The following is a 143,558-nucleotide window of genomic DNA, read 5'->3' on the forward strand; positions in this document are numbered from 1 at the left end:
TATACTTAACAAAAAAGTGTGAAACAATTGAAAATGTCTTATATTCTAGGTTCTTCAAAGTAGCCACCTTTTGCTTTGATGACTGCTTTGCACACTCTTGGCATTCTCTTGATGAGCTTCAAGAGGTAGTCACCGGAAATGGTCTTCCAACAATCTTGAAGGAGTTCCCAGAGATGCTTAGCACTTGTTGGCCCTTTTGCCTTCACTCTGCGGTCCAGCTCACCCCAAACCATCTCGATTGGGTTCAGGTCTGGTGACTGTGGAGGCCAGGTCATCTGGCGTAGCACCCCATCACTCTCCTTCTTGGTCAAATAGCCCTTACACAGCCTGGAGGTGTGTTTGGGGTCATTGTCCTGTTGAAAAATAAATGATGGTCCAACTAAACGCAAACCGGATGGAATAGCATGCGGCTGCAAGATGCTGTGGTAGCCATGCTGGTTCAGTATGCCTTCAATTTTGAACAAATCCCCAACAGTGTCACCAGCAAAGCACCCCCACACCATCACACCTCCTCCTCCATGCTTCACGGTGGAAACCAGGCATGTAGAGTCCATCCGTTCACCTATTCTGCGTCGCACAAAGACACGGTGGTTGGAACCAAACATCTCAAATTTGGACTCATCAGACCAAAGCACAGATTTCCACTGGTCTAATGTCCCTTCCTTGTGTTCTTTAGCCCAAACAAGTCTCTTCTGCTTGTTGCCTGTTCTTAGCAGTGGTTTCCTAGCAGCTATTTTACCATGAAGGCCTGCTGCACAAAGTCTCCTCTTAACAGTTGTTGTAGAGATGTGTCTGCTGCTAGAACTCTGTGTGGCATTGACCTGGTCTCTGATCTGAGCTGCTGTTAACCTGCGATTTCTGAGGCTGGTGACTTGGATAAACTTATCCTCAGAAGCAGAGGTGACTCTTGGTCTTCCTTTCCTGGGGCGGTCCTCATGTGAGCCAGTTTCTTTGTAGCGCTTGATGGTTTTTGCAACTGCCCTTGGGGACACTTTCAAAGTTTTCCAAATTTTTCGGACTGACTGACCTTCATTTCTTAAAGTAATGATGGCCACTCGTTTTTCTTTAATTAGCTGCTTTTTTCTTGCCATAATACAAATTCTAACAGTCTATTCAGTAGGACTATCAGCTGTGTATCCACCAGACTTCTGCACAACACAACTGATGGTCCCAACTCCATTTATAAGGCAAGAAATCCCACTTATTAAACCTGACAGGACACACCTGTGAAGTGAAAACCATTTCCGGTGACTACTTCTTGAAGCTCATCAAGAGAATGCCAAGAGTGTGCAAAGCAGTCATCAAAGCAAAAGGTGGCTACTTTGAAGAACCTAGAATATAAGACATATTTTCAGTTGTTTCACACTTTTTTGTTAAGTATATAATTCCACATGTGTTAATTCATAGTTTTGATGCCTTCAGTGTGAATGTACAATTTTCATAGTCATGAAAATACAGAAAAATCTTTAAATGAGAAGGTGTGTCCAAACTTTTGGTCCGTACTATATATATATATATATATATATATATATATATATATATATTAGGGAGGCGATGTTCACACTGTGCAGTGAGGCAGTGACCCAAGTAAGTCCAACATAAGCAGCTTTTATTCAGCAGACTCATGGGTAAACAGAAAAGTCCTCCGGTTCGCAGCCGGATTAACACAAGTCCATAACAACGGTTGCCGGGGGCAACGCGGCGCCGGGCCGCTCAGAGCCTGACGGGTGCAGAGTCTTCCCAGGCGTGGGTTCAGCCACCCTCAATCCTGCTGAGCTTCCCTGCTATGTTCCTAGCAGGTCCCAACACTGAACAACACTAATCCTTAGTGCAGGGTTTTTAAAGGACCTGTGGCAAGAGCCACTGGAAAACCCAGGTTGGAGGGAGGAGGCCGCCCCACTGCCTTCCTGTAGCCTCCTCCAAGAAATGAAGGCCCTGCCGGGTTTTACTAATCTGCCTTAGCCAGATAGCCTGACCAGGTCAATGCTCACCTTCATTCCTGCATTGTAGCCGCAGCTGTGTCTGTGACTGCAATGCACAGTAAGAATTAGACATTGCGTTATTGTAGCTGTGAATGTTTTACTCTGAAATGTTGCAGAAAACAAACTTTAAAAGCCGGGGACTATGTGTCCAGGGTGATTAGTCCAAGACAGGTCCCCATTGGGCTTCTCCATGCACTGATAATCCCTTTGACTGACAGGTCTCACCCTATACACAAAAAGCAGCTAGTGTCTAATTCACGCTGCCCGGTTCCCTTTAAAATATAATTTTTATTATATGGTGAAGTTTCTAAAAAGGGCTCAAAGGAAGGGCTAAAAAATCATTCAAAGACCCAACAGGAGGTAGCTGCAGTTGTTCCATTAACAGCCAGGTGCCATCTGTATGATGCAGCCGGCACCTGAAATCTGTGGCCTGGGATCAGCTCCTAAGCCTGAACCATATATGTGCACCCTAAATCCACCATATGATGTTTAGATGGATTTAAAGGGGTATCCCATAAACAATATTATCACCTATCCACAGAATATATGATAAATGTATGACTGCTGGGAGGTCTGACCCTTGACATCTTCACTGTTACTAGTAATGTCAATGGAGCTGTAGTGTGCATTGTGCAACCACCACTCCTGTAGGATAGGTTACATATGTTGTACAGTTATATGAAAAAGTTTGGGCACCCCTATTAATCTTAAGCTTAATGTTTTATAAAAATTGGTGTTTTTGCAACAGCTATTTCAGTTTGATATATGTAATAACTGTTGGACACAGTAATGTTTCTGCCTTGATATGAGGTTTATTGTACTAACAGAAAATGTGCATTCTGCATTCAAACAAAATTTGTCAGGTGCATAAGTATGGGCACCCTTATCATTTTCTTGTTTTAAATACTCCTACCTACTTTTTACTGACTTACTAAAGCACTTGTTTTGGTTTTGTAACCTCATTGAGCTTTGAACTTCATAGCCAGGTGTATGCAATCATGAGAAATGCTACTTAAAGTGGCCACTTGCAAGTTGTTCTCCTGTTTGAATCTCCTCTGAAGACTGGCATAATGGGCTCCTCAAAACAACTGTCAAATGATCTGAAAACAAAGATTATTCAACATAGTTGTTCAGGGGAAGGATACAAAAAGCTGTCTCAGAGATTTAACCTGTCAGTTTCCACTGTGAGGAACATAGTAAGGAAATGGAAGAACACAGGGACAGTTCTTGTTAAGGCCAGAAGTGGCAGGCCAAGAAAAACATCAGAAAGGCAGAGAAGAAGAATGGTGAGATCAGTCAAGGACAATCCTCAGACCACCTCCAGAGAGCTGCAGCATCAACTTGCTGCAGATGGTGTCACTGTGCATCGGTCAACTATACAACGCACTTTGCACAAGGAGAAGTGTAACATACCTGGCGGCGTCCTTGCATAGTGGTCCATCTCCCACTGTGCAAGAGCGCGCACTTGATTTCCAGTCCAGACTATCACTCTGGCTTTCCTCCATGCTGTCTGCTTGCCTCTGTTTCTTCTGCTTAAGGGCGGCGCCCGATCACTTCCTGCTTCTTGTAGCTGCTGCGGGCACACCCCTTGTGCGTCCTCAGCCTATTGCTGTCTGTCACCTGGTATTTAACCCAGCTCTTTCCTGGAATCCTTGCCTGAGCATTGTGTTCTGTCAGTTGGCTTCTGTCACTGATGTGCCAGGTCCTGTCTATGTTTCCTGCCTTGCGGTATCAGTTCCCGTGTCTGAACTGTGTCCTGTCGGAACTATCTTCTAGCTTGTTGTCTTCTGCCTATCCTGGAGGCTGTATTTCCAGGCCAGTGTGAACACGCTCCTAGCCTGTTCTTTCCGCCTTCTAGGGGCCGCATACCTAGACCCGCTCCTGTATCTTGCTGCTGTGTCTGTTCTTGTCTGAATACTCTCCTAGCCTGTTACCTGTTTTTCTCTATGTCCGTACCTTCCCTTTTCCTGCAGAATCTGATCCCGTACCTAACTCCTACTCGTTGTCCCTGTACTCCCGTTTGTGAGTTTAGAGTCCACTCGCTACTTCATTGCAAGTATCTTGTGTGTACCTGGTTCTGAATTTCCCTTCCAGTCTGTTCCGTGTGAACAGAGCCCTGTCCCCTCTGCTCTGCCTTGCTCACAGCTCCGGCGGTTCTTGCCCGCTCTGCTTTGTTCACCGATCCTGCGGTTTCCGCTCTGCTCTGCCTTGCTCACCGCTCCTGCGGTTTCCGCTCTGCTCTGCCTTGCTCACCGCTCCTGCGGTTTCCGCTCTGCTCTGCCTTGCTCACCGCTCCTGCGGTTTCCACTCTGCTCTGACCCTTTGCTCGCTGCTCCGGCAGTCTCGCTCTCCTCTGACCCTTTGCTCGCTGCTCCGGCAGTCTCGCTCTGCTCTGACCCTTTGCTCGCTGCTCCGGCAGTCTCGCTCTGCTCTGACCCTTTGCTCGCTGCTCCGGCAGTCTCGCTTTGCTCTGACCCTTTGCTCGCTGCTCCGGTAGTCTCGCTCTGCTCTGACCCTTTGCTCGCTGCTCCGGCAGTCTCGCTCTCCTCTGACCCTTTGCTCGCTGCCCTGGCAGTCTCGCTCTGCTCCGACCCTTTGCTCGCTGCCCTGGCAGTCTCGCTCTGCTCCGACCCTTTGCTCGCTGCTCCGGCAGTCTCGCTCTGCTCCGACCCTTTGCTCGCTGCTCCGGCAGTCTCGCTCTGCTCCGACCCTTTGCTCGCTGCTCCGGCAGTCTCGCTCTGCTCCTACCCTTTGCTCGCTGCTCCGGCAGTCTCGCTCTCCTCTGACCCTTTGCTCGCTGCTCCGGCAGTCTCGCTCTGCTCTGACCCTTTGCTCGCTGCTCCGGCAGTCTCGCTCTGCTCTGACCCTTTGCTCGCTGCTCCGGCAGTCTCGCTTTGCTCTGACCCTTTGCTCGCTGCTCCGAGAGTCTCGCTCTGCTCTGACCCTTTGCTCGCTGCTCCGGCAGTCTCGCTCTGCTCTGACCCTTTGCTCGCTGCTCCGGCAGTCTCGCTCTGCTCTGAACCTTTGCTCGCTGCTTCGGCAGTCTCGCTCTGCTCTGACCCTTTGCTCGCTGCTCCGGCAGTCTCACTCTGCTCCGACCCTTTGCTCGCTGCCCTGGCAGTCTCGCTCTGCTCCGACCCTTTGCTCGCTGCCCTGGCAGTCTCGCTCTGCTCCGACCCTTTGCTCGCTGCTCCGGCAGTCTCGCTCTGCTCCGACCCTTTGCTCGCTGCTCCGGCAGTCTCGCTCTGCTCCGACCCTTTGCTCGCTGCTCCGGCAGTCTCGCTCTGCTCCTACCCTTTGCTCGCTGCTCCGGCAGTCTCGCTCTGCTCTGACCCTTTGCTCGCTGCTCTGGCAGTCTCGCTCTGCTCTGACCCTTTGCTCGCGGCTCCGGTAGTCTCGTCCTACTCCTCTCTCGCTCACCGCTCCAGGCGGCCTTGTCCTGCTCTTCTCTCGCCCACCGCTCCAGGCGGTCTCGTCTTGTTCTGCTCTTGCTCGCCGCTCTGGGCGGCCTCACTCTGCTGTGTTTGTCCACCGCATCTGCGGTTCTGTTCCTGAGTCCCAGTCTGTACTGGGTCCTATCCACTCGGTGCTCCAACCTGTCGTACCTGCCAGTACCTCCCTGCCTGCATACCAGTCGTGCTTACCAGCATCCGCCAGTCTGCATACCAGCCGTGTCTGCCTATACCCAGCAGTCTGTGTGCCAGCCTAACCTGCCTGTTCCTGTATTCCCCTGTGTGGGTCAACAGCCGTGTCCGGGGTCTGTCCTGGAGTAGCACCTGGTCCCTCTGCTCGGTTCCTCCTTGGTGCACTGGCGTCGTATGCCGTCGTGCGACCCTGGTCGGATCGGGTGGATACTTAGTTACGCCCCTCCAGGCATTCACTCTCCGGCACGGTCCAGTGGAATCACTACATTTACACGCACACGCCACTCAGCCCGGGCGTGTGCATTACAAGAAGCTGTATGGGAGAGTGATGAGAAAGAAGCCGTTTCTGCAAGCACGCCACAAACAGAGTCGGCTGAGGTATGCAAAAGCACATTTGGAGAAGCCAATTTCTTTTTGGAAGAAGGTCCTGTGGACTGATGAAACCAAGATTGAGTTGTTTGGTCATACAAAAAGGCGTTATGCAAGGCGGTAAAAAAACACAGCATTCCAAGAAAAACACTTGCTACCCACAGTAAAATTTGGTGGAGGTTCCATCATGCTTTGGGGCTGTGTGGCCAATGCCGGCACTGGGAATCTTGTTAAAGTTGAGGGACGCATGGATTCCACTCAGTATCAGCAGATTCTTGACAATAATGTTCAAGAATCAGTGATAAAGTTGAAGTTACGCAGGGGATGGATCTTTCAGCAAGACAATGATCCAAAACACCGCTCCAAATCTACTCAGGCATTCATGCAGAGGAACAATTACAATGTTCTGGAATGGCCATCCCAGTCCCCAGACCTGAATATCATTGAACATCTGTGGGATCATTTGAAGAGGGCTGTCCTTGCTCGGCGACCATCAAACTTAACTGAACTGGAATTGTTTTGTAAAGAGGAATGGTCAAAAATACCTTCCTCCAGGATCCATTTCAAGGCAGAAACATTACTGTGTCCAACAGTTATTACATATATCAAACTGAAATAGCTGTTGCAAAAACACCAATTTTTATAAAACATTAAGCTTAAGATTAATAGGGGTGCCCAAACTTTTTCATATAACTGTATATGCAAGTCAATGGGTGCAAGAAAAAAATCACACGGCACTCGGGCGATTCGAGTGCCATCCAATATTTAAGCACCTGTCTCCTTGAAAACCCGAAAATTCATCAGCCGCGTACTGTAAAATCACAGCGGTACTCAACATTATAGAACAGAGAGAGTAGATAGATATACATAGAATAGATAGAAAGATGACAATGACATATATAATTAGTGCAGTGAGTGTGTAGTTTACTGTACATGTATTTTAGCATTAAATTAATATATTTCTGTAACAAATGTCGTGAGGTCCCCGTAATTTTATTAACCGGCAGAGGGAAAGCGGACAGCTGAGGGAAGATGTTTGCAGCCTGGGAAGGGGGCAATACCTATGGAGCTTCCCAGGCTACTAATATCATCCCCCAGTTGTATACTTAGCTTTTATTGTTTATTAAAATGGGGTATCTCAAAAAAAACAATTAACGTGGGGTCCCCCTATTTTAACAACCAGCAAAGGCTAGGCAGACAGCTGGCCCCCCCACGAATATTGGCCCCCTCCCAGACTAAAAACATTTGGCACTTGGCCTCCGCTCTACCCATTGCCCTGGTGCAGTGGCAAGTGGGTTGATAGGGTTGGGGTTGATGTCAGCTTTGTATTGGCAGCTGACATCAAGCCCAGGGGTTAGTAATGGAGATGTGTCTATAAGATGCCACCATTGCTAACCCCATAGTCAAACAGTGAAATAAAACACCAACACCCAGAATAAAATAATTTATTTGAAATAAACATGCAGAGTTCTGTAATAAATCTAAATTTAACCAAAAGCCTTATACTTACCGTTACGCCCATTCCATTGAAGCCCATGTCACCTGCAATAAAAATAAAATAATAACGCAAACTCATCATCACGTCTCCAATGTGTAGAAAATAATCCATTTGTCCCGCTCTGCTACATCTAGATGTCAGGCTGCATTGTTGCATGATGCGACTATACAGCCTGTCATCCTGCAGAGACACTGAGCAGCGCATGCTTGCGGGCTTCATATCCAATGAACGCCGTTCACCTCACTGACATCACTGCGAGCGTGAGAAAGTTCTCACACTCGCGGTGCTGGCAGAAAGGTCATCGGAGTTCATGCCAATGAACTCCGATCATCTCAATGACGTCAGCACAGGCGCGATTCGGATGCTACATGTGAAAAATCACATTGTTCTCACATGACACTTGTCCATTTTTTCTGTCCAGATATTGGAATGTTTTTTTCCACACATATGGATATAGGCCCTAAGACTAGTTTCGCATGTCCGAGTTTCATGGTCCATGTACAGACTAAAATGTCCGGCAGGTTGTTGGGGTCGTGACCCAAAGAAAACAGTCTCAGAGTTCAATTAGGGAAACCTGTGGGTGATCCATACAAAAAAACATGGTTCATGGTTGCTGACCTGCGAGGAGGCCGAGATAAAATCATCAGTATCAGATCAGTGGGGGCGCAGTCACAGTGGGAAAAAATCAATAATAAAAGAAAAAAAAAATCTTTTATGATCTCTTAGGAGAAACATATTATGTAAAATATACACACATGTATTAAACATATGCAAAAAATTATAAAAAAAATTAGAAGTTCACTAAACAAAAATATGAAAAGATAATTTTTTTTTTGTAAAATGTTTTATTACATACATATAATAAAAACACACACATTACTGTAGGTATCCATAATATCCAGGAGAATTCATTCAACGGGTTATTTTGTAGGAAATGTTAAAATTTTAAAATATTAAAAAAAAAAATCTGTATTTGCGTCACAAGCAAAAATTATATAAAAGACACAGTAATTTAGATCTACCTCAAAACAGAACTAGAACTTATTACAATTTGTCCCACAGAAAATAAAGCTTCGTACAGCCATGACAATGAAAAAAAAAGGCTGCTGAAAAGAGAAGAGGCAAAAAAAAAAAAGCTGTACAGTTGTAGTTTGAAAAACTGGTCACAAGGTGGCATCATTACTACCATATTTATGGGAACTTCAGAGGTGATAAAGGAGACAATAGCTTGCTGCATATTAAGAGGTCATTACAGAGAACTATATAAAACAAAGCTAGTATAGCTTAACCCCTACATGACTGGGCTATGTTTCATTTTTCCACCTTTAATTCTTCCTCTCTTTTTCCAAGTCCCGTAACTTTTGTATTTTTCCATACCCATACGAGGGCTCGTCCTTTTTTTTGTAGTTTATAATGACACAATTCACTTTACAATATGATGTACTCAACTAGTTAAAAAAAAATAATCGAAGTGTGGTGAAATGGTAAAAAAACAAAAACAGCGCAATTATCTGAGCCCCAATGGGGACAGTGATAATTATGTCTGTATTGCTGTGGAATTAATGGCGCTATATATATGTGAGTAAAATAGATAAATTCTGCCACTCTTCATGAAGTTTTTTTTTGTGGAGACCTGGTAACATGATTCTCCAAATCAGCACGATTACGTCCATAACAAACTTTACATATTTTGTTTTATGTTTTATAAAAACTTTGTGAGAGTTGTAAACGTTTTTATTTTTCGGTCAGTGAAGGTTTTTTTTTTAGGACTTTTTTAAGGTACATAAAATGGCATTTCTTTGGAGGGCCGCACAGCCCTCCAGGTGCTCGCCAGAGGTAGCCTGACTGCCATTAGGTACAGAGATGAGATCCTCAGACCCCTTGTGAGACCATATACTGGTGCGGTTGGCCCTGGGTTCCTCCTAATGCAGGACAATGCCAGACCTCATGTGGCTGGAGTGTATCAGCAGTTCCTGCAAGATGAAGGCATTGAAGCTATGGACTGGCCCGCCCGTTCCCCAGACCTGAATCCGATTGAGCACATCTGGGACATCATGTCTCACTCCATCCACCAACGTCACGTTGCACCACAGACTGTCCAGGAGTTGGCGGATGCTTTAGTCCAGGTCTGGGAGGAGATCCCACAGGAGACCATCCGCAACCTCATCAGGAGCATGCCCAGGCGTTGTAGGGAGGTCATACAGGCACGTGGAGGCCACACACAATACTGAGACTCATTTTGACTTGTTTTAAAGACATTACATCAAAGTTGGATCAGCCTGTAGTGTGTTTTTCCACTTTAATTTTGGGGGTGACTCCAAATCCAGGCCTCCATTGGTTAATAAATGTGATTTCCATTGATGATTTTTGTGTGATTTTGTTGTCAGCACATTCAACTTTGTACAGAACAAAGTATGCAATGAGAATATTTCATTCATTCAGATCTAGGATGTGTTATTTGAGTGTTCCCTTTATTTTTTTGAGCAGTGTATATAGAAAATATTACAAAAAAGCACATTGTCTTTGTTGTCCATGATTTGTTGGTTTTGGTGTTAAATACTCAGATTCCAATTAATCCATAGCCACCAATCAGAGCTCAGGTTTCATTTCTAAAAACTGCTCTGGAAAAATGAAAGCTGAGCTCTAAGTGGTCGCTATGGGCAACAAAGACACATGTCCAGGCAAGCATGTTCTGACAAATCTGCCACAAAGAAAGATGGCGGAAAAGGCAGCAGTCTTCGATCATGTGACTTTTTCCAGTCGCCATGGAAACAGAAAAGCTGCTGAAGACTGTGGCTTTCTGTACCAGGGAAGCAGGGTAGAAGTGTGAGCATGCGCAGAAGGCTCTTGAGTTCAGTCTGACAACTCACCAGAATGACGCAGTTCCGGCGGAGCAGCTCCGCAGCTGGGAGAGGTGACGGGAGCCGCTACAGGGAGGCTGACAGGCGGCGAGCCTGAGCGGAGGCAGGATGGCGTGCACCCTGCTGGAGTTCTGCCGCTTCCAGGACATCAGGCAGGTCCGGGACTTCCTGTTCCCTCAGCTGCGAGAGGAGAAAAAGAACCCGGGTCAGTGGCGGTGTACGGTGTGTCCATGGGAGGGTGCGGGAGGCTGTGTGTGTGTGTGTGTGTGTCTGTCTGTCTGTCTCACCTGTACTGTGTGTGTGTCTGTCTCACCTGTACTGTGTGTGTGTCTCACCTGTACTGTGTGTGTGTGTGTCTCACCTGTACTGTGCGTGTGCGCGTGTGTGTGTGTGTCTCACCTGTACTGTGTGTGTGTGTGTCTCACCTGTACTGTGTGTGTGTGTGTCTCACCTGTACTGTGTATGTGTGTGACACCTGTACTGTGTGTGTGTGTGTGACACCTGTACTGTGTGTGTGTGTGTGACACCTGTACTGTGTGTGTGTGTGTGACACCTGTACTGTGTGTGTGTGTGACACCTGTACTGTGTGTGTGTGACACCTGTACTGTGTGTGTGTGACACCTGTACTGTGTGTGTGTGTCACCTGTACTGTGTGTGTGGGTCACCTGTACTGTGTGTGTGTGTGGGTCACCTGTACTGTGTGTGTGTGTGTGGGTCACCTGTACTGTGTGTGTGTGTGGGTCACCTGTACTGTGTGTGTGTGTGTGGGTCACCTGTACTGTGTGTGTGTGTGTGGGTCACCTGTACTGTGTGTGTGTGTGTGGGTCACCTGTACTGTGTGTGTGTGTGTGTGTGTGTGGGTCACCTGTACTGTGTGTGTGGGTCACCTGTACTGTGTGTGTGTGTGTGTGTGGGTCACCTGTACTGTGTGTGTGTGTGGGTCACCTGTACTGTGTGTGTGTGTGTGGGTCACCTGTACTGTGTGTGTGTGTGTGTGTGGGTCACCTGTACTGTGTGTGTGTGTGTGTGGGTCACCTGTACTGTGTGTGTGTGTGTGGGTCACCTGTACTGTGTGTGTGTGTGTGTGGGTCACCTGTACTGTGTGTGTGTGTGTGGGTCAGCTCCGCAGCTGGGAGAGGTGACGGGAGCCGCTACAGGGAGGCTGACAGGCGGCGAGCCTGAGCGGAGGCAGGATGGCGTGCACCCTGCTGGAGTTCTGCCGCTTCCAGGACATCAGGCAGGTCCGGGACTTCCTGTTCCCCCAGCTGCGAGAGGAGAAAAAGAACCCGGGTCAGTGGCGGTGTACGGTGTGTCCATGGGAGGGTGCGGGAGGCTGTGTGTGTGTGTGTGTGTGTGTGTCTCACCTGTACTGTGTGTGTGTGTGTCTCACCTGTACTGTGTGTGTGTGTGTGTCTCACCTGTACTGTGCGTGTGCGCGTGTGTGTGTGTCTCACCTGTACTGTGTGTGTGTCTCACCTGTACTGTGTGTGTGTGTGTCTCACCTGTACTGTGTGTGTGTGTGACACCTGTACTGTGTGTGTGTGTGTGACACCTGTACTGTGTGTGTGTGACACCTGTACTGTGTGTGTGTGACACCTGTACTGTGTGTGTGTGACACCTGTACTGTGTGTGTGTGACACCTGTACTGTGTGTGTGTGTGACACCTGTACTGTGTGTGTGTGACACCTGTACTGTGTGTGTGTGTCACCTGTACTGTGTGTGTGTGTCACCTGTACTGTGTGTGTGTGTCACCTGTACTGTGTGTGTGTGTCACCTGTACTGTGTGTGTGTGTCACCTGTACTGTGTGTGGGTCACCTGTACTGTGTGTGGGTCACCTGTACTGTGTGTGGGTCACCTGTACTGTGTGTGGGTCACCTGTACTGTGTGTGTGTGTGGGTCACCTGTACTGTGTGTGTGTGTGGGTCACCTGTACTGTGTGTGTGTGTGTGGGTCACCTGTACTGTGTGTGTGTGTGTGGGTCACCTGTACTGTGTGTGTGTGTGTGTGGGTCACCTGTACTGTGTGTGTGTGTGTGTGGGTCACCTGTACTGTGTGTGTGTGTGTGGGTCACCTGTACTGTGTGTGTGTGTGTGTGTGGGTCACCTGTACTGTGTGTGTGTGTGTGGGTCACCTGTACTGTGTGTGTGTGTGTGGGTCACCTGTACTGTGTGTGTGTGTGTGTGTGGGTCACCTGTACTGTGTGTGTGTGTGTGGGTCACCTGTACTGTGTGTGTGTGTGGGTCACCTGTACTGTGTGTGTGTGTGGGTCACCTGTACTGTGTGTGTGTGTGTGGGTCACCTGTACTGTGTGTGTGTGTGTGTCACCTGTACTGTGTGTGTGTGTGTGGGTCACCTGTACTGTGTGTGTGTATGGGTCACCTGTACTGTGTGGGTCACCTGTACTGTGTGTGTGTGGGTCACCTGTACTGTGTGTGTATGGGTCACCTGTACTGTGTGTGTGTGGGTCACCTGTACTGTGTGTGTGTGGGTCACCTGTACTGTGTGTGTGTGGGTCACCTGTACTGTGTGTGTGTGGGTCACACCTGTACTGTGTGTGTGTGGGTCACACCTGTACTGTGTGTGTGTGGGTCACACCTGTACTGTGTGTGTGTGGGTCACACCTGTACTGTGTGTGTGTGGGTCACACCTGTACTGTGTGTGTGTGGGTCACACCTGTACTGTGTGTGTGTGGGTCACACCTGTACTGTGTGTGTGTGGGTCACACCTGTACTGTGTGTGTGTGGGTCACACCTGTACTGTGTGTGTGTGGGTCACACCTGTACTGTGTGTGTGTGGGTCACACCTGTACTGTGTGTGTGTGGGTCACACCTGTACTGTGTGTGTGTGGGTCACACCTGTACTGTGTGTGTGTGGGTCACCTGTACTGTGTGTGTGTGGGTCACACCTGTACTGTGTGTGTGTGGGTCACACCTGTACTGTGTGTGTGTGGGTCACACCTGTACTGTGTGTGTGTGGGTCACACCTGTACTGTGTGTGTGTGGGTCACACCTGTACTGTGTGTGTGTGTGTGGGTGACACCTGTACTGTGGGTGACACCTGTACTGTGTGTGTGTGGGTCACCTGTACTGTGTGTGTGTATGGGTCACCTGTACTGTGTGGGTCACCTGTACTGTGTGTGTGTGGGTCACCTGTACTGTGTGTGTGTGGGTCACCTGTACTGTGTGTGTGTGGGTGACACCTGTACTGTGTGTGTGTGGGTGACACCTGTACTGTGTGTGTGTGGGTGACACCTGTACTGTGTGTGTGTGGGTGACACCTGTACTGTGTGTGTGTGGGTGACACCTGTACTGTGTGTGTGTGGGTGACACCTGTACTGTGTGTGTGTGTCTCACCTGTACTGTGCGTGTGCGCGTGTGTGTGTGTCTCACCTGTACTGTGTGTGTGTCTCACCTGTACTGTGTGTGTGTGTGTCTCACCTGTACTGTGTGTGTGTGTGACACCTGTACTGTGTGTGTGTGTGTGACACCTGTACTGTGTGTGTGTGTGTGACACCTGTACTGTGTGTGTGTGTGACACCTGTACTGTGTGTGTGTGTGACACCTGTACTGTGTGTGTGTGTGACACCTGTACTGTGTGTGTCACCTGTACTGTGTGTGTGTGTCACCTGTACTGTGTGTGTGTGTCACCTGTACTGTGTGTGTGTGTCACCTGTACTGTGTGTGTGTGTCACCTGTACTGTGTGTGGGTCACCTGTACTGTGTGTGTGTCTGGGTCACCTGTACTGTGTGTGTGTGTGGGTCACCTGTACTGTGTGTGTGTGTGTGGGTCACCTGTACTGTGTGTGTGTGTGTGGGTCACCTGTACTGTGTGTGTGTGTGTGGGTCACCTGTACTGTGTGTGTGTGTGTGTGGGTCACCTGTACTGTGTGTGTGTGTGTGTGGGTCACCTGTACTGTGTGTGTGTGTGTGGGTCACCTGTACTGTGTGTGTGTGTGTGGGTCACCTGTACTGTGTGTGTGTGTGTGTGTGGGTCACCTGTACTGTGTGTGTGTGTGTGGGTCACCTGTACTGTGTGTGTGTGTGTGGGTCACCTGTACTGTGTGTGTGTGTGTGTGTGGGTCACCTGTACTGTGTGTGTGTGTGTGGGTCACCTGTACTGTGTGTGTGTGTGTGTGTGGGTCACCTGTACTGTGTGTGTGTGTGGGTCACCTGTACTGTGTGTGTGTGTGTGGGTCACCTGTACTGTGTGTGTGTGTGGGTCACCTGTACTGTGTGTGTGTGTGTGGGTCACCTGTACTGTGTGTGTGTGTGGGTCACCTGTACTGTGTGTGTGTGTGTGGGTCACCTGTACTGTGTGTGTGTATGGGTCACCTGTACTGTGTGTGTATGGGTCACCTGTACTGTGTGTGTGTGGGTCACCTGTACTGTGTGTGTGTGGGTCACCTGTACTGTGTGTGTATGGGTCACCTGTACTGTGTGTGTGTGGGTCACCTGTACTGTGTGTGTGTGGGTCACCTGTACTGTGTGTGTGTGGGTCACCTGTACTGTGTGTGTGTGGGTCACCTGTACTGTGTGTGTGTGGGTCACACCTGTACTGTGTGTGTGTGGGTCACACCTGTACTGTGTGTGTGTGGGTCACACCTGTACTGTGTGTGTGTGGGTCACACCTGTACTGTGTGTGTGTGGGTCACACCTGTACTGTGTGTGTGTGGGTCACACCTGTACTGTGTGTGTGTGGGTCACCTGTACTGTGTGTGTGTGGGTCACACCTGTACTGTGTGTGTGTGGGTCACACCTGTACTGTGTGTGTGTGGGTCACACCTGTACTGTGTGTGTGTGGGTCACACCTGTACTGTGTGTGTGTGGGTGACACCTGTACTGTGTGTGTGTGGGTGACACCTGTACTGTGTGTGTGTGGGTGACACCTGTACTGTGTGTGTGTGGGTGACACCTGTACTGTGGGTGACACCTGTACTGTGTGTGTGTGGGTGACACCTGTACTGTGGGTGACACCTGTACTGTGTGTGTGTGGGTCACCTGTACTGTGTGGGTCACCTGTACTGTGTGTGTGTGGGTGACACCTGTACTGTGTGTGTGTGGGTGACACCTGTACTGTGTGTGTGTGGGTGACACCTGTACTGTGTGTGTGTGGGTGACACCTGTACTGTGTGTGTGTGGGTGACACCTGTACTGTGTGTGTGTGGGTGACACCTGTACTGTGTGTGTGTGGGTGACACCTGTACTGTGTGTGTGTGGGTGACACCTGTACTGTGTGTGTGTGGGTGACACCTGTACTGTGTGTGTGTGGGTGACACCTGTACTGTGTGTGTGTGTGTGGGTGACACCTGTACTGTGGGTGACACCTGTACTGTGTGTGTGTGTGGGTGACACCTGTACTGTGTGTGTGTGTGGGTGACACCTGTACTGTGTGTGTGTGGGTGACACCTGTACTGTGTGTGTGTGGGTGACACCTGTACTGTGTGTGTGTGGGTGACACCTGTACTGTGGGTGACACCTGTACTGTGTGTGTGTGGGTGACACCTGTACTGTGGGTGACACCTGTACTGTGTGTGTGTGTGGGTGACACCTGTACTGTGTGTGTGTGTGGGTGACACCTGTACTGTGTGTGTGTGTGGGTGACACCTGTACTGTGTGTGTGTGTGGGTGACACCTGTACTGTGTGTGTGTGTGGGTGACACCTGTACTGTGTGTGTGTGTGGGTGACACCTGTACTGTGTGTGTGTGTGGGTGACACCTGTACTGTGTGTGTGTGTGGGTGACACCTGTACTGTGTGTGTGTGTGGGTGACACCTGTACTGTGTGTGTGTGTGGGTGACACCTGTACTGTGTGTGTGTGTGGGTGACACCTGTACTGTGTGTGTGTGTGGGTGACACCTGTACTGTGTGTGTGTGTGGGTGACACCTGTACTGTGTGTGTGTGTGGGTGACACCTGTACTGTGTGTGTGTGTGGGTGACACCTGTACTGTGTGTGTGTGGGTGACACCTGTACTGTGTGTGTGTGTGGGTGACACCTGTACTGTGTGTGTGTGTGGGTGACACCTGTACTGTGTGTGTGTGTGGGTGACACCTGTACTGTGGGTGACACCTGTACTGTGGGTGACACCTGTACTGTGGGTGACACCTGTACTGTGTGTGTGTGGGTGACACCTGTACTGTGTGTGTGTGGGTGACACCTGTACTGTGTGTGTGTGTGGGTGACACCTGTACTGTGTGTGTGTGTGGGTGACACCTGTACTGTGTGTGTGTGGGTGACACCTGTACTGTGGGTGACACCTGTACTGTGGGTGACACCTGTACTGTGGGTGACACCTGTACTGTGTGTGTGTGGGTGACACCTGTACTGTGTGTGTGTGGGTGACACCTGTACTGTGTGTGTGTGGGTGACACCTGTACTGTGTGTGTGTGGGTGACACCTGTACTGTGTGTGTGTGTCACCTGTACTGTGTGTGTGTGTGTCACCTGTACTGTGTGTGTGTGTGTCACCTGTACTGTGTGTGTGTCACCTGTACTGTGTGTGTGTGTGACACCTGTACTGTGTGTGTGTGTGTCACCTGTACTGTGTGTGTGTGTCACCTGTACTGTGTGTGTGTGTGTGTCACCTGTACTGTGTGTGTGTGTGTGTCACCTGTACTGTGTGTGTGTGTGTGTCACCTGTACTGTGTGTGTGTGTGTGTCACCTGTACTGTGTGTGTCACCTGTACTGTGTGTGTGTGTCACCTGTACTGTGTGTGTGTGTGACACCTGTACTGTGTGTGTGTGACACCTGTACTGTGTGTGTGTGTGTATGTGACACCTGTACTGTGTGTGTCACCTGTACTGTGTGTGTGTGTGTGTGTGTGTGTGTGTGGCCTGCACCACTCATATCTCACTTTATACCCTGTACTGTATGTGTATTGTTATTTGCCTTGTGTAACTAATCATCTCTCCATAGTCGCTGAGAGGTTTCTGGGGGTCTGAACACTGGACCCTCACTGATCTGGGGATCGGGGCTCTGCAGTCCCCTGTTTGTTTTTGTGATGGTCTCATCTCTGCTCAGTACAGCATTTTTGAGGCGGAGGGTGATCACTTGGACTCCCCATTTATTTCTCCAGGATTTGTGTAATATGGAGGCTCCATAGTGAAACTGAACACACCGATGACTATTGTGCACTGGGTGTTGTAGATTGTCTTCCCGTGCAGCCGGTATTGGGTATCCGTGTCTAATCAAGGTAATGGCACTACTGCTGTCAGCGATCAGCAGCAGCGGTCCCAGGCCCTTAGAGAAACCACCTCTGTGCTTCAGATGGAGTAGTGTTTCTGGAATGATGAGCACAAGTGATGATGTGTAGACAATCTTGACAGCCCCATTAGCCATCTTTAAAGGGGAGCCTGTGAACCCAAATTTACATTTCAACACAGCTTTGTAGGAGATGAAGCAACAATAAAAATTATTTGTTTTTAAATCTGTTGCTCAGTTGCCCCAAAGATACAGCTTTTATGTTATATGCAGATGAGGGTGCTTAGTGCACCCTCGGTGTGACTAAATGTCTTGTTGTGCACTTCCACCCACTTATTTAGGTCACTACTATGTTGATTGACTGCGCCGGTTTTCTCAGATCCAGAATTGGCTGAAGATAAAGCTCCATTATGTGATCACTGTTATGTAAAAAAGAGAGCACAGAAATCACTCTCTCCTCGCTGCTGACATTGCTCATCTCCTCTGCTATTTCTTCAGTGCAAGAGTGTGCATACAAATCACTCTCTCCTCACTGGTAACGTTACTCGGGTATAGCAGGGTAGCGGAGAAAGTGATTTTTGTTCTCTCTTCTGCATTGAAGTGATAGCAGAGGAGATGAGCAGTGTCAGCAGCAAGGAGAGAGTGATTTGTGTGTTTTGTGCTGCACATGGACAGCGTTCAATAACAGTGGTTTATCTTCAGATGGCACTGGCTGTGGGCAAAGCAGCGCTGGCAATCAACATAAAAGAATTGGCAGTAAGTGGGAGGAATGTTGCACTGAAGTATTTATCCACCCGGGGTTGCACTGAGCACCTTCATTTACATGTTACAATAAAGTTTTTTTTTTGGGGGGGGGGGGGGGGGGCAACAAAGGAACAAATTTAAAAAAGAATGATTTTTATTGTTGCTTCATCTACTATTTGTTTAGTTTAAAGTGTGAACTTGGAGTCACAGACAGCCATTAAATGAGTTGTCAGCCCCAAATTGCATTTGCAACGTATCCTTTAAAAAAATTGTTCCTTTTTTCACCTTTGCAGAGCGGTTGGTGCACCCTTGGTGTGGCTAAGCGCCTCATTGCACCCTGTCAACTTTTTTTAAAATTTTTTTTAAACAAACCTCCACCACCCTCTCTTCTGATGGAGAATGCCAGCGCTCTCAGAGACAGCTTTGTTTGCAAGTGAGTGCACGCACTCTCACAAACTATCCTCTCTCCGGTCTCCTGAAGTCGCTCGCAACACCTAGAACTATGGCGGTGCGGCCTCAGGACTGCATGTGAACGAGCACTCTCTTGGACGCGCTTCCACTTGCAGATAGTTCTGGCTGGGGGAATGCTAGCACTGTCAATCAGAAAAGACGGAGGTGGATGTAAGGAGTGCAAAAAAAGGGGGCGGAAAAGTGTTCTGAGGCGCTTTGCCACACCAAGGGTGCACCATGCACCATTAATTTTTATAGGTGAATAAAGTTGTCTTTCTGGACAACAAAAAGCGAGCGGCAAATAGAATGACTTTATAGGGGCTAAGGCCTGACTGGCTCGGGGGGAATAATGAGTGAATCGATTCGCAGGACCCTGGGCCATTGTGCAGGGCAGTATTTCAATGTAATGTTATCTAGTAATATTATGGGGTCAGGAGAGGATCCGGACCGATGATGACGTCTCCGTCATAGCACTGAGCCGTACGTTACTATGCATTGTGGACGGAGCGAGTGTTTCCATAGAGATTGGAGAAATCCTCTGCGGCTGTAATGTATCCACGTAGTAAAGTCATTAATGATGTGAGTAGTAGTAGTTGAGACATTGCATGATTCCTCTTGTAGTACCGTGCAGGGCTGCAGAGCGTTTCACATGCCCTGCTGTTACCCTGCGATCAGAGTACAGGCTGCTATACACACCAGCACGCAGGATTGTTACTGAGGCGTTTTATTATGGGATTTCTATGTAAGAATTTTACAGAAAAACATTAAACTGACTGCTGAAGCCAACCTGCAGCTGTCATCTCAGAGAGCGTGGGTGTCGCTGGCACCACTCGCGTCCTGCCATTACAGCCAATAAATATTATTTACTGTGTGATGCAAAATCTGCAATTTTCGAATAAATTTGTCAAGTCTTCACTGTCTGTAAGATCCCTGCTTGCTGTCATTGAATAGACAACGTTGTGGTTTATTTCCAACCTGTGTGCTGTGACTGCGACACCGGCAGAGACGGCTTCTGGTGCCACGGCTGGGGTTGTGCCTACTGTCTGGGCACTAGCTGAGGCTTTGTCACTGTCAGTGACCAGAAGGGCTGTTATGACAGCAGCCATTGGATGTAGGTGTTATGGTGGCAAGAAGTAAAGGGGTAGTAGCTGTCTAATCGTTGAGGGTCCCATACCACCACTTGTCAATATGGCCTCGTTGTATAGGATGGGGAAGAGCCTTTTATTTTATTCCTTTTATCCTACGTTGCCATATACATAGCAGATCTTGCATCATGGAATTGTACGCGGGGAAATCCGCTGTATATTACAGTAGTAGAATTTCAGGGAAAAGTCATCCAGACTCCGGACACAATCCAGGACTGATCTGATGTTGGATATCACCGGCGACTTCACCCTTTGCGATGATTAGGATGAAAATTGCATAATATCCACACTGATTTCTGCTTCTACAGGTTTCCTAATGCAGAAGCTCCGCGGTGGGGGGAGTCCCATGACAACAGACCTCCAAATAATTTATTTTTTGAGCGTTGATCAGTGGGGGTTTAGTGTAAAAGTGATCACTCAAACAAAGGGTTAAAGGGGTTTTCCAGAACTTACTTCTTCATGACTAGCCTCAGGACAGTTCATCAATGTCAGATTAGTGGTTTCCCGACACCTGGCTCCCCCACGGATCAATCAGCTGCTAGCGGGTCCCATGGTGGCCAGATGTACCCCAGTGTACAGAGCTGTCATGGCACAGCTCCGTATATGGTGTAGTGGCCATTCTCAGGTACTGCAGCTCAGCTCCTATTGATGTGAATGTGACCAGAGCTTCTTCAGTACCTGAGAACAGACATTACATAGTCCTATTTATGGGAGCTCTTTCACACCAGTGCACAATGCTATCAGTGATTGACATCTAGCTCTGTCAGTGGCGCTGTTATACAGATTCAATCCCCTTCCTGGTCGTCCTTTAATTCGCAATTGAACTTTACGTGTAATAACCTTTCAAAGCATAGGGGCGGGACTGTGGGTAGGGTTTTTGCTTTTACCTTTCCCCCTCTGCCCCTGGTGTCTGTATATGCCTCCTTTTTTAAAGTTTTACGCCGGCACCGTCTTCCTCGCGGGCGGCGCTTGTGCAGATCTCCCAGCGGTCTTTAGTAAAATGGCGCTGGTGGCAACACATGCTCAGTTTGAGATCTCGGCTCGTCATTGACAAGATTGCTATGACAGATTCTCTTTAAAGAGGGCCTTTCACCAGCTCGGCCACATCATGGAATAGCGGCTGCAGAGCTGAGCAAAACATATATATTGTTTATGTTAGCTAGTAAATTTTAGATTCTAGTTTCCGCTCAAACCAAGGGTTCACTCCCCACCTTTACACTTTACATGGGGTTGACCAATCATAAGCAGGATGTGTCATGCAGGGGGGTAAAAAAAATGCCCCCAGAGAATGTGAGACCCTACCTTCTCTTTGTGAGAAATGTAATGACAGCCCTGTTTTCTTCGCTGATCTCACTGCCAGCATCTTCTGTGATTACAAATGGAGGTTGAGGGGGAGTAGAGTAGAGCTGTGTCATTACAATCACCATCTGCTGCTCTCATCTCATGACACTGTGTGGGGTAAGGGGGAGTGGAGCAGAGTTGACAGTGCTGTGAGAGTAGAGCTGAAGAGGTGTTTTTGATGGCTCACAGCCTTGCTCTCCTCCACATTCAGTGTGATTACAGGGATTGGAGGCTAGTGGAGCAGAGCAGTTTGGCATTACAAACACTATCTACAGCTCTTATTTTACGACACTGTCAGTGTGGGGGGTAGTAGAGCAGAGCTGAAAGTGCTGCAGAGGTGTTTGTAATGCCCTAAGCCCTACTTTCCTCATTGATCTTACTTTCAGCATCCCATGTGATTTCCAAGAGGGGGAGGGGAGTATAGAAGAGCTAGGTGTCATTGCAAACACCTCTTGCAGCTCTCTTCTCACAGGCTGTCAGCTTTGCTGTACTCTGCCCATCCCACCACACAAGCAATGGGATGAGAGCTTCTAGAAGTGTTTGCAATGACACACAGCTCTGCTCTACACCCCCCCATGCCGTTGTAATCACAGTGAAGCGAGCAGGGGCCGTGTGTTATTACATGTCTCACTCGAGAAAGCCGGGTCTGACCTTTTCTAAGGGTGTGTTATTTTTTGGGGGGGTAACATCATGCTGGGGATAAAGTACACACTCCCAGAGAGAAATCTCTGCTAACACCCCCTTAGTTTAAGGGCAAATTACAATCTAAACTTTACAAGATAATATCTCTGCAACGGAAACGAAAAATTAGCAGCCGCTATTCCATGATACGGACCGATGAAAGGCCCTCTATAAGCAAGATAGTAGGATGCTCAGGGCAGAGCTGATCCTGCGTGCCCCCCGCTCTGCCAGCACTGCTACATATATCATCCTATGTCTGGATTCACATCACATTCAGCTGGTGACTCACTGCCGTCCTATAATTAGGCTCAGTTAGTCTATATGATGGCGAGTGCCTGCTGTATAACACCTTGATGGCAGAACACGTGCTGACAGTGACGCCAGCGGGGCTGAAGATAAAGTGACATTGAATCTGCCTGCGGCCCCATCACAAGGAGACGGATGCCCGTGTCTGGCATCACAGCGGGAAGGCTAGCCTGGAATGACGTGGGCACGAGATTTCAGTGTTTCATTCGAAGACTTGGGTCCATTTAATGTAATTATTAAAGCACTCTTTAATGTGCTAAACTTTGGTGACAGGGTTGTACTGGATGATCAGAAATTCTAGATTATTGGAAAGAATAAAACGACTTCTAACACGCTATCAACGTAAAATGTTTGGAGAAGTTTTCTATTATGTTTGGGAGGTTTCCTGCATACAATATGAGCCCCCACACATGGCCTCCTGCATACAGTATGAGCCCCCACACATGGCCTCCTGCATACAATATGAGCCCCCACACATGGCCTCCTGTATACAGTATGAGCCCCCACACATGGCCTCCTGTATACAGTATGAGCCCCCACACATGGCCTCCTGTATACAGTATGAGCCCCCACACATGGCCTCCTGTATACAGTATGAGCCCCCACACATGGCCTCCTGTATACAGTATGAGCCCCCACACATGGCCTCCTGTATACAGTATGACCCCCCACACACGGCCTCCTAAATACAGTGTGAGCCCCCCCCACGCGGCCTCCTGTGGGCAGTGTTGAGCCCCCCCCCCCACGCGGCCTCCTGTGGGCAGTGTTGAGCCCCCCCCCCCCACGCGGCCTCCTGTGGGCAGTGTTGAGCCCCCCCCCCCACGCGGCCTCCTGTGGGCAGTGTTGAGCCCCCCCCCCCACGCGGCCTCCTGTGGGCAGTGTTGAGCCCCCCCCCCCCCACGCGGCCTCCTGTGGGCAGTGTTGAGCCCCCCCCCCCCACGCGGCCTCCTGTGGGCAGTGTTGAGCCCCCCCCCCCCACACGCGGCCTCCTGTGGGCAGTGTTGAGCCCCCCCCCCACGCGGCCTCCTGTGGGCAGTGTTGAGCCCCCCCCCCACGCGGCCTCCTGTGAGCAGTGTTGAGCCCCCCCCCACGCGGCCTCCTGTGGGCAGTGTTGAGCCCCCCCCCACGCGGCCTCCTGTGGGCTGTGTTGAGCCCCCCCCCCACGCGGCCTCCTGTGGGCAGTGTTGAGCCCCCCCCCCCACGCGGCCTCCTGTGGGCAGTGTTGAGCCCCCCCCCCACGCGGCCTCCTGTGGGCAGTGTTGAGCCCCCCCCCCCCACGCGGCCTCCTGTGGGCAGTGTTGAGCCCCCCCCCCCACGCGGCCTCCTGTGGGCAGTGTTGAGCCCCCCCCCCACGCGGCCTCCTGTGGGCAGTGTTGAGCCCCCCCCCACGCGGCCTCCTGTGGGCAGTGTTGAGCCCCCCCCCACGCGGCCTCCTGTGGGCAGTGTTGAGCCCCCCCCCACGCGGCCTCCTGTGGGCAGTGTTGAGCCCCCCCCCACGCGGCCTCCTGTGGGCAGTGTTGAGCCCCCCCCCCACGCGGCCTCCTGTGGGCAGTGTTGAGCCCCCCCCCACGCGGCCTCCTGTGGGCAGTGTTGAGCCCCCCCCCCACGCGGCCTCCTGTGGGCAGTGTTGAGCCCCCCCCCCACGCGGCCTCCTGTGGGCAGTGTTGAGCCCCCCCCCCACGCGGCCTCCTGTGGGCAGTGTTGAGCCCCCCCCCCACGCGGCCTCCTGTGGGCAGTGTTGAGCCCCCCCCCCCACGCGGCCTCCTGTGGGCAGTGTTGAGCCCCCCCCCACGCGGCCTCCTGTGGGCAGTGTTGAGCCCCCCCCCCACGCGGCCTCCTGTGGGCAGTGTTGAGCCCCCCCCCCACGCGGCCTCCTGTGGGCAGTGTTGAGCCCCCCCCCCACGCGGCCTCCTGTGGGCAGTGTTGAGCCCCCCCCCACGCGGCCTCCTGTGGGCAGTGTTGAGCCCCCCCCCCACGCGGCCTCCTGTGGGCAGTGTTGAGCCCCCCCCCCCACGCGGCCTCCTGTGGGCAGTGTTGAGCCCCCCCCCCCACGCGGCCTCCTGTGGGCAGTGTTGAGCCCCCCCCCCCACGCGGCCTCCTGTGGGCAGTGTTGAGCCCCCCCCCCACGCGGCCTCCTGTGGGCAGTGTTGAGCCCCCCCCCACGCGGCCTCCTGTGGGCAGTGTTGAGCCCCCCCCCCACGCGGCCTCCTGTGGGCAGTGTTGAGCCCCCCCCCACGCGGCCTCCTGTGGGCAGTGTTGAGCCCCCCCCCACGCGGCCTCCTGTGGGCAGTGTTGACCCCCCCCCACGCGGCCTCCTGTGGGCAGTGTTGACCCCCCCCCACGCGGCCTCCTGTGGGCAGTGTTGACCCCCCCCCACGCGGCCTCCTGTGGGCAGTGTTGACCCCCCCCCCCCACGCGGCCTCCTGTGGGCAGTGTTGAGCCCCCCCCCACGCGGCCTCCTGTGGGCAGTGTTGAGCCCCCCCCCCCACGCGGCCTCCTGTGGGCAGTGTTGAGCCCCCCCCCCCACGCGGCCTCCTGTGGGCAGTGTTGAGCCCCCCCCCCCACGCGGCCTCCTGTGGGCAGTGTTGAGCCCCCCCCCCCACGCGGCCTCCTGTGGGCAGTGTTGAGCCCCCCCCCACGCGGCCTCCTGTGGGCAGTGTTGAGCCCCCCCCCACGTGGCCTCCTGTGGGCAGTGTTGAGCCCCCCCCCCCACGCGGCCTCCTGTAGGCAGTGTTGAGCCCCCCCCCACGCGGCCTCCTGTAGGTATTGTTGAGCCCCCCCCCCATACGGCCCCCTGTATACATACAAAATATCTCATACACATAAAAAAACACCACCACATACTCGCCTCTCTCCCGTTCTCCCGGCGCTCTGCTCCTGTGCACTGAGTCTCAGCAGCAGCTCCGATGTATTCACTGCTGTTTGCATCCTGATGATGTAGATAGCGGTGATGGCGGACGGGGGAGATCATGGTGCGGCCCGTGGGCTACTGTTTCAGCCCATCGGCTATCTGTCTGCAGGCCAGACTGGAACAGTCAGTGGGCCGGAGGTGGCCCATTGGCTGCAGTTTGCACAGATCTGCCATAGAGGTTGAATGGAGTGTGCACCCACGACCTTATATTGAATCGGAATCAGTAGGGGTCCCAGTGGTCACGCCCCCACTAATCAATAAGTTATCCTTTGGAGAGTTAGGGTGCTTTCACATTGCTTTCTGTGTCCCTGTTGGGGCAGACGTCCGAAATCCCCAGAAAAATGGGATCTGGACGTATGCGCTGACAGGAACCATAGACTGCAATAGTGACGGCAGAGCGAACGTGCGCTCTACCGTGCATTTTTTTTTTTGGGAGTTTATGTCCACAGGAGGTGGACACTCAGATGTAGGCTGCTGCGCCTGAGTGTCCGCTTCCTGTAGGCGTACACTTCCTAAAAAAAAAAGTGCACGCCAAAGCGCACATTCGCTCTGCCGTCACCATTGCAGTCTATGGCCCCCATCAGCGCACACGTCCAGACCCCGTTTTGCGGGGGATTTTGGACGTATGACCTGACAGGGACACAGAACGCAATGTGAAAATAACCTTACACATTTTTAATGATTTATCATCAGGATTTTGCTATGTAATCTAAGATCATCATGATGTAGGGACAGAGACTCTGATTCCAGCAATGTATCACTTACTGGGCTGATCTCTGTATAACCACACTGTGCATAGGCAGAAAGCTCCATAGAGAGTTACGCTGCCGCTATTGTAATACTCAGGAAATTTTTCAAATGCAAATCCACAAAGGTTAATCTGAATACTGGCAGCTTGGGAACGTTGCGGCATGTCAGATTATACTGCGGATTTCACCCTTTGCAATGCTCTGGGTAAAATGCGCAGAAATGTGTGGATTTTGCAGCCAATCTGTAACAGATTTTTCTCACTGCAGTTTAAGTCCTATGTGGGAAAATCTGGCACTTGACGAGCTTTTACAGGTATGTGTAGAATCTGGGACATCTGCACAAAGGTTTCTTTGAGGTAAGGGGGTCGACATATACAGTTGAAACCAGAAGTTTACATACACTATATAAAAAGACACCTATCCATGTTTTTCCTCAATATCTGGCATGAAATCAGAATAAACCTTTCCCATTTTAGGTCAATTAGGATTACCATCATTTTTAGTATTTTCCAAATGCCGGAATAATGAGAGGGAGAGAGAGAATGTTTTAAGCCATTTTCATTACTTACTGCAAAGTCAAAAGTTTACATACACTAAGATTACTATGCCTTTAAACAATTCTGGACTGCCCATATGATGATGTCATGTGTTTGGAAGCTTCTGAGTTAATTCGAGACACACCTGTGGATGTATTTTAATGCACACCTGAAAAACCTGCTTCTTTGTGTATCATCACGGGAAAGTAAAGAAATCAGCCAAGATATCAAGGACTTGCACAAGCCTGGCTCATCCTTGGGTACAATTTCAAGATACCTGATGGTGCCTTGGTCATCTGTACAAACAAGATGGGAAAGTCCAGCCATCATACTGCTCAGGAAGGAGACGGGTTCTGTGTCCCAGAGATGAACGTGCTTTGGTCTGACATGTTCGTATCAACCCAAGGACAAAAGCAAAAGACCTTGTGAAGATGATAGCGGAAGCTGGTAAGATTGTGTCAATAACCACAGTGAAACAAGTACTGTATCAACATAGGCTGAAAGGCCTCTCTGCCAGGTAGAAGTCATTACTCCAAAAGAAACATACAAAAGCCAGATTAATGTTTGCAAATGCACACAGGAACAAAGACCTTAATTTTTGGAGACATGTCCTGTGGTCCGATGAAACTAAAATTCAACTTTTTGGGCATAATGACCATCATTATGTTTGAAGGAAAAAGGGAGAAGCTTGGAAGCCTAAAAACACCATGCCAACAGTGAAACACAGGGGTGGCAGCATCATGTTGTGGGGTTGTTTTGCTGCTGGAGGGACTGGTGCACTTCACAAAATAGATGTCATCATGAGAAAAGAAGATTATGTGGCAAAACTGAAGCAGCATCTCAAGACATCAGCCAGGAAGTTAAAGCTTGGATGGAAATGGGTCTTCCAAATGGACAATGACCCGAAGCATACTGCCAAAATGGTAACAAAGTGGCTTAAGGATAACAAAGTCAATGTTTTGGAGTGGCCATCACAAAGCCCTGATCTCAATCCCATTGAAAATTCATGGACAAAGCAGAAAAGTCAGGTGCGAGCAAGGCGACCTACAAACCTGGATCAGTTACACCAGTTTTGTCAGGAGGAATGGGCCCAAATTCCGACCAACTATTGTGAGAAGCTTCTGGAAGGAGATCACAAACGTTTCACCCAAGTCATTCAGCTTAAGGGCAATGGTACCAAATACTAATGAAATGTATGTAAACTTTTGACTTTGCAGTAAGTAATGAAAATGACTTAAAACATTCTCTCTCTCATTATTCTGACATTTGGCAAATATTAAAAATGATGGTAATCCTAATTGATCTAAAATGGGAAAGGTTTATTCTGATTTCATGTCAGATATTGAGAAAAACATGAATATGTGTCTCTTTATATAGTGGATGGGAACTTCTGGTTTCAACTGTATATATTCATGTTGCAGAATGCACTTTGACAGCCAGGGAAGAGACAGATTTCTCGTCAGACCCATGATATGTGCTTGGCGTTTTGTGGTGCTGCGTCTTCTCTCTGTTCAGCAGATGGCTTGCTGTGGGTACGCAGATTTCGTTCTCATCTGATCAGTGGGCACGCACGGCTGTGGGATAAGGAGGGCACGCACGGCTGTGGGATAAGGAGGGCACGCACGGCTGTGGGATAAGGAGGGTGCACTTTGGCTGGGATAAGGAGGGTGCGCTTTGGCTGGGATAAGGAGGGTGCGCTTTGGCTGGGATAAGGAGGGTGCGCTTTGGCTGGGATAAGGAGGGTGCGCTTTGGCTGGGATAAGGAGGGTGCACGGCGGCTGGGATAAGGAGGGTGCACGGCGGCTGGGATAAGGAGGGTGCACACTGGTATTGCAGTGACTCATTCCTAATGGAAATGTCAGTCTCTCCACCGCACATGAATTGTGCTCTGCTGACAGGGCCCTCCGAGCGGCGGTGCAGTGGACTGTGCATTATCGTTCACTCCAGCAGATATTTCAAGTGTAATCTCATTAGCAAACTATGTTGATTCCACCCCCCCCCCCCTGTAATGCAGTCTGCACAGAGCCTGTGTTTGGCGAAGTACAATACTCTGCTCAATTCATCCGGATGGAGTGAAAAGAATATCCTTTTCTTCTAATCTGGAGTTGTTGTGTTGCCCTAACATTAAAATCTGCTTCCTACTTTTAGGCAGCAGTCTATTGTTTGACCGGAAGATTAATAGGTTGGTGCAAAAGAATTAATCTAATATTGTTTAAAGGGGTTGTCCAGTACTTTTAAAAATTTGCCAATGTGTTTTAATGATAAATAGAAGCTTCTTTCTAATTACCTCCTGGTGCTGTTTCTGCCTGTGAGCGGCGCTATCGGTGGCCCTCGGCTGCAGCCGGCTCTGACATCACGACAAGTCCAGGCTGTAGCCGTGGGTCCCTCTTCCGTGTTCCACCGGTGACTGCTGGGTTGTGGGCGTCGCACCCGGCATCCACCGCATGCTCTGCCTCTCCCCATTCATTGGGAAAGCGCGTGGTGGATGCCGGGTGTGACGCAGGGGAATAACCCCGCCCACAACCCAGCAGCCACTGCGGGGACCCCAGCGGTGAGTCACGCCTCACTTGTCGTGATGTCAGCGGGGGGTCACGTGCTGCCTATGAGCGGCCACCAATAGCGCCACTCACAGGCAGAAACAGCAACAGGAGGTAATTAGAAAGAAGCTTCTATTTATCATTAAAACACATTGTCATATTTTTAAAAGTACTGGACAACCCTTTTAATGGAGTCCATTCAATTTAACATTATCGTCTATCGGTGGGGGGTGGGTCGAGTTCTGGGACCCCCAAATAGCTTGCTAATGGGACTTTGAAATGCCGTCGGAATCGAGTGGTGGCCGCACATATGGACCTCCGCTTCATTCATTGTCTATAGGACTGCCGGAGATAGCAGTGAACAGTGCGCCAATCTCAGGCCATCCTATAGGCAATGAGTGCACGTGCGACCACTACGCCACTCCACTGGAGCAGAGAGGGGGGGCCATTAGTACTTGATCAGATGGAGTTTGGCCAAGAAAAGGTTGGGGTCTGGGTGATCTCTGACAGGTTCTCACAAAGTTGTTTTTTTTTTTCTGTCTAAAAAACAGACTAGACCTAGAAAAGCCCGGTGTAAATACTTTTTGTTTTCTGTTTTTATTTTGCTATTAATGTACCTTGTGAATAAGATTTTAAAACTCTCATTTCGCTGTTACTGTAAAATGCGGCATGAAAAAAGCTCGCTGATGAAATGCATCAAAATCACAACTTCAAGACCGAAGACTGGCCAAATGTGGACTTCTTGGGACCAGTTGTACTGTTTATTGGTACCGTTATAGGGTTCATAAGACTTTCTGATTCATATTTATTCAATTCTATTGAAAATCTTTTAGTTTTGTTTTAATATTTTGACCATAAGAGGTGAATATTGATCTACTTATATTTTGTTTTATTTTAAACTTTTTTTTTTTCCCCATATTTTTTTTTTCTACTTTTTGTCTCCCAGTGGGACTTCGAGTGATTAAATGTATAGTACGGGGCAGTATGACAGTCTATTGTAGAAATGGTAACTCCTAGAAAGAGAAAGCGGCTTATCCCGGCCACAAGTCTACAAACATAGCAGACACCAGGGCCTTCAGCTGCCACGAGAATAGTATCGGCGATGGACGGGACACCCCCTTCCTCATTTCCAACTGCTTAAATGCTGCCGTCACAATTGGCAGTGGCATCTAAGGGGTCAAACTGCTGCATATGGAGCTGGCTCCGATTTGCAGCACTTAAAGGAATAATTCCATATCCAATATCCTATCCCAATATGTAGTAGGTATAATAATAGTATTAGCAAATACCTCCAATTAGAAATGTAGTATAGTTCTCCTGATTAGCTATGTCACTTACCTCATGTGCAGGGCATTGCAGAAGCTTAGGTATCCATGGCTATCTGTCACTATATGAGTGGTTGTAACCATGGATACCTAAGCTACTGTAATGCCCTGCACATGGGGTAAGTGACATGTTATCAGGAGAACTATACTACATTTCTAATTGGAGGTATTTGCTAATATTATTATTATTACTCCTACTACATATTAGGAGAGATGTGCTGCTGAAAATGGCGATTTTTCAGACCGCACAAACAATCTGATTGGCTGCCAGATGAGCTTTTTGCTATATCAATGACTGATCGCTGCCATGTTAACCGATGGTCTAAAACGAACATCGTTGCAAACGCTGAGGGTAAGTGACACATTATGTAGAGCCAATGCCTCCTTTTTAATATCCCTTTAACAGAAGGTAAAATTCTAGGGGAGGTGTAAAGACTTTGGTGACATGTGCAATCACAGCTGCAGAACGTATGATGCAAGATGTGAGGGCTCAGGTAGGCGGCGGGTTAGGAAAGTACAAGAAGGAACATGTGGGACCAGATTGCATGATTTCCTGATGGGTTTTATCTTCACTGTTGGAGGTTATGGCTTTAAAGGGGCTGTCCAAGATTATTCAAAATGTAAAAAAATAGATGATTTGTGGGGTTGTCCATGTCGGACCCCTACTGTTCTGATATTGGTATATCCGAAGGATCGGTGATCAATAGCGAGGTCTTACAAAACCTCTTCTTAGTGCCGTCACTGGTAGGGGGCACATCAGTGGACGTACATTGTGATGGTCGTACGTCTTTCATCCGTACTTTTGTGCTTTGTGCAGTGTGTCTCTTAATCTCTGCTCAGTTACGGGTGACTTGTGACATTAAAGACTGGGATGGTTAGGAGTTTCTACGGGTGGCAAATCTAACGTCAATAAAACTGTCATGTATCATGATTTGGGAATCATACAGACAGTATTTCATTATCATTGTGCTGTTTCCTTGCTTTGCATTAAGGTTTGCCCCTCTTTAGAAGTTTGTCCATCCTCTCCGTCTAGCTCTGATGTCAGGAACCCCCCCCCCTTCTTCCTCATTCTTCCTCCTCATTCACTGTCTATTAGCCATCTTAGAAGCTCAGGCGTTTGCAGCCCTGTTTCTGAAGTCTTTTTTACCTGCTGTATTTGTGCATATCCACAAGAATTCAGCTGGAAAATAACCCTTCTTCTGGAATCTTCATTTTGCCCCTGCAGTCGAGTTCAAGCTATCTGAGGACATCACTGTGTGAGTAACGGTTGAAAGAGGCAGCCTAGAAACAGTGTCTCAGCGCCCTACACTTGCAGCTTAGTTATAGAGTCAGAATAAAAATGTTCATTCATTTCGCAAATCTACGTGGAAATAGGAGTGAGAAGCTGCAAAATCTGCACATCAGATGTGTGAATATTGCCATGAATTTACATGAAATATACAGTGGAAATATTACTAAAATTATCTGGAGTTTTTCTGATGGCTGAATTTATTTTATCCCATGAAAATAAAAATGCAGACGGGGCATTGGAGCTTCTATAAAAGGGCTACTCCCATCTTCGTAGGTGATGGCAGATCATGAGTAATCGCTAACTGAAGAGAAACTAGCAGTGCAGCAGCACTAAAGCCCCTTGCTTTTCAGGATAGGACGCATGACGTTAATAAAAGAGAACCTGTCCCTTCTGCTGGCGGGATGTTATCGAGCAGGAGGAGCTGATCAGATTGTTGTGCATTTTTGTGGAAAAAGTTTTAGTAAACCTTACATTTTATTCATTGAAATCCCTGGTATTTGTATATGTATTTGTCCAGAGGGCGGTCACTGTATGACTGTGCATGCGGAGACAGCTGTCAATCACTGAGTAGCACCGCCCACTGGACTCTTCTGCATACAAACACCTGGGATTTCAATGAATAAACTGAAAGTTGTAATGAATCTTTTCCCACAAACTTGTATATAATTTTGCTTGGCATCTCTTTCTCTATACTGTGCTGTCACACGGTATGAAGAAGGTCTCCTTTAAGTGGATGGCATATACTGGTGAAAGAACACTCCACCCTGTTTTTTTGGTGGCTAATGTTGACATTTTGGTCAGCAGCGATCTCTTCCAACTCCACCTTCCACATGAGCAATCGTCCGAGCATTCATGTGTTTTCCATGGGGAGAGCGGAGAAAGTCACTGCCAGACACTTCCGGGAGCAACTTATCTCCCACGAATATAAAAGGATCAGGTGTATAAAAGTATTATTCATCTCTCCCCTCTTATCGTTTTTTTTTTTTTAGATCGATACTCATCAGTTGCTCAGCCAATTCTTTTTCCCCAACATTTGTTGTTTTCTAATTGGAGTGTTCAGACTACACAGGGTTTGTTTGTAGTCTGTTACCATGGAGACACACAGGGCTGTAAAGGAGCTGTTGGCAGAAAACAACTAAGTGTTGTAAATGTACATAAATATTATAGGGTTAAACTGTCAGCAGCATTTCATGTACACACATTATTGCATTTTCATGGATGGTGTCACTGTCCTCACATAAGTCAGTAACGCAGGACTGCGACATCCAGCACCCGGCGCTGCACGGAGCGAATAAGATCATCGTGTCAGTCAGTGCAGGTCAATGCTAACTCCGTATGATAGACACCCACGCACGCCCGTGCCTCCATCCATTGCAGGAAACATGACGTGCTTCCTTTCTTTATAAAGTGGCTGGTGAAGGACACCCAGAGCACCAGCAGCAACAAAGCCGACATTTCCCTGTGCTTTTTATAGATGGGCTTTTTATAGATGGGCTACGGAGCTGTCTTACGAAGGTTTGCAAGCCCCGTATAGTCTAGTCCTGCGATCACAATCCCTTTTTGATCTGTTTCCGATTTTTTTTTTTTTTTTACCGAACGTACATTAGTGAGAAGTATTGAACATATTGAAACGACTGCCACATCTGACTACACAGGGTTCGTTTGTGGTCTGTCACCATGGAGACACATAGATCTGCATGGAAGCTTTATTTTTTTTTTTTGCAATCGGTGATACAGATGTGGAAGACAGGACCTTTCAGTCACTCACTGCTGAGAGGTGCACAAAATCATGCACACAGCCATGCAATCTCCATAGACTGTATGCATTGTACCCTACAGCTTAGTGACATTACATATGGCACTGTCATAGGATGTCACATTAACCAAAAGGCACGGCATACGTTTTTCTGATATGCTGCGGTCACCGGTACAGGGGTGCATGGATGATTTACCGAAATTTGCATAAGGAAGCGTGTCGAGAGTAAAAATTGCCTATCCTTTGTGGCATTGCTCATTACAGAGAGCTGTCCTGCTACTGGGAGTGACATCCGTGCAAGATGTGTGTGTGTGTGTGTGTCAGTAGCTTCATGGCAACGGGTTTCCATTGTGGAGCACTAGCCTTGGATCACCAAGCACGAGCCTTGCATCACCAAGCACAATGTCAGACACCTGATGGACTAATGTGAAGCCTTTCTTTGTGATTTTGTTCCCTTCAGTCAGAAGCTACAATGTGCACATTCCAATTTACCTGCCTGCCACCATTCACACGAGCCCCCCCACCCATACACCTAAAAAGAAAGTGCACCTTCTAGAAGTTAGCGCATAGGAAAAGTGTTTCCTGCACAGACTCCGGGGCTGCGGATTTCACTTTTTGCTTGGAGTTACAATTTCCATGTGTTATTTGTTAATGTTTGCCTTGTATTGTGTTACTGTGCCGGCCGTCTCTCATACCCTATAGGGACGCAGAAATTTATTGGACTTTTTTTTTTTTTTTCTTTTGCACAGAAAATTTATCCAGCTGGGAAAATGAAGACTGGGGATCATGGGAAGAGCATGAAAGCAAGGAAGTGTCGGTAAGTTTCAATCCGTCCTTATCCTGTGTGGACTGCAGCTAACCTTACAGCACATGGTCATTATTTTTCGTATGCCCTAAAAGCCCGATACATGCGGGAAGCACTCTTGGGAGGTCTATGTTTTATAGTGAGAATTGGACCCCATCGCCCACCGCCTGTAATATGGAGGGGGCTGCACATGTGTACGGGAGTTTTGAAAATTACAGAGAGAGCGTGCTTGGAAAAATTTTCTTTAGAAGTCTCAATACCAGGGCGTCATTCCCAAGATAGACGAGACCCCCATTTGTTGGACATTTATGGAATACCCTGTGCCATATGTGACCCAGCTAGCACAGCCTCTTTAGGGCTCCCTAGCACTTAAGGTACACGAGGAACATTAGACATGGATTTCTGCTTTAATTGCTTTCTCTAATCAGACCTGCAATATGCCTCTTTCCATTTATTATGGTGGGGGGTTTTTGGGCCACTAGATGGAAAGTTTTACATCGCCATTGTCTGCTGCCATAGCACATCAAGTGCAATAAAGGAATATTCCCATCTCCCAGATCCTATTCCAATATGTAGTAGTAGTAATAATAGTAATATTAGCAAACACCTCCTATTAGAAATGTAGTATAGTTCTCCTGATTAGCTATGTTGCTTACCCCATGTGCAGGGCATTGCAGTAGCTTAGGTATCCATGGCTACGACCACTAAAACCTGTCGTAACCATGGCTACCTAAGCTACTGCAATGCCCTGCACATGGGGTAAGCGACATAGCGAATCAGGAGAACTATACTATACTAAATTTCTAATTTGGAGGTATTTGCTAATATTATTACTATTACACCTACTACATATTAGGATAGGATCTTGGAGATGAGAATACTCCTTTAATTTATTTTTCCATCATGTACATAATAAGCAACCCTCAATTATCCACTACTACCTATTATCAATAAGCAATATGTCACCCAGTTTTTTCTAGAAAATTGAGAAACTAACACGTCAAGAACTGAAATAATGTCAGGATTGGCTCATTAGGGTAATCATCCCTGCAGAGATATAGGGATATCCATCATTTTAAACTGTTTTATTTTAGCTTCAAAACATCTAAAATGAGAAATGAAGCTGCTGTATGAATAGGTTTGATCCTATACTAATTTGTGTATACAGCTCTTATGCAGGCCTATGCGTCTCTATGGTGACAGACTACAAACAGTCCCTATGTAGTCTGATCCTGCAGTCAGAATTATTTTTTATGTAATCTCTGCTGCTTGCTGACATGAATGCATTCGCTGGGTTGTGTAGCTATGTGTGTGTGAGGCTGGGCTTCTACAATGCCATCACCACCTGCAATGGATACTGTATATAAAACAATATATATAAAATAGTCAGAGAATAAATGTAATATTCCGCATGATAAACAATTGCAGAATTGATGTGATTCCCTCACATGGTAGATTGACAGGAATTTTTTTAAAAAAAGTTATTTATATTGGAATTCAGAGATGAAACCGCTCTGTCCTCCAGGCCCGAAAATAGCATCATTCCTTTGGGAGGGGGTTACATTTCTTATTTCTCGTTTAATAAGTGCAAGTCATAATTAATTACTAATACACCTTTTATAAGTTTTCCTGCTACACAGATCCCTCACTTCCCTCCATACAGTCTTAGTTATATGATGATTCTCTGCGCAGACCCCACAATGGCTGCACCTTATTATTTTCTGAAAATAAACTTCTTGTTCTGTTATTGCATTGTGCACAGGCTGAAGAAGAAATCTCAAGTAAAGCTCCGTCTGTCTACTGGCTACAAGACTGCGTGTTGTCCCTGTCACCCACCAACGATCTGATGGTGATCGCCCACGATCAGAAAGCCGTATTCCTAGCACGTAAGAACATCTCCCCTTCTTCTTGAGACTGAGTGATTGGGGCGGAGGTAGGAGAGAGTAGTCTGCCCTTTTTCTATTGCTTGAGAGACTCTGGTCACTCGCTCTCTGATGGCTCGGTTGCGCCCTCTCTCGCTCTCTGGTCGCTCGGTTGCGCCCTCTCTCGCTCTCTGGTCGCTCGGTTGCGCCCTCTCTCGCTCTCTGGTCGCTCGGTTGCGCCCTCTCTCGCTCTCTGGTCGCTCGGTTGCGCCCTCTCTCGCTCTCTGGTCGCTCGGTTGCGCCCTCTCTCGCTCTCTGGTCGCTCGGTTGCGCCCTCTCTCGCTCTCTGGTCGCTCGCTCGCGCCCTCTCTCGCTCTCTGGTCGCTCGCTCGCGCCCTCTCTCGCTCTCTGGTCGCTCGGTTGCGCCCTCTCTCGCTCTCTGGTCGCTCGGTTGCGCCCTCTCTCGCTCTCTGGTCGCTCGGTTGCGCCCTCTCTCGCTCTCTGGTCGCTCGGTTGCGCCCTCTCTCGCTCTCTGGTCGCTCGGTTGCGCCCTCTCTCGCTCTCTGGTCGCTCGGTTGCGCCCTCTCTCGCTCTCTGGTCGCTCGCTCGCGCCCTCTCTCGCTCTCTGGTCGCTCGCTCGCGCCCTCTCTCGCTCTCTGGTCGCTCGCTCGCGCCCTCTCTCGCTCTCTGGTCGCTCGCTCGCGCCCTCTCTCGCTCTCTGGTCGCTCGCTCGCGCCCTCTCTCGCTCTCTGGTCGCTCGCGCCCTCTCTCGCTCTCTGGTCGCTCGCTCGCGCCCTCTCTCGCTCTCTGGTCGCTCGCTCGCGCCCTCTCTCGCTCTCTGGTCGCTCGCTCGCGCCCTCTCTCGCTCTCTGGTCGCTCGCGCCCTCTCTCGCTCTCTGGTCGCTCGCGCCCTCTCTCGGTCTCTGCTCGCTCGCGCCCTCTCTCGGTCTCTGCTCGCTCGCGCCCTCTCTCGGTCTCTGCTCGCTCGCGCCCTCTCTCGGTCTCTGCTCGCTCGCGCCCTCTCTCGGTCTCTGCTCGCTCGCGCCCTCTCTCGCTCTCTGCTCGCTCGCGCCCTCTCTCGCTCTCTGCTCGCTCGCGCCCTCTCTCGCTCTCTGCTCGCTCGCGCCCTCTCTCGCTCTCTGGTCGCTCGCGCCCTCTCTCGCTCTCGGGTCGCTCGCGCCCTCTCTCGCTCTCGGGTCGCTCGCGCCCTCTCTCGCTCTCGGGTCGCTCGCTCGCGCCCTCTCTCGCTCTCTGGTCGCTCGCTCGCGCCCTCTCTCGCTCTCTGGTCGCTCGCTCGCGCCCTCTCTCGCTCTCTGGTCGCTCGCGCCCTCTCTCGCTCTCTGGTCTCTCGCTCGCGCCCTCTCTCGCTCTCTGGTCTCACGCTCGCGCCCTCTCTCGCTCTCTGGTCTCACGCTCGCGCCCTCTCTCGCTCTCTGCTCGCTCGCGCCCTCTCTCGCTCTCTGCTCGCTCGCGCCCTCTCTCGCTCTCTGCTCGCTCGCGCCCTCTCTCGCTCTCTGGTCGCTCGCGCCCTCTCTCGCTCTCTGGTCGCTCGCGCCCTCTCTCGCTCTCTGCTCGCTCGCGCCCTCTCTCGCTCTCTGCTCGCTCGCGCCCTCTCTCGCTCTCTGCTCGCTCGCGCCCTCTCTCGCTCTCTGCTCGCTCGCTTGCACCCTCTCTCGCTCTCTGGTCGCTCGCTCTCGCCCTCTCTCGCTCTCTGGTCGCTCGCTCTCTGGTCGCTCGCGCCCTCTCTCGCTCTCTGGTCGCTCGCGCCCTCTCTCGCTCTCGGGTCGCTCGCGCCCTCTCTCGCTCTCGGGTCGCTCGCTCCCTCTCTCGCTCTCTGGTCGCTCGCTCGCGCCCTCTCTCGCTCTCTGGTCGCTCGCGCCCTCTCTCGCTCTCTGGTCGCTCGCGCCCTCTCTCGCTCTCTGGTCGCTCGATCGCGCCCTCTCTCGCTCTCTGGTCGCTCGCTCGCGCCCTCTCTCGCTCTCTGGTCGCTCGCGCCCTCTCTCGCTCTCTGGTCGCTCGCTCGCGCCCTCTCTCGCTCTCTGGTCGCTCGCGCCCTCTCTCGCTCTCTGGTCGCTCGATCGCGCCCTCTCTCGCTCTCTGGTCGCTCGCTCGCGCCCTCTCTCGCTCTCTGGTCGCTCGCTCGCGCCCTCTCTCGCTCTCTGGTCGCTCGCTCGCGCCCTCTCTCGCTCTCTGGTCGCTCGCGCCCTCTCTCGCTCTCTGGTCGCTCGCGCCCTCTCTCGCTCTCTGGTCGCTCGCGCCCTCTCTCGCTCTCTGGTCGCTCGCTCGCGCCCTCTCTCGCTCTCTGGTCGCTCGCTCGCGCCCTCTCTCGCTCTCTGGTCTCTCGCTCGCGCCCTCTCTCGCTCTCTGGTCTCTCGCTCGCGCGCTCTCTGGTCTCTCGCTCGCGCCCTCTCTCGCTCTCTGCTCGCTCGCGCCCTCTCTCGCTCTCTGCTCGCTCGCGCCCTCTCTCGGTCTCTGCTCGCTCGCGCCCTCTCTCGGTCTCTGCTCGGTCGCGCCCTCTCTCGCTCTCTGGTCGCTCGCGCCCTCTCTCGCTCTCTGGTCGCTCGCGCCCTCTCTCGCTCTCTGGTCGCTCGCGCCCTCTCTCGCTCTCTGCTCGCTCGCGCCCTCTCTCGCTCTCTGCTCGCTCGCGCCCTCTCTCGCTCTCTGCTCGCTCGCGCCCTCTCTCGCTCTCTGCTCGCTCGCTTGCACCCTCTCTCGCTCTCTGCTCGCTCGCTTGCACCCTCTCTCGCTCTCTGGTCGCTCGCTCTCGCCCTCTCTCGCTCTCTGGTCGCTCGCTCTCTGGTCGCTCGCGCCCTCTCTCGCTCTCTGGTCGCTCGCGCCCTCTCTCGCTCTCGGGTCGCTCGCTCCCTCTCTCGCTCTCTGGTCGCTCGCTCGCGCCCTCTCTCGCTCTCTGGTCGCTCGCGCCCTCTCTCGCTCTCTGGTCGCTCGCTCGCGCACTCTCTCGCTCTCTGGTCGCTCGCGCCCTCTCTCGCTCTCTGGTCGCTCGCTCGCGCCCTCTCTCGCTCTCTGGTCGCTCGCTCGCGCCCTCTCTCGCTCTCTGGTCGCTCGCTCGCGCCCTCTCTCGCTCTCTGGTCGCTCGCTCGCGCCCTCTCTCGCTCTCTGGTCGCTCGCTCGCGCCCTCTCTCGCTCTCTGGTCGCTCGCTCGCGCCCTCTCTCGCTCTCTGGTCGCTCGCGCCCTCTCTCGCTCTCTGGTCGCTCGCTCGCGCCCTCTCTCGCTCTCTGGTCGCTCGCTCGCGCCCTCTCTCGCTCTCTGGTCGCTCGCTCGCGCCCTCTCTCGCTCTCTGGTCGCTCGGTCGCGCCCTCTCTCGCTCTCTGGTCGCTCGCTCGCGCCCTCTCTCGCACTCTGGTCGCTCGCTCGCGCCCTCTCTCGCTCTCTGCTCGCTCGCGCCCTCTCTCGCTCTCTGGTCGCTCGCTCGCGCCCTCTCTCGCTCTCTGGTCGCTCGCTCGCGCCCTCTCTCGCTCTCTGGTCGCTCGCTCGCGCCCTCTCTCGCTCTCTGGTCGCTCGCTCGCGCCCTCTCTCGCTCTCTGGTCGCTCGCTCGCGCCCTCTCTCGCTCTCTGGTCGCTCGCGCCCTCTCTCGCTCTCTGGTCGCTCGCTCGCGCCCTCTCTCGCTCTCTGGTCGCTCGCTCGCGCCCTCTCTCGCTCTCTGCTCGCTCGCTCGCGCCCTCTCTCGCTCTCTGCTCGCTCGCTCGCGCCCTCTCTCGCTCTCTGCTCGCTCGCGCCCTCTCTCGCTCTCTGCTCGCTCGCGCCCTCTCTCGCTCTCTGGTCGCTCGCGCCCTCTCTCGCTCTCTGGTCGCTCGCGCCCTCTCTCGCTCTCTGGTCGCTCGCGCCCTCTCTCGCTCTCTGGTCGCTCGCGCCCTCTCTCGCTCTCTGGTCGCTCGCGCCCTCTCTCGCTCTCTGGTCGCTCGCGCCCTCTCTCGCTCTCTGGTCGCTCGCGCCCTCTCTCGCTCTCTGGTCGCTCGCTCGCGCCCTCTCTCGCTCTCTGGTCGCTCGCTCGCGCCCTCTCTCGCTCTCTGGTCGCTCGCTCGCGCCCTCTCTCGCTCTCTGGTCGCTCGCTCGCGCCCTCTCTCGCTCTCTGGTCGCTCGCTCGCGCCCTCTCTCGCTCTCTGGTCGCTCGCTCGCGCCCTCTCTCGCTCTCTGCTCGCTCGCTCGCGCCCTCTCTCGCTCTCTGGTCGCTCGCGCCCTCTCTCGCTCTCTGGTCGCTCGCGCCCTCTCTCGCTCTCTGGTCGCTCGCGCCCTCTCTCGCTCTCTGGTCGCTCGCGCCCTCTCTCGCTCTCTGGTCGCTCGGTTGCGCCCTCTCTCGCTCTCTGGTCGCTCGGTTGCGCCCTCTCTCGCTCTCTGGTCGCTCGGTTGCGCCCTCTCTCGCTCTCTGGTCGCTCGGTTGCGCCCTCTCTCGCTCTCTGGTCGCTCGGTTGCGCCCTCTCTCGCTCTCTGGTCGCTCGGTTGCGCCCTCTCTCGCTCTCTGGTCGCTCGGTTGCGCCCTCTCTCGCTCTCTGGTCGCTCGGTTGCGCCCTCTCTCGCTCTCTGGTCGCTCGGTTGCGCCCTCTCTCGCTCTCTGGTCGCTCGGTTGCGCCATCTCTCGCTCTCTGGTCGCTCGGTTGCGCCCTCTCTCGCTCTCTGGTCGCTCGGTTGCGCCCTCTCTCGCTCTCTGGTCGCTCGGTTGCGCCCTCTCTCGCTCTCTGGTCGCTCGGTAGCGCCCTCTCTCGCTCTCTGGTCGCTCGGTAGCGCCCTCTCTCGCTCTCTGGTCGCTCGGTAGCGCCCTCTCTCGCTCTCTGGTCGCTCGCTCGCGCCCTCTCTCGCTCTCTGGTCGCTCGCTCGCGCCCTCTCTCGCTCTCTGGTCGCTCGCTCGCGCCCTCTCTCGCTCTCTGGTCGCTCGCTCGCGCCCTCTCTCGCTCTCTGGTCGCTCGCTCGCGCCCTCTCTCGCTCTCTGGTCTCTCGCTCGCGCCCTCTCTCGCTCTCTGGTCTCTCGCTCGCGCCCTCTCTCGCTCTCTGGTCTCTCGCTCGCGCCCTCTCGCCCTCTCTGGTCTCTCGCTCGCGCCCTCTCGCCCTCTCTCGGTCTCTGCTCGCTTGCGCCCTCTCTCGCTCTCTGGTCGCTCGCTCGCGCCCTCTCTCGCTCTCTGGTCGCTCGCTCGCGCCCTCTCTCGCTCTCTGGTCGCTCGCTCGCGCCCTCTCTCGCTCTCTGGTCGCTCGCTCGCGCCCTCTCTCGCTCTCTGGTCGCTCGCTCGCGCCCTCTCTCGCTCTCTGGTCGCTCGCTCGCGCCCTCTCTCGCTCTCTGGTCGCTCGCTCGCGCCCTCTCTCGCTCTCTGGTCGCTCGCTCGCGCCCTCTCTCGCTCTCTGGTCGCTCGCTCGCGCCCTCTCTCGCTCTCTGGTCGCTCGCTCGCGCCCTCTCTCGCTCTCTGGTCGCTCGCTCGCGCCCTCTCTCGCTCTCTGGTCGCTCGCGCCCTCTCTCGCTCTCTGGTCGCTCGCTCGCGCCCTCTCGCTCTCTGGTCTCTCGCTCGCGCCCTCTCTCGCTCTCTGGTCTCGCGCCCTCTCTCGCTCTCTGCTCGCTCGCGCCCTCTCTCGCTCTCTGCTCGCTCGCGCCCTCTCTCGCTCTCTGCTCGCTCGCGCCCTCTCTCGCTCTCTGCTCGCTCGCGCCCTCTCTCGGTCTCTGCTCGGTCGCGCCCTCTCTCGCTCTCTGGTCGCTCGCGCCCTCTCTCGCTCTCTGCTCGCTCGCGCCCTCTCTCGCTCTCTGCTCGCTCGCGCCCTCTCGCCCTCTCTGGTCTCTCGCTCGCGCCCTCTCGCCCTCTCTCGGTCTCTGCTCGCTTGCGCCCTCTCTCGCTCTCTGGTCGCTCGCTCGCGCCCTCTCTCGCTCTCTGGTCGCTCGCTCGCGCCCTCTCTCGCTCTCTGGTCGCTCGCTCGCGCCCTCTCTCGCTCTCTGGTCGCTCGCTCGCGCCCTCTCTCGCTCTCTGGTCGCTCGCTCGCGCCCTCTCTCGCTCTCTGGTCGCTCGCTCGCGCCCTCTCTCGCTCTCTGGTCGCTCGCTCGCGCCCTCTCTCGCTCTCTGGTCGCTCGCTCGCGCCCTCTCTCGCTCTCTGGTCGCTCGCTCGCGCCCTCTCTCGCTCTCTGGTCGCTCGCTCGCGCCCTCTCTCGCTCTCTGGTCGCTCGCTCGCGCCCTCTCTCGCTCTCTGGTCGCTCGCGCCCTCTCTCGCTCTCTGGTCGCTCGCTCGCGCCCTCTCGCTCTCTGGTCTCTCGCTCGCGCCCTCTCTCGCTCTCTGGTCTCGCGCCCTCTCTCGCTCTCTGCTCGCTCGCGCCCTCTCTCGCTCTCTGCTCGCTCGCGCCCTCTCTCGCTCTCTGCTCGCTCGCGCCCTCTCTCGCTCTCTGCTCGGTCGCGCCCTCTCTCGCTCTCTGCTCGGTCGCGCCCTCTCTCGCTCTCTGGTCGCTCGCGCCCTCTCTCGCTCTCTGCTCGCTCGCGCCCTCTCTCGCTCTCTGCTCGCTCGCGCCCTCTCTCGCTCTCTGGTCGCTCGCGCCCTCTCTCGCTCTCTGCTCGCTCGCGCCCTCTCTCGCTCTCTGCTCGCTCGCGCCCTCTCTCGCTCTCTGCTCGCTCGCGCCCTCTCTCGCTCTCTGCTCGCTCGCGCCCTCTCTCGCTCTCTGCTCGCTCGCGCCCTCTCTCGCTCTCTGCTCGCTCGCTTGCACCCTCTCTCGCTCTCTGGTCGCTCGCTCTCGCCCTCTCTCGCTCTCTGGTCGCTCGCTCTCTGGTCGCTCGCGCCCTCTCTCGCTCTCGGGTCGCTCGCTCCCTCTCTCGCTCTCTGGTCGCTCGCTCGCTCCCTCTCTCGCTCTCTGGTCGCTCGCTCGCGCCCTCTCTCGCTCTCTGGTCGCTCGCGCCCTCTCTCGCTCTCTGGTCGCTCGATCGCGCCCTCTCTCGCTCTCTGGTCGCTCGCTCGCGCCCTCTCTCGCTCTCTGGTCGCTCGCTCGCGCCCTCTCTCGCTCTCTGGTCGCTCGCTCGCGCCCTCTCTCGCTCTCTGGTCGCTCGCGCCCTCTCTCGCTCTCTGGTCGCTCGCTCGCGCCCTCTCTCGCTCTCTGGTCGCTCGCTCGCGCCCTCTCTCGCTCTCTGGTCGCTCGCTCGCGCCCTCTCTCGCTCTCTGGTCGCTCGCTCGCGCCCTCTCTCGCTCTCTGGTCGCTCGCGCCCTCTCTCGCTCTCTGGTCGCTCGCTCGCGCCCTCTCTCGCTCTCTGGTCGCTCGCGCCCTCTCTCGCTCTCTGGTCTCTCGCTCACGCCCTCTCTCGCTCTCTGGTCTCTCGCTCGCGCCCTCTCGCCCTCTCTGGTCTCTCGCTCGCGCCCTCTCGCCCTCTCTCGGTCTCTGCTCGCTCGCGCCCTCTCTGGTCGCTCGCTCGCGCCCTCTCTCGCTCTCTGGTCGCTCGCTCGCGCCCTCTCTCGCTCTCTGGTCGCTCGCTCGCGCCCTCTCTCGCTCTCTGGTCGCTCGCTCGCGCCCTCTCTCGCTCTCTGGTCGCTCGCGCCCTCTCTCGCTCTCTGGTCGCTCGCTCGCGCCCTCTCTCGCTCTCTGGTCGCTCGCGCCCTCTCTCGCTCTCTGGTCGCTCGCGCCCTCTCTCGCTCTCTGGTCGCTCGCTCGCGCCCTCTCTCGCTCTCTGGTCTCTCGCTCGCGCCCTCTCTCGCTCTCTGGTCTCTCGCTCGCGCCCTCTCTCGCTCTCTGGTCTCTCGCTCGCGCCCTCTCTCGCTCTCTGCTCGCTCGCGCCCTCTCTCGGTCTCTGCTCGCTCGCGCCCTCTCTCGGTCTCTGCTCGATCGCGCCCTCTCTCGGTCTCTGCTCGCTCGCGCCCTCTCTCGGTCTCTGCTCGCTCGCGCCCTCTCTCGGTCTCTGCTCGCTCGCGCCCTCTCTCGGTCTCTGCTCGCTCGCGCCCTCTCTCGCTCTCTGCTCGCTCGCGCCCTCTCTCGCTCTCTGCTCGGTCGCGCCCTCTCTCGCTCTCTGCTCGGTCGCGCCCTCTCTCGCTCTCTGCTCGGTCGCGCCCTCTCTCGCTCTCTGCTCGGTCGCGCCCTCTCTCGCTCTCTGCTCGGTCGCGCCCTCTCTCGCTCTCTGCTCGGTCGCGCCCTCTCTCGCTCTCTGGTCGCTCGCGCCCTCTCTCGCTCTCTGGTCGCTCGCGCCCTCTCTCGCTCTCTGGTCGCTCGCGCCCTCTCTCGCTCTCTGGTCGCTCGCGCCCTCTCTCGCTCTCTGCTCGCTCGCGCCCTCTCTCGCTCTCTGGTCGCTCGCGCCCTCTCTCGCTCTCTGCTCGCTCGCGCCCTCTCTCGCTCTCTGCTCGCTCGCGCCCTCTCTCGCTCTCTGCTCGCTCGCGCCCTCTCTCGCTCTCTGCTCGCTCGCGCCCTCTCTCGCTCTCTGCTCGCTCGCGCCCTCTCTCGCTCTCTGCTCGCTCGCTTGCACCCTCTCTCGCTCTCTGGTCGCTCGCTCTCGCCCTCTCTCGCTCTCTGGTCGCTCGCTCTCTGGTCGCTCGCGCCCTCTCTCGCTCTCTGGTCGCTCGCGCCCTCTCTCGCTCTCGGGTCGCTCGCGCCCTCTCTCGCTCTCGGGTCGCTCGCTCCCTCTCTCGCTCTCTGGTCGCTCGCTCGCGCCCTCTCTCGCTCTCTGGTCGCTCGCGCCCTCTCTCGCTCTCTGGTCGCTCGCGCCCTCTCTCGCTCTCTGGTCGCTCGATCGCGCCCTCTCTCGCTCTCTGGTCGCTCGCGCCCTCTCTCGCTCTCTGGTCGCTCGATCGCGCCCTCTCTCGCTCTCTGGTCGCTCGCGCCCTCTCTCGCTCTCTGGTCGCTCGCGCCCTCTCTCGCTCTCTGGTCGCTCGCGCCCTCTCTCGCTCTCTGGTCGCTCGCTCGCGCCCTCTCTCGCTCTCTGGTCGCTCGCTCGCGCCCTCTCTCGCTCTCTGGTCGCTCGCTCGCGCCCTCTCTCGCTCTCTGGTCGCTCGCTCGCGCCCTCTCTCGCTCTCTGCTCGCTCGCGCCCTCTCTCGCTCTCTGCTCGCTCGCGCCCTCTCTCGCTCTCTGCTCGCTCGCGCCCTCTCTCGCTCTCTGCTCGCTCGCGCCCTCTCTCGCTCTCTGGTCGCTCGCGCCCTCTCTCGCTCTCTGGTCGCTCGCGCCCTCTCTCGCTCTCTGGTCGCTCGCTCGCGCCCTCTCTCGCTCTCTGGTCGCTCGCTCGCGCCCTCTCTCGCTCTGCGGTCGCTCGCACTCTGACTTTTCTGACTGTCATTTTCTTCGCATTGTTTTTGCTTTGATTTCACAGCTAAGTGGAAGGCTGATGGGAAAGGCCGGGAGGAGATGCAGTATGAAGTGGTCTGGAGCGGCTCTCTAAATGTTGAAGAGAAGTAAGTTTCTCCCAAACACATTGACTTACAGGACATAATGACCTCACCTGATATTTTCTCGGCCTCACTTACTTTACTGTTACCTGGAAAACATCAACAAGCTGACATTGACTGATCTAGAATAATTTCTATATTTTCTGTGTTATTTGGTCTAGCTGTTCTAGATATTGATGCACGGAGCAATTATAATAATTGTCGTCATTGAATAAAATCCATCAGCACGTGAGGATAATACATTAGATGAAGTGTAAAGCAGTAATAACATCATGTACAATCGTTATCTACCTCTATTTTCGCAGTGCATTGTATACATTAGACTTCATCACATTTGTGAGGTTTGTGTTCAGATGCTATCGCAGAACAGGAAGAACTTGTGATGGAATAAGGTCTGACTTTTTGGATTTATAGGATCTGTTTAACCCCTTGATACCCTTTTGCTTTGCAGCGAATTTATCAGTAGCGCTTTGTGCATCCCATTGGCGAGCCAGAAAAGGTAATACATACGGTGCAGCGGGTGCGTCTGTCTCCACTCGTAACTTATAGTGGGTGCAGTAGTTAAATGCGTTGGTGCTTAGGGGCGCCCAGAGGGTCACTTTGGCAAATTTTAGACTAATTTCACGTGTTTTAAAGAATTTGGACATCCTTTGTGGGCTTTAAGTAAATGCATGTGTTTATGGCAAAAAAAAAAAAAATTTGTAATCGGGTTTCATGAAATTTTTTTTTAAACGTTTTGGCTTCTACATCCTCTATCTATTACAGTGCATAGCAGACTGCAGAATGATATAACATTGAATCTGTCAATGAACAGAGTTTGACGTCGGACTCCGTAAACCCTTATCTTTCTCCTCAGTGAACTCCTAACCTGTGATGCATAGAGGCTGTGGAATATTATAGATGACACCCATTACAAAATGACTTTTTAGCCAAAATACATGCTTTTAAGTAACAAAATCTACGGAAGTGTATTAATATTCATTAATAAAAAGAAAAAATATTAATTGGCATGCACTTTTGACTAAAAAAAACAAAAACAAAACATTTTTGTAATAGAACTTCAATTAAAGTTTTGGACTGTTTGGCTTCTACAGCCTCTATGTATCACAGGTTAGAAGATCGTAAGGGAGATGAAAGAGAAGATTTACAGACTTGAGAAAGAGGTCACTGATAATTTCACTGGTAACTCATTCTGCAGTCTGATATGTATAGTGATATATAGAGGATGAAGAAGCCAAACCTTCCACAATTTTAATGAAACCCATTATTTTTTTTTTTTTAGCTAAAACATAAGCAAAAAAGGAATTGGCATCTTTAGGAGGGGGGGGGGGTTAGAAAACATTTTTTATAATTTTCTCATTGAAAAAAAAATTGTATTGTTTGGCTTCTACAGCCTCTATGTATCACAGGTTATAAGATCATACAAGAGAGAAGAGGAGAGATAATGGTCAGAAGAAGCTCACTAATGCATTTACTGGTCCCTCATTCTGCAGCCTGCTGTGTACTGTTATACATACAGGATGTAGAAGCCAAACAGTGCAAAGTTTTTGATGAATCTGTTACAATATTGCTTTGAGAATAAGGCTGTACACTTTAGACTATTGTTGGCCAAACCTTCCTACTTGGACGGATTGGTTTACCATATAATATTTATAGTAGATTCCCATTTCTCCCCTAACCACAAATGTTTAGCGAGAGAAGGATCGGGTTGTAGGATTTCAGAGGAGGAAAGCGAAGGTGTCTGTTCCCTCTCTGCAGTCAGAACACATGCACACACTGTGTAGTGAGCATATATGTGATTAGAGACGGGGAGGGTTGGTGGTGGACGTGGATGAGTATTCGGATGACAGGTATCTACAGTGTATGGCAGCTTTACTGTGCATCCGTGTACATGTCTGTGTATACTGAGCCTCCCATATCTCCCACAGGAGTTCTACTGGGAGGCCGGACTGGACTTGCATCGTCATTGGCTTCACTTCTGGATACGTGCGCTTCTACACCGAGGTTACTTCTTAACATCTTTTATATGTATAAAATGTATTTTATTTATTTTTAATTTTTTTTATTTTTATTTTTTTACAATTTTCTAGTGTACCTCTTATATAAATATCTTACAGTATTTCAGTAGAAAGTTTTCTGTTACCTACAGAGGACAAAACTCAGCCCTGATCATGCAATGGACCCAAGGTTATTACCCAATTATTGTATATGGAGGACTATGTGGGGCCATTATACTGTATGGAGGACTATGTGGGGCCCATTATACTGTATGGAGGACTATGTGGGGCCCATTATACTGTATGGGGGACTATGTGGGGCCCATTATACTGTATGGAGGACTATGTGGGGCCCATTATACTGTATGGAGGACTATGTGGGGCCCATTATACTGTATGGAGGACTATGTGGGGCCCATTATACTGTATGGAGGACTATGTGGGGCCCATTATACTGTATGGAGGACTATGTGGGGCCCATTATACTGTATGGAGGACTATGTGGGGCCCATTATACTGTATGGAGGACTATGTGGGGCCCATTATACTGTATGGAGGACTATGTGGGGCCCGTTATACTGTATGGAGGACTATGTGGGGCCCGTTATACTGTATGGAGGACTATGTGGGGCCCGTTATACTGTATGGAGGACTATGTGGGGCCCGTTATACTGTATGGAGGACTATGTGGGGCCCGTTATACTGTATGGAGGACTATGTGGGGCCCGTTATACTGTATGGAGGACTATGTGGGGCCCGTTATACTGTATGGAGGACTATGTGGGGCCCGTTATACTGTATGGAGGACTATGTGGGGCCCGTTATACTGTATGGAGGACTATGTGGGGCCTGTTATACTGTATGGAGGACTATGTGGGGCCCATTATACTGTATGGAGGTCTATGTGGGGCCCATTATACTGTATGGAGGACTATGTGGGGCCCATTATACTGTATGGAGGACTATGTGGGGCCCGTTATACTGTATGGAGGACTATGTGGGGCCCGTTATACTGTATGGAGGACTATGTGGGGCCCGTTATACTGTATGGAGCACTATGTGGGGCCTGTTATACTGTATGGAGGACTATGTGGGCCCTGTTATTCTACATGGAAGACTATGTGGGGCCCATTATACTGTATGGAGGACCATGTGGGCCCATTATACTGTATGGAGGACCATGTGGGCCCATTATACTGTATGGAGGAATATGTGGGGCCCATTATACTGTATGGAGGACTATGTGGGGCCTATTATTCTGTATGGAGGACTATGTGGTGCCTATTATTCTGTATGGAGGACTATGTGGGGCCTATTATTCTGTATGGAGGACTATGTGGTGCTTATTATTCTGTATGGAGGACTATGTGGGGCCCACTACACTGTATGGAGGACTATGTGGGGTCATTATACTGTATGGAGGACTATGTGGGGCCCAGTATTCTGTATGGAGGACTATGTGGGGCCCATTATACTGTATGGAGGACTATGTGGGGCCTATTATACTGTATGGAGGACTATGTGGGGCCCATTATTCTGTATGGAGGACTATGTGGTGCTTATTATTCTGTATGGAGCACTATGTGGGGCCTGTTATACTGTATGGAGGACTATGTGGGCCCTGTTATTCTACATGGAAGACTATGTGGGGCCCATTATACTGTATGGAGGACTATGTGGGGCCCATTATACTGTATGGAGGACTATGTGGGCCCATTATTCTACATGGAAGACTATGTGGGGCCCATTATACTGTATGGAGGACCATGTGGGCCCATTATACTGTATGGAGGACCATGTGGGCCCATTATACTGTATGGAGGAATATGTGGGGCCCATTATACTGTATGGAGGACTATGTGGGGCCTATTATTCTGTATGGAGGACTATGTGGTGCCTATTATTCTGTATGGAGGACTATGTGGGGCCTATTATTCTGTATGGAGGACTATGTGGTGCTTATTATTCTGTATGGAGGACTATGTGGGGCCCACTACACTGTATGGAGGACTATGTGGGGTCATTATACTGTATGGAGGACTATGTGGGGCCCAGTATTCTGTATGGAGGACTATGTGGGGCCCATTATACTGTATGGAGGACTATGTGGGGCCTATTATACTGTATGGAGGACTATGTGGGGCCCATTATTCTGTATGGAGGACTATGTGGTGCTTATTATTCTGTATGGAGGACTATGTGGGGCCCACTACACTGTATGGAGGACTCTGTGGGGTCATTATACTGTATACTGGTTGGCCCGTGACTTTGTCCAAGTGTTTCTTTTTTGGCCCTATGTGTGTTCAAGTTTGACATCACTGCCTTATGGGGTTATATATATTATAGCTTTTTTATGTATTATTATTTAAATTAATTATTTTTAAATAATAATTTTATTTAAAATGTTATGTGGAGTTGTACTCCCCTACCAGCTCCTCTATGGATCCAGTGCAGGCAGTTCCAGACGTCTGCACAGACTCCAGAATTGGTGCATGCTGAGCTCAGAAGTCACAGGACCACTGCAGCCATTGATTGGCTGCAGCGGTCAGGTGTCTAGAAGAGCGCATCATCAGAGAAACATTTAATGACTCGCTCTTCTAGTCACCTGACTACTGCAGCGATATTATGAGTTCCGAACTGAGCAGACACCGCTTCGGAAGTCGGTGCATACCACCGGAGTGGCACATGGGCACTGGAAGGGGAGTATGCCTCCGTTTATTATTTTAACACCATCCATGCATTAATTTTTATTTTATTTCACTGTTGAACAACCCCTTTAAAAGTCATTCAGGTGTTTTGAAAATGGAAATTAATAAAAATTTCAAATGTACTTTAGCAAATCTGCATCGATTTTTTTCCAATTTCAGCCCCTCCCGGTGGTCCAGGAGGCTCCACTTCTGCTGTTGTCCCGACACAGGCAGGAAGCGTCAGCAAGTGATAAAGTGGGCTGTCTGCCTTGATCAGTTCATTAGAATAGCCAGCCTGCCCTCAGTGCATCAGCCATACTGACAAACCCATTTTAATGAACTCTACGTTCTTACTTTCTTTTTTTCCAGAGCGGGGTGCTGCTTCTTTCCCAACTATTAAATGAAGACCCCATTCTTCAGCTGAAGTGCAGGACCTATGAGATTCCCCGACACCCTGGAGTCACTGAGCAGGTAGCGCCTCGGTCTGTGATTGTCTGCACATTCATAGCTGCTCTGTGAATGTCCCATCACATTCCTGGTGTATCTATTTACAAGAATGATTTGCTGGTGAGCTCCTTGCTTGGCTTTACTTCTGGCAACGATAGTAGAGACCTTCAGGCAAAGTCTCCCTGCACATGTTGGTAGATCAGCTATAAAGAAGGAAAACAAACAGAAACTAAATGCAGAACATTGTAAAATGAATTTAAGATAATATGATAACTGATTATGTATCTTGTGACAGCCGTCATGGGTGCAAACCAGTGATCTACATAGTAACCGACGTGATGACACTTGTATAATCACGGTACATTAAATCTAAGCACCTGCAGTTCTTCATAGACCTTCTTTTTAACAGTCGATCCATGTTCCTAAGAGGTCGATAATCCTTATTTATTTGCCGCTGATCTGCAGTGTTATAAGTGCACTGCTCAGGATTGACCGAAGTTATTTGCATCTTGCATACAAATTCCCAGTGAACCCCTTTATATCCATACATTTCTGGTATATTTTGACAGCTCAATGTGTGTATGTAATATATATATATATTTTTTTATTTTCACTCTTCACTGTTTTTACTCTTGAAGCACGAAGAGATGAGCATCTTGTACCCGTCGGCCTTTGTGACAATCGATGGCTTCAGCCTTTTCCAGTCACTCAGGGCTTGTCGCAATCAGGTAGCACGAGGTACGTTGGGACTGCCTCTATAACCTATGCTTCTTACATCATCTTTGTCATATAGATGTAGCGGTGTCGGATTTGTTGTTTGGAACAGTTCAATGATAATGTGATATGTTAATAGTTTTATTTTAGGGTTATGGTTATGTTTATCATAGTGCTGTTAAGGGCTCTCTTAGTGAGGTGGATTCTCTAAGCCGTAGGGTGAGAAGCACAGATCGGTGACAATGGAGAAGTAGAAATGGACAGTACGTAGATCAGCGAGGACCAATGCATCAGGGTATGCAGGATGGCTGATGGGCAAGCAAAGCTGAATGCAAGTAGATACTGGTTGAGCCTAGTTATACACAAGAACTAGCAGCATGGATACAGTTAACCACAGGTTTAGTACAGCCGTATAATAATTTAGGAACTTGCAGCAAGGAGACCGTTAACCACAGAATTAGCAGAGTCTAACATATGTAATCAGGAACTTATAGCAGGGAGATGGTTAAAGAGCTTGTCTGGTGAAGACAAGTTATCACCTAGTCACAGGATGGGTGATCACTTGTTAATTAGTGGTGGTCCGATCACCGGGACCTGCAAGAATCAGCAGTATGGAGAAACCATATCCCCGTTAGAATGTAGTGGCAGTGCGAATATTCTACTGCTGCTCCATTCATTCATTATGGAGCTGCCAAGCTCTGCGCTCTGCTTTTTTGTTTTTAGCAGCTCCATGGAGAATGAATAGAGCAATGGCTGGGCTTTCGATCTGCCGATTCATTTTATAAATGTGATAATTCCTTTTTCCGCCAATTGATGCGGGTTCCAGCCATCAAACACCCATTGATAAGAAAGTTATCGCCTATCTTTTAGATAGGTGATAACTTGTTTTCACCAGACAATCCCTTCAACTACAGGATAAGCAGTGACATATGCAGTCAGGATCTTGCAGCAGGAAAATGGCTAACCACAGGATTAGAAGAGACATGTATGCAGTCAGGACCTTGCAGCAGTAAGCTGGTTAACCACAGAATTAGCAGAGATGTAAAGGCAAACATGGCTGCCTGAGCCGGCCTTAAAATGCCTTGGGTGGTGTCATAAGAGATGCTTGCCAGGTTAACAGAGTTAAACAGTTCAGAATAGTATAGAGGGAGCCGGCCATATGAGAAGGGAGCGAGGCCCGGCTCTGGACCTGGGACAGGTGAGTAACAAGTGCAAATCTGTTGTGGATTTGCCAAATCCATATGAAAAAAACACAACAACCTGTGAACAAACCTTTACAGGTAAACTTTCTTGACCTCTCTTTGCTCTTGTTCAGACTTTGAGGCTGAAAACTTGCTAGTTTATCGATGTAGCAATATGGATCACCATGAAGTCCAGACTTTAACTCAGACGATGGTTTAGGTCTAGATATAAAGAATGTTCTCATTCACTGACAACAAGAAGAGATCTTGAAAATGCTGGAAAATTGACATGCCGTATTTGACAGAGATCTATTCGAGTGACCACCGTGCAGAAGGAAAACCCTAAATTGTTCAAATACAAACTCTGCATCTATCGCCCCTATGTCTCGCGTCTGACACCTACTTACTCGATGATGAGTCTGTTCTTGGATTTTTCCCTTACGTGCCCATAGTGCGGCGTCCGTCCATTTGTAGGAGCGTTTCCATGGTGTCTGTGTATCCGCGTGGGCGGAAGATATTTCACAGCATCTCACTATTTAGGTTTATATATGTTTTTTTCTTTGCATTCCCGTGGGTATAAAGAGGCTGAGAGCCTGGTACCATATGCCCACCATGCTCACGTCTTCTGTATAATTAGTTTTATACAGTGCTAAACACATCAGAGATTAGAAGACTGCTGTGCCGGTTCTCACGTTTTTTGTTTTTTTTTTTTGCTGTGATTTTTCACAAAATTTATATTCCAGATTTATTCCTGACCATGGCACAAAATTTAATTAAAGGGGTTTTCCCACAAACAAAAGTTAATTACAATCAATAGATCTTGGAATAATAATATGTTCCACAATTAGATGTGTTTAAATAAAATGTTCCTGTGCTGAGATAATCTTATAAATGTGCCCCTGCTGTGTACTGTGTAATGGCTGTGTCTGACTGTGCAGGAACATGGTCTGATCATACCACAGCTCCTGGGCAGGGGAGGAAGCAAAAGAGTATACAGACAGGACAGCAGGGGATCACATGAGAGTATACAGACATTACAGCAGGGGGATCGCAGCTGATTCTTTCTTTGAAGTAAAACATTGAAAACAGGCAGTGAAATGTTTTGCCTCACAGAAAGAATCAGCTGTGATCCCCTGCTGTCCTGTCTGTATACTCTTTTGCTTCATCCCCTGCCCAGGAGCTGTGGTATGATCAGACCATGTTCCTGTACGGTCAGACACAGCCATTACACAGTACACAGCAGGGGCACATTTATAAGATTATCTCAGCACAGGAACATTTTATTTAAACACATCCAATTGTGAAGTGTATTATTATTTCAAGATCTATTGATTAAAATGAACTTTTGTTTGTGGGAAAACCCCTTTAGGTTTCTAGATTGAACCTCTCCATTAATGCAGATGCCCACCTTCTAAATTAATTGAAACCCCTACCCCCTAAAATCTGCCAAACCACCTATCAGAGTCCTCCATTTACTTGCCGCTCCTCTCTCCTGGGACATGTGCTCTTCAGCTCCGGCGCTGCTTTCCTGGCTCTTATACCATGCAGGACGAAGTGCAGCGCCGCAGCCGAAGAGGACTTATCTCAGGAGGGATTAGCTGTAAGTAAATGAAGGAGAAACTATGGGCGAATTGCCTAATGCAATCTTCATTGAAGGGCCCCCTATAGCTTCAGCGCTGCAGCAACGTCTAATATCCGCGTCTGTAGGATTACGCTCAGTTCTATTCATCATACAGTTGGATAATCCTATGTCTGATGGTGAATTATTTTATTTTTTTTAACCAGCTGCTGCCTCTGGCAATGAAAATGTCCAGCCCCCTCCTCTGGCGTACAAGAAATGGGGTCTGCAGGATATTGACTCCATTGTGGATCATGTCAGCGTTGGTGAGTAAATCAGCCTTATATACAAGGGAGGCACCACTATCGGGGACATAATCCTCCGCCACTAATTTGTTCAGCATAAACTGACTTCTGTCTTCATTCTCTGTCTCCAGGTGTCATGGCGCTCTCTCCTTTTGATCAGATGAAGACTGCCTCCGTTTTGGGAGGCTTTAACTCCTCCATAAAGAGCAGCCCTCCCACCATGTCTCAGTATATTACTGTGGGCTCTAACCCGTTCACTGGCTTCTTTTTTGCCCTGGAGGTCAGTATCACAACAAATTTTTGTTGTACTTTTTAGATTGTTTTTTTTTTCCCTCATTGTGTCACTTGTTTGTCATTACAGGGCAGTACGCAGCCATTATTATCCCACGTGGCTCTCGCCGTTGCCAGTAAACTGACCTCAGCCCTCTTTAGTGCCGCCAGGTATTTCTTGTACTTTTTCTGTATTTGTCGGGATACGGCTGATACTGTAGGTGTTCACAGTTGTATCATCTGTGACTAATGTCCATCGCTCTGCATTGTAGTGGATGGCTGGGCTGGAGGAGCAAACATGAGGAGGAACCACAGCAAAAGCAAAAACCGAAGGTGGAGCCCGCCACCCCTCTGGCTGTCCGGTAACGTTACTTCACTGTCACAGCGACATGTAAAGATGGCGATGATCTTTCTGTGTGATTAAATCACCAGCTCAAAGAAGTTTGGGGTTTGGTCTTGGCTCTGAAATAATTTAGGAGTCTGGATACGAATTGATATAAAGGGGTATTCCCATCTCCAGTATGTAGTAGGTGTAATAATATTAGCAAATACCTCCAATTAGAAATTTAGTATAGTTCTTTTGATTAGCTGTCGCTTACCCCATGTGCAGGGCATTGCAGTAGCTTAGATATCCATGATTACGACCACTCATATAGTGACAGTTAGTTGTTAGTGGTTGTAACCATGGATACCTAAGCTACTGAAGTGCCCTGCACATGGGGTAAGCAACATATCGAATCAGAAGAACTATACTACATTTGTAATTGGAGATATTTTCTAATATTATTATTATTACACCTACTACATATTGGGATAGGATCTTTAAGATGGGAATACCCCTTTTTAAAGGTCTGAATTAATTAAGGGCTCTGAAGTTTTTAGAGATCTCAGCTAGGGTCTTAATTATAGTTATTTGAGATTTGCCAAAATTGGGGCTCTTTGTTAACTGAGCCTTTAGTAGGCTCAGTGTTGATGCTGAGATAGATTGGCTGCAGCGGTGAAGTGTTGTAGAACTGGGTCAGCACTATAGCTCTTATTGAGAAAACAAACAAAAAATTTGTTGTGGCACTGGAGAGACAGGGACTTCAGCTAGTAAGTAATGATCTCAGATAATTAAAATTTAGGGATCTGTCTGGGATCAAAATTATTTAGGGATCTGGGGTCTGAATAAAGTAGAGGGTCTGCATTTTGTTACGGGTCTGACCTTTTCATTTTGTTCTTATGGGGTCAATAGTGTGTGCTACCATCTTCCCAGCATGCTCTGCTCTTAGCTCAGGTCCATATAAAAGTTTTGCAGAACTTTTTTTTTTTTAAACTTTTCGAGCAGCCCAGCACTTTCTGGCAACAATCACAGGCGAAAAGATAGCAACAGGGACATTAGATGATGATGACAGTGCAAGTTCAACATTTGCCTCATTTGTCCCTCACACACATATTGCAGGGGACATAGCCCTGTTGGGTTCCCTGTTTAGCCATTTACATGGTTTGGTTAACCCATTCCCATAATCGTCATATAATGCATAGTTGGAAATTTCTCTTGTGGTTTCTAAAGCCGAGGTGCTTATAGCCCATCTCTCCGAACTTCACTTTCAGATTTGGCCTCCCAGATTCCCGGCGTCACGGCGAGGGCATCAGTCTGTCGCCCTGTAACACCCTGGCCGCAGTGACCGATGACTTTGGGAGAGTGATCCTGCTGGATGTAGGAAGAGGAATTGCAGTACGCATGTGGAAGGGTAATGCTGCCGGTGTCTCGCTCAGTAAATTGGTGATAGGTCTAGATGTGAGCGCACAGTCTGTCCATGTCCCGTGTCTGCAGCTTTACTTGCACCGGGTTCTGTAACAGCAGAGCTTACAATCTGATATCCTTACACACATAGACCTGAAGCAATATTTCAGTAAACATTTTAATGATGCCACAAATAACATTTTCCGAATTGGTTTGTTTCAGGTTATCGTGACGCTCAGATCGGTTGGATGCAGATAGTGGAGGATCTGCATGAGAGAGTGGCTGAGAGAGGACCCTTCTCTGCATTTGGGAATACACAGGGTCCCTGTAGAGTCGCCCAGTTTTTGGTCATTTATGCCCCCAGACGGGGAATTTTGGAGGTGTGGAGCACTCAGCAAGGACCCCGCGTTGGGGCTTTCAATGTGGGGAAACACTGCAGGTGAGTTGTAGTTGTGTCGTCTATGGTCACACCACATTTGGGCTGAAGGGTTGACATGTTTATTTATATGCCAACAAAAGTATGATTTCAAAGAGGACTGCAAGGGGCAAGGACCATCTGCACCGATTCCTGAACTCCAACTGCGTCATGAAATGGTCCTAACATACAGACGAGAGAGGACGTGGCCTGACCCCCTATCCGACTGTACGTCTTTTGTATCTGGACCACAGAGAAGCCATTCCCCTCTGTTTTCCTATCTAAAGAAGGAAAGAGTAGACAAGCTTAGCTAAAAAATACCATAAGCAGAGACAGGGCTTCAGGCTGTGTCTGCCTCATATATGACACTAACCTACACTGGCTTAGTCCGGTGTCTGCCTCCTACATGACACTAAACTAAGCTGGTTTAGTCCGGTGTCTGCCTCCTACATGACGCTAACCTGCACTGGCTTAGTCCGGTGTCTGCCTCCTACATGACACTAAACTAGACTGGTTTAGTCCGGTGTCTGCCTCCTACATGACACTAACCTACACTGGTGTAGTCCGGTGTCTGCCTCCTACTTGACACTAACCTACACTGGTGTAGTCCGGTGTCTGCCTCCTACGTGACACTAACCTACACTGGTGTAGTCCGGTATCTGCCTCCTACGTGACACTAGCCTACACTGGTGTAGTCCGGTGTCTGCCTCCTACGTGACACTAGCCTACACTGGTGTAGTCCGGTGTCTGCCTCCTACTTGACACTAGCCTACACTGGTGTAGTCCGGTGTCTGCCTCCTACTTGACACTAGCCTACACTGGTGTAGTCTGGTCTCTTCCTCCTACGTGACATTACCCTACACTGGTGCAGTTCGGTGTCTGCCTTCTACATGACACTAATCTAAACTGGTTTAGTCCGGTGTCTGCCTCCTACATGATACTAACCTACACTGGTGTAGTCTGCAGGGGAAGAGCCGACTTTTCTCTCCTTCCATTTAAATTACATCATTCACTTTACCAGTTAAAGTACTGAAACAAGGGAAATAAAAATCCAAATGGGGTGAAGTGGTAAACAAAATGTAATGCCGCCATTGTTTTTGGGATTCTTTAATCTACGACGTGTTGTCGTGCTGTAAAAATGACCGGGTATCATGATCCTTCAGGTCAGTGTGATCACGGCCGTAACAAACTTGTGTATGGAAACTTTAAGCCTTAACAAAAACTTTGTAAAAAATAAATAAAATAAAATGGTTTGGGACTTTATTTTGCCAATGGGGCTCTGTGAAGGCATGTAATCTTTCTGTAATTTTTAGTGTTCTTTATAGTGATTTAGTGATGAGCGAGCGTTCTCGGCTTCTCTGATCCGCCGCGGCTGCATGTGTCGCGACTGTTAAGCCGTGACACATGCATGGATTGCCTAAAAAACAGGCAATCCATGCATGTGTCACGGCTTAACAGCCGCGATACATGCAGCCACAGTGGATCAAACAGAGAAGCCGAGCATGCCGAAACTACTCGGCGAGTACCCGAGCGCACTCGTTTAAAGGGTTAAACGCGCACGCTCGCTCATCACTAATAACATTGAATGCACCTCAAAATAATAAGATAGCTTTTTATTACATTTTTTGAGGGAAGAGAGTGGGAACTTAAAAAAATGTCCCTTCTCCATGGGAAGAAAGTATGCAAACAAGACTAACTGGATTCTCTCTCTTGTAGATTGCTGTATCCTGGGTATAAGATCATGGGTTTAAATAATGTGACAAGCCAAGGCTGGCAGCCGCAGACCTATCAGATCTGTCTGATAGACCCTGTGTCTGGGAATGTCAGGACCGTCAACATCCCGTTCCATCTGGCGCTCAGGTAAGTGGACAGCTACTGTTACCCAGGAGAGGAGAGCCTCTGCCCTGGTGACGCGCGCTGCAAACCTCCATACAAAACTCTACGTCTGTTTTTCTGTATATTCTTGTTTGCAGGGTGCAGTCTAGTCTTGGGTTAAGTAACATATTTAGCAGTTTTTCAGGACTAGGGTTGACTTATGTACACTTTTATTTTTTTTTTTTAAATATAGCCGCATACTTCTGCATGCTAATACGTTATTCCCTGTGGCATGATAACACATGCTTTTTCTAATACTCCACTAAGTTTGCAGGAGTCATTCAGTCCAAAAATGTGTCACTAGGACCCAAATTAAAAGCAGGGTGAGCCTCTTTGAGCAATAAAAGGGTTAAAGGGACTCTGTCACCCCCCCTGGGCGATATTGGACCTCTACTATGGGCAGACAGGTGATAGAAAAGTACATCTATACTTACCTGTATGGCCCATAGCAGAGGTCTGATTGCAGAGCAATCTGGTTTTATAAAGTCTGTTTTCCAGAGGCTTGGCGTTTGGGGGACACCAAGCAAACCCCTCCCAACTGCTTACTATTCCCCTAAAACGCCGCCTCTGTGCTAAATTACCATATTCCCCCCTCCCCTGCACGTCACAGGACCCTATGACAGGCCCTGTGCCGTGCCTTGCGCTGCCTCCCCTCCTGCGCATACACATTGTTTCTCTCTGGCCCCGTCTGGCTGCGTACTGCTCCGCAGCCTTGTATTGCGCAAGCGACAGTGAGTCACTGAGACTTCCGCTCCGCTGGCAGTACGCAGCCAAACGGGACCGGAGGGAAACAAAGCGCACTCCATGGGAGCGGCGCTTTGCTCATGCGCGAGAGGGGAGGCAGAGCAGGGCACGGCACAGGGCCTGTCACAGGGTCCTGTGATGTGCAGGGGAGGGGGGGAATATGGTAATTTAGCACAGAGGTGGCGTTTTAGGGGAATAGTAAGCAGATAGGAGGAGTTTGCTTGGCGTCCCCCAGACGCCAAGCCTCTGGAAAACAGACTTTATAAAACTAGATTTCTCTGCAATCAGACCTCTGCTATGGGCCATACAGGTAAGTATAGATGTACTTTTCTATCACCTGTATGCCCATAGTAGAGGTCTGATATCACCCAGGGGGTGACACATTCCCTTTAAATAGTGCATCAGCCCTAAGGTGGCAGAGAATGATCCTGAAAGAGTTGCAGAGCCGTGAAAACAAGCTATCATAGAATTAAAACTCCTTGAAGGTTACCTTAAAAAGCTGCATTTGTAGTCGGTAAGGGGTTAATAATGCAGCTGAGCTTGTAATGTGTCCGTGTATTTCAGGACAGGTACACGGGATAACAGCCAGGCTTGGACCTTACCTTTAATTACACTCAAGAGATATTATAGCAGCTCGCCTGGTCAGGTATCTGTCTTGAGAAGAGGCTCACTAATCCTGCTGGACTAGTGAAATGAGCGGGACTCAAAGATTTCTAGATTTACGCCCAAAAATAAACCGTAACACTCACTGCTTCTCTGTCAAGATGTGGTTGTCTAAGATGGTGCACTGAGATGTGGGACTACAGTATACATGATGGGCGCATTGTACCGGGATGAAATCTGTAATTTCTTTTCCAGTGATAAAAAATGTGAAAGGGCAAAAGATCTGCATTTAGTGAAGAAGCTGTCCACATTGCTAAAGGCCAAAGCCCCAAATCACGGTAAATATATTCTATTCTGATATTTTAAAGAACTAAAAATCTAAATGCAAACATGAGAAATTGAATCAAAGAGTGTCGCTCAGGGGACCATAAAAGGGCGGCACACACCTCCTCCAGCCACCTCTGATCAGGGGACCATAACAGGGTGGCACACACCTCCTCCAGCCTCCACCGCTCAGGGGACCATAAAAGGTCGGCACACTCCTCCACCAGCCACCTCAGCTCGGGGGACCATAAAAGGGCGGCACACACCTCCTCCAGCCACCTCCGATCAGGGGACCATAACAGGGTGGCACACACCTCCTCCAGCCTCCACCGCTCAGGGGACCATAAAAGGTCGGCACACTCCTCCACCAGCCACCTCAGCTCGGGGGACCATAAAAGGGCGGCACCCACCTCCACCAGCCACCTCTGATCAGGGGACCATAACAGGGTGGCACACACCTCCTCCACTGCTCAGGGGACCATAAAAGGTCGGCACACTCCTCCACCAGCCACCTCGGCTCGGGGGACCATAAAAGGGCGGCACACACCTCCACCAGCCACCTCTGATCAGGGACCATAACAGAGTGGCGCACACCTCCTCCAGCCTCCACCGCTCAGGGGACCATAAAAGGTCGGCACACTCCTCCACCAGCCACCTTGGCTCGGGGGACCATAAAAGGGCGGCACCCACCTCCACCAGCCACCTCTGATCAGGGGACCATAACAGGGTGGCACACACCTCCTCCAGCCTCCACCGCTCAGGGGACCATAAAAGGTCGGCACACTCCTCCACCAGCCACCTCGGCTCGGGGGACCATAAAAGGGCGGCACACACCTCCACCAGCCACCTCCGATCAGGGGTCCATAAAAGGGCGGTGCACACCTCCACTCGCCGCCTCCGATCAGGGGTCCATAAAAGGGCGGTGCACACCTCCACCAGCCGCCTCCGATCAGGGGTCCATTAAAGGGCGGCACACTCCTCCACCTGCCACCTCGGCTCGGGGGACCATAAAAGGGCGGCACACACCTCCACCAGCCACCTCCGATCTGGGGTCCATAAAAGGGCGGTGCACACCTCCACTCGCCGCCTCCGATCAGGGGACCATAAAAGGGTGAAACACAGACCTCCACCAGCCACCTCCGATAAGGGGACCATTAAAGGGCAGCCCACACCTCCACCAGCCGCCTCCGCTCTCTTGAAAGTTGCTGGAGAGATCCCTTCTATCAGATATTTATGCCTGTGGATTTGCCATAAATCTTAAAGAACTTTTAAAGTGAAATTTGTTGTGGTGGCCGCCTCTCTATTTATCCTTTCAGCCTCATGTGTCAGCCACCTTATCAGACAGAATTGGTTTGTGAGACTCCATATCTGGTGATAGCTGAAGACCCCATCGCTGGGATACACATATATCAGACATGTAGAACATATTCTGTATATTTGCGTCTAAAGTTAGAACTACCCCAATAAATGGTAAAATTCTGCCTGCCTGCAGTCACCACTAGAGGGAGCTACTGTCCTACTGAATTCAGTGTAGAAATTATATGCAATGAGCAAATTATAATCAATAGCTAAATCCTGAGATTTTGAGCGAAAATATTGATAAATTATGGAATTACTCAGTGCAAAGTTTGATAAGACGTTATTAATTATACATTTTATTTTTACTAATTAACTTCTTATATTGTAGAACGCTTAGAAGCTGAAGCAAAGGAGATTCTCCTCGATATTAAATATCCCGCCACTAAGAAACAGGTAAGGTCTTTGGTCTCTTTTTTTTTTTTTTTTTGAAGTTCTCTGGAGTCTTCTGTGTCTTTTGCTTTAATACACTGGGAAAATTGACATAATGTTGATTTTCTCATCCTTAGGCCTTGGAAAGCCTCCTGGCCAGCGAGCGCGTCCCCCTCCCCTGCCTGACCAGCGTCACACAGACCTTGCTGGACTCTCTCCGGACTCAAGGTACCAGTCTGACATTGACAACTCGTGTCTATATGATAATAGACATGCACCCATACCCAACAAATCCGCCCTCACACAGTGCTTATTTCCCTGCAGAGGTGGAGTACGTGGACGAGGGTCTGCTTGGGTTTTGCGAGAACAAACTAAAGCTTCTTCATCTTTACTTATCCGTGCAAAATATCAGCACCGACTCACTGGAAACCAATGCCTCACCTTCTACCAAAGTAAGTAATAGACAAAAAATGTACTGGATCAGTTTTAATAATTTTTTTTTTTCTTTGCTTTTTTTAAATCAAGGAGAGTGAGAATGTCAAAGTGAGAAGACTTGTACGCCATGCATGCTCCTCTGGGAAATTAAATATGCAAATTGTCTCTTCAGAGAGGAAGAGGACTAGAACTCTAGAAGCAGCGTGGTGGCACTAGAGTTCTAGTCCTCTTCCTCTCTGAAGAGACAATTTGCATATTCATGAATATCCTGAAATAAAGCGATTTTGCTTTTAAAGGGGTATTTTAGCAATATGGGGAGGACAAACCAATAAAATGAGATCCCAGTCCCCTCCCAACCACACACAGTTCACACACGTTGCATCTGGTGATAATGTAAACCCTGCGCATGAAGTTTCCACAAACCTCATTCACATGCTAGAAAAAAAAAATCCTGCGAACAGAGCAAATATCTGTGCAAAACCAAGAAGTGGGTTACTCATGTCTGAGGAATCTGCAAAAAAAAGCAGACCGATTAGCACCATGTTATCTAGTCACACTGAACTTAGTTAATGCTGCAGATTTCGAAGTAGATTTCTTCCATGGATCTTATAATAAAAGGTATTGGATTTGACATGTGTGAATTTAGTCTAATACGAGAGATTCATTCAGTTTCCTCCTCACTGCAGTTGAGGGTCCCACCGGTGACGGCCTCACATTTGCAGCTGGAATACCCCTTTTGAGGTGTAAAAAATAAAAAGACCCTGAACAGCCACAGTGTGTACGGTGACTTTAGGGCCTATGTGTGTGTGTCATGGGTCAGTCTTTACTGCTTAGTTTTCCCCCTAGGATCTGGCGCTGCTGCTGAGACTGGAGGAGGATGAGCTGACAAAGATACAGACTCTAATCCGGAACTACAGGCAGGAACACACTAGAACCGGCGTCCGCTTTGCCGACGATGAACACCGAGTGTTACCAGTGAGGGCATTCCTGGAGTACCTGGAGTGTGAGCCGGAGATTATTAATGTGAAGAAGATAAGTGACGAGGAATACATTGCATTAGGTGAGCAGATCCCCGGCAGCCCTAGGAAGGGCTGACTGATCCTAATAGAAGAGAAGCTTTTACCAGAATTCATCTATTATTCGCAGTTACTATTCTCCACAATTGCAAAGTTTGTAGACCATATGGTGGCCATACACTCATTGCTTGGCCATATGGTAGCCATGCAGTAGCTGCTTGTCCCAGCGTGCAAGTGCTCTAAATATGGCGAAGCGAATACGGAGCGAGAACAAAGGATCGGGAATGTTGGAATTCAATATGCCCAACTCTTCTTTCAAGAGTCAGGGCACCTCTATACCCAGTAGCCGGACAGCCAGACCTGCCGTAGTGTCTGGGATTATACTCCTTTAAACCTCTCTTCGGAGCCTCTGCAGGTGTATATATAGTTTCCCATACTCCCATGTAATTCTGTACTTCTCCTTGTACACGATTGTTATGCAGCGTGAATGGCGGCTGTGCTCCGTGTGACTATGAATCATTGTGTTTTGCACAGGAAGCTTCTTTTTTTGGAAGTGTCTCCATGGCGAATGCTCTACGCAGGAGATGTGCGAGACCTTGGAGAAGGCAGGACTCGGCCCGCAGCTATTACTGGTACGACATGTGCTTTATAGTCAACTGACGGTGTTGCAGCTCGGTGCAATGTAAGCGCTGTGGAAACTCAAGTGGCTGTTCACACCGCTATGATCAGCAGGGTGGGGCCTGTGGGACCCCCATCCATTCATACAATAAAGCGGCTGCAGTGCCCATTTTGCTGGTCATCCCTTATACTGTTTTTTGTTCCTGGACGGTTCATCCCTACCACACAGCTGTGCAGCCAACTACAGCCGACACCATTCAATCGAGTAGATCTGGCTGCAGTTGCCCTGCACAGTGGGTAAATGGATCACAGACCGGGCGGAGTCTCAGCATTTAATGGCGTCCTCACTGTTTGTGTCTTGTCGCAGTCTCTACTTGTCAAAGTCTGGCTCTGGAAGGAGAGGGAGATCTTGGAGAACACGCAGTCCCTGTGCTGCCTCCATAACATGTTGTCCCGACTAAGCAGCATGAAAGGTGGGTGCCGGCAGAAGGGGCTGCACCGCGAAGATTCACAGCCAAGGTTCACTCATTTTGTATTTCAGGAGAAGGAACGTTTTGGAGAAATTTTTCTTTTCTGTGAGAAACCTGGCAGATGGGGAGTAATAATAATTGATAAAAATAACAGATGGGTAATCTAGTGCCACAAATATAAGGGTGATGATTCTGTACGGTCAGGAGTATGAAGGTTGTTACCAGGGACTGGGTAATGCACGGGGTGCAGCGTTCCAGATATTCCCCTCTAGACGAGGTTCTGTATTGGGGGACACATTAGAGCAACCGCTATTTTTTTCCCCGTTAGTGGCCATAGATGAGACTTGGGATTTGCAGTCTGTCTCCCCCTGGTGGCAGCAGATGCGAACTGCATGTGTCCAGTCAACCAGCAATGGAGCTGCATTATTGTCTGCCCATGTTGGGCACTCCGTGGCTGCCAACATCACCAACACCCTGGCAGAGAAGAAGGTAAGTGCACCATTTCCATTGCCAATAGCTTATGCACAGGTGTACTCTTTTATTGGTCACATAAGAGGGGTCTGCTGGGTGCACTTAGAATTAATTACGTTGGTGAAGGCTATGCCCATTATTGTCATTATTATGCTCTTGTGTCTTTAGAATAAGCCCTTCTGTATTCTAGCCAGCCTCCACATGCCATGCTCTTATGGCTATCTTCTCAATCCTGCTGCCTTCCTGTTAGCTCTCAGGCTGTGCACCTCTTTACTGCAAATAAAATACCATTTATACATAAGTCGTGTCCACTCGTTCCCACCGACCTGACATTAGATCTCCTAGTTTCTGAAATTATTGCAGGAGGATGATGGCGAGTCCATGACAGACTCCTGGGAAGCGCTGTCCCTGGACACGGAGTACTGGAAACTCTTATTGAAGCAGCTGGAAGACTGTCTTATCCTCCAGACCCTGCTGCACTGTAAGGGCCTGAAGAAGACGTGTAAAGTATCCTCCCTGCAGGTGGAGCCGCTCGGGAAACTCTCCATTAAGAAGCTTCTGGAAGGGGGGAAAGGTGAACGGAATCGGTAATTTATCACTTGGCTCTCCTATAATTATATAATGTATTATAATCCTCGCTATGTCTTGTCTCCAGGCGGCGTTGCGGACACCGTGGCCAAGTGGGTGTTTAAACAAGACATTTGCCCTGGGATGTTAAAGCTTGCCCGGGAGAGGAGGGACTCTGAGGAGCACCGTGCACAGGAGCCAGGGGAGACCAGCAATATGGCCGTGGCTATTATGGAGACCCCAAAATCAGAAGATGCCAAGGAGGAAACTCAAGGTAACTGGATAGACGCCATTAATTTGTACGAGCAAATGCAGGATGATATTTATACGACTACAATCTTAATCCATGCACATACAAAGGATTAAGAGAGACTTAAAGGGGTGCTCTGAAACTAACATTTATTTTAATCCTAAATATTGTTCTATTTTATGTCATAATCTAATCTCTTTTCTAATATACTTTAATTAAAAATTCCCCACCATTCCCTCACTATGCTATATAACTGCTTTATTTTTTGGGGGGCATGCTAGGAAACTGAAACAAGTCTCTACCCCAACCCCGAAATGAAGCATAATCAGTGACCTGTGTTTCAGGGGCTGGACTCGTCCCTACTCTACTGAGCATGCGGGTGGGAGAGGGGAAGAGACGGAGGGATGGTGTGGTAGGGACAGGGAGTGGGTAGAGGTAAAAGGAAGGGTAGTGCGGTGAGGAGAAAACAGCTGTATAAATATCAATGGGCTGGAGAGAAGTGGCTTGTATGTTAAGAGTTAACCTCTGTAATGATGGTCTGTCCTATGTATGTTGGGAGTTTACAATGTCCAGAGATGAGAGAGGGGTTGGGGTGCTTTTGTTTGTTATTTGTTGTATTGTTTAAAACAAAACAATAATAAAAAGTCATCTGATTTTAAATGTAACTACTGGACATACTTGACTTGGCTCTATGGACATGAGCTCTGCACTATAAAAGACAAAAGCTTTCATTGCAGGAGAATGGCAGCAGGTAGAAAAAGCAAGTCAGTTGCAAACTTGTTTATTTTTTCATGCTGTCTAAGTAAAGCAATTTAGGAAGTTGAAAATATCCTTTTAAGTATATGATCCTTTCACTGCTACTGCTGAGTATGTGTAGATGGGGGCTGGGAGGTAAGCGACAACTTGTATAAGCATTTCTGTGCAGCATGAGGAATCCCAGCACAATGTGAGGTGACAAATCCAGGATTTTTTGGTATGGTAAAAAAACAAACAATAAAAGCTGCATGTAGACTTCGGGTTTTTAAAGCGATTAGTCCATTGGTACAAAGTGTAAGGGCTTGAGATGGACACAACATGTAAGCAGTTCTTTATGCACTTATTAAAGGATATGGACACCTTTTTGGAGCCATTTTTTATACACTTTAAAAATTTATTTTTTGGCTTAAATCAATTTTTGCAATTAGGTTTAATTAAAAATGTTGCTCCGTTTGTCTTCTATGGTCTCAGTCTATTGCCGGCTCCTATAAATTTCTTGACTGTAAGAAAGCCACAAATGGAGGGGAGGAGCGAGCAGGGGCAGTACATTACTTAATGCTGGAAATGGCTGCGGTATCGTCTCCATTGATGAATATATTATGTTTGTTTCCTGTCAGTCGTAGATCTGCTGTATTCGGTGTACCAGCATTTCCCATGTAGTTTGGATCTGGACGTGTTGCTTGCTCACTGCTGCTGGGAGTATATGGTTCAGTGGAACAAAGACCCTGAGGTGACAGCTTGTCTCATCTGCACTGATAAGTCCGTACTTAAAGGGGTTGTCCGGGCATTCGGTATTGCTTATCTGCAGATAGGTCATCAATACCGTGTGCCTGGACCATCCCTTTAATTCTTTTGCTGCTAGAAGGCAGAGTCCGCAGTTGCTGGAAGATGCCGAGTATATATTGTGTACAAGTATGACAAGCATGTGGTCACCAGATTTCTGCTCTGTCCTTCCAGGAAGCTCATTTTCTGGTCCGGTCCGTGGATCATCTAAAGAACATTAGTAATGCTCACGTGCAGTTTGGTAAGTGGCAGAGAAAGTCATCAGTCTTTAGAGGGGTGTTAAAATTATGCTCAGGATGGGTGATATATATTCGATTGGGGGGTTATGACTGCTAGGACGCCTACCGATCCTGTGTCCCCCATATGACCACCTATTGGAGCTGTAGTGCTCGTGTGGGACCACCTCTGATGTTGTGAATGGAGCGGTGGTCGTGCATGCTCAGTACCGTTCACAGGACAGACAGAGGACCCAATTGTCGGGGGCAGTGTGGATTCCCCACCCAATCGTACATTTATCCGCAGGTCTTTGCCTTTGTGATAGGAGTGTATTATTGTCCCGTTCTTGTATTTTAGGGCTGTCCCTGATGATGTGGAATACCTTTATTATTAAACGCTTCTCAGCCGCCGCTTATCTAATGGATAAGGTGAGCACATGTATTATCAGAAGAGCGTCTCGCTCCCACTCTGTTAGTGTCTCACACGTCTGCTGCCAATTTATTTATTTTTATTTTTTTCTATTTAGGTTGGGAAATCGCCAAAAGATCGGTTGTGTAGACGGGTAGGTACAGCTGACATTGCTGGTGTATGGAGCTTAAAGGGGTATTCTGGTAATAGAAAATTATCACCACCAATCACAATAATAAAGGTCGCTAGTACCCCATTTGAATGAAGAATTGGACGCTCACGTGCGCTGCCGCCCCATATAATGTCCATGATGTGGCAAAAGATGCTATTAAAGATTGAACGTGTGACCCCGGACCCCCAGTGGATTTCCGATCTCCCGTTATCGTGATTATGGATGTGTGATTATATTCAGTTCCCATACATGTGATTGACTGTCATTTCCTCGCACTGCGTAGGATGTGGGCATGAGCGATACCTCGATGACCACCTTCCTAGGAAGTTGTTACGACCTCTTGCAGACAATGATGGAGGTAACTATCAGTCTTGTACATTAAGAAGCAATCGGCACTTCTGGTAGTTGTTGGATGATCCAGTAGATGGCTGGCCGGTGGTAGATGGGTTCTGTGTATCCGCTCTTGTAACTTTCTCGTCTTCAGGCCGATGTCAGCAGCGAGGAGATGTCTCCCCCATTGCTGGAGGTAGAAGACGCGTGGATGTCGGTGGAGGGTCCCAGCTCTATCGTGGAGCTCGCTCTGGAGCAGAAGCACATTCACTATCCTTTAGTAGAACACCAGTTTGTGCTGTGCGTCATCATGTACGCCATCATGCACTTCTCCCTCAAGTCCGCTAAACCTCTCGCTCTCTTCGACAGTAAGGTGAGATATACGTCTCTGATTCAGGCCGGGTGTGTCATGGTGAGAAGCCGCTTTTTGATATATTTCATTCCTTAAGCATAAGCCAGAGAGGAGGGAGACGCAGCTGCAGTTTCTTTCTAACTTTGTCTATTAGACTGGAACATGTGAGAGCTAAAATGATACGATTGTCATGGTCAACAAGCTTTACATAACTCCAAAGTCAAGCAAAACTTGTATCTTAGCATAGAAATATGTTTCTTCACTTATGAGCCACTTCTTAAAGCCCTCCCCCGCCTCTTGAATTTTATCATCCATTCTGGAAAAAGATAAAATATGTCTAACTCAATACAAGACGGACTGCCAACTTACTGAGAGATCAGATTACAGTTGTCTATTGAAATTCACGGTGAGGAGATCAGGAGGAGGGAGGATTAGGGTAAGAGCAATGCAAACAAACACTGAGCTGCTGTTCTCACCCCAGTGATGGAATCACATCTACACTGCTCAGTACTGCTGTATAATCTGCTCCATTCTGCTGCTGTATGTGAACCTAAACCTCTTACAGACAAGAAAACAGGAATCCTTCATGTCGGTGTGTGCTGTGTATGGGAGACATCATAGACGCTAGTCTCCATCCACTAGCTCAGAGACAACTGAAAATTAGAGGGAGAAAAATGCGGGATACAAGTTGTACAAAGGCCATAAATAGTGTTATTCCTCATCTACACACACGACTGCTTACTCTGAACTGAGACTGTGACAGTTTACGACCTTTGCTGGATCATTATTAAAGAAGCATTCCTACCAAACTTTTTATTGCCTAAACCTTTGTAATATACTCACCGATCACTATCTTCATTAGTTTATAGCGCTGCTACGGTCCTTTTCTGGGTCATGGGACAGCTATTCCGACTTACCGGATCACACTGGAGTCTATGTGTGAGCCGAAAGTTGCTTTTACAGTGTAAATCTATGGAGCTTCAGAACAAGGCTTTAGCCCTCATTGCCTAAGAGACTGCAGAGTTGGTCAGAGATGGTTTCCGAGGCAAAGAGCATAGTGCTTACTAGCTCTTTCCTATAGAGCTTGCAAGCTTTGCTCTGAAGATCGCTAGATCCGGTCATCCTCCGTGTCCCTATACTCTTCTGAAGCTCAGTTTTTGCAGCATTGGAGAACTGGAAGTTTTGGGACAACTCAGCTATGCTACCGGACTGAACGTTCAGTCTATAAGAGCGCACCATCCCCCAAGAAGCTGGGCAGGGGAGTACGGTGCTCCTGAAGATTCATGATGAGAAACCCCCTTTAAGCACCTATGATTTTTATAGATATGTTACATCATTTTTCTTAATAAAGTGTGTAATTTTTAGTTTTGATTTTATAGATAATGTCACATTTTGTAAATTTCTAAAAATCGATCAGGGTCTTTTTTTATCAGCTCTAACATAGTGACAAGCTGGAGCATGCTCAGTTGTCGTCGACCCGCCCCTGCGGAGCTGCTAACTGCACTAATCCTGCACAGTAATACTATGCCCATAGTTGTTATTGATCTCTGCAGATCAATGGGCACTAACAAGTTTTTGTGACAGTCTCCTTCCATCCAAATACCTGTGGAAATGAGGGGCGCTCTCACAATTATCCAGCAGCTATAAATTCCTCTAAAAGGGACTGTGATGGTTAGTTCTTCACTGGATCTTGGGACCATAGTATGGAGTTAGTCTTTCTTGGGCGCTTCATTGAGGAACAAGGAAACCATGGATGTATGCTGCTGCCGCCAGGTGGTTGACACGAAGAATTACAAATTTTCAAGGTTATAAGTAAATACACCAGCCTCATCTTCCTAATATTTATTTAGTTATTCATTAAAGTATTAATCTGGAGATTATTCTAGGGCCATTGCATCACAAGACCAGTAAGTTTCTTATCTTGTACTACAGGGGAAAAATGCCTTCTTCAAAGATCTAACATCTATTCAGCTGTTACCCAGTGGAGACATGGATCCTAGTCTAGTCAGCCTACGACAGCAGGTATGCGCCCACAGTGCGGCCCCGGACATCTGTCTTATGACGAGTAATTGATAAACCCATAGGAAATGGTGAGTCGGTACGTACTGTTACCTTCTGTCTCCTCACAGTTTTTAATGAAGCTGATCAGTGCTGCCGTCCAGGCGCAGTTCCAGTCTCAGATTACAGTGAAGACAGAAGAAGCCAAATCGGACTTGGAGCAGAAGTCGCTGGATTGGCCGATCCTCGCCGTGGAGCTGGCACCACAACTTCAAGTGAACGAAGACACGCTGCAGCGACATTACGTGTGCGAGCTGTACAACTACGGCTTTGACCATCTTGCAGAAGAGGTAAGAAGCAGCGGGTGGCATTGGCACCACCTGGTGGTGACTTTGGGTAGTTGCACTGTGCAGTTGAGACTTTATTTTTTGTGACAAGATAGGATTCCAGATGTTTGGATTATGGGTTAAAGGAAAAACATTTTTTAAGATTTGCTTCATCAATGCAAAATTAGGCAACTTTGCTAATAATCTTGATTAAAAATGTCCTATTTTGTTAAGGTAGAGTCTGTTCAGCTAATGTACACGGCTGGCTGTGCTGCAGCTGCTTCTGACATTTCACTATTCCTGTCTGCTGTGCTGATACTAGAGAGCTAGTGAAGAGAGCTAGTGTATTGTAGAGTCTGTGCAACTACTGTACACGGCGGGCTGTGCTGCCACTGACATTTCACTATTCCTGTCTGCTGTGCTGATACTAGAGAGCTAGTGAAGTGAGCTAGTTTATTGTAGAGTCTGTGCAACTACTGTACACGGCTGGCTGTGCTGCCGCTGACAGTTCACTATTCCTGTCTGCTGTGCTGATACTAGAGTGCTAGTGAAGAGAGCTAGTGTATTGTAGAGTCTGTGCAACTACTGTACACGGATGGCTGTGCTGCAGCTGCTTCTGACATTTCACTATTTCTGTCTGATGTGCTGATACTAGAGTGCTAGTGAAGAGAGCTAGTGTAATGTAGAGTCTGTGCAACTACTGTACTCGGTTGCCTGTGCTGCCGCTGACAGTTCACTATTCCTGTCTGCTGTGCCGATACTAGAGTGCTAGTGAAGAGCGCTAGTGTAATGTATAGTCTGTGCAACTACTGTATACGGCTGGCTGTGCTGCTGCTGACAGTTCACTATTCCTGTCTGCTGTACTGATACTAGAGAGCTAGTGAAGAGAGCTAGTGTATTGTAGAGTCTGTGCAACTACTGTACACGGCTGGCTGTGCTGCCGCTGACAGTTCACTATTCCTGTCTGCTGTGCTGATACTAGAGTGCTAGTGAAGAGAGCTAGTGTATTGTAGAGTCTGTGCAACTACTGTACACGGATGGCTGTGCTGCAGCTGCTTCTGACATTTCACTATTTCTGTCTGATGTGCTGATACTAGAGTGCTAGTGAAGAGAGCTAGTGTAATGTAGAGTCTGTGCAACTACTGTACTCGGTTGCCTGTGCTGCCGCTGACAGTTCACTATTCCTGTCTGCTGTGCCGATACTAGAGTGCTAGTGAAGAGCGCTAGTGTAATGTATAGTCTGTGCAACTACTGTATACGGCTGGCTGTGCTGCTGCTGACAGTTCACTATTCCTGTCTGCTGTACTGATACTAGAGAGCTAGTGAAGAGAGCTAGTGTATTGTAGAGTCTGTGCAACTACTGTACACGGCTGGCTGTGCTGCCGCTGACAGTTCACTATTCCTGTCTGCTGTGCTGATACTAGAGTGCTAGTGAAGAGAGCTAGTGTATTGTAGAGTCTGTGCAACTACTGTACACGGATGGCTGTGCTGCAGCTGCTTCTGACATTTCACTATTTCTGTCTGATGTGCTGATACTAGAGTGCTAGTGAAGAGAGCTAGTGTAATGTAGAGTCTGTGCAACTACTGTACTCGGTTGCCTGTGCTGCCGCTGACAGTTCACTATTCCTGTCTGCTGTGCCGATACTAGAGTGCTAGTGAAGAGCGCTAGTGTAATGTATAGTCTGTGCAACTACTGTATACGGCTGGCTGTGCTGCTGCTGACAGTTCACTATTCCTGTCTGCTGTACTGATACTAGAGAGCTAGTGAAGAGAGCTAGTGTATTGTAGAGTCTGTGCAACTACTGTACACGGATGGCTGTGCTGCAGCTGCTTCTGACATTTCACTATTTCTGTCTGCTGTGCTGATACTAGAGTGCTAGTGCAGAGAGCTAGTGTAATGTAGAGTCTGTGCAACTACTGTACTTGGTTGCCTGTGCTGCCGCTGACAGTTCACTATTCCTGTCTGCTGTGCCGATACTAGAGTGCTAGTGAAGAGCGCTAGTGTAATGTATAGTCTGTGCAACTACTGTATACGGCTGGCTGTGCTGCTGCTGACAGTTCACTATTCCTGTCTGCTGTACTGATACTAGAGAGCTAGTGAAGAGAGCTAGTGTATTGTAGAGTCTGTGCAACTACTGTACACGGATGGCTGTGCTGCAGCTGCTTCTGACATTTCACTATTTCTGTCTGCTGTGCTGATACTAGAGTGCTAGTGTAATGTAGAGTCTGTGCAACTACTGTACTCGGTTGCCTGTGCTGCCGCTGACAGTTCACTATTCCTGTCTGCTGTGCCGATACTAGAGTGCTAGTGAAGAGCGCTAGTGTAATGTATAGTCTGTGCAACTACTGTATACGGCTGGCTGTGCTGCTGCTGACAGTTCACTATTCCTGTCTGCTGTACTGATACTAGAGAGCTAGTGAAGGCAGCAGCTTACTGGCTTCACAGACCTCATATCTGGTGCTTATTAGTGGGAGTGCCGCGACCACATGCCTGATACTAAGTGTTCAAAGCCTTAAAGGAACAATTATTTCTTTTGAAAGAAAAGTGAAGCAGTTACAGCAACCAGTGTAATTCCCGCTTACATTTGAGGGCCCTTGGCTGTCTGGTTGCAAATAGAAATTGTTCTTTTTTTGCACAGATTTTAATGAAATCTCTCCATTGTGTTACATATGTCAGTGTGAGCGCTGGATACAGTCTTCTATGTCCCACAGGCCATCCTCCAAGTTATGGACAAAGAAGTTTTAGCTTCTCAACTCCTGGTTCTCACTGGGCAGCGGCTGGCACATGCATTACTACACACACAGACAAAAGAGGGGATGGAGCTGCTGGCGAGACTGCCGCCTACACTCTGCACGTGGATCAAAGCAATGGTGAGCAACAGCAAGACTTCGGCCAGGCTCACACTGTGCAGAATTGGCACCTGTTACACAGTGATCGCAGCAGAATTGTGTACCTCTACACACATGCAAAGTATTAACGGAGCACAGATTTCCAGAAATTCTGCAAAAATTAATGAATTAATTTATTTATTTTTCATTAATGCATTTATGCCTTTTTTCTATATTTGTTTTTTCCTCTTTTTAATTTGCTCCTTTATTTAACCCCTTTCCGGCCCAGGGCATATTAGTACGTATGTGTGCCCTGGGCCTTATGGACCTGATACGTATTAATACGCCCTGGCGATTTCGCCCGCGGGTGTCAGCTGATTGTTACAGCTGACACCCGGTGCTATGTGCAGGGAGCGGTCACATTAACCCCCGAAATGCTTGATCGCAGCATTCCGGTGGCAAGAGGAGGTAAGAGCTATACTTACTTTCTCTGCCGGCGTCCAGCGGCGTCTGAATCCGGTCCCGGATGTTGCCATGGTGACCCGACGTCGTCATGACAACTTCCGGGACACCAGGAGGCAGGAAGTTGCTTTGGTCATGCGCAGTGCACAACCAAAGTAACGTCTCCCTCTGCAGCGCTGACAGGCTGCATGGCATAAGGAGCTGCGGCTCTCTATGCTATACAGCCGATCAGGCTGCAAAAAGTGAAAGTCCCATAGTGGGATAATGTTAACAAGTAATAAAAATGTCAGAAAGTGAAAAAAAAAAAAATAAATAATTAGAAAAAAAAATAAAAAAATAAATATATTGTACCCATAAATAAATAATCTTATGAAGAAAAAAAAATTCTAAAAGTACACATATTTGGTATCGCCGCGTCCGGAACGACCTGATCTATAAAACTTTCCTGCTAGTTAACCCCTTTAGTGAACACGATAAAAAAAAACGAAACCTAAAACGATGCTTTATCATCATACCGCCAAACAAAAAATGGAATAAAACGCGATCAAAAAGACAAATGTAAATAAAAATGGTACCGCTGAAAACGCCATCTTGTCCCGCAAAAAACAAGCCGCCATACAGCTCCATCATCCGAAAAATAAAAAAGTTATAGCTCTCAGAATAAAGCGATGCTAAAAGAATTCTTTTTTCTATAAAATAGTTTTTGTGTAAAAGCGCCAAAATATAAAAAAAATATATAAATGTGGTACCGCTGTAAACGTACTGACACGAAGAATAAAGCTACCTTATCAATTTTACCACACGCAGAACGGCATAAAAAAAAAAAAATTTCCTGAATTGTTGGTTTTTGTTTATTCTGGCTTTTAAAAGTCAGAATAGAAAGCGATCAAAAAATATCACGTGCCCGAAAATGGTACCAATAAAAACGTCAACTTGTCCCGCAAAAAACAAGCCCTTACATGACTGTCGGCCAAAATATGGAAAAATTATAGGTCTCAAAATATGGCGATGCAAAAACTAGTCTACAAAATATGTGTCTTTTAGTGTGTGACAGCTGTCAGTCATAAAAACCCCATATGATTCTGGTATCTCTGTAGTCGCACCGACCGGGAGAATAAAGACATCTAAGCACAGCGTAAAAAATAAACTTTAGGGCTAGGGTTGTGCTAGGGCTAGGGTTGGGGTTAAGCTTGTGTTGGGATTTTTTCAGAAGTAAAGAAAAAAAAATGACGATGATATGGCGACTAATGTTGAGCACAAGTGCTCGCTACTTGAGTTTGAATCGGATGCTCGGGTATGCACCGAGTATAGCGGGTGATCGAGTGACATGCTCGAGTCTCCGCTCCATATACTTCGCGGCCAAAAAAACCTTGCGGGGATTGCCTGCCATGCACGAGTGATCTCCGCATGTTTTTTTTCTTGGACTCGAGCATCCGCAATACATGGTGCATACCTGAGCACCCGATGCAAACTCAAGTAGTGAGCACTTGCGCTCAAGACTAATGACAACTTATTCAGTATGATGACCTAATGTTATCAAATTCTGTGTCGTACCTCTGGGTTCAAAATGTTCACTGTACCCCTTGATAAAATCCTTGAGGGGTGTAGTTTCCAAAATGGGTTCACTTGTGGGGGGTTTCCACTATTTAGGCACATCAGGGTCTCTCCAAACGCAACATGGCGTCCGCCCTCGCTTCCAGCCAATTTTGCATTCAAAAAGTCACACAGTGCTCATTCCCTTCTGAACTCTGCCGTGCGCCCAAACACTGTATTTTCCCCACATATGGGGTATTGGCGTACTCAGGAGAAATTGCAAAACAGTTTTTGGGGGTCCATTTTCTCCTCTTACCCTTGTGAAAATAAAAAAAATTGGGGCTAAAACATAATTTTTGTGGAAAAAGTTAGATTTTTTTATTTTCACGGCTCCATGTTATAAACGTCTGTAAAGCACTTGGGGGTTCTGGGTGCTCACCGCACATCTAGATAAGTTGGCCATTCAAAAAGTCAAATAGCGCTCCTTCCCTTCTGAGCCCTGCCGTGCGCCCAGTGTTTTTCCCCCACATATGGGGTATATGTTTACTCAGTAGAAATTGCACAACAAACTGCATGGTGCAATTTCTCCTGTTACCCTCATGAAAATGCAAAATTGGGGGCTGAAAAACATTTTTGTTGAAAAAATGTAAAAATTTTATTTTTACGGTTCAATGTTATAAACTTCTGTGAAGCACCTGGGGGTTCAAGGTGCTCACCACACATCTAGATAAGTTCCCTAAGGGGTCTAGTTTCCAAAATGGGGTCACTCGTGTGGGGTTTCCACTGTTTAGGCACCTCAAGGGCTCCCCAAACACAACATGGCGTCCGCTAATTATTCAAGCAAATTTTACATTCAAAAAGTCAAATGGCGCTCCTTCCCTTCCGAGCCCTGCTGTGCGCTCAAACAGTGGTTTTTCCTCACATATGAGGTATCTGTGTGCTCAGGGGAAATTGCACAACAAATTTTGGGGTCCATTTTTTCCTGTTACCCCTGCGAAAATAAAAAAATTTGGGTCTAAAGTAACATTTTTGTGAAAAAAGTTAAGTTAATTTTTTTCTTCCACATTCCAAAAATTCCTGTGAAGAACCTGAAGGGTTAATAAACTTCTTGAATGTGGTTTTGAGCACTTTGAGGGGTGCAGTTTTTAGAATGTTGTCACTTTTGGGTATTTTCTGTCATAAAGGCCCCTCAAAGTCACTGCAAATGTGATGTGGTCCCTAAAAAAATGGTTTTGTAAATTTTGTTGTAAAAATGAGAAATCGCTGGTCAACTTTTAACCCTTATAGCTCCCTGCTATAAAAAAAATTTTGGTTCCAAAAATGTTATTTACTTACTATTTTATGTGACATATCTCACTGATTTAAGGGCATAAAAATTTAAATTTTGTAAATTGCGAAATTTTCGCCAAGTTTCCGATTTTTTTCACAAATAAACGCAAGTGATATAGAAGAAATTTTTCCACAATCATGAAGTACAATATGTCACGAAAAAACAATCTCAGAATCATTGGGATCCATTGAAGCGTTCCCGAGTAATTACCTCATAAAGTGACAGTGGTCAGAATTGTAAAAATTGGCCTGGTCATTAACGTGCAAACCACCCTCAGGGGTAAAGGGGTTAACTACTCTTTTATGTGTTCGCCTGTTTTGTTTTTTAAAGTTCACCACTGTGGGTGGTGCTTTGGGTTTTCAGGTATCAGATTTTTTTTCCCCCCTAGGAGCTTGTATTTTGCGTGGGTTTCCTCCTGGTTCTCCGCTTTCCTCCCACACTCCAAAGACATAATGATAGGTAATTTAGATTGTGAACCCCAATGGGGACAGTGATGATAATGTCTGTAAAGTGTTGTGGAATTAATGGCGCTATATATGTGAGTAAAATAAATAAACATTTGTGACTTTTTTGTGAAAAGTTGCTAAAATTGTCACAAACGTACTCCAATCTGCCGCTGGAGGAATTTTATGTACGTCTGATATTTTTTGGCACCATTTTTGTGAAATATGCGACTTTAAAAAGTGGCTATAGTCCCATCCCCTGATGACTCTGCATGTGCGGTGAAACATGTTAGGGGGGACATGTGCTCCAGTAAAAACTGCCTTATAGTGTTGACACCCCGGGGTGTCATTAAATGATATTCAGGCAATTGCCTCTACACTGTATTAGAATAGTTTAGGCAATATAGGGACAGAATGTTTCATGTTTAGTATTACCCCACTATTTTAATTTATAATAAAAGTTTAAGTTTTATGACTTGTTAGTGAGGGTTCTTGTTGGGTAATCCCGAATTTGTAAATAATTGACTGTAAAAAGTTGCCAAAAAAGGTTAAAAGACAAAAAATAAAAACTTTTTTTTTTTGACGCCGCAAAATTCATGAGCCGCGTGCAACTTTTTGAAGTAGTTACTGCAAATGAAAAAAAGGCAATGAATACCACAAGACAAGATAGATTAAAGAACAAAACAAAAATAAACACTTGACAGAGCGATGGAAGATGGGAACATCAATGCCACCTATTGGAGGTAGGCATTTTAAATTCCAAGAGAAGCATTGCATGGCCTAGAAGTGTTGTTATGCTGACTTATGCTCTCCAAATGGAAAAACTTTACCGCCTACCCCACTGTCAGAGGCCTCTCACCCAGCGAGAGGGTGGGTGAGCGGCCTCTGAAGGCATATGTCTACAAATAGTGTCCGGTTCAGCTTCTCATCCTAAGTCACGTGGCAAGACTTATTAAAGAGTCAATATTGACTTTTAGAATTGTTACACCCAATAGGTGGCGCTAGAGTTCCTGTCCCTGTAATTAGAACGACAGATGATGCAAATGACTACCTAAATTGTGATCTGATCTCTTCCAGGATCCTCAAGATCTCCAGAACACCGATGTACCCATCCCGACCACCGCCAAACTGGTGGACAAAGTGGTGGAACTGCTACCGGAAAATCACGGCCAGTACGGCCTAGCTGTGAACCTGATAGAAGCGGTGGAAGCCATGTCTGCCTTGTGACCCCTTCTCTCCTCTCCGAGGCATTCAGGGCTCTTGTACAGTATATAGGTCTATACCAGCCATTATGTCTATGTGTAATTAACGCAATCACTGTTAATATTCTGTCCTTTCCCCTCGATAATATGCAAATAAGTGTGAGATAAACAAAGAACTGTTACATTAAGATGCCTCGTTATTTATACTGCAGGACGACTTTACCCAGAATCCCTCATTCTTCACGTCTATGTATATTAGAAGTCAGACACTACGACCATCTGAACACATTAGCCAGCGCTGATCCCCACGATCGAAGTGCTGCTCTTATCAGCAGCCATAGATCTGTAGTGCGGCTTCTGATGGGCCCCTGCGATTTGCTACAACAGGATAACTTGTCTTCAGAGCATTAACTTGCTTCACCGCTGAGAAAAAAGTAATAAGTAATTGCCCGCTATTGTAGTGGGATGTGAGTTCTTGGTGAGGCAGTTGACGCGATTTACTAATTGTTAGATATCAAAAGTTACGAGAGTCCAAAAATAACGAGAACGGGACATGGAAAAACAATAGGCCATGTTCTGATGACGTATTTTAAAAGGATGGATGACGAAGTGTCTTTATTAGGACAACGTGTTTCAATGCCGGACAGGTGCCTCTTTATCAAGTAAAAAACAGCCTTTTAAAACAGGATTTTTAGTTACTCACTGTAAAATCTGTTTCTCGGAAACTTCATTGGGGGACACAGGAAACCATGGGTGTGTGCTGCTGACACTATGCACAAAAAAAAAAGTTAGCTCCTCCCCAGCAGTGTACACCCCACCAACTGGCATTAAGTTAATTCAGTGTACAAGCAGTAGGAAAAGCAACATTTAAAAGAGAAATACACAAATCCAAGCTGTAAAACATGGGAGGGAGCAGTGTCCCCCAATGAAGGCTCCGAGAAACAGATTACGGTAAGTAACCAAAAATCCTGTTTACTCTGTCGCCTCATTGGGGGACACAGGACTATGGGTGTTATGCTGCTGTCCACTAGGAGGCGACACTATGCATAATCTGAAAAAGATTAACCGTGGCTTCTCCTCTGCAGTATACACCCCTGGACTGCGTCAGCCTTCTCCAGTTTTTGCTTAGTGTCGCATAGGAGGCACACCTAAAACTTACTCCGTTTTCATCGACGGGATTACAGATGAAGAAAAGTGAGTCTCTGCGAGACTCCCGGCATGGCTCCTTCCTCGGCCCCTTATTTCAGGGTGCACGGTTGAAGTTGAGATGGCTATTCCCCATGTCACTCTTTCCCCAGCCCCTCGGGTGCTGGTTCGAAGTCAAGACCCCACTCCTTCCCCAATTCCTTTTGGTTTCTGGGTTGAGGTCGAGGCGAGGATATAGCCCCCTGACGGTGACAACAGCACCTCCCTAATCCCCCTCTGGGAGTATTAGGTTGAAACGTCTCAGGTAGGGCCTGTACAGGCAGCACTCTGCAGCTGCCAGCACACTGCGCCTGAATCCAGGGACCCCAGCCCTGTTGGGGCTGGGGGGAGTGCAGGCAGGCATGACAACAGAGACTCCTGCGCCCTGTCTCTGCGGCAGCACCAGCTCTATGGTGCCTTAGGAGGACTCTTCACAGGGCCCCCCTTCCGCTTATACCCCACCGCTATCCTGCCTTTAAATCCGGGGGGGGTCCGGTTCAGATCCGTCTCCCTCCCGGACTTCCGCGCCGGCCTGGAGCCCCTTTGGGCATCAGCCATTTAATTTAGGCCGCAGCTTCGGCCTATCCGAAGCCGCCACCTCCTCTCCGCCCCCCGGATGACAAATATGACACTCTACAGTGTCATAGAGGGGGCGGATCGAGACTGAAAGGGTGCGATTTCACACAGCTCTGCCGCCCTTTTCAGCTCTCCGCCCACCTTCTTTCTTAACCTTACTCCGGCGGCCATTATCTGCTGCAGGATAAGGGATTAACCCTGCAGCTACCGGTCGGCCACAGACCAGGCCAGCCAGTCTCCGGGGGGCACAGGACTGTGGATCTTCGGCACTGGACCCAGGGATACACTGGGGGATAAGATCACAGCTGGAGTTCTTCCTCGGCTGTGAATCCATTATCCTTATAGGCTCCTCTGCATAGCCACCGCTGTAGGGCCCTCTGCATAGCCACCCCAGTGCACTATGCCGGGCTCAAGATCCAAGAGAACCAGGCAGGACTGCTATTATGCACTCTGTACAGCCTGCACTAATACTCTCCCCAGTGGCAGCACGTACCCGCATTGCCAGGACTGCACCCAGACTACTGTGCCAGAGCCCCAAGAAGCCCCTGCCAATGCTTCGGTGTCTAATGCCACGCCGGAATGGGTCACTCAGATGTCACAATCTATGACACAGTCTATAGATAACCTAAACTCTACATTGCTTCAGGCTCTGCAGAGTCATGCCTCGGCTATGAACGCTACCTAGCAAAGGGAAAGCTCGACTCTGGGACATGACGACCCGGGCACATCCATGTCTAGGTCAGGACACAAGCGGACCCACAGGTCACGTTCATCTGCGTCATCCCATAGCACACGGTCATCCCCTTCTAGGGAGAGACACCGTAGTTCCAGGTCATCTACACCGTCCCCTACCAGGGACAGACGATGCAGATCTCCACAGCAATCCCCGACGAGAGAATCACCCAGCAGCAGTCACCTTAGCGATACACAGGATTCGGAAGGCATCTGTGATTCCGACTCAGACAAGGAAACTGAAGGGTCCCTGATCCCAATCCCCCCTAGCAATACAGCGCTAGTTGAGGACGTAATCTCGTCCATCCATCAGGTGCTGGACATTTCTGATCCACCCCCGGAGGCACCACAACACAAGATTTCCTTTGAAGGAGTTCTGAAGCCGCCTAAGGTCTTCCTTGACCACCCAGAGTTTAAGTCGATCCTTAAAAAGCAGTTCTCACAGCCTGAGAAGAAGTTTACCAATCGCAAATATCTGGAGGCGCGGTACCCCTTCCCACAGGAGGTCACCAAGGAATGGACAGATCCACCCGAAGTGGATCCCCCAGTCTCTAGGCTAGCAGCACAGTCACTCCTTTCACTGCCAGATAGCTCAACCCTTAGGGACACAGCAGACCGGCAGGTGGACCGCATGGCTCGTTCAATTTTCGAGGCCGCAGGGGCCTCCCTGGCTCCCGCGTTCGCTTCAGTTTGGGCTGCCAAGGCCATCCTGGCTTGGGCCCAAAATTTACAAGCTGGCCTCCCAGTATCTGCTCCTGAGCTGTCGGACCAAGCGGTTCAAATAGCAGTTGTAGCAGATTACATGCTTCATGCCGCTATAGATTCTGCAAGGGGTGCAGCGGGGATAGCATCAAACGCCATCACGATCCGGCGTATCCTCTGGCTGTGGGAATGGAAAGCAGACGCAGCCTCAAAGAAGTCCCTCCCGTACCTCAGTGGTCGACTTTTTGGTGAACAGTTGGACACGATGATATCCAACGCCACCGGGGGTAAGAGTACCTCTCTCCCCCAACTGAAGCCCAAACGCACTTACAAGAAGCATAACCAAACTCGATTCCGATCCTTTCGGAACTCTTCGGGCTGGTCCGTCTCGCGGCCAGCACAAAATAGCAACCGCGCCCCACGCAGGGACAACTCGCGGTAGATGCAAAAGTCACACAAGACCTGGAGTCAAAAGCAGGCCAGTCAAAGTTCAAAGGAGGAAAATCTCAGACTTCCCCCTCATCATGACTCACGGACTCCGGAAGACACCCCACCTGTAGGCGGCTGTCTTTTTCTCTTTCATCAAGTTTGGCTGCCTATTACAGAAGACAGGTGGGTCAGGGAACTAGTGTCTTCGGGATACAAGATAGAGTTCACTTCCAACCCACCAAACAGACTCTTTCTTTCTGTTCCCCCAAAACTACCAGCCAAGGCTCGTGCCTTCGGCCAAGCGGTCTCCTCGCTTCTTCAAGCAGGAGTCATAGTACCGGGCCCCGCGGCCGAGCGCTTCCGAGGGTTCTACTCCAATTTATTCGTAGTCCCCAAGAAAGGAGGTGGCGTACGACCCATACTGGACCTAAAACAGCTCAACAAATATGTACGAGTACGTCACTTCCGCATGGAGTCTCTTCGGTCCATCATTGCGTCCATGGAGAAGGGAGAATTTCTCGCCTCCATAGACATACAAGATGCATACACCAATTGCACCCGCCCATCAGAGATTTCTCAGGTTCGCAATCGACCAGGACCACTACCAGTTCGTGGCTCTCCCGTTCGGACTCGCCATGGCTCCGAGTGTTTACCAAAGTCATGGCAGCCACCATGGACGTCCTGCACTCCAGAGGCATAGTAGTCGTTCCATACCTGGACGATCTCCTTATCAAGGCTCCCTCCTTCAAGGACTGCGAGCTCAGGGTCTCAATCACAATCGACACTCTGAGTCGCCTGGGCTGGTTAGTCAACCTACAAAAGTCATCACCAACCCCGAGTCAGTCTCTGACCTTCCTGGGAATGCTATTCAACACCTTCAGGAGTCTAGTGCTCCTTCCCAAGGACAAGGCACTGCCTCTCCGTCTAGGAGTTCGCACCCTCCTCAGCAAACCCCCTCGATCTCTCCGGTTTGCCATAAGAGTCCTTGGCAGGATGGTGGCGGCAATAGAAGCGGTCCCATTTGCCCAGCTTCACCTCAGGCCTCTCCAACTAGCCATCCTCAAGTCATGGGACAGGAACCCTTTTTCTCTCGACAGGGAGTTCCAGCTGACGTCATCAACCAGGAAGTCCCTGCACTGGTGGCTTAAGCCAACCTCACTAACAAAGGGGAAATCCTTTTTCACGGGTCAATGAAAGGTTCTGACCACCGACGCGAGCCTGACGGGTTGGGGTGCGGTGCACCTACACCTACACCACAGAGCACAGGGCAAGTGGTCCCCAGCGGAAGCGGCCATGCCCATCAACATCTTGGAAATTCGTGCCATCCTCCTGGCATTGAGAGCCTTCCATCACTTACTGGCAGCCTCTCACATCAGAGTACAGTCGGACAATGCCACGGCTGTGGCATATGTGAATCACCAAGGGGGGACCCGCAGTGTCCAGGCGATGAGAGAAGTGACACACATTCTCCACTGGGCGGAAGACACAGGTTCGGTTCTCTCTGTGGTCCACATTCCGGGTGTGGACAACTGGGAAGCAGACTTCCTCAGCCGGCAAGGAATGGACTCGGGAGAGTGGTCTCTCCATCCCGAAGTTTTTCGCCAGATCCGCCATCGCTGGGGGACTCCAGACGTGGACCTAATGGCATCCCACTTCAATGCCAAGGTCTCCAACTTCATGGCCAGAACACACGACTCGCAGGCGCTAGGAGCGGACGCCCTGGTTCAGGACTGGACCCAGTTCCAGCTCCTGTACATTTTTCCACCTCTCCCCCTCATATCCAGAGTGGTGAGGAAGATCAAGAAAGAGGGAGTTCCAACCATCCTAATTGCACTGGACTGGCCCAGACGTACATGGTACGCCGACATCGTACAGCTCACAGCAGACGTCCCCTGGCGTCTCCCCGACCGCCCGGATCTTCTGTCACAAGGCCCGTTCTACCGCCAGAACTCAGGGGCCCTCAATTTGACGGTGTGGCCATTGAGACCTGGGTTCTAACCCAGTCAGGGTTCTCGCCGGACGTTATTGGAACCATGATCAGGGCACGGAAGCCAACCTCTGCTAAGATTTATTACCATACCTGGAAAGCCTTCTTTACCTGGTGCGAATCTCGTGGCCAGACCCCATTCCCTTATTCCCTCCCCAGGGTACTTGGGTTTCTCCAATCGGGTCTGGAGGCCAGACTGTCCCTGGCCTCCCTTAAGAGCCAGGTGTCAGCTCTCTCAGTGCTTTTTCAGAGGTGCATTGCTAACAAGCCGCAAGTAAGGACATTTCTTCAGGGGGTTTCCCGATTGGTTCCCCCCTACAGACGACCACTAGAAATTTGGGACCTCAACCTGGTGCTGACAGCATTGCAGGAAACACCTTTTGAACCCCTTACGGAAGTCCCACTCCGCCTTCTATCCCAGAAAGTGGTTTTCCTGGTGGCAATCACCTCGCTACGCAGGGTGTCTGAACTGACAGCACTCTCCTGCAGACGACCCTTCCTGGCTTTTTACCAGGACAAGGTAGTTCTCCGTACGGTCCCATCCTTCCTTCCGAAGGTTGTGTCCAACTTCCACTTCAATGAGGAAATTTCACTGCCATCCCTCTGTCCGGTCCCAGTTCATAGAGTGGCGAAGGCTCTGCATACGCTTGACCTTGTCAGGGCATTGCGTATTTATGTGTCTAGGACTGCGCCCTTCCGGAAGTCTGATTCTCTTTTCCTTCTTCTGGAAGGCGGCCGCTAGGGTCTGCCAGCTTCCAAAGCTACCCTTGCCAGGTGGATCAAATCCACCATAAAAGAGGCCTACCGCCTTAAATTCTCCTCTTCCAGCAGGTATTACGGCACACTCTACAAGTGCGGTAGGGGCCTCCTGGGCCATTCGGCACCAGGCCTCGGCACAACAAGTGTGTAAGGCAGCCACCTGGACTAGCCTACACACGTTTACCAAACACTTCAGGGTTCATACCCAGTCCTCAGCAGACGCGAGCCTGGGTAGACGTATTCTGCAGGCAGCGGTGCCCCAATTGTAGGGGCCTGTCTACACAATATTCGTCCATTGCTTCCCACCCCGGGACTGCTTTGGGACGTCCCATGGTCCTGTGTCCCCCAATGAGGCGACAGAGTAAAGGAGATTTTTGTGTACTCACCGTAAAATCTCTTTCTCTTAGCCTCTAATTGGGGGACACAGCTCCCACCCTGTTGCCCAGTCCGGGCCGTTGTTATGTTGAGTTCTCATATTGTTTTTCTCTTGAGCTCGTACATAGTTGCCTTCTTATAGGCATGGTTATGTTATCCATGTTACGTTTCTCCTACTGCTTTTGCACAAAACTGGAGAAGGCTGACGCCATCCAGGGGTGTATTCTGCAGAGGAGGAGCCAAGGTTAATCTTTTTCAGATTACGCATAGTGTCGCCTCCTAGTAGACAGCAGCATAACACCCATGGTCCTGTGTCCCCCAATTAGAGGCTAAGAGAAAGAGATTTTACGGTGAGTACACAAAAATCTCCTTTTCTCTATCGCCTCATTGGGGGACACAGGAAACCATGGGACGTCCCAAATCAGTCCCTGGGGAGGTAAACTGTAGAAAAAAACTCCTTTTAGGTCGGAAAACTAGTCACTGCCGCCTGCAAGATTCTCCTACCTAGGCTGGCATCTGCTGAAGCGTAGTTATGGACACTGTAAAATTTGGCGAACATGTGGATGGAGGACCAGGTCGCCACTTTGCAAAGCTGTAGGGCGAATGCCCTATGACGAACAGCCCAGAAGGCATCCACCGTTCTGGTAGAGTGGGCCTCAATCAAAGGGGAAGGAGTCTTGTTCTTAATCCGGTACGCCTCCAAGATTACCGTCCGAATCCAGTGAGCAATCGTAGCGTTGAAAGTCAGAAGGCCTCTCCGCGCCACCTCAAGGATAACAAAGAGAGTCCGTTCTCCAGAAAGGGGCAGTCCTAGCAAGGTAGTGAGGGCCTCCAGAACTGGGTTGAGGTCCCAGGGATCAACTGGTGTTTGATACGGAGGGACTGCATGAGCCACTCCGTGAAGAAAGGTTCTGACCTGAGAGTGAGAGGCTAAATTCTTCTGGAAGAGAATCGATAGCGCAGAAACTTGGCCCTTGAGAGAGCTGAGAGCAAGGCCTGCGTCAATCCGCTGCCTGAAGAAAGGCCAGAGAAAAAGTCATAGTCGCGGTGTGATTAGCCTCACACCAACGGAAGATAGCTTTTCAAGTCCGGTAATAGACTCGAGACGATGATGGCTTGTGAGCCCGAATCATCATTTGAATCACCTGTCCTGAAAAGCCGTACACTCTTAGAACCTTGGTTTCAACAGCCATACCGTCAAATTGAGCGACTGAGAATTCTGGTGGAAAATGGGGCCCTGGGAAAGCAGATCTGGTCTGTCCAGGAGCGTCTGCTAGAAGATTGACGACCTCTGCATTCCAGGACCAATCCAGTGCCATCAGAATGACAAGCATCCCCTCTGCCTTGATCATCTTCAACATTCTGGGGAAAAAGGCGGAAACAGATAAGGAAGAGCGAACTGTGACCAGGGAATTGCCAGAGCGTCGACTCCCGCCGGGAAAGGGTCAAGGGAGATGAATTGCGGGACTCTTCTGTTCAACCGGGACGCCATGAAATCCACATCCGGAGTGCCCCACCGCAGACAAATCTGAAGGAAGACTTCCTGATGTAGGGACCATAATCCCACCGCTAGACCCTCGCGACTGAGAAAGTGGGCGGCCCAGTTGTCTACGCCGGGGATATGCACTGTGGATATTGCTGGAACCTTGTTCTCTGCCAAGAGAAGAATCTTGGAGACTTCGGTTAACGCCAAAGCACTCCGGGGCCCTCACGGTCTGTCTGAACTCAGACCAGAAGGCCTGAAAAGATTCTGACAGTGGAAAAAGGGACAGAAGAATGGCTCTGATCTCTAGGATATTGATCAGCAGGGAGGACTCCTCTGGCGACCAACGTCCCTGGACCGTCAGGTTGTGGAAATCCACTCCCCAGCTGAGGAGACTGGCATCCGACGTCACCATTTGTCAGTGAATGGGAAGAAAGGACTGACCCTGAAGAATGAGCGGGGATGACCGCCACCAGTTCAGGGACGTCCTGACCCGAGATCCGAATTGGACAGTCCACAGACAGAACAGATCTGTTCCACTGGGATACGATGGCTTGCTGGAGCGGTCTGGTGCGGAATTGCGCTAATCGAATGACCTTCTCTGCCTCTACCATCCCTCCCAGGACTGCCATGGCCGAACGGAGAGATGGAGGCCTGAAGAGAGCGAACCTGGAGGGCTGCTCTTTTCTCCTTGGGGTGAAAGACCCTTGCCTGAAGAGTGTTGAACAGCATGCCTTGGAATACCAGGTGCTGAGTAGGGACAAGGCAGGATTTTTCTTTGACTATCCAGCCAAGTCGAGAGGGTATTGATGGTGATGGACAGACTTTCCTGGGCAAGGGAAAAGGACAGAGCCTTGATGAGGAGATTGTCGAGGTAAGGGATGATCACTAGGCCCCTGATCCGTGGGAGGGCCATCACTGCTGCCATCATCTTTGTGAAGTCTCTGGGCACAGTTGAGAGACCGAACGGCAGGGCGACAAACTGAAAGTGGTCCTGTCATACCACAAACCGCAGGAACCTCTGGGAAGATAGGGACATGGAGATAGGCGTCCTGGATGTCTATCAAGCACAGGAACTCTCGCGACTGCATGGAAGCTATTACTGAAAGAAGAGATTTCATTCTGAAATGGCAAAGACGAATCCTTTTGTTCAGTAATTTGAGTTCCAAGATGGGTTGAACCGAGCCGTCTTTCTTTGGAACTGCAAATAGGTTAGAGTAAAAACCTGTGAGACGTTCTTAGGTTGGGACGGGGGACGATGACGCTTGATCTGAGGAGATAGGCAATGGCTGCAACAAAAAAAACAACCTGGCACCAGGGAGGGATCCCTTTGGGGATGGAATTTGAAGAAACGATCTCGGGGCCGTGAAACGTCATGCGGCGGATAACCTGCCAGGTCGATTCCTGGAGGATCTAAAGTAGCGCTGACACCTTGGAGGGAGACTGAAGGAGACCCTTTTTCTTTCCCGACGTGTCTTAGGCCTTTCCTGTCGGGAGGAATATTCCGCAGCCGAGAAACGCCAAAGGGGTCGAAACTTATGCTTCCGAGGTTTAGCCTGAGGAAGGAGAGAGCTCGTCCCTCCTGTGGCCTCCTTTATAATCTGGTCCAGCCTGGTTCCAAATAGCCGAGATCCCTGGAAAGGCAAATGGGTGAGGGACTTCTTGGAGGACAAGTCCGCCTGCCAAGCCTTTAGCCAGATGGTTCTGTGTATGGCCACTATAATTACTGGCCGTTTGAGCAGTGCATGAGGCGGTGTCCAGGGAGGCAGAGACGACATACTTTCCCACATGAGAGATCTGGTCCACTAAATCAGCTAACTCATCGGGCTGTGCTCCAGTAAGGATGCCCTGACTGAGTTGCTTGGCCCATGCAGATACGGACTTTGACACCCTTGTGGTGGCAAAGGCAGGGCATAATGTGGTGCCAGCTGCTTCAAAGGAAGATTTGGCAAATGACAGAGTCTGTCATTGAAGTCCTTGATGGATGCTCTGTCCGTAAGGGGCAGGACTGTGTTAATGGATAACCTAGAAACTGGTGGGTCCACAAACTGTACCAGTTATCTGTAAGGTCAGAAGCGAAGGGGTACAGGATATAGAGTCGCTTCGCTCTCTGGAAGCGCCAGGTGTTCCCTTTCTCTTGAGAGAACCTCCTCAAATTTCTTATGAGGGGCAAAGACCCTAGGGTTTGGTCTAGAGCGTCTGAAGGACACAGCCGGTTCTGCGGGTTTTGTGGAGGTATCTTTAATGTTAAAGGTTTGATTCCATGGCGGAGGACCTGGAGCGACTCTCCTGCCTAGTCAGTTTACGGCCATTGCTAACAGACTTAGCTGAAGGGTCGTGAGATCTGCCGGCAGACGAGGACGATGGGGGGTGGATAGGCAACCGGTACAGCACGGATACCAGGGACTGAGATACCTTAGTTAGATCTGCAAAGGATTGCGACAGAGAAGTTGCCATGCTGGGATAGGGGGGGGCACTCTCTCCAGCAGCGGTGGAGGAATCCTGGGTAGTAAGGACAGGGTTACTAAAGTCCTGACAGAGGGAAGAAGACTGATCTGAAGGAAGTCTGCATTTACAAGAGGAGCAAACAAAGTGTTTGACAAGAGCAGTAGATGCCGGAGGGCGAGAGCGCTCTCCTTTAGAATTAGACATGACAGAAGGAGACAGACTCACTAACTAATGCCAGAGTTAAGGGACAGAAAATGCTGAGGAGAGTGTCAGTCTGCAGCGCATACAAAGTTGGTGCAGTTTTCATTGGGGAGCAAGGTAACAGCAGGCCAGGGTATTTGTTAGTCCATCATTTTCTTTATTAATCAAATGGCTTCACAACATGTTTCGGCTAATACCGCCTTCATGCTGTAATCTGTGAAGAGAGGGGAGGAGGTGAGCTGTGACATAATATAACATGAACCACTCAATAGATATCAGTCACTATACGGGAGGAGGAGGGGGTGAGCTGTGACATCACCTATTGTGAATGGTGGATCCTGTGTTATCTACTTGATAACACCTCTATATACAGTAGATAATAGTATCCACCATTCACAATAGGTGATGTCACAGCTCACCTTCTCCTCCTGTACAATGACTGATAACACCTCTATATACAACATTGTACAGGAGGGGGAGGAGGTGAGCTGTGACATCCCCTATTGTGAATTGTGTAAGTAGAGGTGTTTTCAGTTATTGTGATTCTGTCTATATAGAACACGAAGTTTAAAAAAAATTCTTGCAATTTTCCAGGCCTTTACAGTGATTTGAAAATAAAAGCATTTATGATAGCAACCTGAATTAAACAATAGCTCATTTTCTGATGTCCTATTGCGGTTCAGTTTCTTTGCATGACCCCACTATGCGTCCAGTCTGTGCCATTAGGAACATTAGTGAAGTATTGTCATAGGACCAACAGAGTAGACTGATCTATGAAAACAACTATTGGCATAGCACTACTTAAAATATGTAGTAAAATTTTTGCGCAGCTGTAAGTTATGACTTTTGGCATTTTACAATTTTCTTAGACAACTCCACCAACTTTTTGAAAAGTGAGCAGAGTTCGGGCGCAGCCAAACGCCTCCTACACCATCTGTATTGCCTCTGGGTGTTTTTTACGGATCCTCTGCATTTATTAACATAGTAAGCTGTATTTGGCCTGTTATATTTTCAATTGTTGATGTAAAAGACATGCGGATGAAAAAATGGCAGATTTTTCATATGTTCGTGTGAACCCGCCCATGGACACAAGCATCTAGTAAAAAATTAAAAATGATGGATCCTGCACAAGAACAAAAAAAATACAAAAACTATCACACAGACTTCCATTAGAAAAAAAAAAGTAACTTTATTTAGATCATATAGTAAGCTGCCCCCACACAATTCTGGGTTACAATATATAAAATATACAGTGTGTGCAAGACCTGGAAGTGCTTCATCATCATCATCATCATCTCTACGTCTACTGGAAGCCTCTGATTCTACCATGTTATCAACCACATCCCTGATCCTGATTAAAGCCACTTTCACACGTTCAGTATTTGGTCAGTATTTTACATCAGTATTTGTAACCCAAAACCAGGAGGGGGTGATAAATACAGAAGTGGTGACGTGTTTCTATTATACTTTTCCTCTGATTGTTTCTCTCCTGATTTTGGCTTACAAATACTGAACGTGGCCTTACAAGGATAAGACCTAAGCAGCAGCGGGGTTTGTACAGCATGCAAAGGGTTAACTGCTAGATCTACTTCCGGTACCATATGGATGCAATAATCCACTACAATAAATAAGGGGAAAGTACTTCATGTAGCTAGAATGTATCTCTCACCAGTTAAACTGAATGTTGTGTAAATCAGGTTTTTGTATTAAATGTTTTTTTTGTTATTTATTTCCCCAAAATCACAATTGTATTAGAAATGAGAAATCTTGCAATGTCCACACTGTCCAGCTTTTTTTTAATCCTCTTAACTTCCCATTGTGTCATAGAATTTACATGCACATTAGCAGCAGTGAACAGACTCTGCCCCTAACTTTTGTAATGACGCATCTAATGAGCGTGTGCAAAGATCAATGTGAAGGAAGGAAGGGAAGAGGTGAGCTGTGACATCTATTGTGCTGATGATAATGAGACTGCTCTTTCTGGAAGAGTTTTCAGCAAAGTATGAGTCTAAAAAAAAATAAACGCCCCAGTGTGAAAATGGCAAAATTACTATTTTTTTAACATAAAAACCTGATTTAAATGAGAAATAATTTTCTGGCGACGCGAAGGAAAAAAAAGTGATAATGATGTGAACTTTTAAGAGTTATATTAGTATTGCACCCAGTACAGTACCCCAGAAAGAGGAAAAGATTCTTGAAAAGAGAGCACATTGCCCCACTCGATCCTTCTCAGATCTGCTGATAGGTAAACAGGATCAGTCGGTGGCCAAGGATTCATGGAGTGTCACATGTTCTCACTAGAAGTGAAAATCTTAGGCAGAACACTCTAGATATTTTTTTATAATTTTTTTTGTTATCCTACAGGCATTTCAAAGTAAGGACTTTTCATAATTTACATCATTACCTTATTTTACCACCACTCTCAAACACCATGTTGCTGTGTGAATGCTCAACGCTCCCTTAGAGGCTGCATTTAGCTGCTGCTCAGCAAGATCCCTGCCCAGCCTTCCGACAGCCTGTACGGGACTTTCCTTATCTGCATCCTCTCTGCTCCCCCTGCCCCGTGTAGTGGGGTGATGTACGGCTCTTGTCGAGCAGCAGATGAAAGCAGCTTTTAAAGGAGCAAGAACTGAACATCACTGCAGCGTAGAAGCAAAATAAAGTAACTTTGCAAAGCTGGAGTATAATTAAAATAAAGGTTTGTAACTCTTAACAATCTTATTTGTATAGTCAAGTCGACAATTGGCGGGTTTCTATAGAAACATCCCATCATTAGAATATATAAATCTGGAGATTGCCTAGATTAACAAATGCTGCACAGTCCAAAAAAAAATAAGTCCAGAGCTACAGCCATACAAGAAGATACTGATTCTCTGGTAAATAATCAGCACATACTTAGTATATGCTTCTGCCAGCGACTCCCTGCCCGGTAGATGATGGCATCTGTAAGTCCCCAGTCAGTAGAGGAGATACAAGGCACCTGCTACATGGCAGCGTTCACACTACTGGCTCCATTTTCCAGCAATCGCTTCCAGGCAGCGGGGACATGGGGCGAGCGCAGAGACCGTGGTGTACTTTCTGCAGCGCGGGCAGCGTTCTTTGGTACTTGGGTGAATAATGACTTTATAAGTCTCCTCCTCACAGATGTCACCACCTAGAAAATAACAGGTTAAACTGATAATCTGACTGCGCCGTAATGATGAACGCAGGGGGGAGTATATAAGGGGGGAATGTTCCTACCTTCCAGGTTGATGAGGAATGACCCTTTAAGGATTGTGGCGTCTGCTGGAAGATCCACTGGCACGTCGGTCAGCAGACTGGTCTGAGATGCCAACAGTAATTCATTCAGCTGAGACGTGCTGGACGTCTCCTCCACCTGCAGAGTCTGAAATAATCAAGTCAGAGGATAATTATGGGACAGTTCTGGGGTATACACTTTTGCGGATTCCTCATCAGTGGAAAGAAGCTCACTAACAGATTCTCAGTTAACTCATTCTGCATCCAGCTGTAGAAGGCAAATGGTGCAAAATTCCTAATGCCACCCAATTGCAAAATTTTTTTTTAACCCCAATTACTTACAATACAGTAAAAGAAAAAAAAAAAAAGGCCTCAAAGATGGACAACCTGTTTAATGCTCATGGTGATACGAGGCAGCAATAATTACTGACTGTACCATTTTCGTTATTACTGTGGTCGGAGCCAGACACATCTACACAGGTACAATTACAATCACAATCACTTATTCCCTGATGGCAGCTGTCAGAAGATACATTAGACGTCAGGTTGTCAATGGCTCCTATAAAATAGACCACAAGTGCTAGAAGGATAAAATGTCCAAATAGCGTATGACCAGACTGCATGCTGGGAGTTGTAGTACCACTGGTTGCTTCTGTACCCATGCACCTGAATGAGACATCTCACCTCCATTAACTCGAACAGTAGGCCGGGCTCAATGACGATGCTCAGCTCATACTCCGCTGTGTTCTTCCCGGCTGTCGCCCCAAAGAAAAGGTCCCTCATGGAACAAGCGGCCTCCACAGCTTCCACCAATCCCGGCTTCTTCCACACCGAATTTGGCACAAACCACCCGGTTCGGAAAACACTGACACCATCTAAGAAGGAGCAGAAAATCAATGCAATACTCCTGTTAGAAATTTAAATCTAAAAACAGGTGAATTTAATAATAATCTTTCTATCAGCAACTCTTGTTTCCTGACATAGATTGTAAATATAGGATACTGGTTACCTGTAACTGCCACTAGGGGGAGCCTTCTGTATACTATTTATGCCTAGAACTGAGTAAATGTGCAGTGAGCTCCCTCTAGTGGTGGCTGCTATGTAGCAGAGAACTGGAGCTATGAAAGATTAGTAACACCGTCTCCAGACACCAGTGTTATAAATGACATGTGGAGGGTGGGGGTCCTGCATTGCATTGGGGGGCCAGGCCCTGAATGCTCTCCATCACATGGACTGATATTGAGGAACCCCTCTATACTATGGGTTTCTAATGCTCACTACAAGTGAATCTGACCTGAATCTCCCCTGCACCTCTCAGGATCCAGGACTGGGCACATGTCTCTCGTACATCACTATAGTTGCCCTCACCAAATCGATTAGAGCAGGGGATGTCCAAGATTATACAAACATGGTCGCCTGTCTTGAGGAATCAGCGCCCCTCCTGCTCACAGGTTGTGTCTGGTATTGCCCCCTTTTAAGTCTGTGAATCTGAGCTGCAATGCCAGACGCAAGCCGCGCTGAGGTTTCTGAAAGATTTCAGCCGTATATGTTTCTACTTTTGCAGAACCCCTTTACCAGTCTTTGCTTTACTTCCCCTTCCATTCATTATACCTTTTCTATACGGCAAATACTGGAAAACTTCTTCTGCCAAGTGTGGAAGAATCGGTGCGAAAGAGCGAACCACGATATCCAACGCCTCGGCCAGCACCGTCTGACACGAGCGACGCCTGGGATCTCTCTCTTCTTCGCAGTAAAGCCTGTAAACAGTACATAGTGTGTATATGCGTGTGCATATATATATATACATATATACACACACACACACACACACACACTGTATATACTTATATGGAGAATAGCGCCACCTAGTGTTTATGAGATGCAATACAGGGGTTGTCCACAATCCCTTCTTAAATACTATGTTCCTGGTGTACAGGAAAATATCAGATCCTCACCTCCCGCACAGTGCCGGTGATGTCGGTGCCGGGTCTCACAGTACCCTGGTGACATTGTTATGTCACGTGAGCGCTGCAGCCAATCAGTGGCCACTAATTGTCTGCAATTCTCACACTTTCTTGAGAGGTCTGACGGAAGTGTTAGTAGCCGCTAATTGGCTGTAGTGCTCACGTAACGTAATGTCGGGCAAGGGCCGATACGAGAGGAGAGTGTGGGGTATTTTTACTTTAGACGGGGGACTATAGTATTTTAGAAGGGGCCGTCTGAGTAGTGGAAAACCCCTTTAAATACCTGTCTTTGATGATGCTGAAGTAGAAGCTGGACAGGTCTCTGGAGATGAGAGTTTCCAGCAGACGAATAACCTTCCCAAACTCGTAATTCTTATAGGCCTCGGTCACCTGGAGAAAGGACACAACGCTCAAGTCAAGACGGGCGACGTCTGCAGCAGGCTCTCCTGGCAGTGTGAGGATCTTCCTCCTTGATGCCTGGGAACACTACTGCAGACTACGGACCTCCACCATATGCAAGAAATCTATTAACCTGGAGCCACGGCCGAGACCGGCGCAAACATACGGCCGAGACCGGCGCAACTGCCCATTACTGAAGCTGGCAGGAGCTTCAGGGTTCAGGATTCAGCTGTGTCAGTAGACTGTATTCAGTATTGCAGCTCAGCCTTTTTAGTGACTGTTTGCCAGCTGCAATACCGCACTCAACCTGTGCAGGAACATGGCGCTGGTTTTGAGAGAAAGCAGCCATGTATTTATGTTTTCGGGGCAGAGTTATCAGCCACAAACTGATGGAAGTACAGAGACATGCAACATGTACATGACCATTTCTGAGAAGAGGTCTGCCCACAGGGACCTCCCCAATATGGGGCCTCGTCTCTGTGACTAGTCAGTGGTATACGGCGCCAGGCTCTGGGGTTACCTTGCTGGCATAATCCTGCAGCAGATGGAGCATATACTGGTCTATTATATACATTTGGGGTCCCGGGGTGGCGTCGGTCTCGGGGTTGTATCCAGACAGGTTGCCCAGCATGAACCGCACCGTGTTCCGCAGCTGCAGGAGGAGACAGTCAGGTTAGGAAATGAACGCTGCTCTGTACGAGCCACCGAATGTAGGAAGAATAAATCCCCTGAATCACATATACAGCTGCCATAGCAGAATATCCCCTGCGTGCCACCCTGGGCATCACCGCCTCCTGGTCTTAGTAACTCTACATTTAGTGGAGCCTGGGTCTTATAGGACGTCACCTACTGTATTTGCACAATTTACATGTATGTCACCCCAAAAAAAGAGAATTATTTCCCCATTATCTGGAGCAGATACACAATTATGTCACTTTAAAGGGGTAATTCCAGTAATATGTAACTGAGCAGATCGGCAGGGGTCCCTATGTAATTGTTGGCATCAGCAATGGTTTCTATGTAATTGTGGGGATCGGCAGGGGTCCCTATGTAATTGTTGGGATCGGCAGTGGTCCCTATGTAATTGTTGGGAGCGGCAGTGGTCCCTATGTAATTGTTGGGAGCGGCAGTGGTCCCTATGTAATTGTGCGGATCGGCAGGGGTCCTTATGTAATTGTGGAGATCGGCAGGGGTCCTATGTAATTGTGGAGATCGGCAGAGGTCCCTATGTAATTGTGGAGATCGGCAGAGGTCCCTATGTAATTGTGGGGATCGGCAGTGGTCCCTATGTAATTGTTGGGAGCGGCAGGGGTCCCTATGTAATTGTGTGGATCGGCAGGGGTCCCTATGTAATTGTGTGGATCGGCAGGGGTCCCTATGTAATTGTGGAGATCGGCAGGGGTCCTATGTAATTGTGCGGATCGGCAGTGGTCCCTATGTAATTGTGTGGATCGGCAGGGGTCCCTATGTAATTGTGTGGATCGGCAGGGGTCCTTATGTAATTGTGGAGATCGGCAGGGGTCCTATGTAATTGTGGAGATCGGCAGAGGTCCCTATGTAATTGTGGAGATCGGCAGAGGTCCCTATGTAATTGTGGGGATCGGCAGTGGTCCCTATGTAATTGTTGGGAGCGGCAGGGGTCCCTATGTAATTGTGTGGATCGGCAGGGGTCCTATGTAATTGTGTGGATCGGCAGGGGTCCCTATGTAATTGTGTGGATCGGCAGGGGTCCCTATGTAATTGTGTGGATCGGCAGGGGTCCCTATGTAATTGTGTGGATCGGCAGGGGTCCCTATGTAATTGTGGAGATCGGCAGGGGTCCTATGTAATTGTGCGGATCGGCAGTGGTCCCTATGTAATTGTTGGGAGCGGCAGGGGTCCCTATGTAATTGTGTGGATCGGCAGGGGTCCCTATGTAATTGTGTGGATCGGCAGGGGTCCTTATGTAATTGTGGAGATCGGCAGGGGTCCTATGTAATTGTGGAGATCGGCAGAGGTCCCTATGTAATTGTGGAGATCGGCAGTGGTCCCTATGTAATTGTGGGGATCGGCAGTGGTCCCTATGTAATTGTTGGGAGCGGCAGGGGTCCCTATGTAATTGTGTGGATCGGCAGGGGTCCCTATGTAATTGTGTGGATCGGCAGGGGTCCTTATGTAATTGTGGAGATCGGCAGGGGTCCTATGTAATTGTGGAGATCGGCAGAGGTCCCTATGTAATTGTGGAGATCGGCAGAGGTCCCTATGTAATTGTGGGGATCGGCAGTGGTCCCTATGTAATTGTTGGGAGCGGCAGGGGTCCCTATGTAATTGTGTGGATCGGCAGGGGTCCCTATGTAATTGTGTGGATCGGCAGGGGTCCTATGTAATTGTGCAGAGCGGCAGGGGTCCCTATGTAATTGTGCGGAGCGGCAGGGGTCCCTATGTAATTGTTGGGAGCGGCAGGGGTCCCTATGTAATTGTGCGGATCGGCAGGGGTCCCTATGTAATTGTGCGGATCGGCAGTGGTCCCTATGTAATTGTGCGGATCGGCAGTGGTCCCTATGTAATTGTGCGGATCGGCAGGGGTCCTTATGTAATTGTGGGGATCGGCAGTGGTCCCTATGTAATTGTGCGGATCGGCAGGGGTCCCTATGTAATTGTGGAGATCGGCAGAGGTCCCTATGTAATTGTGGGGATCGGCAGAGGTCCCTATGTAATTGTGCGGATCGGCAGGGGTCCTATGTAATTTTGCAGATCGGCAGGGGTCCTATGTAATTTTGCAGATCGGCAGGGGTCCTATGTAATTGTGCGGTTCGGCAGGGGTCCCTATGTAATTGTGTGGATCGGCAGGGGTCCCTATGTAATTGTGTGGATCGGCAGGGGTCCCTATGTAATTGTGCGGAGCGGCAGGGGTCCCTATGTAATTGTGCGGATCGGCAGTGGTCCCTATGTAATTGTGCGGATCGGCAGTGGTCCCTATGTAATTGTGCGGATCGGCAGGGGTCCTTATGTAATTGTGGAGATCGGCAGTGGTCCCTATGTAATTGTGCGGATCGGCAGGGGTCCCTATGTAATTGTGGAGATCGGCAGAGGTCCCTATGTAATTGTGGGGATCGGCAGAGGTCCCTATGTAATTGTGCGGATCGGCAGGGGTCCTATGTAATTTTGCAGATCGGCAGGGGTCCTATGTAATTGTGCGGATCGGCAGGGGTCCTATGTAATTGTGCGGATCGGCAGGGGTCCTATGTAACTGTACGGATTGGCAGGGGTCCTATGTAATTGAGCGGATTGGCATGCGTCCCCATGTAAATTGTGGGGATCGGCAGGGGCCGCCATGTTTCCCAGATGACGTCCAGCAGTAAGGACATGTGGACTGTACAATTACAGAAGAGAATCAGTAACATGTGCACATCCGGGCTTTGGTGATAGAACAGATACGTTTTATTATGCAAGGCTTTATCTACTAGTGAACTTAATAGCGGTGATCGCTGCCCTTCTGAACCCTCCACTCCCCATCGTACCTGCATCTTCTCCAGCGAATCTTCGTTACATCAGGTTCTGTGACACCTCTCACCCATTTCCAAGCAAATCCTAAAGCTCGAGCCCTGCAGTTATTTCTTTCCTCTTTTCTCCTACAGACGTACTGCCTGAAGCTGCCACCAGGGGGCAGTTTATGTAGCCGTATATGGCCCCCACTTAGATCAATACATCCTGAATACCTAATAAATGGCCCCAAATAAAGGTTCAGGTGGATGTCACCTTTATTTTGGAGCGTTACCTTATTGATGTCCGCCTGGGCCGAGTTTAGGACTGTCGGACTGATCACTACTTCTGTAAAGACATTTGATTCGGCGACCCACCAACGAAGGACGTCTGCCCCGTAGGCCGGCTCCTTACATTTGTCCTAGATTATTAAAAAAAAGTCACCTATTACCCTAATATTCCCAGTAACTTCAGAAAGGGCTTCACCCATGGCATAGGTGTGGGTCCAAGAGGCGACACCGGCACCTATCAGACACTCATGTCCGGCGTCTCTGACCGCCACAGGGATCTCATTTTTATTTTTGCATTGGTGGTTATCGTTCCTGGTCTTACCTTTCCACCGCTAATAACAACATTGGGGTCCACCACGTTCCCTACAGATTTCGACATCTTCTCTCCTTTCTCGGATAAGATAAAGTCGTGGACGACCACGTTTCTGAAAAATATGAACAAAAACAGGAAAGGAGGGTAAAGCACCAACTATGAAAAAATAATACGGACACCAGAGGATTTACTCTACCTTAAATGCATGTATTTTTTGGTTAAATATCATTTTTGTAATAGGTTTAAACCTTTCAGTTTCTACAGCCTCTAGGTACCATGGTACATAATAGACGGCAGAATCTAATCTCTGTCTTCTCCTGAACTCGTATGACCACATCAAAGATGAACCAATCAATAAATAAATCGGTGAAGGAGAAAGTTTAGAAGAAGAGCGATAAGGGATACAGACCCGTACATCCACTATGTATTATGACACATAGAGGCTGTACAAGCCAAACCGTCCAAAAGCTATATAAAAAAAGTCATTTTTGTAATAGGTTTGAACCTTTCAGTTCCTACAGCCTCTAGGTACCATGGTACATAACAGACGGCAGAATCTAAACTCCAATCTAGCTCTTCAATTGAACTCGTATGACCACATCAAAGATGAACCAATCAATAAATGAAACCAAAGAAATCTGAATAAATAAAATAATAAATAAATCGGCGAAGGAGAAAGTTGAGAAGAGTGATGAGTGGTACAGACCCTGTCGTCTACTATGTATTATGACATGTAGAGGCTGTACAATTCAAAATCTGTATAAAAAATTATTTTTAGCCAAAAATACATACATTTAGAGGAAAATAATGACCCAAATGGTGTCCATATACTTTAAAGTTTTATTAGTAAAGGGTTATTTAAAAAAATAAAAATAAATAAATAAGCTTAGTATAAGATATCCCGGTCACGTCCTTATCTGTTTCTGATATTTCCTGGCTTTTATTGCCGGACCAATTTGGATCCTTCTTGTTTGGCCTTTTAGTAATCAGCGCAATTACTGCGCCCCAATATAAACAAGTGAATGACGGGCCAAAGAGCAAAGGCCGGGATATAGATTAGTAATGGCCTTTGTGCTGATAGTTGCTTAGTGAGGATGAAATGAAAGAGAAGCTATAGATTACATACGAGCCCGTGAGGCTGCATTGGCGTATACCACTGTGGCCAATATCGCCCGTACGCTGTGAATGTTATACCAGCCGGAGGACACCATTTTGTTGGGTAAATTGGGCGTGTGGAGATATTAAACCTTCCGGAGTGATCCTAAAATCGGCCATTTTTTAGAGGCACTGTGTGTGTATGTGGTCTTCCCGTTTTAGATTTCAGCACTCCCTGGGCTGAGCCAAATGCCCACGTGTAAGAAAGTGTGGCCATATTGGTTGTATTTGGGGTGTAAAGATGGTTGATACTTCTAGAACTTACTTGTAAGGAGCTTTATTCCTGGAGGCCACGCTGGTGAGCAGCGAGGACTGGAACCATCCCCCGAGCTGATCCTTCCCCTCCAAGTACAGGTCCGCTCGCTGCTCTGCATCTACATATAACGGGATGACAAATGGCAGATTGTAATGCAATGTTCACACGTTGCGTTTTTGCTTTAAAAGAAGCTGCTTACAAAAAGCAGGTTTTTGCGTTTTAGTCTCTTGTGCATGCTGATAAAGTTTAGTGCTGTCCCAAAAAAAGATGATGCAACTTCCTTAGATTTTTTAAGCAAAACCAGATACCTGTGTTTTTTGCACTTACTCGTTGCTTTCTATGGGTGAAAAAAACGCTGCAAGAAGTGACATGCTGCAGTTTTCCAAATCAGTCAGGAAAAAAAAAAACGAAACAATGTGTGTGCAGAAGATTTCTGAAATCTCGTAGCTTTTGCTGGTACTGTAAAACACAGCTTAAAATTTGCATAAAAAATAAAATAAAATTAAACGTGTGAACATAGCCTATAGCTCTCCCATACCGTGCTGTAATGCTCTCTACATAACGGTCCCATGCACTGACAGCAAGCACAGATCTGCATAAAGTTTATCAGAAAACTGTGCCACTTTTCCCCCTCCGCCATAAGCGGTGTCCGTGTCGTGGTGCCGCCCGTCTCGGCCGGGCCCTTTAGGTGATCGCAGAGTACACAGGACAGGATCGGAGAGATCTCGTGTGATTTCTACAGTCGCTGTTTACTTTAAATCAGCGGCTTGGCAGTAACATGTCAGCAGATACGGGCGTCGTAAAGTACCGATTGCCCTGTTAAAAATTAAGCAAACTACGTAATAATGTTTGCCGACGATCCAATCTGCCAACGGTGTAAGTGCAAGGATGTGGGATGGAGATTGCCGGGTGCTTCCACTTGCCGGTTTCCATAGATCCCATTTATATCGATGGGGAGGGGTGACGACACCATACGTCTGATCTCTCACAGGGGTAAACTGTCCTGGCTTCTGTAAGGTGGGAGAACCCCTTTAAGCTCAGCACATATGCGCTTCTATGGTGCAGAAATAGATTGTGCAGCGAGTACGTAGGTAATGTAACGTAGATCACGTATGGCTGTGGTCAACAACTCCCATCATGTGCAGATAACCAGAGACACCACTACCATACCAGCACCACTCATCTAAAATCGGAATGATGGGAGTTGTACTTTTGCAACAGCTGGGAGTTGGAGACCCCCAAAGTAAAGGTACTGGGGATTTTAGTTTTGGAGATGACTGCTGTAATAAGAGCACTGCTGACGATTTGTAAGGTCCTGTTCACATTTACGTTTGGTGTACACTCTGGGAGAGCCAAACATAACCACGCAAAAGCATGAAGTCGGAAAGCTCGCACCTTCCAGAACGTGGGCCCATGATGTTCCGCTGTCAAACCAGATGTCCAAAACATCCCGTCCTGGCTCAAAATCGAGCGCGTTGGCACCGCTGGCAGCCTGGGCAAAACAGAAATGTTATAATTCCAATAAGTAATTTTTATATAGTGAGGATCCATACTTCATTACTAATTTCCAGGACTCATGGGACCTATTATAATGACGGGGCCCGCGGCTCATGCCCCATGGATGCCTCATGCTGCGGCTCGATATCATTTACGAAAACCGGCCGGGTGGTGCCCTGTTAAGCCGTGACGTACATAGTGTATGTAGGTACCTGCTGAAGCACGGGTTTAGGAAGCAGTTCTTCTACAGGATGCGTCCACCACACGTCGCTGCCATGCTGCTCCACAAGTTTAATGATGTGACCGACAGTGTGCCTGGAGGAGAGAACAGAGGGACAACGGAGATGGACGTCAGACCCCAATTAATGCAGCAAATGTAAACCATAGGTACAAGCTACACTGCAGAGAGGGATTGTACAACGTTAGATAAGTGACCTATTGCTGGCACCTCGGGACTGTAATACCACAATGATGGTCCTCCTAGTAGCGCCACCAATGTATGTTTCATATATACACCGGCTAAGTGCCAAGTAATTCTACATTTTCCCTTTAGAGAGCGCTGAAGAAGAATTCAGTCGCTGTGTCGAGACCTATGGCATCAATAGCCCACCAGGATTGTGTGTTTTGCAGCAGTGCCATTTGGGACAGCTCCTTTAAAAGGGAGCAGGTTTTTCCTACCTTATCAGAGAGCAGCATGATGTAGGTAAAGAGACCCTGAATCCAACGATGTATCACTTAGATTACTGGGTGCAGCCATTCTGACACAATCAGAGTTTTTAGATTTAGCAATGCAGCACAGCTGAGAAAGCAAACCCCGCCCACACCAGGATATAGACAGTGAGCTGCTTATCACAGAAGGGGGCGGAGTCGGACTTACAAGCTAGTCACAGCAATGTTAATCACAAGGTGATAAAACCTTCAGTGTAAGTAAGCAACAGCACAGAGCCTGACATGTGACACATCGTTGATTTCAGCATTTCAACCCCTACCTCATGCTGTCCTCAGATTACATAACAAAAACTTGCTGACAGATTCCCTTTAAGACAATTCTGGGACTTTATAAAATACACAGGCACCATGTTTTTATACTGTAACGCTCCTATAGGCTTCTATCATGCAGACGTATGCCAAGAGCGTGTTCTTACAGCTTTTTTTAAAAAAAATTGGACTTCATGCCCCAATTTTTTATTTTAAATATGACACGTGTCACTTTATTTACAGCGATTCTGAGACTCGTTTTTGTGACACGTTGTACTTTAGGTTTCAGTCAAGAGTTTTGTATAAACTAAAAATAAAAAAAATAAAAAAAGAATAGAAAATTTACAGAACGTTTGGAAAAACTTGCACTTTTCATAATTTTAAATCCTCTGTGTCTAGGGCGGATAATGGTACCATAAAAGAATACCGTAATTTACCAGTTGTCTTTAGACGGACAATATTTTTCTATCATTAATTTTTTAAGACATTATTGCCTTAATAACAATTGCAAAAAAATGTTTTCCGGGGCCAAATCGCTTTAAGAGGCTTATAAAACTGGAATGCATATAAAATTACCCTTTTTTTCCTGTTTATAACAAAAAAGCATCTTAATACTTATTACCGTACCTTACTTTTTTTTGTTTTCTTAATTTAAGCAATATCCCACATGTTGCCCTACCTGAATCAAACATGGGTTTCCGAAATGAAGGAGCACCTTGTGGATTTCTGGACCTCCTTTCTTTAGGATTATTTTCAGGCACCATTATAGGTCTGCAGAGGCCTTTAGGTGCCAAAAGTCAAGAAATTACCATTAAAATAAAACATCTTCAAAACTACACAGGCGGGTTGGGTCCTCCATTATACTCGGTTCGGCTCCTCCTCACTGCCGGGTGATTGACCCTTCGCCCTGTTACCAGATCATCAGGCAGTCATTTGAAGGGGTGTATTACGCTGCTGTTTGCTTTCTGCTATCTGGAGATATTTCTATGCTCCTTGATCTGTCAAAGGTTCTTTTCTAGTGACAATGATAAATAGAAACTGACCCGGCCATAAAGCGAATATTTCCTGGAGCGCCACTGAAAAGTAGAACTCAACTTGCAGAACGCGGCGTCCTTTAGGAGCCATTCCCTTTGTGAGGACATTTCTAGGATGGAGCTCTCTGAAGGGTCGATATTGACTGATAAGATTACTACTAGAGTTGCAGATCTATTCCTCTCTGAAGGGTGTCTTTGCAGCTTTAAATTCCTGGGGGAGCATTGCATGGCATATAAGGGGCCCCATACACAATAGACAGCCGTTAGCCATCTCTCCTGACTCCTACATACACCAGAGCTCTAGCTTTGCTGAGGGTTCCTCTGCCCTCTAGTAGAGCAGCTCTCGTGCCCTCCAGCGGCAGATGGCGCCCGTGCCCTCCAGTACTAGAGCGCCTCCCGTGCCCTCCAGTACTAGAGCGCCTCCCGTGCCCTCCAGTACTAGAGCGCCTCCCGTGCCCTCCAGTACTAGAGCGCCTCCCGTGCCCTCCAGTACTAGAGCGCCTCCCGTGCCCTCCAGTAGATAACCGTTGATAGACTTCTCTGGCGGATGCTTATTTCACTGAGAACGAAAGGATCAGCAAATCAGACAGGCCTGACCCTAATCTTCCCCCACACCACTGGCCGAGGAAAGACAGGAGGCCTCCATGCACACTAGACTGTCAGCAAAGCCCACCGATATCAGGGGGTTTGGCCGATATTAGTCTATTGTGTATGAGGGCTTTAAGTCTCCCTTGGCTCTCTCCACAAGGAGAAACTTTATTCCTTAGACCACCAGAAATTTTCTAGAAGCGTAAAGAGAGAACGGAGGCACCTTTACTATTTAAGGACAAGAAAAATTTAATGCACCAAGGGAACGTGCACACAACATAGTTTTTAAAGAGGAAAATGTTTCAATAAATTATGTGATTCCATTTTTTTTTTCTTTTGACGTTCCCTGAGCACTTTTGTCGACATATTAGATTTTTTTTTTATTTAGTGCTTTGTGGCGTTTTTTTTTTTTTTTTTAACTGGCGTTTATAGGAAGTTTTTTTTTTTTTTTTACCTCCATTCAACAATGAAAAAACAGATGGTGGGTTTTGAAGCAAAAAAGCTAGCAATACATAAAAAAAAAAAAAAAAAAAAAAGCCCCGAGAGTCTTTTGAGCTTTCCTATTGATTTGCATATAGAGCGACTTCAGAGCGGAAAACGCCTGAAAAATGGTCAGGTTGCTTCTTTTAACTGCTTGGTGTCTTTGTAAACCGGACGCAGTTAAAAGACGCTGTAAAGACTGAACATATGAACAGCGAGTAGGCTTTACATTGCTATACACATATGTTCTTTCTTTTAAGCTTTTGTTATAGTTTTTCGGGCGAGTTTTGGAGCGGAATCCATTGGAAAAAAAGATGTGTGCACAATACCCTAAGGCCTACATTTACTAAGCAGTGTTATCCGCATCGTAAGAGCTGTGGTTATTGTGACACCCATTTAGGGAACTTATAATGCAATGAAAAAGTTTTATAAGGAAGGAAAAAGAGAACACAAAAATAAGACAGGATTTGTTTATTCGGATAAACATGTGGACCAGCATTTCTGCCATGGTCTGGGTCAATACTGACATAATACTTCCCACTTGGTTTTTACATGGGCTTAAAAAAAAAAAAAAAAAAACCAACTAACATGCCATTCGCTCACATAATATACTACAATACAGAGGTTGATGGGGGGAGTAACCTCAAATGCCACTGTAGCTATTGACTGTGACAGATAAGGGGTTAAGCATCTGGAATCTGAATTAATGCAAACCAGTTAGTGGCAAAAAAAAGGAGACACAAATGATGATAAAAAGTCAGAAAATGAGGCAAATTTTGAAGAAAATCTATTGCTGCCCATAACACACACCAGAAAAACACTAGGCCTCATGTATACAAAAGCTAGGGAAACTGGCAACCCATAGCAACCAATCACATTCCTTCTTACATCTCCCCATTGGCTATTTTAGAATGAAAGAGGGGATCTGATTGGTTAGTATGGACAACTTCCTATCCTCCTTGAGGCCTAGTGAAAGGCTTTTCACATTCATATAAAATTGTTCCCAGTGATAATGACATTAGATTGTGTGCCCCATGGGGGAGAATAATGTGAGGGAACTAACTGTACCAGAAGTAGTAACTCATGGCAGAAAATCATAGTCTCGTGACTTTTAGTAACACTCTGCTATCCTGCCCCTTATTAACCATTAACGGGACCATCCTCAACCTTATCACGCCGGACTGTCCCACGCAATGTCTTGTAATTCATCCAATGTGTCTCATACTTTGAGAAATGTTTGCAAACGTGTAATCATTAACCGCATATAAGGCAATGTTCCTATTATCTTTGTGATGTACGTGCCCCTAAGGTTACACTGGCCCAAAAGAGGCCAAATGTCTGTCATTTTTTGCCCGTTTGGCCGGTATAAAGTAAAAAAAATAAGTAATAGACCACATCACTCCAAACAATGAGACCCTATTAATCCAAGGCCATAAACGTGTTAAACGTCTATATACTGTGGGACTGTGTGTGTATAATTATATATATACACACACACATATATATATATATATATATATATATATATATATATATATATATATATATATATATATATATATACACACATACATACATACATACATATACACACACACACATACAGACAGATCGATAGATAGATAGAGCTATACATACTGTATAACATATACATTACTTATTTTCTGACCCGCCGCACCCAAACAACATTTCTGGTGGTACACAGACATCTCGGCACATTCTTGCACTTTTACACCACTAAAGTGCACAAACTGGTTCAACTCCTTATTAGAATTGAACCGGAAGACTCTTTTCTCCATCTGTGGTTTAAACAGGTCTTTTCACTGATTTTATTACATTTAGACGGAGTACCTCCTCCAATTGCTGCCGCTGTTCTGACGATTCCGAAACAGTATTTCTTTTTCTTCTGTGCCCCTTCATTCCAAAGTTATGCCCCCTAGAAATATTAGTGCATATTTTCCCTTCAGCCAACTGGGCGTATACCACAGAACTTCTCTGTGGGTGTTGCCGTGTTTTGATTGGCCGGCGTTAGAGGAGGAAAAGCAAACACCCACAGAGAGGTTCTCTAATACACGCCCAGTTGGTTGAAGGGTCAAATTTGCACCTGTATTTCAAGGGGGCTTAACTTTGGAACGGAGGGGCACAGAAGAAAAAGAAAAACTGTTTTGGAATCAGTAGAGCAGCAACAATTAGAGGAGGTGCTCAGTTTAAATTAAAAAAAAAATCCAGTGAAAGGTCATCTTTAAAGAGCCACTAAAATATCACAAGGATGTTAAAAGATGAACCTAAGGGCCCTACTACATGGTCCGATTTTAGGCCAGTAACGAGCGCTGATCCACTATATTCGGCTGACAATTGAGAACGAGCGCTCCTATGAGCGTTCATTCACTGATTTTTGGCTAGTGTATGTGTATTTAGATATAAATGGATGTAAATGTCTCAGCACGTGAGATAAGTGATAAAGTACTGTCCGGGAGGGGCACGGATTTTCCTTGACTTCATTGTCAGCCATTGAATAAAGATCCTCACAGTCAACAAAATGGCCGATAAAAAAAAGAGCATCACCTGTCCAGGGAGAGTCAGGGGCCCTCATACACATCAGGTTGTCGAACGACCCTGCAAGTTTGGCCAAAGTTATGAGAGCCTAAAAGTGTATGTGCCTTCATGGGATCCTGCATTATATAAGATCTTGTATCTTAATAAAAAAACATCCAAATTATCCGACTACCTTATGCACAAAATACATATAAAAAAACTCCAAAAATAAAAAGCCACACTTAAAAGAACCATTATGCTGGGCCTCCACCAAGGTCTTACAATGTGATCTTATATGACATTTGGCAGAGGAACGGTCTTTTTGAGGGTAGCCCCTGCAATCTCACTTTGGGGACAGTGGGAAAAAAATACACGTAATCTGTGCCAAAATTTAGGACACCGATTACTTAAAATGATGATATGATCTTAGCATGCAATGTATATACGCTTTTACGTGCAAGCGCATAAAAATACATTACACGTGATACTGCACTGCGTGCTAACACAAGAAAAAAAAATATGAATGCAAAAAATATGTAGGCTATATTCACGTTAAAAAATAAATAAATAAAATAAACACCTACGAAAAAATTAGAAAAATGCGTGAATCCACCCTTGGGCACTCGGGTTACTAGATCCAGACACTAGACACGCATAGCATATCCTCTGTCAGCAGCTTTATAATAATAATAATCTTTTTATTTATATAGCGCCAACATATTCCACAGCGCTTTACAATTCAGACATTATCATCGCTGTCCCCATTAGGGCTCAAGATCTAGATTCTCTATCAGTATGTGGAGCGTGGGAAGAAACTGGAGAACCCGGAGGAAATGCACGCAAACACGGGGAGAACATAAAAGCTCTTTGCAGATGTTGTCCTTGGTGAGATGTGAACCCAGGACCCCAGAGCTGCAAGGCTGCAGTGCTAACCACTGAGCCACCGTGCTGCACATATACACACTGCAGGCTATAGACCACTGCTGTATAGGAGGAGATGGAGATACGGAGGATATTTAGCAGATGTTCTGGCATTATGAGACTCATGCATCATTAATAGGCTCTGCAGACTGGATCCCATCATCCTTGTAAGGCCTCATTCAGACAAGCTGATAGATCTGCCAATTCACATAGTGGTTGGAAGGGACTCCTCTTTGCCACTATGATCAGCGGTAGCCATACTGGTTTCTTCTTTACGTGCTTTTCTTAATTCAATGCCGTCGTAAATTTAGAGTGCCTCCTTATAAACCCGCTATCCTTTTAGCTGGAAACATATATACTATAAACGATCAATGGAACCTGAGGCTTACTGATCCGAGGAGACCTCCCAACTCCCCACTTATACAACATTGATCACCTATCCATAGTATAGAGGATAAATCTATTATTGCTGAGGGTCGGGGGTCCCATTAAGCATGTGCGACCACTTTAATGGCTTTATTCACACTGGGAAACTTTGTGAGCACCGTTCTTGCAAGTTGTTGACCGTCGGACCCCCACAAATCATACATCTACTTTGAGTTATGGGATCTGCTGTCAGATCACACAGGACACAGAATTCTACAGAGTCTGTTCCTTGACGTGTCAGGTTGTTGTTTTTTTTTTTTTTTATTAGTCCGTTGGTTTTAATAAGATGACTGATCGTGTACAAATAAATATGGCATCCCTTTTTCTGTTCCCATTCGTCTTGTGGTCTGATCTGTGCCTCCCCATCTAATGCAGTCTGTATACTGAATTATTTAATACTCCACTGTAGCCAGCCTTCAATTAAAAGATTAAAAAAAAAAAAAAAAATTGGCAGGTAAAAAAATAATAAAAAAAAAAGAAAAAAGAAGTACAATATATATATAGATATATAATATATAAAATCCTTTCCTGGAACTTATCAGGCTGAAATCTGCCAGCTCCTCTGTTCAGTGTCAGAGTCCATGAAGGCGACGGTGATAAGGGCCCTTGTAAAACTTTGCCCTGAGCATATAAAACCTATCCGCCAGGGTTTACGTGTCAATCTGCCGGCTCCCTGCACTGTGTGGATAGACGCTTCCGTGACAGCAGCCAATCGCTGGGATATTGATGAAGACGAGGGTTATCGGGCTGGAGGCAGAGTTATAGGCAATCACGAGGGCAGAGACAGTTCCTGGTGTTCAGTGTCGGTGTGTCGAGAAGGAATGCAGGCTCCGCTCCTCCGGGGTCTCAGGTAGGCGGCTGACCACTATTACATTACATGCATGATCAATCCGACCTTAAATGCAGCCTAATATTCCCTGTTATCAGCCATTGCAAAACAGATGCTTCTCTATCAGAACTGCTCGGATTGTTCTCTGTTATCAGCCACGACGAGTGCAAACGTTCCCTTCCCGGACTTAAAGGAACACTGTCTTACCTTAATTCCCAGCACAGCTATTTATTTCCTGTTATCGGCCATTTCGCTTCTGGGAAAGGTTGGGTGTGATTGTTCTCCGACTGGATCACTGATAAGAGAGTTCGGACATGTCTCGGACTCCCCACCTCCAAGAACGGCAAGACAGGGGTTAACACTTAAGATTTTGCCGGATGCATAAGACATTTGGCGTCCCTGGAGCTAAAGCGTAAACTTGGCGAGGGACGGACGCTTAACCCTTCCAAACCCGACGCATTTCTGCTCAGGGGTGTTGGCGCGGCGGTGTTTGCAGTTATTAACCCTTTGGTGCTTAAGGTGTGACTTACCGGGCCCGCCAGATCTGAATTGTTTTCTCTATTGATCTCGTTTTACAGGTGTGTCAACAAAAAGCAGGACAAAAGGCGATGGGAACGCAGTTGGAGCGGACTGTAGTGTGTATCAGGTGTAACAGCAACTCCATGTGGACTGCTCTGGATTCCAGTGGAGATGCTGTTACTTTTGATGGGCACTTGCTGGTCGTCATGGTCTCAGGGACTACAAAAAGGTGCGTCCTGGATCGGGAGAGTGCACCCCCATTGACGGACGTGGCATGCTGGGAGTTGTAGTTTTCACAACAGTCGGAGGGCCGCAGCTTGCAACAATCCTCAAATTGATTACAAAAAGAGGAAACTCGCCGATGATCGGGTAACCAGGAAGATGACCTATGAATTGACAGCCACTTGTTTTACGTATGTGTCTGTCATTTCTGTAGGCCAAAATTCTGATTACTTTTCTCCGCTCTACACCCTGGGGGCTCAGCCATAATAAATGCAATTATCTATTGTGTTCATATGGCATATTTACATCAATATTTGCTAATTATTGCATATAGTTTATGGCACTACAGAGAGTCGGACCCCCACTAATTATCAGTATTCTGTTATTGCACCCTTCTATGAATATTTACTTGTACTACACTATAGTATATACTTAGTAGAAAAATTAATAAATGTGCACTTGTCTAGTACGCCAGGATTTACAATTTTATATATATATATATATATATATATATATATATATATATATATTTATTTATTCTGACATAAATAAAATGTTCATCTAGTGCAAAACAATCCCTGGGACAGAAAAAAAATATATGCAGACACCTAGTGCATGACAAAAGTGCAAACCAGCTATTTAATATCATAGGCGGCTTCATGCAACTTTGTAGCAAAGCTTAAAGTTTTTGTAAAAAAGATAAATAAATGCTTAAATATTTACTTTTGTGCTTAAAAAGTCTGTTCCGTACAAAAACCCCAAAACATAAAAACGACTACTAAGAATTAAAACGTTCGCATTGTGCAGAGTTCACACCCATAAAAAATCTCTGCAATGAAGATGACGGTAATATTTGAGTTATGGAGCGTATAAGATGTCCTAATTAAGGGCAGGGGGTGATTAGATATTAAATTGTTCATCGTCTCACTCCTTACAGACTAAATTTGACAAAAGGGGGTGATAACATGAGGAAAGGTTCCTGTCCCACTTTTACATCAGAAAAGATTATAGTAGCAATTTGTGAAAGCTATGAGGGGGTGATGCCATGAAGAAAGGTTCCAGTATCCTCTTTTTCCCCCAAAAGAGATAAGAAAAGGAAAGATGATGTGCACATGTAGAGTATTTGCAGTAAAAATTATGAGTGTTGGCAGGAAAACATGCTGTGGAAAATGCATGTGTTTTGAAGATTTTTTTTTGCCTGCATCATTTCCCCATCAATTTAAATGGGTGAAAAACGCTGAAAAATTGCTGAAAAAACTGACATGTTGCAGATTTGATGGTTAAAATCCATAAGAAAAAAAAATAAAGCAGAATGTGCATGAGATTTCAGAAATCACATTCACTTTGCTGGCACTGTAAAGTGCAGCGTTTTTAACCCTTGAAAAAACTCTTACTGGTCTAAACTTGGTGAGTAAAGGGGGTGAGATAACATGAGGAAAAGTTCCTCTCCCCACCTTTACATCAGAAAAGATAACAGTACCAGGCTGCGACTGCTATGAGGGGTTGATGCCATGAAGAAAGCTTCCTGTAATGCTCACTACAGGGTCTGAAAGAGAAAAGAGAACCATAATAGTCTGTGATGTTTATTCCTGATGTCTCTCTCCCTCCTTACAGATATAGAATAAAACTTTTCTTATCCCTCCCATCTCCAAATGTGAATGAATGCTGTCCCCCAAATGTTGCACCTACAATAATAGCCTGGTATCATATGATCAAAGCTCCAGCCCTTATTTGAACCAATGTTTATGCAAAGCAGCCAATGTGAAAAAGCTGAGCTGCAGTGTAAAGCAAGGGGGAAAAACAAAAGCAGGATCCAGAGGCCTCCGGACCACCTTCTGCTACACAGAGAAGAGATTGATTGGAAAGAACAAGTTCCCATGAACTCAGATGGCCAGGTACAACTTCTGCGGACAGTGGAGTGATGGTGGAAGTAAAGTCCCTCCAGACCCCACGGCCTGTACAGCCTCCAGGTAGCCCAACCTGGGGAGTAAAGGAACTTTTCCTCATGTTATCACCACTTCTATCAATCACAACTTTCTGTATACATCCCCCAGTGACAAGCGAGCTCACTGCTCCATTCCCTGTCTATTGCCGCAGTGGTCATAGATGCACAATATACCATCACTCCACTTACACAAGCATTTAGGACCCCCTGTTCTCGGTATTGGTGAGATTCCGGACCCCTAGTTATCATGCGTTTGTCTCCGATCCTCTGGATAAGTGATTTTTGTGAGTTAATCCTTTAAAAAACTTCATTGTGACCCAATGACATTTTCTGCAAAATATGGCCGGCTTTGTTCTACGGGCTCCAATTTTCACCCTGGTCGCCCTTTCTGCACTGCTGAGCGCCGCTACATTGCAATATGATGGTAGAATTGCAGCGATACCACGCAGAACACGGGGAGGGGACGCACTGCAGATTACTGCACATTTATAATTCCTCCCTCAGGAGTCCCCTCACCCTTCACCCCTGATATAAACACCTACATTTGTATAAGGCCTGATCCGTAAAAGAAAGCAAATCAGTGCTGACACCATATAAGTTCTGACTCTGTCCAAAGCAAAGTTTTCAAGTTAAAAAAAAATCCTGCATCTCCACGTGCTGGGACCAGGCCGACGGCAATCCCTTTCCCATTAGGGTTCCTAATTTAGTCTCTTAAATGCCCGTAATAGCAAATAAGGAAAATTAAACGGTAGCAAATCAGGGTAATCGGACAAATTCTCTAATCTATATAGCTGGGGGTCCAATCACCCCACAAGGGATGAACGGAACAGAGACCGAGGACATGGGACTGCCGCACCACACAGCGCCATTACAGGTATGGAAATAATCCGGTGGGACTGCTGGGATACCCTTCACCCCAAAGACAGTCACGTTACCAAATAGTGTATCCCTGACTGTGTAAGTAGCATTCGGGTAGGAATATATCAATACCTTATACTTTTGCATGTGTAATTTTTACCAAAACCAGTCCCAACCATCAGTGCCCCGGACACCACTCGGCACCTGCCGCACCACTCCTATGTTTGCAGCCTGAGTCCCCCTGCATTGCTCCTAATGGTAGCACTACCCCCCACACCAGACCTGCCCTGTACCTTCATAGTCACCCCCTGCACCGATATGCCACCGTTATACCCATGAAGGTGAAATAGCATCATCAGCACTAAGTCCAGCTGCAACGTCTATAAAACTGTTCCCGTGACGTTGCCACAAAGTACTTACTGCTAGGACAGTGATGTGGCGGGCAATAGACGTGGCCATACAGACATGTGAACCACAGTGCAGACACGCGGCACACGGAGGGATTACACATGTGTTACATAGGAACAGCCATAGAAATATATCACCCTAATTCAGCACAAAGCTCATGGGGCTGGAGAACCAGAAGCCACAAGAAAAATGCCAAACAGCCATGCTGGCATTATACATTTTCATACATAATTGTTATCTCTCTTTTTTTTTTTTTTAATGGAAAAAAAATAAAAAGAATTGGAAAAACTTCAAATCATCATATATTATAAATATAAACTACATTAAATGTAATTATGAACCAGCTTATATTTCGTTAAAGGGAATCTTTCACCATATTTCACAATGCAATCAAAACATGATATCAAACAGTTCCTCTGTACCTGATGAGGCCGGTGTACTTACTGTGAAAATGTCAGACTGGCGGTATATTAATTTTTATTTATTTATTATTATTTGAACTCAATTTCCATCCACCTAGCCTGAATGCTCCTCAGAGACCCTCCTCACTGCTACTGAATCTCTGCCCAACTAGCCTGACTTACTGATTCTTAGTACTCCTCCTCCTGAATCTCTGACCATTAAACTTGACTGACAGCCCTCCTACCTGCTGCTGAATCTCTGCCTACCTAGCCTGACTTACTGATTCTCAGTATCCCTCCTCCCTGCTCCTGAATCTCTGCTCACCTAGCCTGTTTGAGAGCTTTTCACAGTCCCTCCTCTCTGTTGCTGAAACTCCACCCAAGTAGTCTAACTAAAAGATTCTCAGTGTCCCTCCTCCCTGCTGCTGCTGAGATATCACCTTGCTCAGTACAAGGTGCAGCAGTCAGTTAAACTTGTTGGGCAGAGACTATATGCACTTTGACTCATGAGGGCTCTTATTCTGTAGCTGGACTAATAAAATGCTAATTTTAACATAAGTAATTTATAAAGCCACTCTGACATCTAAGTCAAAGTGATCTATTTTACCATGTATTCAGTTTGTATTGTGAAACCTGGCGATAGATCTGGTTTAAAGGGAATCTATCAGTAGGATCAACCCTCCTAAGCCGTCCATATGGGCGCACAGGTCATAGAAAGTTGAATAAAATGATACCTTGATCTTTGTGATTCGCTGTTTTATTTCAGATCAATCCACATTTTTCTTAATATGTAAATGAGCTGTTAAGATCTATGGGCCGGACATAGATCTTCCCGAGAATCTGCCTCCAGAGCATATTATAAATGAAAGGGGGCATTACCAGTGTGAGACAGGTAATGACTGACAGTCTGCTCTCCTGTTCTACATAAGCTCTGGGAGATCTATGTCCGGCCCAGAGATCTTAACAGCTCATTTACATATTAAGAAAAACGTGAATTTCTCGGGAATACGACATCGTATCGCAGATATCAAGGTATCATTTTATTCAGTTTCCTATGACCTGCATGCCCATATAGACGACTTAGGAGTGTCGATCATACTGACAGATTCCCTTTAATACAACATACGAATGTAGTTACCATAGTGGGACGACCCTTTCGAAACTTTCCTCTCCCACATAACGCAGACTTTTTAACTTCAATATGCAAAATTCTGCATCTACTGATAGGAATTCCTGCGTCCATTATATAACATGGCAGGACGAGCGCCAATATGGATCTACAGTGAAAAGTGAGCCGAGTACCTGTTGATGAGGGGGCTTCGTGTCTCCTTATGGTAGAACACCGGGATAGGGACCCCCCAGCTCCGCTGCCTGGATATGCACCAGTATGTGCGGCGGCCCAGCATCTCAATCATCCTGTTTGCTGCTGATGCCGGGGTGAACTTCACTTTTTTCAGAACTTCCTGTAAATAAATGAACACAATTTAATGCAAAGACAATGGTGATGGCTACCCCAGAAAATCCTCCGCCACTCCAGTGTTTCTCGATTTGCCCTGCAGGCACGTGTGACGTGCCATATGTGACCACTGCAACCAGTCACTGGCCTCCGCAGAAATACCCGCATGTACGGCACATTCCACTGGAGACTGAAGAGCTGCAGCGGTCACACATGCTACCCGTAAAGTAAATCATCACTGCAAGACAACTAACAAGGACAGACAATGACCATCAAAGTGAGTACGCTGGAGTGGCAGGGGGCTTACCAGGTGAGTAACTATAATTGGCAAGACGTTATGCTATGCCATCATTTTAGGACTGATGTGGTCCAACCTCTGGGACCTCCAGTGGTCGTGCGATTAAGCCCTAACTTCTAGAAATGGACCCGAGTCTAGCGTCCAGGTCAGTATCTCATGGCAGCAGGCCAGGAACCCTATAAACCAACATCTACTTACCTAACCATTCTTGGCTCCTCTGTTGATTAGCCGGTCAGGTGCGAAATCATAGATACACACATGATGTCGAACCAAGCCGGCTAATCAACAGAGGAGCTGAGAATACCGGCATGTAAGGAGGCGGTCCGCAGGGCTCCCATCCCCTTGTCAAGGACTATTAAACATGGCTGCTGGTCCTGCAAATTGATTTGCTCAACTATATACTAAGTTAGCTTTCTCTTGGAGCCATTTTTCAAGATATTTGAAATATATATGTACATAATATATGCTATATTGCAACTATTGTATATCAAAATGTTATGTAAATCAAATTTTATGTTTTGATTTTTTTTCTCTTTATAATGTTTACTGATTGGATTCATATTAGATTAATTTTACATTTTTATTTTGATAGATCAGACTCTTACCGAAGCGACATTGTCAAATATGATAGATAGATATAGAGATATATATTCAGTACAGACCAAAAGTTTGGACACACCTTCTCATTTAAAGATTTTTCTGTATTTTCATGAATATGAAAATTGTACATTCACACTGAAGGCATCAAAACTATGAATTAACACATGTGGAATTATATACTTAACTAAAAAGTGTGAAACAACTGAAAATATGTCTTATATTCTAGGTTCTTCAAAGTAGCCACCTTTTGCTTTGATGACTGCTTTGCACACTCTTGGCATTCTCTTGATGAGCTTCAAGAGGTAGTCACCGGAAATGGTTTTCACTTCACAGGTGTGCCCTGTCAGGTTTAATAAGTGGGATTTCTTGCCTTATAAATGGGGTTGGGACCATCAGTTGTGTTGTGCAGAAGTCTGGTGGATACACAGCTGATAGTCCTACTGAACAGACTTAAAATTTGTATTATGGGAAGAAAAAAGCATCCAAGTAAAGAAAAACGAGTGGCCATCATTACTTTAAGAAATGAAGGTCAGTCAGTCTGAAAAATTGGGAAAACTTTGAAAGTGTCCCCAAGTGCAGTTGCAAAAACCATCAAGCGCTACAAAGAAACTGGCTCACATGAGGCCCGCCCCAGGAAAGGAAGACCAAGAGTCACCTCTGCTTCTGAGGATAAGTTTATCCGAGTCACCAGCCTCAGAAATCGCAGGTTAACAGCAGCTCAGATTAGAGACCAGGTCAATGCCACACAGAGCTCTAGCAGCAGACACATCTCTTCAACAACTGTTAAGAGGAGACTTTGTGCAGCAGGCCTTCATGGTAAAATAGCTGCTAGGAAACCACTGCTAAGGACAGGCAACAGGCAGAAGAGACTTGTTTGGGCTAAAGAACACAAGGAATGGACATTAGACCAGTCGAAATCTGTGCTTTGGTCTGATGAGTCCAAATTTGAGATCTTTGGTTATATATATATACACACACGTGTGTGTGTGTATATGTATGTATGTATGTATGTATGTATGTATGTATGTGTGTGTGTGTGTGTGTATGTGTGTGTATGTGTGTGTATGTATGTGTATATATATATATATATATATATATATATATATATATATATATATATATATATATATATATATATATATATATATATATATACATACATCTATATATTATATACAGGTGCATCTCACAAAAGTAGAATATCATCCTCTCCCAGGAGCTAGCTTCTCCATACACTGAACACCACCTGAGTCAAAAAGGCTTGCTATTTATAGCCCAGACCACACCCTGGGGTGGAGATATGGTGAATGGCCTCCCACCCGCACTATAGCCATTCACCAAAAACAAGCCCTTTTAAATATGGCTGATTAACCCTCTCTGCACATACCATGCAGAAGAAGACTTCCAGGTTTCACATCACTGAAGCCAATAGCCTCAGTGAAACATATCTCCTCTCCAGCACTCTGCCAGTGACTTTGTCACATATCCCTCTCCTCTGCCCAAAGCCTGGAGTTTTGGCACCTTCACTCATTAAACATGGAAGTCTGGATAGGGCATCTGCATTACTATGTAGTTTCCCGGGCCTGTGCTCCACATGAAAATTAAAGTCCTGGAGAGTGAGAAACCACCTAGTCACCGGGGCATTCTTTCCCTTCCTTTCCCTCATTCATCTCAGGGGTGCATGATATGACACTAATCTGAACTTACAGCCTAAAAAGGTAATACCTCAGGTTGTCAACTGCCCACTTGATAGCCAAGCACTCTTTTTCTACGTTGGCATAGTTTTTCTCACTGGCAGAAAGTTTTCTGCTTAGATACAGGATGGGATGTTCCTCCCTGTTCACTTCTTGGGATAACACGTCTCCTAACCTGACCTCCGAGGCGTCCATCTGGACCACAAACTCCTTATTGAAGTCCGGAGCAATCAAGACCGGCTGCTTACACAGGGCGAGCTTCAACTCCTGGAATGCTCCCTCCGCTTCAGCAGACCATTTGGCCACCATCGTCTTCGTCCCTTTAAGCAGGTCGGTAAGGGGTGCAGCCATCATGGCGAAATTCGGGATAAATCGCCGATAGTATCCCACAATTCCCAGAAATGCCTGAACCTGTTTCTTGGAGTTCAGTTGCGGCCAATTTTGGATTGCTTCCACCTTATTTACTTGCGGATTGATTTTGCCTCTTCCGACGATGTAGCCCATGGCGCCTCTTCTTTCCCCATGGCGCACTTCTGTGGGTTTATTGTAAACCCGGCCTTCCTCAGTACATTAAGTACCGCCCTGACCTTCTGTAGGCGACTTCCCCAATCCGGGCTGAAGATCACAATGTCGTCAAGATATGCGGAGGCGTAATTATTGTGTGAGGCTAGGACCCGGTCCATGGCCCTCTGGAAGGTAGCTGGGGCTCCCTGCAGAGCAAATAGCATTCTGGTGTACTGACAGCAAGCGTCAGATGTAGAGAAGGCCGTCTTCTCCTTGGTCCTTAGTGACAGGAGAATTTGCCAGTACCTTTTTGTCAGGTCCAGGGTAGTGATGTATCTGGCTGGCCCTAGCCTCTCAATAAGTTCATTGACCCGGGGCATGGGATATGCATTGAACTTGGACACCTCATTTAATTTCCTGTAGTCGTTACAAAACTGCCACTCTCTGTCCGGCTTCAGCACAAGGACAATGGGGCTGGACCAGCTGCTTTTTGACTCCTCGATGACGCCCAGGCTCAACATTCTCTGCACTTCCTTCTAAATCACCTCGCGGCTGGCTTTGGGAATCCAATACGGGTTTTGGCTCACCGGCACATGCGGTTCAGTCAAGATTTCATGCTCCACCACCTGTGTGCAACCTAGCAACTCTGAAAACAGGTCCCGGCTCCGCTGAAGCAGCTTTTGGCACTGTTGCTTCTGGGCCGGTGACAGTGTATCTGCTACTGTGACATCCTCGGCCTTGGCTTTAGGATGGGCCCCCAGACATGTTTCCACCGGTTCCCTGACTCACCATGGTTTGAGTAGGTTAACGTGGTACACCTGGTATGGCTTTCTTCTCCCTGGTTGGTGGACCTTGTAGTTGACGTCACTCAACTTTAGACCACCTCGTATGGCCCTTGCCTCTTGGCCAGGAACTTACTTTCCACCATGGGGATTAGCATCAACACCCGGTCCCCTGGGCTAAACTGTCTCAGTCTCGCAGCCCAGTTGTAAACCCTGGCTTGAGCCTCTTGGGATTGGAGGAGGCTCTCCTTCACAATCTAAATCACTTTCTCGATCCCGGTCCTGCATTTGGGCCACATGTTCGATGACGCTCTTGTGGGGTGTCACCTCGGCTTCCCATGTCTCCTTTGCAATATCCAGAAGTCTGTGAGGATGCCGTCCATATAGCAACTCGAAGGGGGAGAATCCCGTAGAGGCCTGGGGAACTTCCCTAAACGTGAACAGCGGGTAGGAAAGTAGGCAATCCCAGTCTCTGCCATCCTCTTCCACCACCTTCTTCAACATGGATTTTAGGGTCTTGTTAAACCTCTCCACAAGGTCGTCCATCTGCAGAGGGTACATGGAGGTCCTGAGTTGTGTAATTTGGAGAGCTTTACACAACTCCATCATCACTTTTGACATGAAAGGAGTTCCTTGGTCTGTCAGGGTCTCCTTTGGCAGGCCAGTCAGGAAGAAAATATGTACTAGCTCTCGGGCTATACTCCTGGCAGAGGAGTTTCTCAGTGGTACCGCCTTCGGGTACAGTGTTGCATAGTCCATAACCACTAAAATATATTGGTGCTCCCTGGCGGACCTAACCAGGGGCCCAGCAAGGTCCATGGCAATCCGGTTGAATGGGACCTCTATAATGGGTAATGGCACTAGGGGACTGCGAAAGTGGGATAAGGGAGAAGTTAGTTGACAGGTAGGGCAGGATCGGCAGAAATTAACAATGTCTCGGTGACATCCAGGCCAGTAGAACCTCTGCAGGACCCGCTCTTGTGTTTTCTCTACTCCCAGATGCCCACCCAAGACATGAGAATGAGCCACATCTAATACCCTATGCCTATAGGGACCCGGCACCAATAACTGCTCTTCCCCTCTCGGTATAGTGGCCCGGTAAAGCGGCTTGTAATTTATGGTGAAATATGGGAACCTGGTGTCAGCCCCCAGCTCCCGAGAAACCCCATTTATTACCGATACATTATCAAATGCATTCTTTAGTGTAACATCCTGCATTTGAGCAGTACCAAAATTTCCCCCAGAAACCCCCAAATCCGTAATCTCGGCCTCCAGGGTCACAGTCTCGTCCTCGTTACCAGCAAGGACACACAGGGGGAACTCATCTGCCTCCGACTGCGACGGTGATGCATAATGGTGTAACCGGCTCCTGTTTTAGACACTTGGTCCCCCGCTTTCCACCATAAGTCCCAGAACAAGCTAAAGTCCCGCCCTATTATTACCGGGTGGAGCAGGTCCTTAACTACCCCGACCTCATGGGACTCAGCCCCACAGTCAGTTTGTATTGTTTGGCAATAGGGTAATCCTTGGCGTCCCCGTGAATGCATCGTACACCCACGTTTTTCCCGGGGATCAACTGGTGTGGGAGCGTGGCCCTTATCAGAGTCACAAAACTCCCTGAGTCCTGCCACCAGTACCCCATTTATCGTCATGGGACATGACTGTGGCCCCTCACCGGGCTGACAGGCCACACTGCAGGCGAGGTAGGCATAGTAAGAACACCGGCGTCCCAGGCTACAGTCCATCTGCTCTGTGGTCAGCTGGCGGCTATATGGCCTGGGCCGTAACATCTCCAGCATATAATATCACCAGCAGGGATCTTTGGCATTACCTCCCCCGCCCCTTCGGAACTTGGACACCCTAACCTTTTTGCGGCCTCCGTCCCCTGATGAAACACCCTGTATGGAGTTGCTGCTTTCCCAAGGAGCCCCCGGCCCCCTGATACCTCTCGACCAGTCCCACCAGTTCATTGGCGTTCCGAGGATCACCCTGGTCAACCCAAGTGCAGTAAGTCAAACATTTGGGAGCGAGGGGGTTTCTCACAGTGATACGTCCAGCGGTGGACCCGCTGCGCCCTGACAGTCATAGTAACTTCCAAGCGCGCCAAAATTTCAGTTTTTAATTTTCCATACTCCTTGGCGTCTGGCAAGGCCAAGTCATAGTAAGCCTTCTGGGGCTCGCCAGTCAAGTATGGCACCAGCACCTCTGCCCATTGTTCTGGCGAAAGTTTCTCTCTCTCGGCGACCCTCTCAAATAATGTCAGAAAGGCTTCTACGTTATCACCCTGGGTCACTTTCTGCAGCGCACTCCTTACCGCCTTCCAGTGGAAAAGTCGTCCACTGACCTTAGACTTGGAGCTTTTGCCGTGCCACAAATTGCCTCAGTGAGCAAATCAATTTGCTGCTGCTGTTGTCGGTGCTGGTCCTGTGGCAGCTACATAAGTAGCTTAGTGGTCTCCTGTTGCGCCATCTGTTGCTGCTGCTCCCTGAGCTGCTGTAGCTGCTGCTGTGCTTGCACCAGATGCTTAATTAGTTACTTCATTTTGTCCGGCGTCGCTTGCTGGGCTGGTTTATGGCAGACTTCACCCAGAACATGCAGCACCTCTTGCAGCAGTCACACGTGTTCGCTGGGAACGCTGCCCGCATTCTCCACCACCTGTGGTAGATCGGCTTGCTCGACTTTACACGGAGGGAGACATGGAACACTATCTCTTTAAGGTTTGGATTGGTTTATTAAAAATGTTGTAAACCAACTTACAGTTCATAAAGTAAACACAGCCCATCCGGCATAATGGCAAAGCAAAATAAAAGATACAGCACAGTCCGTATATCGGCCGAGGTTAGCACAAAAAGAGGGATTTTTGATACTCGCCGTAAAATCTTTCTTGGAGCCTTCATTGGGGGACACAGGACCATGGGTTTATGCTGCTGTCGCTAGGAGGTTGACACCAGGCAAAAATAAAAAAAAAAAGAAGATAGCTCCTCCTCTGCAGTATACACCCGCCTACAGGCATTAAGCTCATGAGTTAGTGAGTAAAGCAGTAGGAGAAACCATAACGTAAACAAATATACAATTCCCAATGGGGCATCTCAGAGAAAAACAAACTGGATGCCCAACGGGGACAACTGGAGGAACATATGACCAAACTCAGGGAGGGTGCTATATCCCCCAATGAAAGCTCCAAGAAAGAGATTTTACGGTGACTACCAAAAATCCCTCTTTCTTTATCGCTTCATTGGGGGACGCAGGACCATGGGACGTCCTAAAGCAGTCCTTAGGGTGGGAGAACCAAGATGGCCAAAAACTAAGTCGGACTGCGGGCAACTGCAGCCTGCAGAACCTTCCGTCCAAGACTGGCATCAGCCGAGGAGTAAGTGTGGACCTTGCAAAACATTGAAAAGGTATACAGAGAAGACCAGGTTGCGGCCTTACAGATTTATGAAGCCGAAGCCTGATGGCAAACCGCCCAAGAGGCCCCCACCGCCCGGGTGGAGTGAGCCCTTACCCCCGGAGGGGGAGGTTTGCCTGAGACGCGATATGCCTGCAAAATGGTTGAACGTATCCAACGAGCGATGGTTGACTTGGAAGCAGGAAGACCCTTGCGACGCCCCTCAGGAATGACAAAAATGGAGTCCGAACGCCGAAAGGAAGCAGTTCTAGAAAGGTACATGCATAGAGCTCTGACCAGATCCAGTTTATGCAGGGATTTTTCCAATGGATGCCGCGGAGCCGGGCAGAAAGAAGGCAAAACAATGTCCTCATTGATGTGGAAGGAGGAAACTACCTCTGGCAAAAAGGAAGGGCCCGGCCTGAGCACTACTTTGTCTTGGTGAAAGACCAGAAAAGGCGACCGACATGAGAGGGCTGCGAGCTCCGCAACCCTCCTAATCGAGGTAACAGCCACCAGAAAAGCCACCTTCCAGGAGAGAAGAGAGGCTGAGATGTCCTGAATGGGTTCGAACGAAGGCTGTTGGAGGACGGTTAGGACCATATTAAGGTCCCATGGATCCACTGGGGGGCGATAAGGCGGCGCCAGGTGCGCCACCCACTGTAGAAAAGTCTTGACCTGAGGCCGGGCAGCCAAGTTACGTTGGAAGAGGATGGACAATGCCGACACTTGACCTTTGAGGGTGCTCAAGGAGAGACCCGCCTCTAGGCCAGAATGAAGAAAGGCCAGGATGACCGGTAACGAAAAAGACATGGGAGCTAGCTGATCTCCCTCACAGTGACGAAAGAAGGCTCTCCAGGTTCTGTAATATATGCGCGAGGTTGCGGGTTTTCTGGTGCTAATTAAGGTCTGAATGACATTGTCAGCAAACAGCGCCTTCCTTAACACTGCGGCTTCAACGGCCATGCCATTAAATTCAGAGAACGCGAACTCTGATGAAGGATAGGACCCTGAGAGAGGAGATCTGGACGGTCTGGTAGCCTCCAGGGTGAGTCGACGAGCAGGTTTACTAGCTCCGCGTACCAGACCCGTCTGTGCCAGTCTGGTGCTATTAGGATTACCGGTACTCCCTCTGTCTTGATCTTCTTGACGACTCGAGGGATCAATGGTAGAGAGGGAAAGCGATAGGGCAGCTGGAACTGAGACCATGAAATGACTAGCGCGTCTTGAGCGATCGCAAGGGGATCGCGGGACCGGGCTTACAAAGGATGGAACCTTGTGGTTTAACCGAGACGCAATGAGGTAGATGTCTGGCATGCCCCACCGTAAGCAAATCTGCTGAAACACCTCGGGATGGAGAGACCATTCTCCTGAGGCAAGGCCCTGCCGACTGAGGAAGTCGGCAGCCTAATTGTCGACCCCCGGAATGTGGACTGCTGAAATTGCCGGAAAGGTCTTTTCGGCCCAAACAAGAACTCTTGCCACTTCTTTGAAGACGGACTTGCTGCGCGTTCCACCTTGATGTTTTAAGTACGCCACAGCCGTGGCGTTGTCCGATAGTACGCGGACTGGGAACCCTGCTAGAAGATCCTGCCAGTGACGTAACGCCAGGTAAATTGCCCTGATTTCCAAGATATTGATCGGTAGGGAGACCTCGTGGGGAGTCCACCGGCCCTGTACCGTGTGGTGGAGAAAGACTGCCCCTCAACCGATGAGGCTGGCATCGGTTGTAAGCACCTGCCAGCGAAGCGGTAGGAACGATCTCCCGGGTCTGAAAGAGAGGCGAGTCCACCATGTCAATGACGTTCTCACCTGAAGAGGTAACGTGATACATCGATCCAGAGATGATGGGTTCTTGTCCCATGCTGACAGAAGGGCTAGTTGAAGAGGCCGGGTATGGAATTGGGCAAACGGTACTGCTTCCATAGCAGCCACCATCTTCCCCAGGACACTCATGGATAGCCGAAGAGAGTGTAGACTTGGGTTGGAGAGGAGCTGGATCCCCAGGCGGAGAGAGTTTATCTTTTCTCTTGGAAGAAGGACCCAGGCAAGGGTTGCGTCGAACTGCATTCCCGGAAAGGTCACCCGTGAGATGGGACCAAGGAGAATTTGTCTGTGTTGATCAGCCAGCGTAACCGAGAGCGCGTGTTTAAGGTGATCTGGAGGCTGCAGAGACAGTCCTTGAACGTGGGGCCTTTGATCAACAGGTCGTCGAGGTAGTGGATAACGACAATCCCTCTGGCTCTTAGAATGGCCATGACCGTCGCCATTACCTTCGTGAAAACCCTTGGGGCGGAGGCAAGCCCGAAGGGGAGGGAAGTGAACTGGTAATGTGCGTTCTGGCAAAACGAAGGAACTTCTGATGTGATGGACAGATCGGGATGTGGAGATACACGTCCTGAATGTCCACTGAACATTGATATTCCTCGGTTTCCATCGAGGCGATTGTCAGGGATTCCACCCACACACAGTCAGGACGACACCGGGGAGATCACACAATATCTCACCGTGCCGTCACGCTGTCCGTATTTCGTCCGGAGTCACGAGCACGCGATCCAGACTACTCTCTACGTAGGTATCGGTAAGCGACCAGTGAGCGTATGGCTCAACACCCTGGGTTCCACAGACTGGAATCCAAGTTTAACGCTCTCCGTACGGTCATTGTCAGCTTCACGATAGCCCAATTATTAATACTCTCTGCCACCACCTGCCGAGTTTTAAATATAATACAGGCCTGGCCGGACGCCTGCATTTTGGTAGCGTATATGGCTTCGGGGGAGGGAACGATTACAGAACAAAAGAAACAGAACTATTCAATTTTATATTTAATCCAAAAGGGAGGCAGTGTTTAGGAAAAATATATACAAAGATGTTAAAAAGGGGACATTAAAATACAAAGGCAGTTACATAAAATAAAACAGGATAAAAAAGTGAAACTTACACTATAAAGTTAGCTGCGACGACTCAATATAGGTGGAGGAGGGGCTCCCCGGTTGGAATATGCTGTTATTGAACAGGACCCGTTGCTTATAATTCTTATTCCCCCCTGGCAATGAGTGCTCTTGTCTTCTCCATGGGTTCTCTTATACCTAAGGGGCGATCTAGCCCCACGCCCCTTGTGGTGACATCATGTGGGCCGGTCTCCAGCCTGTACATTTTTATTAAAAATGCTAACTTCTGCAATAACTCATCGCTCGTTGATCGCAGAAGTGTGCAAACTACGCCATTTTTTACCTTCTGATTTTATCTTTATTTAGATATCCCACATCACATAGCTGCAGTCTGCTATTCTGGTGTTTTTGCGCTGCACCTCCCCGATTTTGGTTACAGCCCTGGAAAACTACCTACACATTCCTGGGCTGATTTGGTCACTACACATATGGGTCCCGTCACTGTCGGACCTATGGAACTCATAATATCTCATAATTCATATCGGAGTCAAGTCTGCAAATTCCCCTTTGAAGCTCGGGAAGCAGCTTCAACAGTTACATGCAAATTAGTGCAAGCCTGCATTTTAATTACCTCCTGCGTCTTTCAGGGACAAGATGCTTGCTTCTTAACGAAGTTATAACACTCCTTGCCTGGCCTTGTTTGCATAAACTATTTACCAGGCGGGGTCTAATTGGGGTTTTTGTGCTGAGCAGAAGGGGAATAAGGGAGGGGGTGAACATCTATGTAAGGCAGATATGGAAGAACATTTTCCTGATATTAATATGTTCCTGACAGCGATTACCGACCTGAGGGACTCCATTCTGAAGTGACGAATGCGTACTTGTCGGTTTAGCTGTTTGAGGTCCAGGATCGGACGCAGTGAGCCGTCCTTTTTTGGAATAACGAAAAGATTGGAGTAAAAACCGGAAAACCTTTCCTGAAAGGGGATGGGTACTATGACTCCCGAGTGCCAAAGGGAGGCAATGGCCTGAAGGAAGCCTGGAAGCAGAGATGGTGGTTGCGGGGGGCGGGATCTGAGAAATCATGTTCCTGGCATGGTGTTAAATTCGATTTTGTAGCCGGAGGTCACAGTCTCCTTGACCCATGAGTCTTCTATCGCCGAGACCCAAGAGTCTTGGAACAGAAGTAGATGGCCGCCCACCCTGGGAGAGGTCCCAGGTGGGGGTGACCCGTCATGCTGTGGAAAATCTATTGGATGGTGATCTGGATCGCGAGGGCTTGGTGGAGAGACTCTTTGCGTGCCAGTTGGGGGTGGGCCTAAAGGATGGCTTACTTCTGGCCCTCTGCGTTGCGGAATGATCCTGTTGAGAGGAGTAGCCCGGTTGGGTAAACTGACGAAAGGACCGGAACTGAAGGGAACGTCTCCTAGGAAAGGGACGTTTGGACCTGGGCTGGGGAAGGGAGGTGCTCTTGCCCCCTGTGGCATCCCAAATGATTTGGTCTAACTTAGATCCAAACAGTCTGGAGCCTTGAAACGGGAGATTAGAGATTTTTTGGAGGCCAGGTCGGAATTCCAAGCCTTCAGCCTTCAGCCAAAGAATTCTACGTATCGCAATAATATTGCTAGAGACGCGGGCTGAGCAGGCAGCGGTGTCGAGGGATGCCGTGAGCAGATATTTCCCTGCATGGGCGATCTGATCCACTAGATCAGCCAGATAGTCTGGGGAAGTAAAGATGCCCTGTCTAAGCTGCTTGGCCCATGCGGACACTGATTTTGATACCCAAGTTGATGCAAAGGAAGGACAAAGGGAGGCGCCAGCAGCCTCGAAGGCTGACTTAGCCAAAAGCCTCCACCTGTCTATCCGTAGTGTCCTTGAGGGAGAAGTCTGGGAGAGACAGAACCGTCTTGGCCGAGAGATGAGAGACAGGAGGATCCACAGTTGGGGACTCCGACCATTTGGCGACAAGGTCATGGTTAAAAGGATATAGCCTGTCTAGCTGTTTCTTTCCTGAAACTTTTCTGGATGCTCCCACTGTTTTTGAAAGACACTGTCAAATTCTGCATGGTTAGAAAAGGTGCGTGCTAGGCGTTTAACTTTCTTGAAAGAGACGGGGTGGTCCTGAGACGGGGCCTCGTCCTCTTTAACGTGCAGAGTCTGGTTGACGGCCAAAATAAGGCTGTCAACCATGTCCTGGATTTTGGAATATTGGTCCGTGTCGGATCCAGAAACAGAATCTGACGCAGTCAGATCCCAGGGCGACCTCTGGGGAGGAGGTGTGGGATGCAGGGGGCATCCTGAAGGATGTCGATGGTACAGGAGAGCTGGACGAGGAGCTTGCGTGAGTTCGTTTCTGAGAACGTACTCTCAGTCTGCCCTTGTGAGGAGGGGGCAGAGGTGCCTGCGAATCATCGGTGGGAACGATCGGAGCACTGGTGGCGGTGGATAACATAGGCAAGCGTTCTAGGACCTGAACCAGAGATTGGGATACTTTGGTGAGTTCAGAGACAGATTGGGACATAGCAACAGCCCACTCCGGAGGAGAGGAAGTTCCTTCCTCCTGGGCGGCGGGGGGTTCTTGGGGTGCCAGCATGGTGGGAGGTTTGCAGGACGAGCAGAAAGCCGTTGTCCGACCTGCGGGCCACTTAGTTCTGGAAAGTGCACAGGCGTAGTATGTGACTGTGTGGGAGGGACGGGCAGAGAGCTCCCTGGGTCTGGGCATATGTGCCTGACATGGATACTGTAGAGGTGGGAGCCTGAGGATAGGAAAGGTATGTGTGGGTGCGGGGCAGAGCCTACCCGCTCCTGGATGTAGCCGCAGTCCTGAGACCCCTGTCCTGTGTCCCCCGTCCGAGATCTGGAGCTGAGACCGTGGCGAGCGGTTATCAGAAAACAGCGATGCTAGGGAGAGTGATGCCGCCGGAGCAGGGGCATGACAGCGTAGGAGGGCGGAGCCGAGGCAGAGCGCACTGCCCTGAGTGACAAGGGGCGCCGAGGCTCTGATATGAGGAAGGAAGGAGGGGGAGGGCTAAAGGCCCCGCCGCTGATAGGTCCATGGAAGGGTTGGTGGGCGTGGCGAACGCAACACTATGATCCTCACCAATGATAGGCCGATTGTTGGATGGGGGGGTAAGAGGAAAGCGCCCCCCCCCCCCCCCCGAGACGCCCCCACGAGGGGGGGAAAGAAAAAACGCGGGCAGTTTTGCCGCGCATAGTGGGCAAGAAGGAGGGGGGCTGCCGGGGACGCCATGCTGCGGGGGACGCGAAGAAAGAGGAGAGCGGCGTAGCTTAGGTAGCGCTGTAAGTAAGCGCTGTGTATTATAAGCGCTCGCCGCTGATGTGAAGGTGATGGAAGTGGAGGCTGCAGCAGGCGTGTGGCCGGGAGCGTTGAGGAATTTACAGCCCCCTTGGGCATATAGCTTGTAAGCGAAGCCATGTAAGGGCTCTGAGGGGCCTGCTGATGCAGCAGGAGGGGGAGGGATTGTACCTTTTCTAAGGCCCCGACACCTCTTCTTCTTCTTCCTTTTGAGCATGGTCCCAGGAGGTCCTCCGTGGATAAGGGGGGATCCTGGCTCTTCCTCCTTCCCGCACTGTCTGGTCCTGGACAGTGCAGGAGACGGTGTCGACCCCAGAATCTGGGGGAAGGTCACCCGCAGGGACCACCGTCTCCCTCCTAGGCCGCTCCGAGGAGGGGGCTGGGGTGGGGAACAGGCAAGGACTGGCCACCGGGAATCACCCTGAGACACCGGGAGGTGACAGGGGATAAGTCCTGCCCAGCGGGTCCGAGAGTGGGCAATGTGGAGAATGCACACTGCTCTCTCGGTCGCTTGTGTAAAGGGGGTAACAGGGGAACGCAGTGTTCCCTGTTAACCCTGAAGAGCTGTATCTGAAAAAGAAAGTAGAAAGATTAATAAAACACAACAAGGTTGGATCTGATAGGATCCAGGTCTACCTCCTACAGACACTAAGCTAAAACTGATGAGCTTAATGCCTGTAGGCGGGTGTATACTGCAGAGGAGGAGCTATTTTTTTTTTTTTTTGCCTGGTGTCAACCTCCTAGCGACAGCAGCATACATCCATGGTCCTGTGTCCCCCAATGAAGCAATAAAGAAACACAAGCTCCTCTCTCTCAGGAGCTAGGTTCTCCATACACTGAACAATACCCGAGTCAAAAGGCTGGCTATTTAAAGCCCAGACCACACCCTGGGGTGGAGATATGGTGAATGGCTCCCCAACCGCACTATAGCCATTCACAAAAAAACAAGTCCTTTTAAATATGGCTGATTAACCCTCTCTGCACATACCATGCAGGAGAAGACTTCCAGGTTTCACATCACTGAAGCTAATAGCCTCAGTGAAACATATCTCCCCTCCAGCACTCTGCCAGTGACTTTGTCACAATAGTAAAAATCTATGAAGCCTGGCTATGGGCTGGTCGTTACAGGAGAATCAGTAGGGATCCTGACTCCCCTTTCCTCGCTTAATGTGATCAGTATTAAATTAAGAAGAGGTCATGCAGTATCTATAGGACACAACAGAGCACCTCATACACCACTCTTCTAACTCCATCAGTATCAAAGCCTAAAATTGGCCATCAACAGTTTTGCACAACCAATTCTGACCACAGTGAGGAGAAACAGGGAATTAGGATCCCCGGCTCTCATGATCAGCGGAAGTATTATTACTCTAGAAATCCTGTGCAGTTCATTGCACCGGAAAACACATTTAAGCAGGACTGTGCCCAAGCGATCGACAAAATAGTGTGTTGTATGTGCTCTACAGACTCCGGCCTGCACCGAATTGATAATGTAAAATACCACATTGATGTAAAAAAGGGTCATACATGTCTGCCATGAAAACGTGGTAGCGTTAACAATGACAGTACACAGTATAATCAATGTCTGCCATTACCTGAGCCTTGTCCTTCACATTAGCCGTGTTGACAAACCACTGCAGGCTGGCCCGGATGATGATGGGCTTCTTGGTCCTCCAGTCATAGGGATAACTATGAATGAAACTCTCCTCCTTAACCAGATTCTTTGTACCGAGCAGCATCTGTATGACTAGAACGGTGAAACAAATAAGTAAAAAGGCCCATCCCTGTAGAACTGTATGGCTGATTTAAAAATAAATAAATAAATACATTGGGATACTCGGGAGCAGCGGGAATTAAAAACCGGTCACTTTTAAGACTAAATCTAAAAAACCAAAACAAAACAAAACTGAATTCTCAGGGGAGGAAGGGGGAGGGAAACAAGAGCAAAAACTATAACCTGGTGACAGGTACTAGAAATTAAATCTTCATTTTGGCAGATTTTCGCCACAATTTGAGACCTTTTCTAGCGTAACGCTTAATAAACCTAAAAGGCAACTGTTGCCCATTCTCCATTTGGTTCTCTACACCTGCTTTTTCAACTTTCATCGAGCATTGGGCAAAAAAAAAAAAAAAAAAATTCTGAGCAATTTGCAACTTATTTTGTGCCATTTGAGACTTTTTCTTTCCCTATTTGATACTTTTTGAGACTCAATTTCCATGAAAAATAGACATAAGCTGCTTGATAAGTGTGAGTCTTTTTATGTTATACTTATATAGGGTGGAAAAATGAGTAAGGATTAGCAGTGAATTAGACCTCCTCTCACTGTGCCTGCTTATTATTTGCTCAAGCAGCTAAAAATATAGGAGACAGAGAAATGAATAGGCAAAATGCATTTGTGGCAACTTTTGATCCATTCCTGGCGTTGGCTCACAGAACTGCCACAAAATTTTCATATGTGATCACAGCATAGAGCGCCCTCTACTGTGCATTTCCTGTAATTTGAGATTTCACTTTCCTTTTAGGCTAAGTGCCCACAATGCAGAAATACTCCGGATTTTTCCTGAGAGTTTCTGCATCTCCCTGGCAGAAAAACGCATGCGGATTTTACATGCGTTTTTCCTGCCAGGGACATGCGGATGTGAAGCGTTCTTCACATGCATTTCTGCATGCGGGTTGTCAAGCGCTTTCCACGCGATTTTAGCATCACTTGGAAAAGTGCTTGACAACTTGGTCACACTATATAAATCCAAGCAACCGGCATAGATTTTATATAGTGTGACCAAGTTAGTTTATAAAAAAAAAAAAAAAAAAAAAAAGATAAAAATGGTTAAAAAAAACATCAACAAAAAAAACATTATACTTAACTTCCGATGGCCCCCGGTCTCCTTATCCGATGCGTCCGCTCTTCCCGATGTCTCGCGGTTGTGTAAAAGGACGTTCCATGAAGTCATTTAGTCATGTGACAGGTCACGCGACAGCAGACGTCAGCGGTCGCGTGACCCGTCACATGACTAAATGACGTCATGGCAGGTCCTTTTAGACCATCGCGAGATGCCGGAAAGCCAGGACGCATCGGATAAAGACACCGGGGGCCATCAGAAGGTGAGTGTAATGTATTTTTTTATTTTAAATTCTTTTTTTTTTTATAGGTACTATGGCACCCGGGTCTGGGGGAGAGTCTCCTCTTCTCCAGACCCGGATACCATCCGCACATTGAATCGCTTAATATCCGCATGTGCACATGTAGTCATGCGGATATTAAACGATTCAATGCAAGTCAATGGCGGTGAAAACGCTGCGATTACACAAAATAATTGGTAGTGCTGTGGATTTTTCCACAATGATAATCCGCAGCATGCGGATTATCATTGGGGAACATTGCAGACCTTCTACCAAGCGTTTTTTACGCGTTTCTGCGGCGGAATTGCCGCTGCGTCAACGCTTAAAAAACACATAGTGGGCACACAGCCTTACAGATTACATACCGGCTTCATTTCCATCTTCAAGCACAACTTTACTTTCCAAATCAGCTCCTGCTTCAGCAGTAAAGCGTCCGGCTTCATCCACAAGACAGTCCTTCAGAAAACCAGGAAAAAAAACAAAAAACTAAACTTATTCAAAGCTTATTAAGATCATCATTTCTGCAATTATCTCTGCATACTTTATAAGATATTTCAGAGCGGTTTGTAATGATTGCTTGCATAAATAGCAGAAATTTAGAGAAAGCAGCGCTAAGGGACACAGGACTAGGCTTCGCCGAAACAATTTTTTTTACCTACAGCGTCCGATATGTTAGATGGGTGGTCCATTATTAGAAAAACATGGCCGCCGTCTTCAAAAAACAGTGCCACCCTTTTCTACGGCTGCGTCTGGTATTGCAGCTCCATTAACCTGAATGGTGCAATACCACACATGACCTGTAGACAGGGGGGCAGTTTTTTTGTAAGAAGGCAGCCATGTTTTTTACTAATTTTTCAGCAACGATGGTTGGAATGAATCAAACGACCATTTATTACAAGCATCAATAGTCACTGACCACAGGCAACTTGTGATTAGAGGCTACGCCGTAGTCTTCGATGCCGTGAGCGGGTGCGGTGTGCACAAGGCCGGTGCCCTTTCCCATAGTAACGTGGTTTGCAGCTAGGAGGGGAGAGGTGCGTCCAGGTACTGCAGGATGATCGCAGACACCGTTCTCCAGATCCGCTCCTGGGTTGTCAGAGAAGACAGACATAATGAAATTTTGCCAATTAATACAACTATATTGAAAGGCTTAGAAATGTTCCCCCCCTGACGAATTTTGCTGCAGATATTCCTTAGATTTCTCATTGTTTAGTACTAGAAAATCATGGTCGCTTTATTACAGAAACAGTGTCACTCCTGTCCGGGGGTTATATCCGAAGAAGCAGCTCAGCTCCATTGAAATGAATAGGACCCGAGCGTCAATTCTAGACACGACCCACTGACAAGTGTAACTTATCTCTAGTGAGGATCTGTCATCAGATTTCACAATATCATCTGCATACATTATTATTATTACTATTATTATTATTAAAAACAAAAATCTGATAGATCTGATGATGTTGGAGTGCTTACTTTGATATTCATTGCATAATCCTTTTCGGACAACAAAATTAGCATTTTATGCATTTAAAAAAAAATGCTAATTTTTATTTAAGGATTAAACAGTAAGTCACCAGCCCCCATCAGGTATTACAAAGATCTAATAAATAATGTATGCAGTTTGTATCGCGAGATCTGCCCTAACAAGATGTGGTGAATGATAGTCGCATTCTGCAGACAGAATTATTAAAATTCACCTTTAAATGTTGAAATGACATCAAATTTAGTCCCCAGGGACTGTGCCGTGGATTCCACGCAATCAGCGGCCAGGATATACATCTCCCCTGAAGATCCGCACTTCACGATGGAGTACCTGCAAGTAATACACAGGATTAGGCAGGATCTGTTAGTGCCATGAGTAAGATCCCAACCGATCGCACATCGATGACCTATCCTAATCCATTGTAAAAGAAAATACCAAGTGGAACGCAGAACATACATGGCGAAGGAACAGATTGGAACAATTGAAAAACATCGCCGACAGCTTACAAAGAATGCCTCTTTAACGGTGTCCTCCATCGGATGACATTTCCTACACTCATTCCACAAATTTACCGTCTCATCCGCTTCTCTAGCTTCATAGCAAAATCTTGGATGCACGTGTCTCTTCAGCTTTACTGTCCTATATAATATCAATGTGACTATAAGGAAGACGTACGTGGTTTCCGGCATGTAGCAGACCGCCTGGTTAGCTGGAATGGTCCACGGCTGAGTCGTCCAAATCAGGGCGCTGACCGCTCCGGATCCATCTGTGAATCAAAGTATAATAATCACTGTATTACTGCAGAACGTAGCTACTAAACATGCCAATAAATGCTCAAAATGTGCTCAGTGTCACACCCCCTTCTCCCCTCCCCCTGCTGATTAGTAAACAAAATCTGCCCGAAAAAAGAGGGGATCATTTTCCTTTATTTCTTGGTCAAAAAGGGAAAAGTTACACTCTTGAAAGTTTAAAAAACTATCAGACATGTGAGAATTTTTTGGTGCCGAAACCCGGAGTGATCGTTAAAGGGAATCTGTCACCCTCCCTGGGACTTTTCAGACCGCTAATGTGGGCATACAGGTTATAGAAATGTGAATCTATACTTACCTGTTTGGCCCATATTAGCAGTCTGGTTTCTGTGTAATCAAATTTTTATTAAATGATTTCTGCTAGGCTTGGCGTCCCCCGGCGCACAAGTTCCCTGCTCCACAAGGCTGTATGGACGGCAGCGAGAAGAGCGCCATCCATACAGGGGGAAACAGCGCAGGCGCGGGATCCGGCCGGGAACTGCACATCACAGGGCCCTGTGACATGCAGGAGAGGTGGGGTAAGTATGATAATAGGGCTAGTAGGAGGGGATTTCTTGGCGTACGGGAGACGCCAAGCTTAACAGAAATCATTGGAGCCTTCATTGGGGGACACAGGACCACGGGTGTATGCTGCTGTCGCTAGGAGGTTGACACTAGGCAAAAAAAGGAAAATGGCTCCTCCTCCGCAGTATGCACCCGCCTACAGGCACCAAGCTCACCAGTTAGTGGCTAGAGCAGTAGGAGAAGCACAAAATAACCAACTATGTAATGCCCAACGGGGCACAGTCGTGAAAAACTAAATGAGATGCCCAACAGGGCCAACAGGACATATGTCCAAACTCAGGGAGGGTGCTGTGTCCCCCAATGAAGGCTCCAAGAAAGAGATTTTACAGTGAGTAGCAAAAATCCCTCTCTTTCTCTATCGCTTCATTGGGGGACACAGGACCATGCGACGTCCCAAAGCAGTCCCTTGGGTGGGAGAACAGAAGATAGTCACAGACTAGGTCAGACTTCGGCAACTGCCGCCTGCAGGACCTTCCGTCCAAGACTGGCGTCAGCCGAAGACTAAGTGTGGACCTTGCAAAACCTTGAAAAGGTGTGAAGAGAAGACCACGTTGCGGCCTTGCAGATTTGAGAGGCCGAAGCCTGATGGCGGACGGCCCAAGAGGCCACCACCTCCCTGGTGGAGTGAGCCCTTACCCCGAGAGGGGGAGGTTTGCCCGAGATGCGATGTGCCTCCAAGATGGTCGAATGTATCCAACGGGCGATGGTTGACTTGGAAGCAGGGAGACCCTTGTGATGCCCTTCAGGGATGACAAAAAGGGCATCCGAGCGCCGAAGGGAGACCGTTCTGGAAAGGTACACATGTAGAGCTCTGACCAGGTCCAGTTTGTGCAGGGACTTCTCCCGTGGGTGCACTGGAGCAGGGCAGAAGGAAGGCAAAATAATGTCCTCATTGATGTGAAAAGCGGAAACCACCTTTGGTAAAAAAGAAGGCACCGGCCTGAGCACTACTTTGTCTTGATGGAATACCAGAAAAAGGCGACCGACGAGAGGGCTGCGAGTTCAGCGACCCTTCTAATAGAGGTGACAGCCACTAGAAAAGCCACTTTCCAGGAGAGAAGAGAGGCTGAGATGTCCTGAATAGGTTCAAACGGAGGCTGTTGTAGGACGCTTAGGACCATATTAAGGTCCCATGCTTCCACTGGAGGGCGATAGGGGGGCGCCAGGTGGGCCACCCCTTGTAGAAAGGTCCTGACCTGAGGATGGCTAGCTAAGTTACGCTGGAATAGAATGGACAAGGCCGAAACTTGGCCCTTGAGAGTGCTGAGAGATAGTCCCGCCTCTAGACCGGACTGAAGAAAGGCCAAAATGACTGGCAAAGAAAAGGACATAGGAGTAAGCTGATCCTGTTCGCAGTGACGAAAAAAGGCCCTCCAAGTTCTGTGGTATATGCGAGAGGTAGCGGGTTTTCTGGCGTTAATTAGGGTCTGAATGACATTGTCAGTAAAGCCCGCCGTCTTCAACACCGCGGCCTCAACGGCCATACCATTAAATTCAGAGAACGATAACTCTGATGAAGAATAGGACCCTGAGAGAGGAGGTCCGGACGGTCTGGTAGTCTCCAGGGGAAGTCGACAAGCAGATTTACCAGATCAGCGTACCAGACTCGTCTGGGCCAATCTGGGACCACTAGAAGAACTGGTACTCCCTCTGTCTTGACCTTCTTGATGACTCGAGGGATCAGAGGTAGAGGTGGAAAGAGATAGGGCAGTTGGAACTGTTACCATGATATGACTAGAACGTCCTGGGCGATTGCTAGCGGATCGCGGGACCGGGCTACAAAGGCCGGAACCTTGTGGTTTAACCGGGAGGCCATGAGGTCGACGTCTGGTGTGCCCCACCGTAAGCAGATTTGGTGAAACACCTCAGGATGGAGAGACCATTCTCCTGAGGCGAGGCCCTGCCGACTGAGAAAGTCAGCCGCCCAGTTGTCGACCCCTGGAATGTGGACTGCTGAGATTGCCGGGACCATCTTCTCGGCCCAAAGTAGCACTCTTGCCACCTCTTTTAGGACGGGCTTGCTGCGCGTTCCTCCCTGATGGTTTATGTATGCCACAGCCGTGGCATTGTCCGATTGTACACAGACTGGGGACCCTGCCAGGATCTTCTGCCAGTGACGCAACGCCAGGTAAATCGCCCTTATCTCCAGAATGTTGATGGGGAGAGAGACTTCATGGGGGCTCCACCGGCCTTGGACCGTGTGTTGTAGAAAGACTGCCCCCCAACCGATGAGACTGGTATAGGTCGTGACCACCTGCCAGCGAAGCGGAAGGAATGATCTCCCGGGTCTGAAGGAAGAAGGGCGGGACCACCAGGTTAGTGACCGTCTTACTTGGCGAGGCAACTTGATGCGTCGATCTAGAGATGACAGATTCTTGTCCCAAGCTGAGAGAAGGGCTAGTTGAAGGGACCGGGTATGGAACTGGGCAAAAGGAACTGCCTCCATGGCTGCTACCATCTTTCCCAGGACACTCATGCATAGTCGAAGGGAGTGTGGACCTGGGTCGGAGAGGATGTGGATTCCTTGTCGTAGTGAGTTCATCTTTTCCCTTGGAATGAGGACCCGGGCACGGGTCGCGTCGAACTGCATCCCTAGCGTTGGGATGGGACCAGGGAGGATTTGTCCGTGTAGATCAGCCAGCCTAACCGGGAGAGAGTGTTAATCTGGAGACTGTGGAGACAGTCCCTGAACGTGGGGCCTTTGATTAACAGGTCGTCGAGGTAGGGTATGATTACAATTCCCCTTGTTCGAAGAACGGCCATAACTGTCGCCATCACCTTCGTGAAAACCCTCGGGGCTGTGGCGAGACCGAAGGGGAGGGCAGTGAACTGGTAATGCGCGTTCTTGAAGGAAAAGCGTAGGAACCTCTGATGTGACGCGCAGATTGGGATGTGAAGGTATGCATCCTCAATGTCCACTGAACATAGATATTCCCCGGCCTCCATCGAGGCGATTACCGACCTGAGGGACTCCATCCTGAACTGTCTGATGAATACATGTCGGTTTAGCTGTTTGAGGTCCAGAATCGGACGTAGTGTGCAGTCCTTTTTTGGGACGACGAAGAGATTTGAGTAAAAATCGGAAAACCTTTCCTGAACGGGAAACGGGACTATGACTCCTGAGCGTAGAAGAGAAGTGATGGCTTGGAGAAAATCGGGAAGCAGAGATGGTTGTGGGAGGTGGGACCTGAGGAAACGTGATGTGGGCTGGAATCGAACTCGATTTTGTAGCCGGAAGTCACAATTTCTTTGACCCAGGCATCCTCTATTGCCGGGAGCCAAGAATCTGCGAATAGAAGGAGACGGCCGCCCACCCTGGGAGAAGTCCCAGGTGGGAGTGAGCTGTCATGTTGAGGAAAACCTGTTGGATCGAGATCGTGATCCAGAGGACTTGGAAGAGCGACTCCTTGGGCGCCAGTTAGACGTAGGCCTAAAGGAGGGTTTACGATTGTCCCGCTGCGCTGGAGTATAGTCCTGTTGAGAGGCGGGGTTCAGTTGAGGGAACTGACGAAAGGACCGGAACTGAAGGGGACGTCTCCTAGGAAAAGGGCGTTTGGGTCTGGGCTGTGGGAGGGAGTTGCTCTTACCCCCAGTAGCATCAGAGATGATCTGATCTAGCTTGGAGCCAAACAGTCTGGAACCTTGAAAAGGAAGATTAGTTAGAGATCTTTTGGAAGCCGGGTCGGCGTTCCAGGCTTTAAGCCAAAGAATTCTACGTAAGGCAACGAGATTACTGGAAACCCGGGCTGAGCATGCAGCAGAGTCAAGGGACGCCGTAAGTAGATATTTTCTGGCATGGCCGATTTGATCAGCTAAGTCGGCCATATCGTCCGGGGAGGCCCCTGCTAGGATGCCCTGTCTGAGCTGTTTGGCCCATGCGGACACCGCTTTTGATACCCAAATTGAGGCGAAGGAAGGGCAAAGAGAGGTGCCCGCAGCCTCAAAGGCTGACTTAGAGAGGGCCTCAACCTGTCTATCCGTGGTATCCTTAAGGGAGGAACCATCCAGAAGAGACAGTACCGTCTTGGCGGAAAGGCGAGAGACGGGAGGATCCACAGATGGTGACTCCGTCCATTTGCTGACAAGGTAGTTGTTAAATGGGTATAGGACGTTTAACTGTTTCTTTCCTGTAAAGAGCTTTTCTGGATGCTCCCACTGCTTTTGAAAAACACTGTCAAATTCTGCATGGTTAGAAAAAGTGCGTGCGGGACGCTTAATCTTTTTGAAGGAAACGGAGTAGTCCCGGGACGGGCTCTCGTCTTCTGTTACATGCAGAGTCTGATTGACAGCCGTTATAAGGCTGTCTATCATGTCCTGGACCTTGGAATGCTGGTCTGAGTCAGAACCAGAGTCTGAATCTGAAGCAGAGTTAGATCCCGGGGCGACCTCCGGGGAAGAGGTGTGAGACGCAGGGAGCATCTTGGAGTCTGGAGAGCTGGAGGATGAGCTTGCATGAATCCGTTTCTGAGAACGTGCCGTCCGTCTGCCCCCGTGAGGAGGGGGCAGGGGTGCCTGCGAATCGTCTGTGGGGACGTTCGGAGAGCTGGTGGCCGTGGATAACATAGGCAAACGTTCTGGCAAGCTTTCTAAGACCTGCACCAGAGATTGAGAAACCTTGATGAGGTCAGAGACAGACTGTGACATAGCAACAGCTCACTCCGGAGGGGAGGGGGTTACCACGTCCTGAGCGGCGGGGGGGATCTTGGGGTGCCAGCATGGCGGGAGGTTTGCAGGTCAAGCAGAAGGCCGTAGTGACACCCGCGGGCCACTTAGTACCGCAAAGAGCACAGGCGTAGTATATGACAATGTGAAAGGGACGGACTGAGGGCTCCCTGGGTTTGGGCATATGTGCCTGACGGAAGCGTCACTATGCCCCTCGATCCGGATTGGTCAAATAGGAGGGGGCGTATGGGAGTCGGAGCGGGATCGCCCACAGGACACGCCCCCTCGTCGGAGAAAAAGCGCGGCAGATTTGGCGGGCGTAAGGGAGAAGGAGGAAGTGGCCCAGGGAAGCGCCATGTTTGGAGGGGGGGGGGGGGGAGGGGGAGGACCGGGGGCTGGTACCTGCAGCTGAGAGGCAGTGGCTGAGTCCAGTGTAGGAGACGGTGTCAACCCCAGACAACTGGGGGAAGGTCACCCGCAGGGACCACCGTCTCCCTCCCAGGCCGCTCTGAGGAGGGGGCTGGGGTAGGGAACAGGGTAGGACTGGCCACCGAGATCACCCTGAGACACCCTAAGGTGACAGGGGATAAGTCCTGCCCAGAGGGTCCGAGAGTGGGCGATGTGGGGGTAGCCACATTACTCTACCGGTCGCTAGTGGGTTAACAGGGGATGCAATGTGCCCTGTTAGCTTGAAGAGCTGTATCTGAAAGAGAAAAAACAAACATTAATAAAACACAACAGGGTTGGATCAGAAGGATCCAGGTCTACCTCCTACAGACACTAAGCTTAAACTGGTGAGCTTGGTGCCTGTAGGTGGGTGCATACTGCGGAGGAGGAGCCATTTTCCTTTTTTTGCATAGTGTCAACCTCCTAGCGACAGCAGCATACACGTGGTCCTGTGTCCCCCAATGAAGCGATAGAGAAATGCGATTACACAGAAACCAGACCGCTAATATGGCCATACAGGTAAGTATAGATTCACATTTCTATAACCTGTATCCCCATATTAGTGGTCTGAAAAGTCCCAGGGGGTGACAGATTCCCTTTAAAATGGAGAAGAAACGTTCAGCTAAGCACTGCTCGTCTCCAAGACTCGAGACGGACTCTATAGTAAGTCTAAGGAGTCCGTCTTTTGCATCAGAGGAGAGCAGCGTTCGGCTGAGCACTTCAGCTCCTTCATCAATAAGAAGTCTCAGCCCCTGAACCTCATATAAAAACATGTAGCATGCCTCTTTAATGTGTCAAAAATGGTTTAAAAAGTCCAGCTACACTTTACATCCATCCCAGCAGTGACCTTGTCTTCACCAGCTCTCGGATACGGCCCTCTATAGATAGGAGTATGGAACTTTATGCCAATAATTTTTTCTTCATGTCTGAATTTTTTTGCATTTATTAAATAGCACACAGTAAAGGCAATATGTTTTGTTCCAGGGGAGATATTACCTATGACAGAAGTGAGTTTGGGGGGAGTTTTCTGCAGTGGAAACTTTACAAAGATGGATCGGCTGACGTGTTGCTGGTTGTATTCTAATTCTGCTTCGGCCAGCGCTGTTCTAGAAAGTTGTGGAAAAAAAAAAGAAAAATGTGATCCATCAAATAAAAATACATTATAAAATATTAGAGATGAGCAACAAAGATTTGCAGAACCCTGGGTCAAAGTCAACGTGAAAGTCAACGTGAAAGTCAAGGGTGACCAGGATGGTAGCATTCGAGTGTCAACCGCGGGAGGTAGCAGGACCCAGAACCGATGTGGACGCTGGACCAGGGTGCAGCAAATCTTTTTGCCAATTTCGACCAAATAAAAGTAACAAATAATAAAAAAAAATAATAATATTAGCGCCTCACAATTTTGTTTTAATCCAAAAACCTGGGGTGCGAATATAGTGTAGAATTTGCCCCCCCAAAAAAAGGGACAGCGCTGCACACGGCAGGCATTATATTCCTTACCTTGTTGATGGGGACCAAAACACGGGTCTGTAATCTCTGTATATGTGACCCTGTACAGAGAAAAACATAAAAATCAAATATTTAAGAACACTAACCCTTTAATTACCACCCATGTGCCCTTTTAGTGTGGGCCTTGCTTACACTGCAGTGTTTTTACAGCGCTGTAAAACAAGTCCTGTCTCATACCATACCACCCATGAGTGGCAGCTCAGCTGTCACGTGACAGCCCAGCTCCTGATTTAATGGCCAGGACTGGAAGGTCACCGTTTAACCCTTTGATTGTCACAAAGGGTGACTGTGCAAAGAGGTTTCTCAAAAGATTGCTAACATATAAAATAAATATAAATAAATTTTAAAAAAAAAAACACGCAATCATTTGGTATAATTTTTTTTTTTCGGTGTAAAGATGGCAGTAATCTGGAGTCCACTGCGTCCTTACTTTTTCGTGCATCTTAAAGAAAACATCGAGCTGCTTTGCCTCGTATTTCTTATCATACGTGTAATAACAGTTCTCCCAGTCGGCCATTACTCCCCAGCGAATGAAGGAGGACTTCTGCTTCTCAATGGCCTTTTCTGCAAATGCCTTAGCTGGAGAGAAGCAGAGGAGAAGGTTTTTTCATTTTTTTTTTAATTATTCTAAACCCTTTAGTCTTTAGGATAGGTCATCAATAATAGATCAGTGGTGGCCTGACACCCAGCACCCACCGGATGTAAAACATAAGCACTATGGCCCATTCATTCTGAAGGCTGATGGTGGTCCCGGAAGTTATACCCCACCTTAGATCAAACTTTGAGGTCATATCCTAAGGATATACAGTACAGACCAAAAGTTTGGACACACCTTCTCATTTAAAGATTTTTCTGTATTTTCTTGACTATGAAAATTGTACATTCACACTGAAGGCATCAAAACTATGAATTATCACATGTGGAATTATATAGTTAACAAAAAAGTGTGAAACAACTGAAAATATGTCTTATATTCTAGGTTCTTCAAAGTAGCCACCTTTTGCTTTGATGACTGCTTTGCGCACTATAAGTCTATGAGACTCAGAACAAGGTTCCATAGAATTACATTGAGAAAAGTGACTTTGGGTCCACACATAAACCCCGGTATCAGCCAGCGAGTCTGATTTTAGGTCACTTGAGACAGAAGAGGAATGGAGCGGTGTCGGAGACCAGGGAAAATGGCGATCGGTAAGTATTTTAATACATCAACACATATATAATTAGAGCAGATTCTGGAATAAAAGTTTTACCCTTTAGGTCAGAGAAACAAATCTGCTACCATGTGCCCCCCCCCCCCCCCCCCCCATCATACCTTTGCTTCTTATCTCCAAAGGGGTGAGACCGTCAGATTGGTCTCCAATCTCCGCCAGGGCTCGGAGCTCTATTGGCAGTCCATGGCAATCCCACCCGGGTACGTAGCTCACTTTGTAGCCCCTCATCATTTGGAAACGATTTGTTATGTCCTTAAGTATCTGAATAACATCGGAGCGAATGAGAGAAGTGGAAAGCGATCAGAGTGTATATGACTTATCACCAAAAAGTAAAGGTTCACATATCCTAAACATCAACTA

General features: G+C 48.3%; 2 protein-coding genes and 1 long non-coding RNA gene across 5 annotated transcripts in view; 2 read left to right on the forward strand and 1 right to left on the reverse strand.

Moving 5' to 3' along the window:
- Positions 1–10,315: 10,315 nt before the first annotated feature.
- On the forward strand, positions 10,316–79,053 carry RAB3GAP2 (RAB3 GTPase activating non-catalytic protein subunit 2). Of its 3 annotated transcripts, none has more exons than XM_073671912.1 (35): positions 10,316–10,559; positions 34,075–34,142; positions 35,893–36,016; positions 45,253–45,334; positions 45,780–45,827; positions 47,257–47,332; positions 50,382–50,483; positions 51,098–51,197; positions 54,140–54,238; positions 54,349–54,497; positions 54,579–54,658; positions 54,760–54,849; positions 56,081–56,220; positions 56,436–56,652; positions 58,345–58,488; positions 60,106–60,188; positions 61,862–61,926; positions 62,040–62,130; positions 62,227–62,354; positions 63,184–63,397; positions 63,888–63,985; positions 64,339–64,444; positions 64,770–64,930; positions 65,258–65,486; positions 65,568–65,753; positions 67,103–67,215; positions 67,443–67,509; positions 67,842–67,912; positions 68,011–68,046; positions 68,348–68,422; positions 68,549–68,767; positions 70,679–70,768; positions 70,876–71,094; positions 73,783–73,941; positions 78,745–79,053. In XM_073671912.1, exons 1-35 carry the CDS (start codon positions 10,463–10,465, stop codon positions 78,892–78,894), a joined length of 4,176 nt encoding a protein of 1,391 aa, XP_073528013.1. In that variant the 5' UTR covers positions 10,316–10,462; the 3' UTR covers positions 78,895–79,053. The 3 variants fall into 3 exon arrangements, with proteins under 3 accessions (XP_073528013.1, XP_073528012.1, XP_073528014.1); XM_073671911.1 differs by lacking the exon at positions 10,316–10,559 and adding an exon at positions 11,469–11,644; XM_073671913.1 differs by lacking the exon at positions 10,316–10,559 and adding an exon at positions 11,469–11,644 and having other exon boundaries at positions 65,276–65,486.
- A 12,264-nt stretch (positions 79,054–91,317) lies between these two features.
- Positions 91,318–143,558, reverse strand: part of IARS2 (isoleucyl-tRNA synthetase 2, mitochondrial) — a 53,985-nt gene continuing 1,744 nt past the window's right edge. The window contains exons 3-23 of the mRNA XM_073671914.1: positions 143,300–143,459; positions 142,418–142,566; positions 141,979–142,028; positions 141,475–141,584; positions 134,672–134,762; positions 134,211–134,326; positions 133,430–133,599; positions 132,879–132,969; positions 130,988–131,139; positions 115,766–115,926; positions 102,532–102,634; positions 102,218–102,314; positions 100,832–100,940; positions 99,421–99,523; positions 99,104–99,229; positions 95,867–95,998; positions 95,231–95,337; positions 94,595–94,740; positions 93,668–93,858; positions 92,987–93,131; positions 91,318–92,900 (exon numbers count right to left, since the gene is read on the reverse strand). Of these exons, the coding sequence (XP_073528015.1) occupies positions 92,749–92,900; positions 92,987–93,131; positions 93,668–93,858; positions 94,595–94,740; positions 95,231–95,337; positions 95,867–95,998; positions 99,104–99,229; positions 99,421–99,523; positions 100,832–100,940; positions 102,218–102,314; positions 102,532–102,634; positions 115,766–115,926; positions 130,988–131,139; positions 132,879–132,969; positions 133,430–133,599; positions 134,211–134,326; positions 134,672–134,762; positions 141,475–141,584; positions 141,979–142,028; positions 142,418–142,566; positions 143,300–143,459 (2,661 nt within the window). The 3' untranslated portion in view covers positions 91,318–92,748. The remainder of the gene's footprint in view (positions 92,901–92,986; positions 93,132–93,667; positions 93,859–94,594; positions 94,741–95,230; positions 95,338–95,866; positions 95,999–99,103; positions 99,230–99,420; positions 99,524–100,831; positions 100,941–102,217; positions 102,315–102,531; positions 102,635–115,765; positions 115,927–130,987; positions 131,140–132,878; positions 132,970–133,429; positions 133,600–134,210; positions 134,327–134,671; positions 134,763–141,474; positions 141,585–141,978; positions 142,029–142,417; positions 142,567–143,299; positions 143,460–143,558) is intronic.
- On the forward strand, positions 109,888–111,573 carry LOC141257414 (uncharacterized). The gene is made up of 2 exons (XR_012318064.1): positions 109,888–110,131; positions 110,689–111,573. It is a non-coding gene; the product is annotated as an uncharacterized lncRNA (long non-coding RNA).

The sequence above is a fragment of the Phyllobates terribilis genome, unplaced genomic scaffold, assembly GCF_046119375.1.
Source record: "Phyllobates terribilis strain yellow unplaced genomic scaffold, ASM4611937v1 Scaffold_3__8_contigs__length_932513732, whole genome shotgun sequence".
In the NCBI taxonomy this organism is placed as follows: Eukaryota; Metazoa; Chordata; class Amphibia; order Anura; family Dendrobatidae; genus Phyllobates; species Phyllobates terribilis.

Bases quoted from the DNA above. Each gene is read 5' to 3' on its own strand.
- RAB3GAP2 (XM_073671912.1), top strand. From the start codon at position 10,463: ATGGCGTGCACCCTGCTGGAGTTCTGCCGCTTCCAGGACATCAGGCAG. The intron at 45,828-47,256 runs GTAATACATACG...TATCTCCCACAG, and splicing joins CCATTGGCGAGCCAGAAAAG to GAGTTCTACTGGGAGGCCGG. The intron at 71,095-73,782 runs GTAAGAAGCAGC...TATGTCCCACAG, and splicing joins TTGACCATCTTGCAGAAGAG to GCCATCCTCCAAGTTATGGA.